Source organism: Lissotriton helveticus, chromosome 5_1 (genome assembly GCF_964261635.1).
Source record: "Lissotriton helveticus chromosome 5_1, aLisHel1.1, whole genome shotgun sequence".
Taxonomy (NCBI): domain Eukaryota; kingdom Metazoa; phylum Chordata; class Amphibia; order Caudata; family Salamandridae; genus Lissotriton; species Lissotriton helveticus.
The window spans coordinates 64108090-64252268 of record NC_136065.1 but is presented as its reverse complement, the minus strand read 5'-3'; the positions used below and the strand labels follow the sequence as shown (position 1 = coordinate 64252268).

General features: G+C 51.5%; 1 protein-coding gene across 1 annotated transcript; it reads left to right on the top strand.

Moving 5' to 3' along the window:
• The first annotated feature begins 33570 nt into the window (after positions 1-33570).
• Positions 33571-130865, top strand: PPP1R18 (protein phosphatase 1 regulatory subunit 18). Its single transcript, XM_078641710.1, has 3 exons — positions 33571-39682; positions 116073-116286; positions 126719-130865. The coding sequence occupies exons 1-3, from the start codon at positions 37133-37135 to the stop codon at positions 126736-126738; spliced, it is 2784 nt and encodes a 927-aa protein (XP_078497836.1). The 5' UTR covers positions 33571-37132; the 3' UTR covers positions 126739-130865.
• Positions 130866-144179: the final 13314 nt, after the last annotated feature.

Here is a 144179-nt window from a genome sequence, read left to right as displayed (position 1 = left end):
CGCCTGACGAGGACCCTTGCACTTATGAGTTTTTTTTTCCGCTGGGAAACAAAAGAATAAAAGAATGCTAGAGAAATATAGAGGGTAGATCCAGTGAGTTAAATACAAATAAGGGAGAAAGAGCAGGAGGGAGAGAGCTGGGAGGGAAAGGGAGGGAGGGACAAGTACTTGAGGAAAGTGAAAGTAAGAAGTTCAAAGGGTAACTGAGAGAAGAGCGCTCTGGAGAGACGGGGGAGCAGGGAACTTTGAGGGACAGGCTACAGAGACAGGAGGGAGATAAGTTTCAAGAGGCATGCAAAGCATTTCACATACTCCCAGTGTAACCGGCCCAGCCTGCTCTTCAATGTACATTTTCAGATTCCTTTAAAACACGTTCTCTAAAAAGGATCTTAAATGAATCTCGAGAGCGCTGTTTGAGGAGCTCAATCCTCAGACTTTGCCAGGGCTCGGGGTCGCATATGTTGGGCCTGAGCTTGTAAATGACAGGTCTCATTAAACCGACGCCATTCTCCCGTGAAAGGCGCAACTCTCTGCCTGGGACTGTGGCCCTCACCCCAGGCCTCAGAGGGGGCTTCAGTCTGAAGTTCCTGCTCTTGATGTGAAGGGGCAGCTGTCTTGTGTCAGCAAGCCTCATCCCTGACCCTAGTATTGTCAGCCAGGACCGCCAGGCCAGAAGATACCGCAGGCGGAAGTGCTTCATGGGGTGGGCGTGGCCGGAGGGCTGGGGCGTGGCAGAAACCACCACTCTAGTCAGGGTAAGCGAGTTGCACACCCAAGATAACCCCTGCTCACCCCCTTGTTAGCTCGGGACGAGCAGTCAGGCTTATCTCAGAGGCAATGTGCCAAGCTTTGCACATAACACACAGTAATACAGAGTAAGCACTAGAAAAGGACACCACACCAGTTTCAGAAAATGTTCAAGTTATCTGCGTAAAACAAGACCAAAACGATACAGATCCAATATACAGTAATGCAAAGTACCAATAAAGCAAAAATAGACTTTCAAAACAGTTCCTTGAAGTCAATACCTCAATCCAGGGCTATCCAGAGTCATGAGCAAATAAATCCAACAGTTCTGGGTGACCGCGGCATCGCAGGCCAGCTACGGTGTTGGGAAGACCCATAAGACAGTACCTTTGCAGATGCAGGCCGTCGGACCTTGTGGTGAGCTCCGGAGGAGCAGCGTCAGCAGGCGTTGGTTCCAGGAGCTGGTGCAGGAGTCATCGGGCTCCTGACGTTGAACTCCTTGAGTTTGAAGTCAGGAGCGATGGCGTAGGCAGGCTTCGGACTGTGGTATGAAGCACAGAAGTGAAATGTGCGGTGCCCTTAGTTCAAAGTACAAGCAGCGGCTCTGTGAGGGTCGTCTATGGGCATCAGTGAGACCAGGCTGCGGTGCGAATGAGGCAGTGCTTGTTGCGGTGCTGACAGGTCACGGTGCAGGCAGCGGCATTGTCGTTGCTGAAGCGCTATCATCGGTAGACCCAAGACTGCGTGTGAGAGGGGGCAATGTGGTGTGCAAGGCCCACAGGTCATGGTGCAGGCATCAGAGTAGGTTGACGAACTTGAGTCGATGGCGCTGGTGTTGGTGGGCTAGGGCTTTGGTGTGGGATGGGGTGATGCTTTATTTAACTTACGAGTGGTGCCCCTAAACCACGGTGCAGGCAGCAGCATCAATGTCAGCTTGGAGCAGCGGCATTGTGATACCAGGGTTGCGGTGTGAAGTGGGACGGTGCTCCTTGTTCTCCAGGAGCACTGTCCACAGGCCACGGTGCAGGCAGTGGTGTCGCTGCGGCATCGGGGATACCAGTGCGGTGGTGTGAAGTGAGGCAGTGTGCAGTGCAGTGCCCGCAGGTCACAGTGCAAGCACCGGCTCGGTGGCAGCTTCAGGCTTCGTCTGTGAAACCAGGGTTGCAATGTGGAGTGTGGGGGTGCCCTCTGTGGTGCCTTAAGGGCACTGAGCCGGCATCGTTGACAGCGCCAGGTTACCTTTTCTCCTCTGTGGCAGCTGAAACATTCAGTTCGAGAAGCTGGTACCCGGAAAATGTTGACGTTTTTGGTTTCCATGAGACTTTCAACAGGAGACAAGCTCTACATCAAGCCCTTGGAGATACTTAGAATGCAGAAAGAGCAGTCCGGTACTTTCCCTGCCCAAGACAAAAGCAGCAATTGCACGCCAACCCAGAAAAGCACACAGCAAAGTGGTAGTCTGTCCTCACAGCTCTTCCAGCTATTCTTCCTGGCAGGTTCCTTTGTCCAGCAGTAATCTAAAGTTCTGGGGTCAGAGCCCCTATTATTTATACCACATTTTCCTTTGAAGTTGGTACAAACAAAGGTCCTCTGGTGCCCATAAACCAGTTCAACCTGGCTGAGGCCAAGTTCACCACAGATGGTGGAGACAGATTTATGAGAGGCAGCCACAGCCCATTAGGTGCAAGCAGCAACTCCTCTCACTACTCTAAATGTAGCCAGGTCTATTCAGCCTGGCTCGGAGTCACCCAGGAAAGGTAGGACACCCCTTGTGTCTGTCTAGTGTGAATGCACATGCTCTCCCCCTGTCACTCTAAACCCAGATTGGGAATACACAAAAGGCAGAGGCACACAGGATGGCTAAGCAAGAAAATGCCGACTTTCTAAAAGTAGTCAATTGTCGGGGGATGATTCAATGAGGTAACAGGAGGCTGGAATCAGTGATACTCAACAAGGAACAGGTGCCTCCTGTGCCATAAATTCTACCAACTATTTTCCAACTGCAGAGTACTTTCTTTGTCTGCAGTAAAGAATTTTTCTTTTATTTCATTTTTAAACAGTTAAATTGACAGTACCACTATTTTGAGCCCAGCTTTCTGTAAACACCAAAACTCACAGTGCACATTTTGACAGTGACATTGATTTACTTATCATTTTTTCTTAATATCAGAATTGACACTGGGACTCTCATGTGGGAAGGTAAAGGTAAAGTGCCTAGACCAAGGACAGCCCAGGGATCACGCCGCTGCATGCCAGAATGAAACAATCAGTGTCACTGGGAACCCGCAGGCAACACAGACCCATGGGAGAGTAACAACCTAAAATCATGCTAATTTCACAGATACCGACGGTATCTGTAACAAGCCATTGAATTACTTTTCTGCATGCATTAAAGCTCACTGTTTAGAAAGCATGCTGCCACAACTATGCCAACTCCTCAAACCAGGCCAGTCATTACAATCAATGCTCGCCACCACCAAGCACGCACTCCTGTCTCTACTAAACAATTGCTTGTATTTCTAACCTTCATGCTGAATTGATAGCCCCTGTGCACCTTCAGCAACCATGAAACAAAGACTTTAATAAGACCAAGCACATCTTAAGACCTGATGAACCCTCTCTATCCTCCTCTCACCCCAACCTTCAGGAAACTCTAAACTAAGAAAAAGAAGAGCAGCCCACTGCTGCTCCGAGACGTTCCACCCGTCCAGGACCAGGGACCATGTCGGAGCTATATTGATGACATACTTCATGTATGGGTAACCCCATTAATTTTCTCACCCAGCAACATGTGACTCTTTGATGTCATTTTTGATGTTCACCTTTGCCACCACACTAAATCCCTGTTTCTCTCCTTGTTGACTTTCTAAAAGGGACATTTTCAAACATATAATATAAAAATCATCTTCACTAAAAGACGAATCTTTAAATTCAGAGTTCAGGAAGTCTAAACTCCATTTTTCAATCTTATCCTAATGGAAATATATGCATGTAAGATGTTACAAAGCAACTCCCATGTTAGCCTATGGGACAAATAGCCTTGCAATAGTGAAAAATGAAATGCACAGTATTTCACTATCAGGACATGTAATAAACACCTGTACATGTCCTACCTTTCTTCCACACTGCACTCTGCCCACAGGGGTACTTTGGGACTACTTGAATGGTGACTTAAATGTAAGAAAGGGAAAGGTTTAGGACTGGCAAGTGGGTGCTCTTGCCAGTTCGACATGGCAGTAAAAACTTGCCGCAGATACTGCAGTGGCTGGCCTGAGACACCTTTGAAAGTCTACTTGTGTGGGTAGCACAACCAATGCTGCAAGCCGCCTAGTAGCATTTGATTTACGAGCCCTGGCACTCACAGTGCACTTTACTAGGGACTTAGTTGTAAATCAAATAAGCCAGTCATGGAAACACCAATCCATACACACTTTACATGGAGAGCATACCCACGTTAGCACTGAATAGCAGAGGTAAATTGCCCAGAGTCCTAAAACCAACAAAAACAAGGTTAAAACAAGCATTTACAATGCAATAGGTCTCGCACTGACATTGTTTTGAGCTATTGACATTGTAAATGACATAGTTTTTTTGTAAAACATACATAAATGCATTGTAATTTAAAATGCTATTAGCTAAAAGTTTTGTAAATTCAAAATGTATTGCATCGCATTTACACGAGTGTGAGCTATTGTCATTGTAAATGGAAATTACTTTTATTCATGTTTTTTTTTTAACATAAATATTATGATATCGCTATGGGGACTGTGTATGCCGAGGGGAAAGTGTATCGTAATACGGGCTGTGGATGTAAGCCCTTCTCCCAGGGACACTGCAGAGCAAGGCCCCTATGATGACATATGAAGGGGGATTCGCACTCCACCATAGTGTCAGTGTGTAGGACCTTCTCCTAGGGACAGTGCCCAGCACTGCCCGCCCGGATGACGCGGGAGGGGGGAGTTGCACTGGGGGCGCTGTGGTCTGCAGAGGGTTTTAAGGCTGGCGTACATGCTAGTACGTCGTCCATGCGGAAAGTCCCGGTCTTTGTAAAGCGATAACTGATCACCCATACAGGTGTCACGGCGCCGGGGGCAGCCCTCCTCCCATCAGCTGCTATGGCTCACCCGCAGGTTCTGCTGGTGCCGCCACTGCTGGGCGGAATCATGGCAACAGGATAAAATTGCAGGCTGGGGATCGATCAGGCACCCTGGAGGGGTTACAGGCAGGTCCTGTGCACTGAGCTAACTGTGAGGTAACCCCCTTCCTGCACGCGGGAGAAGAGCTGGCGCAGGGCCCAAGTCCGTTGCAGAGTCATATGTGCCATGGAGGCTTTTTGGGGCTCAGTGCCACCGGGCTGGAAGAGTGATCCCGGGCCTTGTCAAAGCAGGTGAGGACGGGGCAGTTCTGGCTAAGGGGGCGGGTGAATCAGACCACTTACGCTGTGCCGATCCTGCCAGTGAGGAGCCTGCGCCCCCAAGGGCTTGCGGGTCCTATTAAGGCCTGCGAGGGACCTGACCACCTCACTAGCTCCTGCAGCTTGCGCAGTCCCACCCCTTGCCCCCCGCCAGCTGGGGCGAGGCGGCCTCTCTTTCCGTGGGTTTATCTCTGCCTGCACCGCCGCTGTCCTCTCCCCAACCAGGGCCGGACTGGGAACGAAAACCTGCCCCGGCAAAGTGCTCATCTGCCAACCCCCTCCTCCCCCCCCTGGTGGGGGGCATTGGGGGTGTGACCGTGCTCTTTGCCGGGGCCGTTTTTCAGGCGATTTTGTTACGTGGCCGATTTTGCAGCCATGCTGCAAAAACGGTCCTGTAACAAAAACGGCCCCCAGAGGCCCAAAACCGTCCCCACCCTTGCGGCGCACCGGGGGATTGCCCAGTCCCCACAACGGCCAGTCCGGGCCTGTCCCCAACCCAAAGTGCCTCAGGGCAGCCGGCGGGATGGGGAGGCTGCTGCTGGACATAAATGTTCCAGACACGCCTCGATTGCCCGACGCCATCTCCGATCTCAGCAGCTTTCTGGTGCATGTTATCACCGAAACCCGCTCCGTGAGCTGTTCCCTAACCCCCTCCTGCGGCAGACCAAGCATGGGCCATGGTCGATACCTGCCGCATAAACTAGTAAGGGGAGGAGGGTAGAGATGGGGATACACTCACCGGGGAGTCGGATTGGGCGCGGGGGAGGGGGGCTGAATGGTACTGGTTAAAGCTACACTGTAGTCCTGGGGGCAGGAAGCGCGATGAGTCACCCGCTACCATTTTGTACCTCACAGACACTCCATGTGATCTTGGGAAAGACATTTTAATCCCACCGACTCTGCCTGGAAGCTCAGGCAACATTGATCTGCTTCAGTTCGCATTGTGCATTCACTCCCTGTGTAATGCTTGGAGCAATGGAAGGAATATGAGGGGGCTGCAGACATGGAGCTGTAATATGCCTCGAGGCAGCAGACACAAGCGCTCGCCATTGCCTTGTCCTCCCCTTGACCCTGTGCGCCTCTGAGCTCCGTGCCTGATTCACGGCTGTCGTGAAGACTTTTCTTATCTGCTTGTTATATAAACAAGCAGATAAGAAAAGTCTTCACGGCAGCCGTGAATCAGGCTAGGCAGTCCACCAAAAAGCCAAAGGGAGGCAACGAAAAACCCTCCTTTCCAATAGGAAGCTAGTGTTTACCATAAACGCTGATGCTACCCAATGGATTTGAAGGGCGGGGCTTGAGTCCCCTTCTTAAAAGTAACGTGTTTACTATAGCTCTCGCAGGCGAGGAGCGCATGCGTGCTCTAACGCCAGGTGAGACCTAAACAGGAGGGCAAAAAGTCTGGGTATAAACCCACTGAAACAGACAAGTCTAACGCACGTATTCAGTGTGGAAGAGGGAATGTGTAGATACCAGGAGGATATTCAGTGTGGGACAGGAAATGATGTAGAATGTGTTCTGTGTGATAAAGGTGAATGCTTAGATATAAAACATGTGTTAGATATCAGGCAAGTGTTTAATATTTGAGAGGGAAGGGGCCAATATCAGACATGTGTTACATATGAGAGGGAAGAAGCAGATATAATGCTGGTGGTCAGAGTGGGGAGGGAAGGGGTAGATATCAGTGTGGGGGAGGCAAGGAGCAGATACCAGGCTGTCAGTTCCATCTCTCTGCCTTTGTGTGTCTCTTGTCTGGTCTGTGTCCCTCCATCTGTATACTTCTGTCTCTATCTTTGAGGGTGTTTCTCTCTTTCCTCTGTCACCATCTTTCTAGGTGTGTTTCTTTTTACTATGTCACTACCCCTCCAGGTGTGTGTCTCTTTCCTCAGTAACTATCTCTCCGGGTGTCTCTCTTTTCTTCTTTCTTTGTGTCCCTATTTTCTGCACCCCCCACCCCTCCATGCATGTCTCAGTCTCTCTCTCCTCTTCTCTGGTTGTTTCCCTTCGGTCTCTGTCTCCCTCCTCCTTTCTCTGGCGGACTCTTTCTCCCTCTTCACTCCTTTAGGTGTCTCTCCCCTCTTTGTCGTTGTTTCTCCTCTCTCCGCCCTCCCTGGGAGCCCGTCTCTTTCTCTGGTTCTTTCTCACTCATAGCAACATCTGTGAGCTGCCAGGGTCACTTATAGCAACATCTGTGTGCTGCCATGGTCACTTATAGCAACATCTGTGAGCTGCCGGGGGTCACTCATAGCAACATCTGTGAGCTGCCAGGGTCACTCATAGCAACATCTGTGAGCTGCCAGGGTCACTTATAGCAACATCTGTGTGCTGCCATGGTCACTTATAGCAACATCTGTGAGCTGCCGGGGGTCACTCATAGCAACATCTGTGAGCTGCCAGGGTCACTCATAGCAACATCTGTGAGCTGCCGGGGGTCACTCATAGCAACATCTGTGAGCTGCTGGGGTCACTCATAGCAACATCTGTGAGCTGCCAGGGTCACTTATAGCAACATCTGTGTGCTGCCATGGTCACTTATAGCAACATCTGTGAGCTGCCGGGGGTCACTCATAGCAACATCTGTGAGCTGCCAGGGTCACTCATAGCAACATCTGTGAGCTGCCAGGGTCACTTATAGCAACATCTGTGTGCTGCCATGGTCACTTATAGCAACATCTGTGAGCTGCCGGGGGTCACTCATAGCAACATCTGTGAGCTGCCAGGGTCACTCATAGCAACATCTGTGAGCTGCCGGGGGTCACTCATAGCAACATCTGTGAGCTGCTGGGGTCACTCATAGCAACATCTGTGAGCTGCCAGGGTCACTTATAGCAACATCTGTGTGCTGCCATGGTCACTTATAGCAACATCTGTGAGCTGCCGGGGGTCACTCATAGCAACATCTGTGAGCTGCCAGGGTCACTCATAGCAACATCTGTGAGCTGCCGGGGGTCACTCATAGCAACATCTGTGAGCTGCTGGGGTCACTCATAGCAACATCTGTGAGCTGCCAGGGTCACTTATAGCAACATCTGTGTGCTGCCATGGTCACTTATAGCAACATCTGTGAGCTGCCGGGGGTCACTCATAGCAACATCTGTGAGCTGCCAGGGTCACTCATAGCAACATCTGTGAGCTGCCGGGGGTCACTCATAGCAACATCTGTGAGCTGCTGGGGTCACTCATAGCAACATCTGTGAGCTGCCAGGGTCACTCATAGCAACATCTGTGAGCTGCCGGGGGGCACTCATAGCAACATCTGTGAGCTGCCAGGGTCACTCATAGCAACATCTGTGAGCTGCTGGGGTCACTCATACCAACATCTGTGAGCTGCAGAGAGCTCACTCATAGCAACATCTGTGAGTCGCAGGGAGCTCACTCAAACATCTGTGAGCTGCAGGGAGCTCACTCAAACATCTGTGAGCTGCAGGGAGCTCACTCAAACATCTGTGAGCTGCAGCGAGCTCACTCAAACATCTGTGAGCTGCAGAGAGCTCACTCATAGGAGCATCTGTGAGCTGCAGAGAGCTCGCTCATAGCAATATCTGTGAGCTGCAGAGAGCTCACTTATAGAAACATCTGTGAGCTGCAGAGAGCTCACTCATAGCAACATCTGTGAGCTGCAGCAGGGAGCTCACTCAAACATCTGTGAGCTGTAGGGAGCTCACTCAAACATCTGTGAGCTGCAGAGAGCTCACTCATAGCAACATCTGTGAGCTGCAGAAAGCTCACTCATAGCAACATCTGTGAGCTGCAGAGAGCTCACTCATAGCAACATCTGTGAGCTGCAGAGAGCTCACTCATAGCAACATCTATGAGCTGCAGAGAGCTCACTCATAGCAACATCTGTGAGCTGCAGGGAGTTCACTTAAACATCTATGAGCTGCAGCAGGGAGCTCACTCAAACATCTGTGAGCTGCAGGGAGCACGCTCAAACATCTGTGAGCTGCAGGGAGCTCACTCAAACATCTGTGAGGTGCAGAGAGCTCGCTCATAGAAACATCTGTGAGCTGCAGGGAGTTCACTCAAACATCTGTGAGCTGCTGGGAGTTCACTCAAACATCTGTGAGCTGCAGGGAGTACACTCAAACATCTGTGAGCTGCTGGGAGTTCACTCAAACATCTGTGAGCTGCAGGGAGCTCACTCATACATCTGTGGGCTGCAGGAAGCTCACTCAAACATCTGTGGGCTGCAGGAAGCTCACTCAAACATCTGTGGGCTGCAGGAAGCTCACTCAAACATCTGTGAGCTGCAGGGAGCTCACTCAAACATCTGTGTGCTGCAGGGAGCTCACTCAAACATCTGTGAGCTGCAGGAGCTCACTCACACATCTGTGGGCTGCAGGAAGCTCACTCAAACATCTGTGAGCTGCAGAGAGCTCACTCAAACATCTGTGAGCTGGGGGGAGCTTGCTTAAAGCAACGTCCGGGCGGTGCAGCTCGTGAAACCGCAGCTGGCGCTGACTTTGGGGGTGGATCGAGGGAGGGGGGGTGAGGGGGCTGTGTTTAAAAATAACTTATGGTTTTAAAGCAAGTGAACTTCCTTGAGAGTTTTCAGGCAACAATAGAAATGTCAAGATAGCTCTGATGATTAATGCTCCTGCGGTGGGGGTGGAATGTTGCCCAGTGGCAGTGTTGACTCATCATGGAGCAGCACAGGGGGTCCGTGTGCCTGCTGCAACCAAGGTGTATCGCAGAACTGAGGGTGAGAGACCCCTGAACAGCTCTATATAATGAAATGTATGTCAGAGGGGGCTGTGGGTGGATGCTGGCACTGCTGGAGGGTGGTTGTGGAGAAGGTGGTCATGGGGGGGCAAAAAAGACTGTCGCCCAGGGCGCCACCAACACTAAAGCCTGCCCTGGTAAGGTCTGTGAGCTGAAGAGAGCTCACTCATAGCAACATCTGTGAGCTACAGAGAGCTCGCTCATAGCAACATCTGTGAGCTACAGAGAGCTCGCTCATATTAACATCTGTGAACTGCAGGCCCGGCTAGAGGACCTCAGACCGCTGCAGGGAGCTCGGATAGGGGACCTCAGACTGCTGCAGGGAGCTCGGATAGGAGACCTCAGACCGCTGCAGGGAGCTCGGCTAGGGGACCTCAGACCGCTGCAGGGAGCTCGGCTAGGGGACCTCAGACCGCTGCAGGGAGCTCGGCTAGGGGACCTCAGACTGCTGCAGGGAGCTCGGCTAGGGACCTCAGACCGCTGCAGGCCCCGGCTAGGGGACCTCAGACCGCTGCAGGGAGCTCAGCTAGGGGACCTCAGACCGCTGCAGGGAGCTCAGCTAGGGGCCCTCAGACCGCCGCAGGGAGCTCGGATAGGAGACCTCAGACCGCTGCAGGGAGCTCGGCTAGGGGACCTCAGACCGCTGCAGGGAGCTCGGATAGGGGACCTCAGACCGCCGCAGGGAGCTCGGATAGGAGACCTCAGACCGCTGCAGGGAGCTCGGCTAGGGGACCTCAGACCGCTGCAGGGAGCTCGGCTAGGGGACCTCAGACCGCTGCAGGGAGCTCGGATAGGGGACCTCAGACTGCTGCAGGGAGCTCGGCTAGGGACCTCAGACCGCTGCAGGCCCCGGCTAGGGGACCTCAGACCGCTGCAGGGAGCTCGGCTAGGGGACCTCAGACCGCTGCAGGGAGCTCGGATAGGGGACCTCAGACCGCCGCAGGGAGCTCGGATAGGAGACCTCAGACCGCTGCAGGGAGCTCGGCTAGGGGATCTCAGACCGCTGCAGGGAGCTCGGCTAGGGGACCTCAGACTGCTGCAGGGAGCTCGGCTAGGGACCTCAGACCGCTGCAGGGAGCTCGGCTAAGGGAGCTCAGACCGCTGCAGGGAGCTCGGATAGGGGACCTCAGACCGCTGCAGGGAGCTCGGATAGGAGACCTCAGACCGCTGCAGGGAGCTCGGATAGGAGACCTCAGACCGCTGCAGGGAGCCCGGCTAAGGGACCTCAGACCGCTGCAGGGAGCCCGGCTAAGGGACCTCAGACCGCTGCAGGGAGCCCGGCTAAGGGACCTCAGACCGCTGCAGGGAGCTCGGATAGGGGACCTCAGACCGCTGCAGGGAGCCCGGCTAAGGGACCTCAGACCGCTGCAGGGAGCTCGGCTAGGGGACCTCAGACCGCTGCAGGGAGCTCGGCTAGGGGACCTCAGACCGCTGCAGGGAGCTCGGATAGGGGACCTCAGACTGCTGCAGGGAGCTCGGCTAGGGACCTCAGACCGCTGCAGGCCCCGGCTAGGGGACCTCAGACCGCTGCAGGGAGCTCAGCTAGGGGACCTCAGACCGCTGCAGGGAGCTCGGATAGGGGACCTCAGACCGCCGCAGGGAGCTCGGATAGGAGACCTCAGACCGCTGCAGGGAGCTCGGCTAGGGGACCTCAGACCGCTGCAGGGAGCTCGGCTAGGGGACCTCAGACTGCTGCAGGGAGCTCGGCTAGGGACCTCAGACCGCTGCAGGCCCCGGCTAGGGGACCTCAGACCGCTGCAGGGAACTCGGCTAAGGGACCTCAGACCGCTGCAGGGAGCTCGGATAGGGGACCTCAGACCGCTGCAGGGAGCTTGGATAGGGGACCTCAGACCGCTGCAGGGAGCTCGGATAGGGGACCTCAGACCGCTGTGGGGAGCTCGACTAGGGGACCTCAGACCGCTGTGGGGAGCTCGACTAGGGGACCTCAGACCGCTGTGGGGAGCTCGGCTAGGGGACCTCAGACGGCTGCAGGGAGCTCGGCTAGGGGACCTCAGACCGCTGTGGGGAGCTCAGCTAGGGGACCTCAGACCGCTGTGGGGAGCTCGGCTAAGGGACCTCAGACCGCTGCAGGGAGCTCGGATAGGGGACCTCAGACCGCTGTGGGGAGCTCAGCTAGGGGACCTCAGACCGCTGTGGGGAGCTCGGCTAAGGGACCTCAGACCGCTGCAGGGAGCTCGGATAGGGGACCTCAGACCGCTGTGGGGAGCTCGGCTAAGGGACCTCAGACCGCTGCAGGGAGCTCGGATAGGGGACCTCAGACCGCTGTGGGGAGCTCGGCTAGGGGACCTCAGACGGCTGCAGGGAGCTCGGCTAGGGGACCTCAGACCGCTGTGGGGAGCTCAGCTAGGGGACCTCAGACCGCTGTGGGGAGCTCGGCTAAGGGACCTCAGACCGCTGCAGGGAGCTCGGATAGGGGACCTCAGACCGCTGTGGGGAGCTCGGCTAGGGGACCTCAGACCGCTGCAGGGAGCTCGACTAGGGGACCTCAGACCGCTGGGATGCCTTGAAAGCCACAATTAGAGGGGTGATTATTAGCTTGAGAGCTAGAACAAATAAAAATCTGAAGGAAGAGCTAGTTAGGCTAGAAAAAGATATCAAATCCTTAGAAACCACCCACTCAACTGACCCAGACAACAGACTTATCCTCGAGCAACTTGTCAAAAAGAAATACGAATATAATACTATTGCGAGCAGACGCGCTGGAGTCTGGATTAATACATTTGAACCCATGAAACTATGCGAGGGAAATAAAGCCAGAGAGCTCCTTGCGTCCTACGTCAAACACAGACAAAAGTTGCTCTCCATCTCATCGATTAAGGACTCCGCCAATAACACACATACCAAACAAGAGAAAATTATAGCCACCTTTAAAAGCTTCTATGAAGACCTCTACAAAATATTTATGTCATTCAACCCAACTGCCTGCACTAATTATCTTGATAGTCTGAACCTTCCCAAACTCACTGCTGAAGACAGTTCCACATTAGGGTCCCCCATCAAAGACACGGAAATACTTACTTCTATTAAATCACTCAAAAGCAACAAAGATCCTGGCCGGATGGATTCTCGGCGAGCTTCTACGAGGCCTTTGATAAACCCCTCAATCCCATGCTCTTAAAACTCTTTAATTTGGTTGCCTCCTCAGGCAGTGTCTCGAAATCAATGGGCGAAGCCACTATAATTGTAATTCCAAAGGAAGGAAAGGACCCCCTCCTAACTAAAAATGATCGCCCCATCTCGCTTATAAATTTGGACTGCAAAAATTCTGGCCAGTAGAATCAATGCCATTCTCCCTAAATTAATTAGCAACTCCCAGGTGGGGTTTTTTAAAAATCGGCTGTCCATCGACAATACGAGAATATTATGCCACATCCTTGAGAAAGCCAAAATTACACCCTCCCCAACGGTGGCCATAACACTTGACGCTGAAAAAGCGTTTGATAGAGTTTCTTGGGCCTTTCTACAACATTGCATGAAAGCCTTCAATCCGGGGAACTCGTACTTTAATATGATGATGGCCCTGTACTCTTCACCGACCGCTAGAATCGCCATTAACGGCAGACTATCGGACTCATTTCAACTACAACAAGGCACCAGGCAAGGCTGCCCTCTCTCGCCAGCCCTTTTTAGGTCTCGCTGAACCAACGCGCATGCGTTGTTCTGCCTGAGTATTGTGGGCAAAACAAACTCCTGAAACCAGCGAGGATTGTCCCCAATGCATGTGAGGTATTCAAGCGCGACGCTTCCCCAGCACGTGCTTGGTCTCACTTCTCAATTCTCAATCACACCCCATATAGTGTTCCCTCCCACTCGCTCGCAAATCAAAGGCTGCTGCTCCCCCGCCGATGCGCTCCCACCCCGCCCCCCCCCCCCAGCAATGCCAAGAGCTTTTTTTTTATTGCCGCGCGGCGTCACTTTTACAGCCCCGCGGCACCAATGCTTGTTTCTTTTCGCTTCTTTGCAGCGCGCGCTCACTGAAACACCTTTATAGTACCGCACAGAAATATACATTTCTGATAAACCAGTTAACTGACGTTTTTTTCTAACATCATAGAACTTCATCAATGTTCGTCGGGATGGGAGGGGGCAATTCTGTGAGCATGGGAAGAGCACATTATCCCCTGCTAACTCATTCAATAATGAATAACACTTCGGCATATAACACCGTCCTAACTACGTGTCATGTCCATCCAACTGAATTTCTTATATTGTTGTTCTTTTGTCCGAGCCGACTCGCCATACTTTTCCGAGAACTGTGTCTTGTGGATGGGATGGTGCTCCATACTAAGAGTGTTCTCTGAAAAGGCCTTCGCTCCTTGCTGGACCTAGCACCACGTTATAACCAATATAAAAACAAATAACGTGAGACAAAAGTGCCTGCACGTAAGATTACAATCGTTCTTGCAAGCTGCCAGGCCGTCTTTCTCCAAAGAGATGGTCATCCGTTAAACTGCATCCGCCCTCATGACGCAGCAAAGCACGAAGGCTTGAGTAATTAAACATGTAATTGTGAGGCAGTAAAGTTTTACTGTATTTAATGTTACACTTTCTTCAAAGTAGAGACTGGTGCTCAGTAAAGTGCTTTGAACGGAATAGATGGTGCTTTTTTTTACGCGTCTCTTACGCAATAGGACGCGCTCATATTTTCCTGTCTTCTTTGGGAACATTTTCTTGCTCAAAATAACGGAGTAGCAACCAACGACGAGAATGCTAGCCGGAATAAGTTATCACGGGCACATGACTCAGTGTGCAAAAGATTGTCCCTTCATAAACAGTGGAGTACAGTAACGCAGCAAGCGAGCTACCAAAGAGAAAAGCCCTGTTAGACGGGGACCCTGAGGGTCGGCCGGATACCGAGGGAGAGATCCCCGAGGGGGACCGTCTCCGGCGATCGTACAGACAAGTACCCTCCCTCCCCACAAACAGGCACCACACCAAGTCGAGTTCAAGGCTTTATATAAGGTTCTTAAGGCAAGGATATCAGCGATACAGGATAACTTGGACCCGGGGGTCCTCTCACTTCTAGTCTCTGTAGGGAAAGGGGGTAGCGGGACAGTCTTGGTACCGGATCGGTACAGGTTGTGGTAAAAGGCGAGCTCACAATCCTCGAGCTGGAGGGTCTGTGGATCGGGCCGCGGCAGCGCCAGCAGGCCAAGGTGATAGTCTCATAAAGCAGAGGGCCGCGGCAGCGCCAGCAGGCCAAGACGATGGTTTCACGAGGCAGAGGGCCGCGGCAGCGCCAGCAGGCCAAGACGATGGTTTCACGAGGCAGAGGGCCGCGGCAGCGCCAGCAGGCCAAGACGATGGTTTCACGAGGCAGAGGGCCGCGGCAGCGCCAGCAGGCCAAGACGATGGTTTCACGAGGCAGAGGGCCGCGGCAGCGCCAGCAGGCCAAGTCACGGATGAGTTCTTCTCGGGTCTCTCGACTCCAGGATACAACTGCCGTCCTGGTCTGGCCCTGCCCCAGTTATAGGTCTGGTCCCCTTTGATGTCCGGACCCTCGCGCCTGGGGGCCGGGAGGTCCGGGATGAGGGAGTCCAGACACCCAGCAGGGGGGTGGAGCCAGCGCCCAGGGCGGCCTGGGGTGATCGACACCTGGCGGAGGAGAGCCGTTGACGATTCCTTCTCCCATTGACTCGCCAAGTGGTCACTCTGCCTCCTGGGAGGAGGTTGGGGCCTCGATGTCGGGGCCGGCCGGGCCCGGGGTTAGGGTCGAGTTGAGGCCACGCGGCCTCGTGCTGCAGTGCCCCAAGATGGCGGCCGGGTCGATGTCGTGGTGTGGATGGTGGCCCGGGCCAGCTGGGTCCGGCGCTGGTGTCTTGTAGTGGAGGGATTGCAGGGTACTTCGGGTGGTCGTTTGGGGACTCTGGCTGGGGATGCAGAGAGAGCCAGGGTCCCGGTCCCATTGCGGGGAGGGGGGACAGCCCGACCATGCGGCCTGTCCAACATGCGTCCCCCCCAGCTGAAGGCGGGGAGAGTCAGCCATCTTCCTGGGGACTCTCCTCGCTGAGGCGGAAAAAGCGTGACAGGCCGTCGGCGTTGGCGTGGTCCTGGCCTGGACGATGTTCCACCGTGAAGTCCATCCCCTGCAGGGAGATGGACCAGCGCAACAGCTTCGGGTTCTCCCCCCGCATTTGCATCAGCCATTGCAGGGGTCGGTGGTCTGTTTGCACCCGGAAGTGGGTGCCGAAGAGGTATGGCCGGAGCTTCTTGAGGGCCCAGACGACGGCGAAGGCCTCCCTCTCAATGGTGCTCCAGCGCTGTTCTCGGGGCAAGAGGCGTCTACTGATGAAGACCACCGGATGGTCGACACCCTCGGCGTTGAGTTGGGAGAGGACGGCCCCCACACCATGATCGGAGGCGTCCGTCTGTACAATGAATTCCCGGCTGTAGTCGGGAGCCTGGAGCACGGGGGCCGTGCACATGGCGGTCTTTAGCTTCTCGAAGGCTGATTGGCAGCCCGGGGTCCAGTTGACAGTTTTGGGGCTCTTTTTGGAGGTGAGCTCTGTGAGGGGCCCCACGATGCTGCCATAGTCCTTCACGAACCGCCGGTAGTATCCGGTGAGCCCCAGGAAGGCCCGGACCTCCGTTTGGCTCGTAGGGGGTCGCCAGGCCTGGATGGCAGCAATCTTGAGTTGGAGAGGGGCCACCAGCCCGCTTCCCACTTGGTGTCCTAGGTAGGTCACGGACCCTTGGCCAACCTGGCACTTGCTGGCCTTGATGGTGAGCCCGGCTTGCTGGAGGGCGTGTAGGACCTCCCGCAGGTGGCGGAGGTGGTCGGTCCACTGGTGGCTGTACACAGCGATGTCGTCCAGGTAGGCGGCGCTGAAGTCTTCCAGGCCCGCCAGTACCTAGTTTACCAGCCGTTGGAACGTTGCCGGGGCGTTTTTCATGACTTTAAAGTGGTAGTGCCCGTCTGGGGTAGAGAAGGCGGATCGTTCTTGGGCCCTAGGGGTGAGGCCGTTCTGCCAGTAGCCCGCTGTTAGGTCGAAGATGCTCAGGTAGCGGGCGGCCCCCATCCGGTCAATTAGCTCGTCTGGCCGGGGGATAGGGTGAGCGTCGGTCCGGGTAACTGCATTCAGTCCTCGATAGTCCACGCAGAACCGGAGCTCAGGGGCAACGCCCGGGGCAGCTGCCTTGGGAACCAGGACGACTGGGCTCGCCCAGGGACTGTCTGAGGGTTCGATCACGCCTAGGGTCAGCATCTTGGACACCTCGGTCTGGATGCAGGTTCGTACCCGGTCTGGTACGCGGTATGCTCGGTGTCGAATAGGAGGGCTGTCCCCGGTGTCCACATCGTGAAGGCACCAGGGGGTGACTCCGGGCGTGAGGGAGAATAGGGAGGCGAACTGCCTCAGGAGCCTTTGGCAGTCTTGGCGTTGCTCCGGGGACAGGGCCTCGGAGAGCTGGACCCCTTCCACTGAGCCATCCTGCTCGAGGGCCCCCAATAAGTCCGGAAGGGGTTCGGAGTCTTCTTCTGTCCCAGTATCGGTAGCCATCAGGAGGCTGAGTTCGGATCGCACAAAATGGGGTTTGAGCCTGTTGGCATGGAGGACCCGTAGGGGGTTCCGGGCAGTCTCCATGTCGATTAAATAGGTGACGGGCCCCTTGCGTTCGATTACCTTGAAGGGCCCGGACCATCTGTCTTGGAGGGCACAGGGCTCAACCGGGGACATCACCCAGACCTGTTGTCCAGGTTCGAACTCAATGGAGGACGTGTGCTGATCGTACCACCTCTTCATGTCCTCCTGACTGGCCTCGAGGTTGGCTTTGGCGGTGTCTCGGAACCGCCGGGTCTGGTTGCGGAGAGCTAGGAGATACCGGTAGATGTCCGGGGGAGTTTTCTGGGGAGGCTGCTCCCAACCTTCCTTGACTAGGCTGAGGGGGCCCCGGACGGGGTGCCCGTACAGGAGTTCAAAGGGGCTGAAGCCGAGGGACTTCTGCGGGACCTCCCGATAGGCAAACAGGAGGCAGGGAAGTAGCACGTCCCACTGGCGTCGAAGGGGTTCTTCTAGACCCATAATCATCCCCTTGAGGGTGCGGTTGAATCTCTCGACCAGTCCGTTTCCTTGCGGGTGATAGGGGGTCGTGAATTTGTAGGTGACCCCGCATTGCTGCCAGAGGGACTTCATATATCTGGAGATAAAGTTCGTGCCCCTGTCACTGACGACCTCCCGGGGGAACCCCACCCGGGAGAAGATCCCCATCAGGGCCCGGCCCACCACGGGGGCCGTCACAGTCCGAAGAGGGATGGCCTCGGGATAGCGGGTGGCGTGGTCTACCAGGACCAGGATGAACCGGTGTCCTTGGGCTGTTCGAGGGTCGAGGGGCCCCACAATGTCTATTCCCACCCGTTCAAACGGGGTGGTGACGACAGGAAAGGGTTGTAACGGTGCTTTGATTTTTCGGCCACTTTTTCCGCTGGCCTGGCAGGTGGGGCAGGCCTTGCAGTGGTTGGTGACATCCTTCCGCATGTGGGGCCAGAAAAAATGGGTCACCAGGCGGTCGTAGGTTTTATCCTGCCCCAGGTGTCCGGCAAGGGGGACATCGTGGGCTAAGTTCAGGAGGAAGTCTCGGAAGCGAAGGGGCACCACCAGCACCCGACTGGCCCCTAGTTCTGCAATTTTCTGCTCGCTGTAGAGCAGGTCTTGGTCCCAGTAGATCCAGTGGGCCCCCGAGGTATCCCCGGTGCTCTGGGCCAGGGCTTGCTGCCGGAGTCCTTCGAGAGAGGGACAGGTTTTTTGTTCGGCCCGGAATTGTTCCTGCGTGGGGCCTCCCTCCTGCCGCCCTTGTGCCAGGTCAGGGACGTCCCGAAGCTGGTCGGGTCCTTCTTCGGTTTGGGTCAATGGAATGGCTTCTGGGGCGGCCTCCTCTGGGATGAGCGCGGGAGGAGGTTCTGGCCACTCGGGCTCTTCTGGGCTGGGGACCGCGCGGGCGGTCATGGACCGCGTCGTGACGCAGACCCATTCGGGGAGGCCAAGCATCCCCAGGTGCTCCCTCCGTTCGACAGCGGCCCAGGGCGAGCTTTCAAGGTCGTTTCCTAGGAGGCAGTCCACGGGGGCATCATCGCGGACAGTTACTTTTAACATCCCTGTTACTCCTCCCCACTCGAAGGGGACGCAGGCCATGTGGCATAGGCTTTCAGAGTTGTCGGCTGATCGAACAGGGCAAAGAATGTTCGGCAAGATTTGGTCTGGAGTGACGAGGTGGCGTCGGACCGCCGTTACACTGGCCCCGGTGTCGCGGAGGGCTTCCGCCCGGCGGCCATTAATGTTGACCCATTGACCGTACTTCTGTGTGTTGGCGGGAAGGGGGGCCCGCGGAATCATGTCTCTCTCCCCTAAGCAGACCAGTGCCATGGCGGCGGGTGCCCATTCAGAGGGGTCGGTCTCGTACTCTTCTTGGTCTTCCGGGATTATTTCTTCCCCTAGGGCCGCCGCTGCAACCTGGCGGGGAGTAGTGTTCGGATTCTTTGGGCAGTTGGGATCACTGGCGTAGTGGCCGGGTCGCTGGCACCGGTGGCACGTAATGTTGGCCCGGAAACCGGCCCGGACGGCAGGGCTTCCTCGGCCAACCGGGGTCGAGGGGTTTCTGGGGGGTGACGAGGGGCCGGGGTCTCTCCCCCGACCTTGACTTCCTCCTCCCCCTCGGGGGCGATACGATCTGGATACTTCGCTGGGTGCGCTCCGGCTAACTCGGGTGCTTTCCCACCGGTCGGCTTCGGCGGCGAGTTGTCGAGGGTCGGTTAGCTTACTGTCCAGGAGGTGTTGCCGGAGCTCCACGAAGCAGTTGTTCGACAGGTGTTCCCATACGATAAGGTCAAAGAGTTGTTCGTAGGTGGTGACTTTGTTGCCCTTGATCCACCCCTCGAAGGCTCGGCTAAAAAAGTTCACGTACTCCACCCAAGTTGTACCCGGAATCCGTTTGCAGTCGCGGAACCGTTGGCGGTACATCTCAGGTGTGAGCCCGTATCGAGTGAGGAGGGCGGCCTTCATGTGGTCGTAGGAGGTCATCAGCTGGTCCGGGAGTTGCAGCAGGGCGTCCCGCCCTTCGTTGACAAACCTCCCCCATAATCCGGCTCCCCAATCGCTTCGGGGAATCCGGTGGGAGGTCATTGCCACCTCATAGGCTTTAAACCACTGCTGTATATCATCGTTCTTGTGGTATTCCCGGATGACATCTTTGGGGATGTGGACCTTGGGTTCGGTCGAGGCAGGCGGGGTCGGTTGTTCGGGGAGCCCGAGGTCTTTATTCTGTTTCTGGATCTCCAGTGCTTTGAGATTGCGCTCATGTTCGTACTCCAGTCTCTTTTCCTCTAGCTCTCTCTGTCTTTGCTTGTCTTCTCGCTCTTCCTTGAGCCGCAAGTGTTCCAGCGTTATTTTTTGTTCTGCCAGCTTGAGTTCTCCATCCAAGCGAAGTCGGGCTAGTTCCAATTCGTGGAGTCTGGTTTTTTCTCTTTCTCGGATCTCTTCCAGGGAGAGACCCGCTCTTTCGTTAGTTGGTGCGGGGCTCGTTTCGGATGTTTGTGTTCGGGGTACGGCCGTACCCGTTTCTGCCCAAGCTTCTAGGGCTCGTTTGAAGTCTTCCTTTGTGCTAAGACCTGTGGTTGGAAGTCCAAGTTCTATGCAATATTGCTTCAGTTCCCGGTGGTTGTAGTCTTCCAATTTTTCCATCTGAAATTTTTCCGTTGTTCCGCTCTCTATTGACATGGTTGTTGTGTGTGGTGGGGCGAGTGACTTTCTGTACGATTATGCGTAGGTTCGGATCCCGTCGCTGGCCACCAATGTTAGACGGGGACCCTGAGGGTCGGCCGGATACCGAGGGAGAGATCCCCGAGGGGGACCGTCTCCGGCGATCGTACAGACAAGTACCCTCCCTCCCCACAAACAGGCACCACACCAAGTCGAGTTCAAGGCTTTATATAAGGTTCTTAAGGCAAGGATATCAGCGATACAGGATAACTTGGACCCGGGGGTCCTCTCACTTCTAGTCTCTGTAGGGAAAGGGGGTAGCGGGACAGTCTTGGTACCGGATCGGTACAGGTTGTGGTAAAAGGCGAGCTCACAATCCTCGAGCTGGAGGGTCTGTGGATCGGGCCGCGGCAGCGCCAGCAGGCCAAGGTGATAGTCTCATAAAGCAGAGGGCCGCGGCAGCGCCAGCAGGCCAAGACGATGGTTTCACGAGGCAGAGGGCCGCGGCAGCGCCAGCAGGCCAAGACGATGGTTTCACGAGGCAGAGGGCCGCGGCAGCGCCAGCAGGCCAAGACGATGGTTTCACGAGGCAGAGGGCCGCGGCAGCGCCAGCAGGCCAAGACGATGGTTTCACGAGGCAGAGGGCCGCGGCAGCGCCAGCAGGCCAAGTCACGGATGAGTTCTTCTCGGGTCTCTCGACTCCAGGATACAACTGCCGTCCTGGTCTGGCCCTGCCCCAGTTATAGGTCTGGTCCCCTTTGATGTCCGGACCCTCGCGCCTGGGGGCCGGGAGGTCCGGGATGAGAGAGTCCAGACACCCAGCAGGGGGGTGGAGCCAGCGCCCAGGGCGGCCTGGGGTGATCGACACCTGGCGGAGGAGAGCCGTTGACGATTCCTTCTCCCATTGACTCGCCAAGTGGTCACTCTGCCTCCTGGGAGGAGGTTGGGGCCTCGATGTCGGGGCCGGCCGGGCCCGGGGTTAGGGTCGAGTTGAGGCCACGCGGCCTCGTGCTGCAGTGCCCCAAGATGGCGGCCGGGTCGATGTCGTGGTGTGGATGGTGGCCCGGGCCAGCTGGGTCCGGCGCTGGTGTCTTGTAGTGGAGGGATTGCAGGGTACTTCGGGTGGTCGTTTGGGGACTCTGGCTGGGGATGCAGAGAGAGCCAGGGTCCCGGTCCCATTGCGGGGAGGGGGGACAGCCCGACCATGCGGCCTGTCCAACAAGCCCCAGCTCGATAAAGTAATTATTCGAGCATTTTTTCTTATAAGCCCCACAGGGCCACAACTGTCTTATCTTCTGTGCCTGCACGGCTTTGCAACTAGCGACTGAAAATATCACCTTTAACTTTTGTGTAACTATAGTCAGCCGGGCCACTGCGGACTGTGAAAGTGGTACACCTCTCTGTCAGTGAGTCGGAGACTAGTGGAGCAGATGAGGACACTGCAAGGAATTGGACAACGTTGAGTTACTTCAAAGGAGCACTGCAAACCACTGAAAGGGCGATAGGCATGTGTCGAAGACGACTGCAACAAGCCACTTGTTTTTCAATGCTTCTCTCAGCCCCGGGACCTTTCCGTTCTCATCTTAATTCCTTCACTTGCATGGTAACCCCTTACGGGCAGCTTAAAGTGTCCATTCAACGAGTTTATTTTACTTATATTAGCGCATAATCCGAACTTTATTGCTTTTAGGCGCTAAGGAATCAAGAAGTGACATGTTCATATGGATATTTATGAAGCTAGACATTTTCACCTTCTCAAAACTACTTTTTAAATTTTTTTTACAATACTTTCAATAATGTGTCTTCCGAAACCACAGCTAGCAGCGCCAAGAGGCATTTCGTATTGTATAGTGCACACTGTATGCTGCGCTCTCTAACTTCCGAATGTGAATCCAGCAGTGTAGCGGCCAGTGTGCAGCTGGTGCAGTGACACCGAGGCGAAGGGGTTTGAAAGGCCCTATAGTGCATTGCATCTGCTGCAGTTAAAAACACGCATTTGTAATGCAATAGGTTCTCGCATTTAGACACGTTTAAGCTTTTGGCATTGCAAATGAAAATACCTTTCATTTATGTTTTAAAAACCAAAACATAAATAAAAGGCATTGTCATTTACAATAGCAATAGCTCAAACTCTTGTAAATGCGAGACATATTGCATTGCAAATGCTTGTTCTCTTGGCCCTTGAACCGCTTCTTTCAGATATAAAACAAAATAAAGAGATAGCGGGGGTGAAATTCGGGGACACGCAAGTGAAACTATCTGCATACACGGATGACATCCTAGTGGCTATGGAGAACCCGGAGACTTCAATTGAAGCTCTCATGACCACCATTGAGAGATACTCACTACACTCCTGTTATAAAGTGAACCGCGTCTAATCGGAGGTGAAGCCCCTAAACGTGCATGGTACCAGGGATATGCTGGGTTCCTCAGGGCTCACATGGCAAACTGGCTTTATTAAATACTTGGGAATTGAATTCGGCAGCTCCCTCATCGAAACCCTCCACCACAATGAATCTATCACATTAGCCAAAATTAAATCTCAACTGGATGGCTAGTCCCCCCGCTTTATAACTTGGTGGGGAAGGATCGAAACCATTGAAAGGATGATCTCCCCCTTAGTCAATTATCTCATCACTATGCTTCCTCTCACCCTGTCCCGAGACTTCCACCACAAATTAGATACTACGCTGTCTAAATTTCTATGGAAAGGGAAAAAGGCTAGAATTAGCTTTAAAAAGTTACGCCTTGACAAATCTCTTGGGGGGGCAATCTAGCAGATTTTAAATTATATCAGACTGCCTTCCTTGCCAAACAAGGCTCTCACTCGCTGTCGCCATCTGCTGGCTACTCACCTGTGTGGCTTGACGTTGAGAAAGCTCTCCTCAAAAATCTTGCTCCAGCAACCATCCTCACTGCTAAAATGAATACGGCCAGCTGCTCGAAATCCATTTTTAAAAACACAAGACTTGCCCTGTTGAAAATTGACAAACTTTTGGCAAACCATGTAAGACACTCTGAATGGGAGTCGATATGGTGCAATAAATCGATAATTTATAAAGGTAAACCACTACACAACCAGCTCTGGATTAATAAAGGTATATTCTTTCCACACCAACTGTTTAATGAGTCTTACCCCCTCTCATTTAAAGAGCTCCAAACTAAATATGATCTAGGAGCGATGGAGTTTTATAATTTTTTTATATTAAAACAGCAATTACCAAAGCAAAACTATCGAAAAAACCGCCCTGCCTACGAAGCTATCTAGCCACCCTTAATATACTGGGACTTCAGGTCTCCAGACTTTACAAAATCCTAAGACCACAGCATCCAATCTTAATAAGGATCTTTGCCAGTTCTGGGAATCTCACTCAACGCTACCGATTTCAGACACGGATTGGTCCAAAACCTGGGAATCTACCATGCGACACAAAATAAGCCCTACTCTTTCACAGACGAAGTTTTGGCTTCTCCACAAAGCTTTCTGGACACCGGCGCGTCTCTTTCAACACAACATCAGAGACAACGCCACATTCTGGAATTGTAACGAGGTTGTTGGAGACCTAGAACACCTCCTATTACGCTGTGTCTGTGTTACATCCTTCTAGGACAAGGTTCTTGCATTTCTTACGAAGGCATTCTCCTTCTCCCCCACTAGAGAGTTGTCCACTTTAGTTCTTGGCTTCATTAGAGCCGACTCGCTCCCGGATAACGACAGGGCCTTAGTTGACCTTCTGCTCACCGCCGCTGTGAAGATAATCCTGAACAATTGATAAGGCTTCCTTTAAATGTTGGCTAAACTGGATCACCTCTCTGAGAGGTGCTGATAATATATCACTCCTAAATACCCCATGGCGCCCCCCCTCACAGACAAATGTGGAATTCCCTTGACATTTACTTCAGCGTACATAAACCTCCATGATCTTTTTGCTCAATCCCGTCCTTCAAACCTGCATGTCCAATATACTTACCACTGAGCCTAACCTGTTGTTTACCTTGCTATGAGTACACTACCCAGGATTGCTAGAGGACTGTATTACCTGGTTCACCATCTTGTGTAGGTACTGCCTATGATGTGTATGACTATTATTATGTTGTTATCTATTTTCTTTTGCTTTTGCCCTATGTTTCTCTTAGTTGTTCATCTTTTGGGTTACTCTGATTCTTGTGCTTGCCACTACCATGCAGTTTTTCTTCCCACTCATTGGTTTACTGTCAAGTCAAGTCAAGTCAAATAATTTATATAGGGCACTACATACCCAGAGGGTCTCAAGGCGCTTGAAGAAGGGTGGGGAATTACTTGTCGAATATCCAGGTTTTAAGTTGCTTTCTGAATGCTAGGTGGTTTTGAGTGAGGCGAAGGTGAATAGGGAGTGAGTTCCAGGTTTTAGCTGCCAGGTAGGAGAAGGATCTTCCTCCCATGGTAGTTTTGTTTATGCGAGGAACAGCAGCAAAGGCTTGGTTGGAAGAGCGTAGCTGGCGGGGGGGGTGTAGAAGGAGAGTCGCGCGTTGAGGCATTCGGGTCCAAGTTCGTAAAGTGCTTTGTGTGCGTGGGTGAGGAGGCGGAATGTTATCCTCTTATTGACGGGGAGCCAGTGGAGGTTTTTCAGGTGACCAGAAATGTGGTCTTTACGCGGGATGTCTAGTATGAGTCTGGCAGATGCGTTCTGGATGCGTTGTAGTTTTTTCTGAAGTTTTGCGGTAGTGCCGGCGTATAGTGTGTTTCCGTAGTCCAGGCGGCTTGTAACCAGTGCGTGGGTGACCGTTTTTCTGGTTTCGGTGGGGATCCAGCGAAATTTTTTTTGAGCATGCGAAGAATGTTGAAGCAAGATGATGAGACGGCGTTGACTTGTCTGATCATCGAGAGTGAGGAGTCCAGGATGACGCCCAGGTTCCGTGCGTGGTCCGTTGGGGTGGGTGCTTTTCCAAGGGCCGCTGGCCACCAAGAGTCGTCCCAGGCGGAGGGGGAGGTACCTAAGATAAGGACTTCTGTTTTGTCTGAATTCAGTTTTAGACGGCTGTGCTTCATCCACTCTGCTACTTCTTTCATTCCTTCATGTAGGTTGTTTTTGGCGGTGTTAGGGTCTTTGGTGAGTGAGAGGATCAGTTGAGTGTCATCAGCGTAGGAGATGATATTGAGGTTGTGTTGGCGTGCGATGGTCGCGAGGGGGGCTCATATATACGTTGAAGAGGGTGGGGCTGAGTGAAGATCCTTGAGGCACGCCGCAAATGACTTCAGTGGCCTCTGACTTGAATGGTGGGAGGCGGACTCTCTGAGTTCTTCCGGCCAGGAACGAGGAGATCCATTCTAGTGTTTTTCCTTGGATTCCGATGTTTCTGAGGCGTTGTAACAGGGTGCTATGACAGACTGTGTCGAAGGCTGCAGAGAGGTCGAGGAGGATGAGGGCGACTGTGTCTCCATTGTCCAGTAGAGTTCGAATGTCGTCTGTTGCTGCGATGAGTGCGGTCTCAGTGCTGTGTTTGGCTCGGACTGTGAGGAGTCGAGGGATTTGTTGGTTTCGAGGAAGGCGGCGAGCTGGTTGTTGACTGCTTTCTCGATGACTTTAGCCGGGAATGGAAGGAGCGAGATGGGGCGGTAGTTTTTGAGTTCGGTGGGGTCAGCTGTGGGTTTTTTCAGAAGGGCGCTGAGTTCGGCGTGTTTCCAGCTTTCCGGGAAGGTGGCGGTGTTTAGGGAGCAGTTGATGACGTCTCGGAGGTGTGGTGCTATGATGGAGTCTGCTTTGTTGAAGATGTGGTGAGGGCATGGGTCAGTGGGGGATCCTGAGTGGATGGAGTTCATCAGGCGGATGGTGTCCTCCGTGGAAATTGGGTTCCAGTCATTAAGGATGTTCAAGGGGGGTGAAGGTTCGGCATACGGTTGGGAGGGTTGGTCTCCGGTTTGGTTGTCGAAGCTGTTGTGGATGTCTGCGATTTTGTCGTGAAAGAACGAAGCTAAGGAGTCGCAAAGGGTTTGAGAGGGAGTGATGTCGTTGGAGTTGGCAGTGGGGTTGGTAAATTCTTTGACGATGTTGAATAATTCCTTGCTGTTGTGGGCGTTGTTGTCAAGTCTGTCTTTGAATGCGGCTTTCTTGGCTGTCCGGATTAGTTGATGGTGTAAACGGGTGGCGTTTTTGAAGGCGTCCCTGGTGCTGTTGTTTGGGTCTTTTTTCCAAGCCTTCTCAAGGGAGCGACAGAGTTTCTTGGATTTCTTAAGATCATCGTTGAACCAGGGGGTGTTTTTGCTGCCTAGTTTGATTTGACGTTTTTTCAAAGGTGCTAGGTTGTCGGCGCTGATGGTTAGCCATTGAGTGAGGTTAATGGCTGCTTGGTTGGGGTTCGATGAGTGGGCAGGGGGGTTTTGAAGAAGCGATGAGGAGATCTGGTCGATGGTGATTTTGTTCCAGTTTCTTCGCAGAGTAGGTTGAGGATGGTTGTGGGTTGTGTTTTTTTTGTAGACAAAGTGAACGCAGCTGTGGTCCGTCCAGTGGAGAGTTGTGGTGTGACTGAAGGAGATATGTTTGCTGGAGGTGAAGATAGGGTCGAGTGTGTGTCCTGCATAGTGGGTGGGGGTGTTAACTAGTTGTTTAAGTCCGAGGTTGGCAAGATTGTCCAGAAGAGTGGTAGTGTCGTTGTTGTTGTTCTTTTCCAGATGATAGTTGAGGTCTCCTAGTAGAATGTAATCCTCGGAGGGGAGGGCGTGAGGGGTGATGAAGTCAGTGATGTCTTCACTGAATTGTGATCGGGGTCCTGGCGGCCTGTAGATGAGGGTGCCTCTGAGTGTGGTCTTGGGGTCGGTGTGGATCTGGAAGTGGAGGTGTTCTGCGCTAGCGAGGTTGACGTCTGAGCTGGTTGAAATGCGGATGGAATTCTTATGGACGATGGCGATGCCTCCTCCTGTTTGGTTGGTGCGGTCTTTTCGGATAATCTTGTAGCCTTCCGGGATGGCTGTGGTGATGTCTGGAGCTGATGAGGCATTCATCCAGGTTTCTGTTAGGAAGGCGACGTCTGGAGAGATGGTGTCTAGTAGATTCCAAAGGTCGATGGCATGTCTATGGACCGAGCGGGTGTTAAGCAGGATGCATTTAAGGTGGTTGGTGTCGGATCTCTGTATGGTGTTTGTGGATGTGGAGTTGGTCTTGGCGCCGTCAAACTTGCAAGAGTTGCATGTGAAGGGTCCATGGGTATGTCCAGGTGCGGCTTGGGCGCAATTGGGGAGACGGCCGGGGTTTAGTGCTAAGAGGGTGGAGGCGTCGTATGTAATGCGAGTCGGCTGGGCATTGCGGGGACCAGGGGGTATGGTGCTATGCGCGGTCCAGGCGCGGACGGGCGTAGACGGGCTTACCTTTGGTGCACCTTCGGCACGGCCGCAGCGCGTGGACGCTGCGCGTAGGGCCATCTGTCCTAAATGGAGAGTGGAGGGGGGCGGAGCGTGGGAGGGGCAGCTGGGAGGCGGGAGCGGGGCGGGGAGGAAGGGCTCTGGGGCACAACAAACAAACAAAATGGAGGCGGTGTAAAGCCGAGTGAGGCTGGGGACACCGAAAGTATACTCCGAGCGCTTTTACACAAGCGGCGCTAGTGGGCAGAAATAGAGCGCAGTGCCGTCTTCGTCACACAGTTTAAATGGCACAAACAATGCAAATTCTCAATTCACCAGAAGCGCTATGAGCGCAGTGACGTCTTTGAAGCACACAGTTTTAAAGGCACAGACAGTCAAAGTGAGTAACGATACCACCAGGAGCCAGGGAGCGTGGGAGCGACCGCGTCTGACGAAGTAACCTCCACCTCGCCATTCGTATCCTTCAATTATTCTTATGTTTTTCTTATGTATGTCTTTATTTCTGGAAACTGCCAATTTTCAAATTTGAGAACCTAAAAAAAACTCTTGCATCGATAATCTCAGGAGGCAACATTACTTACTCACAAGCGAATAACCACACGGTGATTCGCACACCTCTAATTCTGCAATGGTGATTCGCACCCCCAGACTTTTCTTTTCTGCATGTTTACTACATTACTTTATTTTCACTTGGATATTCTCTCACACTATGTTATCCATTTGCCAAATAACTTTTATTCATACAATCTGCTCAAGTATATCTCAATTAAGAATAATCTCTCATTTTATGTAATAATCACATTTTAGGTAATTGTTCCTCTTGTCCTCTGTGTTGCATATACCGTTATTTTTTTTATTCTCTATTTGCTTTACGTATTTAGTTTTCATCTCGTTTGTATTTTAAGCATGCAATCTGTTACTCCTCCCCCCTCCTTTTTGGAAGCTCCAGGAGAACCTCCTGTTCGATGGGAGGTTTGGTTTGACGCTTTCCATACGTACTTGGGAGCTATAGGTGCATCAAGATATAGCAGCGAACGCAAGAAATGTCTTCTGCTTCATTCCCTTGGTTTTGAAGGCTGTTCTATCTTCAAACACCTTCCTGAAATTGTTCATCCACCAGAGGATGATGCAGATGTTTATCAAGACACTGTCTCTAAACTTAAACTAAGATTCGACAAGCAACCTAGTCTTTTGGTTCTCTGTCACAAATGTTTTAAAAGACAATAGTGTGAAACCGAAGAGTTAGACTCCTGCATTTCTACATTACGTAGACTTGCTGTTGTTTGTCAATTTGACATCTTCACAGAGCAATTGATCCGGGATCCATTTGTGTGCCATTGTCGAGATAAACAGATTCGCCAGAAGCTTCTCTCTCTCGCAAATCACTCACTTGATGAAACTGAGAAGATAGCCAAAAGTATTGAAACTTCACAAGTATCTTTAAAAGAATTAGAAGATAAATCTACAGATACTGTGAACGTTGTTTCTACCAATACCAAGGGAAAAGGAAATGACTGTAAATTCTTTGCTACTTCGTCTTTCAAAGGCAACACTCTCAAAAACCTTAACTCTGGTAGCGGTGTGTCAGATCAACATGTCAAGCAGATGTGTTACCGCTGTGGGAACCCTCCCCACATTAAAGGAGCAAGACGTCCAGGAGCTAATGTGACTTGTAACTACTGTAAAAAACTGGACATTTTGCAAAGGTGTGCATGAAACGAAAAAATTCAAGGAGGTCTGTTGCTTGTGTTTTAGACTCAGATCAAGAATCTGATTCAGAAGTAGTGTCTGTTGTGTCTCTCTCACATGAACAAGTATCCAGTATAGATAAATCGTGTGAATGTGTGGTTCCTATTGTTGTAATGATAGTTGGTGGAAAGCCACTCAATCTTCTGGTCGACTCAGGCACCTGGATTACAATGGTGACTCAGGAGTTGTTTTTAAAAACATGGGGAGAAAGACCTCTTCAACCTCCTGACTGATCTCAAGTCTCGTACGAGGGACAGAAGATTGATCTTCTTGGGTATTTTGAAAACACTCTTACTTTTAACAATAGACAAATAAACAGGAAAGTGTATGTTGCGGTAAAAGGTCTGAACATACTGGGATGGTATCATCAGGGTTTGTTCAAGATGGTTCATAGACCTGGAAATTCTGAGCAAGTTCCGGTTATATCTGATGATCAACATTTGTCCCAGTGGAGTGAACGCTTTCCATCTGTTTTTGGAGGAGGGTTAGGAACCAAAAAGGGATTGAAACACAAAACTATTGTCAAAGAAGGGGCTCTTCCGATCAAACATAAGTTGAGAGGTGTACCTTTCATTGTTAGAAACGACCTTGAAAGAGAGCTCAAGTCCCTGTGCGACCAAGGGATTATCAAACCCACTGAGTCATCACTGTGGCTTTCACCCTTGGTCGTCGCACGTAAGAAATGTCACAAACTGCGTGTCTGTGTGGATTTGAAGTCCCTCAATAAAGGAATCTGGGTTGACTCTCACCCACTACCAAAAATATGTGATTTGTTTGCAAGTGTTAGAGGGTCCTGATTTTTTTCTAAGCTGGACCTCGCCTGCGCATATCATCAGATTGAACTGGAACCTGAATCACGCCCTCTCACAGCCTTTGTTTCACCTTTAGGCACTTTTCAATATAGACGCATGCCCTTCGGGCTTGCCTCTGCCGCCTCTGTTTTTCAAAGGGTCATGCAGAGTATGTTAGGTGGAATCAGTGGTGTACTTGTCTTCCAAGACGATGTACTGATTCATTCAAAAGACGTCTCCACACATAACTCTTTACTTGAAAAAGTTCTGGAAGTTTTAAAGGATCATGGGGTGGTAGTTAAACCAGAAAAGTGCATGTTTCTCATTAAAGAAATTGAGTATCTAGGTCACTTAATCTCTGGTGATGGAATAAAACCCAGGCAAGGGCTCCTAGATACTATCACCCAAGCTCCATCTCCATCTGATAAGAGTGGGGTCAAGTCTTTACCAGGCCTTTTGGAGTTTTATTTGAAGTTTTTCCCAAATTACGCCACTATCGTACAGCCCATTAGTTCTCTACTTTGCAAAGGGTTGCTTTTCAAATGGTCTGATGAATGTGAGTCTGAATTACAGTGTGTTAAGAATTATCTCTCCAACAGTAGTGTACTTAAGCCATTCGACCCAGAACTATCTTCCTGTATAACTGTGGATGCGAGTCAAGTAGGGTTGGAGGCTGTTCTAACCCAATACCTCAAGAGGAGAGAACACAGTCGCTTTTGCTTCCAGGGTTTTGAGGAATGGGGAACTTCAGTATTCTGTAATCGAAAAGGAGCTGTTGTCTTGCTGGTGGACCATCGAAAAATGTCGACCCAACGGTTGGGGTAGACGGTTCTTATTGAGAACCGATCATAAACCTCTCACCTCTATTTTCGGGTCTGGGACCAGCAAATGCTGCTCACCCAGGATCCTTCGTATGGTATCTCGCCTCATGCACTATCAGTTTGATGTTGTTCACATATCTGGAGGCAGGAATCTCAGAGCAGACTATCTTTCACATTTTCCAAATGACAACAACAAGGAAGCAACATCTTCTTCTGGCGCTGGGGAGGAAGATTCAGATGATTGCCTGGTAGCATCACTCGATTCACCAGAATATGGGCTTGTTAAGACAGGTTGGCCCAGAGAGCGTGCTCTTCCCTAGTGCACACAGCCTTTCTGGAAAGTGGAATCTGATATTTCATTGGAAGACAGTGATTTAGTACGTGGAGATAAACGTATTGCTCCTCTGAGTCTCAGGAAGGACATTAGTATCAAGGCTCACAAGGGACACTTAGGATCCATACTCACCAAGCGACGGGTCCGCAAATTCTTTTGGTGGCCCTCGATGGACAGTGATATTAGTGCTCTTGTTGATTCAAGTCCCATCAGCAGTTCTGCAGATAAAAGTTTAAAAGTTTCTTGTCCACCTCTCCTTCCCATTGAATGTCCTACCGGACCTTGGTCCAAAGTTGGTGTAGACGTCATGGGACCTTTGGATATTTTACCAGGTGGATGTTGTTTTGTTCTTGGGTTAATTGATTATGTCTCAAAATGGCCTGAAGTGAAACTGGTCAAAGAGGCTTCTACCAGCAACATCATTCTCTTTCTTAAAGATGTTTTTCTAAGGGAGGGGTTTCCTGACACCATGGTGACTGATAATGGGACCCAATTCACGAGTTCAGAATTTGAATCCTTTTTGAAATCATGTAACCTTCAACAGGTTAAAAACGTCCTTTATCACCCTCAATCCAATGGGCTTGTTGAGCGAATGAATATGGTTGTGGGAGATTGTATTAAGTTGGCTAAGTCTTCCAACTGCGATATTGTCAACTCTCTCAACAGCATATTGTGGTTCTACAGAACGACCACTCACTCTACAACTAAAGTTTCCCCCCTTGATTTTTTGAGAAGAAGAAAGCTCAATACCAGACTGCTTCAGGGAGCCCGGCTACAGGACCTCAGACCGCTGCAGGGAGCTCAGCTAGGGGACCTCAGACCGCTGCAGAAAGCTCGGCTACTGGATCCTCAGACCGCTGCAGGGAACCCGGCTAGGGGCCCTCTGACCGCTGCAGGGAGCCCAGCAAGGGGACCTCAGACCGCTATGGGGAGCTTGGATAGGGACCTCAGACTGCTGCAGGGAGCTCGACTAGGGACCTCAGACTGCTGCAGGGAGCCCAGCTAGGGGCCCTCAGACTGCTGCAGGGAGCTCGGCTAGGAGACCTCAGACCGCTGCAGGGAGCTCGGGTAAGGGACCTCAGACCGCTGCAGGGAGCTCGACTAGGTGACCTCAGACCGCTGCAGGGAGCTCGGCTAGGGGACCTCAGACCGCTGCAGGGAGCTCGGCTAGGGGACCTCAGACCGCTGCAGGGAGCTCGACTAGGGGACCTCAGACTGCCGCAGGGAGCTCGGCTAGGAGACCTGAGACAGCTGCAGGGAGCTCGACTAGGGGACCTCTGACCGCTGCAGGGAGCTCGACTAGGGGACCTCAGACCGCTGCAGGGAGCTCGGATAGGGGACCTCAGACCGCTGCAGGGAGCTCGACTAGGGGACCTCAGACCGCTGCAGGGAGCTCGACTAGGGGACCTCAGACCGCTGCAGGGAGCTCGACTTGGGGAACTCAGACCGCTGCAGGGAGCTCGACTAGGGGACCTCAGACCGCTGCAGGGAGCTCGACTTGGGGACCTCAGACCGCTGCAGGGAGCTCGACTTGGGGAACTCAGACCGCTGCAGGGAGCTCGACTTGGGGACCTCAGACCGCTGCAGGGAGCTCGACTAGGGGACCTCAGACCGCTGCAGGGAGCTCTGATCTGACAGCTCGCAGGAACTCTCATGGACTTTCACCCTTCTCAGCATGCAGCCTCACCCCTCTGTCCCTCTGTGCCCCTCTGTGCCCTCCTGCGCCCCCCGTGCGGAGTTCCCAGGGCGCACCCCCTGTGTGGCTGGCCGGAGTGCCCCCCCCCCCACCCCCCCCCCGGCAGGGATCCCCCCGCCCCCGGCTCTTGAAGAGGAAGCGGCTGCTCATTGTCTGTGCCCAGCTGTGTCCTTGGACTGCTGCCTCCTCCACCCCCCCTCCTCCCCCCCTCCGCCCCGCCCTCCCCGTGATGCGCACGGATTGAAGGATTGTGCGGATTAACCACAGCCTGAGCGCTCGGGAAGGTCTCCGGAGCCAGGACCCGAGACAGCCCGGGAGCAGCACCCGAGACAGCCTCGGCCCTGCGCGTCCACCGGAGACCGAGAGCCACCCGGGCCGTCCACCCGCCTGGGACCCCGAGCCACCCACCCCGCCGGGACTACCACCCCAGACATCCTCCGAGACAGACATCCAGCCTGCCCGGGCTGCCACCCCCGAGAGGACCCCTTGGACCCAAGACTTCCACCGGAGACCGAGAGCCACCCGGGCCGTCCACCCACCCGGGACTGCCAGCCACCCCACTCCACCTGCCGCAGGACGACCACCCGAGACATCCTCCGAGGCTGCCACCCCCCGGAGGACCGACAGCCACCCTCTGGGCGCCGTCTCCAGGCTCCATCCCTGGGGCGGCCAGTCCACCCTCTGCTGCCACCCACAGTGCCCGGACCCCATCTGTAGCCGGACTCCCCCCATCCTCTGGGGTCTTTTCTTCTGCCTCCTGGGGGGCAGTGGGCGGAGCCTGAGACCCCCGCCTGCTCCTTGTCCCCCTCATTGTTCCAGGTGTCTTCCCCTCCTCGTCGCCACCTTTTGTTCCATTTGTCTGGCATTGTTGAACCCCTCGCCGTCGTTTCTGCCCCCCCCCCCCCCCCCCTGGTGTTGTGGGTCTCGAGCATCTGTCCTGTCGCCTCGTTTCACCCCTGGCACCCCTTGTAGGCAGCACTTGCTGCTTGCCATCGGTGGCCTGTGATTGTTTCCGCTAGCCTCTCCTTGGCTCAGTCGCCGCAGATCGCCTTCAGTCGCCCCCCCCCTGTGCTTCTCGCCTCCGCCTGGATGCGGTCGCCCTTCTGATCGCCTTTGTGGCTTCTCTTTGTTTCAGTCCTTTGTATCGGGGGCTTCTCTCGCTTGTGTTGCCTATTGTCGCCCTTCCCCTCTTGTCCTCTTCTATCGCCACATCACACTGTCAGACACATCACACGGACAGACGCATCACACTGTCAGACACATCACACTGTCAGACACATCACACTGTGAGACACATCACACGGTCAGACACGTCACACTGTCAGACACATCACACGGTCAGACGCATCACACTGTCAGACACATCACACTGTCAGACACATCACACTGTCAAACACATCACACTGTCAGACGTCTTGCTTCCCGCCCCCTCTTATTGTTGATGGTCACCTGAGAATCCTGCCAGCTTCTGACCACCTCTGATCATTCTCGCTCATGCTGCCTGTCAACCCTTACTGTTATTCTCGTTCTTTGTTGCCCCTTTTAGCTTTCAGTCGTCTCATTGTTGTTGATTGTCTCATAGTTCTTGAGTTCTTCTTATTGCTTTCAGTCGTCTCATCGTTCTTGGTTGCCCCTCATAGCTTCTGATCGTCTCATCTTTCTTAATTGTCTTATAGCTTTCAATCGTCTCATCATTCTTGGTTGCCCCTCATAGCTTCTGATCGTCTCATCTTTCTTGGTTGCCTATAACAGCTTTCGATCTTCTCTTCGTTCTTGGTTGCCTCTTATAGCTTTCAATCGTCTCATCGTTCTTGGTTGCCCCTCATAGCTTCTGATCGTCTCATCTTTCTTGGTTGCCTATAACAGCTTTCGATCTTCTCTTCGTTCTTGGTTGCCTCTTATAGCTTTCAATCGTCTCATCGTTCTTGGTTGCCCCTCATAGCTTCTGATCGTCTCATCTTTCTTAGTTGTCTTTTAGCTTTCAATCGTCTCATCTTTCTTGGTTGCCTATAACAGCTTTTGATCTTCTCTTCGTTATTGGTTGCCCCTCATAGCTTTCACTTGTCTCATAGTTCTTGGTTGTGTCTTATAGATTTTGATCGTCTCATCTTTCTTAGTTGTCTCTTATAGCTTCTGATCGTCTCATCTTTCTTAGTTGTCTCATATAGCTTTCGATCTTCTCTTCGTTCTTGGTTGCCCCATATATCTTTCAATCGTCTCATCGTTCTTGATTGCCACTTATAGCTTTCAATCGTCTCATCGTTCTTGGTTGCCCCTTATAGCTTCTAATCGTCTCATCTTTCTTAGATGTCTCTTATTGCTTTCAGTCGTCTCACCATTCTTGGTTGCCTATTATAGCTTTCGATCTTCTCTTCGTTCTTGGTTGCCCCTCATAGCTTTCACTTGTCTCATAGTTCTTGGTTGTGTCTTATAGATTTTGATCGTCGCATCTTTCTTAGTTGTCTCTTTTGATTTTCAATCATCTCATCGTTCTTGGTTGCCCCTCATAACTTACAATCATCTCATCATTCTGGGATTCCTCCTCATAGATTTCGATTGTGTCTTGTCGTTCTTGGTCACCTGCTAATACTCTTCATTGCCCCTTGTCGCTCTCGTTCATCTCATCGTTCCTTACCGCCTCTAATCCTCTTTGTTGTCCCTCTTGATTTCGATTACCTGTTATCCTTGATCCCTGTCTTACAGTCTTTGTTGCCCCCTCTTGCCTCATCATTTTAGGCCTGCTTCTGCTACTCTTTCTTGCGTCTTCCTGCTTTGGAGCATTTCTTATTGTCCATGGTCGTCTACTAGACTTGTTGCCCTTTGTTTTCCTCAATCTATCCCTTTTGCAACGGATCGCCTGTTGTCGTGGTCCTTGGGTACCGTGTTCCGTTGCTTTGTCGCTAGGTTGAAGCTATGTAAGTCACATGCACGCTGTTTACACTCCTTATGTCAGTTGCACAGGGTTGCCCCTGATTGTTTTTCAGTTGCCCGCTGTGCTTTGTGATTGACAATCCAACTCCTCTTGATCGACGCTTGTTGTTTGCAATCGTCGCCTATGGTCCTACCTAAGGGTGTCTTACAATTCTTGATCGTCCCTTATTTTGATCTGTCGACACATTGTTTCCAAAAGCCTCTTCTCGTCCTCTCTCAGTCGCCTTTCATTGACCCCAGTCGCCCCTCAGTCTGGGTCCTGTAGCAGTTTTTGTTCACTTTGTTAACAATGTTTCATTGTCCCTTCACGCCCCCGGTCCCGGATTCCCAAGGCGTTCTGGCACGTGGTTAAATGGCGGGCTCTTCAGGGAGCAAGCGGGGAGGGGGCACCAGGGGAGGGGGGCACCACGGGAGGACTGGCAGATATCCCAAGATGGCCTCCGTCACAGAAGCACCAGGAGGCAGTGCCAGCGGCCATGGACTAGCAACTCTGGGGAATGGCAAGTGGCCAGCCTTATCCTCGGCCTTTTGAAGTAATTGTGTTGCTTTTTTATTTATTTTTGGGGCTCTTTTTTCTCCTTTAAAGACTGTACCCCAGTTTCATGGGGTGGAGAGGACAGGACTGGAGTGGCAGCGGACTGACTTCTTGTATGGATTGGTAGCGTGACGTCGTCGCCAATACTCTTGGCTTCCAAGACTGAGGTGGATTTGCCAACAAAATTGAAGGCAGTATTTTTTGCAAAGTTTCAGTATTTGCGTACCCCAAAACCTGGATTGCTTTTGAGGGGTGTTTTTGGTGCTTTGGATGCCTCTGTTGTAGGAGGACAGACTTTAAAAGTAAAATACTGCCCCATCCTAAAGTAAATTTCACCCTTTAAAATGGCGGCCCTGCCCGAATGGAAGCTGCAGCTCCTGGAGAGGAAGAGGAAGGAAGAGGAGGAAGGCCGGAAGCGCGAGGTGGAGCTCCAGGAGAGGTTGTCCAAGATGCCCACCTGGAAGCGGGAAATCATCGAGAGGCGGCGGGCCAAGCTGGGCTCAGGGGCCTCCTTCTCGGAAGTGGGTGAGGGCGGTGGGGTCTCGCCACAGCATGGTGGGCCAGGCCCCGTCTGCAGTGGGGATGGTGGCCCAGAGGAGGACGAGAGGACCGTCCTGCAGGAGAAGATTGGGCCAGTGCACCAGAACCCGTTCATCAAGCTGGAGAAGCAGCGGAAAGAGAGCACGGAGAGCGACTCTGGCACCAAGGCGCGGAACATGTCGGACATCTACAGCCAGATGCCGGGCGTACGGACCATCCGGGCAGAAAACATCATCATCATTGAGTCGGATCCCAGCTTCTTCCAGCTTGACGACCATCGGGAGGAGAACAAGTCGAAGAGTGTGGAGGCCCTCAACAGCATGATGGCCGCAGGCAGCCCCCGGGAGATCCACGCCAACGAGGTGCTGATCATCAAGTCGTCCATGAGCCGAAGCGTGGAAGACCTCAACACCATCAACCGTGGCCAGGAGGACAACACTCCCGGGCGGCCACGCAAGGGCCAAGTGAGTCAACTGCTGAGCAAGTTTGGGCAGGAGAAGAGCGGCTGGTCCAGGACAGCCCGGTCCCTGAGTACGGAGAACCTAGGCGACAAGGACCACAAGGAAAGCTGTAACGACGACACACCATCCCCGGAGCCCGAGATGGCACGTGGCCGTCCACTCACCATCCCGCGGTGGGAAACCAATGGACAGCTCAAGGCTAGCGTCAAGGAGAGGACCTCACCAGTGTCCCCCACTTCTCCCAGTACCCCCAGGACTCGCTCAGCGAACGACTCCAGGCGAAGCCCGCTGCCCACCGGTGCTGAGGAGCAGAGGGCCAGGGACCACTCGCTCAGTCCAAGCCGGTCGCTGCCCCCCCAGCACAAGGTGACCCCCTTCCAGAGCCAGCTGAAGTCCAAGTCCCTGGAGGTGAACTCGCCCACGTCACCCTGCAGGTCGCCGGGCTCGCTGAGTCCTCTCGTGCCCAAGCCCTGGCAGAGGGACCTGCTGAGGCATGTGGAGGTGGCACAAGAGCCCCGGGCCAGCATGGCATCAACACCCAAGGACGTGGCCATGCCAGCGGGTGAGCGGTCACCTCTGGAGGGACCGACCAGCCTCGGAGGTCCCACGCATGGGGGGCTGGGCGAGGACCACCTCCTTAATGGCACCCAAGGGGAGGGCGGCGACCAAGGTGGCACCAAACCAGAGCCATCCTGGCGAAGCCATCTGGTTGACCCTGAAAATCAACGCAAGGGGGGCGAAGCAGCGAGCCCCCCAAAAAGGACGTATGAAAGAGAAAGCAGCTGGGAGAAGGAGTCCACCCTGGGCCAAGGGTCAGCCATGTGTCTGGAGTCACAGGGGGTCGCCTACCTGGAGTCAGGGGCAGAGGCGCGCCCGGGGTCCCCGGGGCCCCCAGGACCAGAGACACCGGTGCCCACAGGAGCAGAGACACCGGTACCCACAGGAGCAGGGACACCGGTGCCCACAGGAGCAGGGACTCCTCTGTCTGTGGGGCCAGGACCACCGGAGTCACCAGGATCAGCCGCACCAGAGCCCCCCAGCTCCCTGCCTGTGGCCCCCACCCCCTCGCGCGCCGTGGGGGCCTCGGACCCGAGCCCGCTGGCCGAGGGCGACCCTCAGGGGCCAGCACTGGCCCAGCCGTGGCCTCACTCCCGGAACTCGCCTGTGACGGAGCCCCGGCTGTGGGCCAGCCCTCCCCCGGCCCACAGGCCCTGCCCCAGCCCCGCCGTGCCACAGGAAGCCAGCAGCAGCAGCACCCCGCCTCCCGCTCCCCCCCAGCCCCGGGCGCAGAGCCCGGCGCCCCCCAGCGAGCCCCAGCCCGAGCCCCCCAGCATGAGCCGCCTCTACAACCTCCGCGCCCCCAGCCCGGGGCCGCCGCCCAGGGCGCGCCCCGACGAGGGGCGGCCGCCGCCCTTCAGCCTGCGCCAGCCGGGGGCCTGCTTCTACCAGCCGGAGCGGGCGGGGGCCCGGCCCGGGGGCCCGGAGCAGGGGCCCCAGAGGGCGGAGGAGAGCCCGGGCAGAGGAGGGCCCCCCCAGGGGCCCCAGAGGGCGGAGGAGAGCCCGGGCAGAGGAGGGCCCCTTCAAGGGGGCCAGGAGGAGGGGGCCCCGGCCAGGCGAGGGGGGCCCCTCCCGGGTGCCGCACACCCCTCCATGCAGCGCAAGAGCGGAAACACCATCACCATTAACCCCCGGAAGGCCCCCCCGGGGGCCCCCATCCTGGAGAACGGGGGGCCGGCCGTCCCCGTGGAGGCGGATGCTGCCAGCAGGACTGAGGGGGGGCGCCCCCACCCCCTGAAGAAGAGATACCCCACGGCCGAGGAGATCAAGGTGATCGGGGGCTACCAGGCCCCGGGGCGGTCCTGCCTGTCCAAGAGCGCCCCCCAGCGGAGGAAGGTAGGAAGCGGGGCTCCGGGGGGCGTGGGGGCACGTGGGGTGTGTGTGGGGGGGAAGAGGCTGGGGTGGGGGGTCAGTGGAGGAGATGAGGGGCTGCAGTCTGATACACTATCACTGGGGGGCAGTAGTTCAATCTCCAATGACATTAACACAGCACAAGAAGACAAGCTTCACTCACCTGGCATATCACGGAACATATCAAGTGAACGATGTAAGGAGACACACAGCACTGAATTTAGTTCTAAAGGTAAATCTTTAGTGTAAACCTTTTCTGAATCAATCAAAAAATATATGCAGCTGTCCGTAACAAAGAAACACGTAGACTGTGAAAACACTTAGAGATTGGTCGTGATTGGTGACATGGTGCTGTACAAAGATAAAACAAATGACATATATTCATACATGTAGACAAAACATTTGGTCATGGGTGTCCACTTTAGAGAACACTCGTCACAACAGCATGAAGTATTTCCTTATTTGTGTTGAGACTTGGCGTGGACGGATAGACATAAACAACAACGACGTTTCGACCCTATATATTAGTGCAGACTCATATGCATCTGTGTTGGGTCTTCATCAGGACTCAAGATGGGGGTTTGGACAGCCTGAAAGCACGAAGGAAGCGTGTTTAATGACTTCGTGGGTCCTTTTATCAGAGGATGTCAGCCGACAACCTCGTAAAGCAATCTTGAAGTGGTCAATTCTTTTCGGATTTAATTAGCGATCTTCACTGGCCGGTGGAGAGATATGAGTGGGTGCCGCCGTAGCGATCACTTGAAAGGAGAGAGCAGAGACGTCCGTCCGCAAGCTGCACTAACATGGAGTAGATGTAGTTGAGGGCGGCAAGCATCTCTCAAACAGAGCAAGAACAGGCCGGAGAGGGTTAGTGTCTGCAGACGTCCGTCCCTGCTCTCTCCTTTCAAGTGATCGCTACGGCACCCACTCACATCTTTCCACCGGCTGATGAAGAAGATCGCTAATTAAATCAGAAAAGAATTGACCACTTCAAGATTGCTTTACGAGGTTGTCGGCTGACATCCTCTGATAAAAGGACCCACGAAGTCATTAAACACGCTTCCTTCGTGCTTTCAGGCTGTCCAAACCCCCATCTTGAGTCCTGATGAAGACCCGACACAGATGCATATGAGTCTGCACTAATATATAGGGTCGAAACGTCAACGTTGTTTGTGTCTATCCGTCCACGCAAAGTCTCAACACAAATAAGGAAATACTTCATGCTGTTGTCACGAGTGTTCTCTAAAGTGGACACCCATGACCAAATGTTTTGTCTACATGTATGAATATATGTCATTTGTTTTATCTTTGTACAGCACCATGTCACCAATCACGACCAATCACTAAGTGTTTTCACAGTCTATGTGTTTCTTTGTTACGGACAGCTGCATATATTTTTTGATTGATTCAGAAAAGGTTTACACTAAAGATTTACCTTTAGAACAAAATTCAGTGCTGTGTGTCTCCTTATATCCTTCACTTGATATGTTCCATGATATGTATTAAGTACAGTTTAACAAAGTAATTGTGATTCCCGACAGACCCACTGTTTTAGTTTAGCTTCAATACTCAGGTTCTGTGGGTTACTGGGTTACGCCATTATAACTAATCACTTACCTAGCAGGCATCACTGGCCAATGCAAGCTCCTTTCCTCCAATACCCATACTGGACAGATACTGCAAGCTTCATTCACATAGACACAGCACAAGAAGGCAAGCTTCTCTCACATTGACGAGCGGGCCGGTTACAGCATAGGCTGAGCACGCTTCTCTCACATTGATGAACTGGCCGGTTACAGCATAGGCTGAGCACGCTTCTCTCACATTGTCTGCTGGCCGGTTACATCATAGACTGAGCACGCTTCTCTCACATTGAGGAGCTGGCCGGTTACAGCATAGGCTGAGCACGCTTCTCTCACATTGACTAGCGGGCCGGTTACAGCATAGGCTGAGCACGCTTCTCTCACATTGACGAGCTGGCCGGTTACAGCATAGGCTGAGCACGCTTCTCTCACATTGACGAGCTGGCCGGTTACAGCATAGACTGAGCACGCTTGTCTCACATTGACGAGCGGGCCGGTTACAGCATCGACTGAGCACGCTTCTCTCACATTGACAAGCTGGCCGGTTACAGCATAGACTAAGCACGCTTCTCTCACATTGATGAACTGGCCGGTTACAGCATAGGCTGAGCACGCTTTTCTCACATTGTCTGCTGGCCGGTTACATCATAGACTGAGCACGCTTCTCTCACATTGAGGAGCTGGCCGGTTACAGCATAGGCTGAGCACGCTTCTCTCACATTGACTAGCGGGCCGGTTACAGCATAGGCTGAGCACGCTTCTCTCACATTGACGAGCTGGCCGGTTACAGCATAGGCTGAGCACGCTTCTCTCACATTGACGAGCTGGCCGGTTACAGCATAGGCTGAGCAAGCTTCTCTCACATTGACGAGCTGGCCGGTTACAGCATAGGCTGAGCACGCTTCTCTCTCTTCTGACGAGCTGGCCGGTTACAGAATAGGCTGAGCACGCTTCTCTCACATGGACGAGCTGGCCGGTTACAGCATAGGCTGAGCACGCTTCTCTCACATTGACTTGCTGGCCGGTTACAGCATAGGTTGAGCAAGCTTCTCTCACATGGACGAGCTGGCCGGTTACAGCATAGGCTAAGCACGCTTCTCTCACATTGACGAGCTGGCCGGTTACAGCATAGGCTGAGCAAGCTTCTCTCACATTGACGAGCTGGCCGGTTACAGCATAGGCTGAGCACGCTTCTCTCTCTTCTGACGAGCTGGCCGGTTACAGAATAGGCTGAGCACGCTTCTCTCACATGGACGAGCTGGCCGGTTACAGCATAGGCTGAGCACGCTTCTCTCACATTGACTTGCTGGCCGGTTACAGCATAGGCTGAGCAAGCTTCTCTCACATGGACGAGCTGGCCGGTTACAGCATAGGCTGAGCACGCTTCTCTCACATTGACGAGCTGGCCGGTTACAGCATAGGCTGAGCAAGCTTCTCTCACATTGACGAGCTGGCCGGTTACAGCATAGGCTGAGCACGCTTCTCTCTCTTCTGACGAGCTGGCCGGTTACAGAATAGGCTGAGCACGCTTCTCTCACATGGACGAGCTGGCCGGTTACAGCATAGGCTGAGCACGCTTCTCTCACATTGACTTGCTGGCCGGTTACAGCATAGGCTGAGCAAGCTTCTCTCACATGGACGAGCTGGCCGGTTACAGCATAGGCTGAGCACGCTTCTCTCACATGGACGAGCTGGCCGGTTACAGCATAGGCTGAGCACGCTTCTCTCACACTGACGAGCTGGCCGGTTACAGCATAGGCTGAGCACGCTTCTCTCACATCGACGAGCTGGCCAGTTACAGCATAGACTGAGCACGCTTCTCTCACATTGACGAGCGGGCCGGTTACAGCATAGGCTGAGCAAGCTTCTCTCACACTGACTAGCTGGCCGGTTACAGCATAGACTGAGCACGCTTCTCTCACATTGACTGGCGGGCCGGTTACAGCATAGACTGAGCACGCTTCTCTCACACTGACGAGCTGACCGGTTACAGCATAGACTGAGCACGCTTCTCTCACACTGACGAGCTGACCGGTTACAGCATAGACTGAGCACGCTTCTCTTCAATTGATGAGCTGGCCAGTTACAGCATAGGCTGAGCACGCTTCTCTCACATTGACGAGCTGGCCGGTTACAGCATAGGCTGAGCACGCTTCTCTCTCTTCTGACGAGCTGGCCGGTTACAGAATAGGCTGAGCACGCTTCTCTCACATGGACGAGCTGGCCGGTTACAGCATAGGCTGAGCACGCTTCTCTCACATTGACTTGCTGGCCGGTTACAGCATAGGCTGAGCAAGCTTCTCTCACATGGACGAGCTGGCCGGTTACAGCATAGGCTGAGCACGCTTCTCTCACATTGACGAGCTGGCCGGTTACAGCATAGGCTGAGCAAGCTTCTCTCACATTGACGAGCTGGCCGGTTACAGCATAGGCTGAGCACGCTTCTCTCTCTTCTGACGAGCTGGCCGGTTACAGAATAGGCTGAGCACGCTTCTCTCACATGGACGAGCTGGCCGGTTACAGCTAGGCTGAGCACGCTTCTCTCACATTGACTTGCTGGCCGGTTACAGCATAGGCTGAGCAAGCTTCTCTCACATGGACGAGCTGGCCGGTTACAGCATAGGCTGAGCACGCTTCTCTCACATGGACGAGCTGGCCGGTTACAGCATAGGCTGAGCACGCTTCTCTCACACTGACGAGCTGGCCGGTTACAGCATAGGCTGAGCACGCTTCTCTCACATCGACGAGCTGGCCAGTTACAGCATAGACTGAGCACGCTTCTCTCACATTGACGAGCGGGCCGGTTACAGCATAGGCTGAGCAAGCTTCTCTCACACTGACTAGCTGGCCGGTTACAGCATAGACTGAGCACGCTTCTCTCACATTGACTGGCGGGCCGGTTACAGCATAGACTGAGCACGCTTCTCTCACACTGACGAGCTGACCGGTTACAGCATAGACTGAGCACGCTTCTCTCACACTGACGAGCTGACCGGTTACAGCATAGACTGAGCACGCTTCTCTTCAATTGATGAGCTGGCCAGTTACAGCATAGGCTGAGCACGCTTCTCTCACATTGACGAGCTGGCCGGTTACAGCATAGGCTGAGCACGCTTCTCTTACATTGACGAGCGGGTCGGTTACATCATAGACTGAGCACGCTTCTCTCACATTGACGAGCCGGCCGGTTACAGCATAGGCTGAGCACGCTTCTCTCACATTGACGATCTGGCCGGTAACATCATAGACTGAGCACGCTTCTCTCACATTGACAAGCTGGCCGGTTACAGCATAGGCTGAGCACGCTTCTCTCACATTGACTAGCGGGCCGGTTACAGCATAGGCTGAGCACGCTTCTCTTACATTGACGAGCAGGCCGGTTACAGCATAGGCTGAGCACGCTTCTCTCACATTGACGAGCGGGCCGGTTACAGCATAGGCTGAGCACGCTTCTCTCACATTGACGAGCTGGCCGGTTACAGCATAGGCTGAGCACGCTTCTCTCACATTGACGAGCTGGCCGGTTACAGCATAGGCTGAGCACGCTTCTCTCACATTGACGAGCGGGCCGGTTACATCATAGACTGAGCACGCTTCTCTCACATTGACGAGCTGGCCGGTTACAGCATAGGCTGAGCACGCTTCTCTCACATTGACGAGCTGGCCGGTTTCAGCATAGGCTTAGCACTCTTCTCTCACATTGACGAGCGGGCCGGTTACATCATAGACTGAGCACGCTTCTCTCACATTGACGAGCGGGCCGGTTACAGCATAGGCTGAGCACGCTTCTCTCACATTGATGAGCGAGCCGGTTACAGCATAGACTGAGCACGCTTCTCTCACATTGACGAGCTGGCCGGTTACAGCATAGGCTGAGCACACTTCTCTCACATTGACTAGCGGGCCAGTTACAGCATAGGCTGAGCAAGCTTCTCTCACATTGACGAGCGGGCCGGTTACAGCATAGGCTGAGCAAGCTTCTCTCACATTGACGAGCTGACCTGTTACAGCATAGGCTGAGCACGCTTCTCTCACATTGACGAGCGGGCCGGTTACAGCATAGACTGAGCACGCTTCTCTCACATTGACGAGCTGACCGGCTACAGCATAGGCTGAGCAAGCTTCTCGCACATTGACGAGCTGGCCGGTTACAGCATAGGCTGAGCACGCTTCTCTCACATTGACGAGCTGGCCAGTTACAGCATAGACTGAGCACGCTTCTCTCACATTGATGAGCTGGCCGGTTACAGCATAGGCTGAGCAAGCTTCTCTCACACTGACTAGCTGGCCGGTTACAGCATAGACTGAGCACGCTTCTCTCACATTGACGAGCTGGCCGGTTACAGCATAGGCTGAGCACGCTTCTCTCTCATCGACGAGCTGGCCGGTTACAGCATAGACTGAGCACGCTTCTCTCACATTGACGAGCTGGCCGGTTACAGCATAGGCTGAGCACGCTTCTCTCACATTGACGAGCTGGCCGGTTACAGCATAGGCTTAGCACGCTTCTCTCACATTGACGAGCGGGCCGGTTACATCATAGACTGAGCACGCTTCTCTCACATTGACGAGCGAGCCGGTTACAGCATAGACTGAGCACGCTTCTCTCACATTGACGAGCTGGCCGGTTACAGCATAGGCTGAGCACACTTCTCTCACATTGACTAGCGGGCCGGTTACAGCATAGGCTGAGCAAGCTTCTCTCACCATGACGAGCGGGCCGGTTACAGCATAGGCTGAGCAAGCTTCTCTCACATTGACGAGCTGGCCGGTTACAGCATAGGCTGAGCACGCTTCTCTCTCTTCTGACGAGCTGGCCGGTTACAGAATAGGCTGAGCACGCTTCTCTCACATGGACGAGCTGGCCGGTTACAGCATAGGCTGAGCACGCTTCTCTCACATTGACTTGCTGGCCGGTTTCAGCATAGGCTGAGCAAGCTTCTCTCACATGGACGAGCTGGCCGGTTACAGCATAGGCTGAGCACGCTTCTCTCACATTGACGAGCTGGCCGGTTACAGCATAGGCTGAGCAAGCTTCTCTCACATTGACGAGCTGGCCGGTTACAGCATAGGCTGAGCACGCTTCTCTCTCTTCTGACGAGCTGGCCGGTTACAGAATAGGCTGAGCACGCTTCTCTCACATGGACGAGCTGGCCGGTTACAGCATAGGCTGAGCACGCTTCTCTCACATTGACTTGCTGGCCGGTTACAGCATAGGCTGAGCAAGCTTCTCTCACATGGACGAGCTGGCCGGTTACAGCATAGGCTGAGCACGCTTCTCTCACATGGACGAGCTGGCCGGTTACAGCATAGGCTGAGCACGCTTCTCTCACACTGACGAGCTGGCCGGTTACAGCATAGGCTGAGCACGCTTCTCTCACATCGACGAGCTGGCCAGTTACAGCATAGACTGAGCACGCTTCTCTCACATTGACTGGCGGGCCGGTTACAGCATAGACTGAGCACGCTTCTCTCACACTGACGAGCTGACCGGTTACAGCATAGACTGAGCACGCTTCTGTCACACTGACGAGCTGACCGGTTACAGCATAGACTGAGCACGCTTCTCTTCAATTGACGAGCTGGCCAGTTACAGCATAGGCTGAGCACCCTTCTCTCACATTGACGAGCTGGCCGGTTACAGCATAGGCTGAGCACGCTTCTCTCACATTGACGAGCGGGTCGGTTACATCATAGACTGAGCACGCTTCTCTCACATTGACGAGCCGGCCGGTTACAGCATAGGCTGAGCACGCTTCTCTCACATTGACGATCTGGCCGGTAACATCATAGACTGAGCACGCTTCTCTCACATTGACGAGCTGGCCGGTTACAGCATAGGCTGAGCACGCTTCTCTCACATTGACTAGCGGGCCAGTTACAGCATAGGCTGAGCACGCTTCTCTTACATTGACGAGCAGGCCGGTTACAGCATAGGCTGAGCACGCTTCTCTCACATTGACGAGCTGGCCGGTTACAGCATAGGCTGAGCACGCTTCTCTCACATTGACGAGCTGGCCGGTTACAGCATAGGCTGAGCACGCTTCTCTCACATTGACGAGCTGGCCGGTTACAGCATAGGCTGAGCACGCTTCTCTCACATTGACGAGCTGGCCGGTTACAGCATAGGCTGAGCACGCTTCTCTCACATTGACGAGCGGGCCGGTTACATCATAGACTGAGCACGCTTCTCTCACATTGACGAGCTGGCCGGTTGCAGCATAGGCTGAGCACGCTTCTCTCACATTGACGAGCTGGCCGGTTTCAGCATAGGCTTAGCACTCTTCTCTCACATTGACGAGCGGGCCGGTTACATCATAGACTGAGCACGCTTCTCTCACATTGACGAGCGGGCCGGTTACAGCATAGGCTGAGCACGCTTCTCTCACATTGACGAGCGAGCCGGTTACAGCATAGACTGAGCACGCTTCTCTCACATTGACGAGCTGGCCGGTTACAGCATAGGCTGAGCACACTTCTCTCACATTGACTAGCGGGCCAGTTACAGCATAGGCTGAGCAAGCTTCTCTCACATTGACGAGCGGGCCGGTTACAGCATAGGCTGAGCAAGCTTCTCTCACATTGACGAGCTGGCCGGTTACAGCATAGGCTGAGCACGCTTCTCTCACATTGACGAGCGGGCCGGTTACAGCATAGACTGAGCACGCTTCTCTCACATTGACAAGCTGACCGGCTACAGCATAGGCTGAGCAAGCTTCTCACTCATTGACGAGCTGGCCGGTTACAGCATAGGCTGAGCACGCTTCTCTCACATTGACGAGCTGGCCAGTTACAGCATAGACTGAGCACGCTTCTCTCACATTGACGAGCTGGCCGGTTACAGCATAGGCTGAGCAAGCTTCTCTCACACTGACTAGCTGGCCGGTTACAGCATAGACTGAGCACGCTTCTCCCACATTGACGAGCTGGCCGGTTACAGCATAGGCTGAGCACGCTTCTCTCTCATCGACGAGCTGGCCGGTTACAGCATAGACTGAGCACGCTTCTCTCACATTGACGAGCTGGCCGGTTACAGCATAGGCTGAGCACGCTTCTCTCACATTGACGAGCTGGCCGGTTACAGCATAGGCTTAGCACGCTTCTCTCACATTGACGAGCGGGCCGGTTACATCATAGGCTGAGCAAGCTTCTCTCACATTGACGAGCTGGCCGGTTACAGCATAGGCTGAGCACACTTCTCTCACATTGACTAGCGGGCCGGTTACAGCATAGGCTGAGCAAGCTTCTCTCACATTGACGAGCGGGCCGGTTACAGCATAGGCTGAGCAAGCTTCTCTCACATTGACGAGCTGGCCGGTTACAGCATAGGCTGAGCACGCTTCTCTCACATTGACGAGCTGGCCGGTTACAGCATAGGCTGAGCACACTTCTCTCACATTGACTAGCGGGCCGGTTACAGCATAGGCTGAGCAAGCTTCTCTCACATTGACGAGCGGGCCGGTTACAGCATAGGCTGAGCAAGCTTCTCTCACATTGACGAGCGGGCCGGTTACAGCATAGACTGAGCACGCTTCTCTCACATTGACGAGCTGACCGGCTACAGCATTGGCTGAGCAAGCTTCTCACACATTGACGAGCTGGCCGGTTACAGCATAGGCTGAGCACGCTTCTCTCACATTGACGAGCTGGCCAGTTACAGCATAGACTGAGCACGCTTCTCTCACATTGACGAGCTGGCCAGTTACAGCATAGACTGAGCACGCTTCTCTCACATTGACGAGCTGGCCGGTTACAGCATAGGCTGAGCACGCTTCTCTCACATTGATGAACTGGCCGGTTACAGCATAGGCTGAGCACGCTTCTCTCACATTGTCTGCTGGCCGGTTACAGAATAGACTGAGCACGCTTCTCTCAGATGGACGAGCTGGCCGGTTACAGCATAGACTGAGCACGCTTCTCTCACATTGATGAACTGGCCGGTTACAGCATAGGATGAGCACGCTTCTCTAACATTGTCTGCTGGCCGGTTACAGAATAGACTGAGCACGCTTCTCTCACATTGACGAGCTGGCCGGTTACATCATAGACTGAGCACGCTTCTCTCACATTGACGAGCTGGCCGGTTACAGCATAGGCTGAGCACGCTTCTCTCACATTGACTAGCGGGCCGGTTACAGCATAGGCTGAGCACGCTTCTCTCACATTGACGAGCTGGCCGGTTACAGCATAGGCTGAGCACGCTTCTCTCACATTGACGAGCTGGCCGGTTACAGCATAGGCTGAGCAAGCTTCTCTCACATTGACGAGCTGGCCGGTTACAGCATAGGCTGAGCACGCTTCTCTCTCTTCTGATGAGCTGGCCGGTTACAGAATAGGCTGAGCACGCTTCTCTCACATGGACGAGCTGGCCGGTTACAGCATAGGCTGAGCACGCTTCTCTCACATTGACTTGCTGGCCGGTTACAGCATAGGCTGAGCAAGCTTCTCTCACATGGATGAGCTGGCCGGTTACAGCATAGGCTGAGCACGCTTCTCTCACATGGACGAGCTGGCCGGTTACAGCATAGGCTGAGCACGCTTCTCTCACACTGACGAGCTGGCCGGTTACAGCATAGGCTGAGCACGCTTCTCTCACATCGACGAGCTGGCCAGTTACAGCATAGACTGAGCACGCTTCTCTCACATTGACGAGCGGGCCGGTTACAGCATAGGCTGAGCAAGCTTCTCTCACACTGACTAGCTGGCCGGTTACAGCATAGACTGAGCACGCTTCTCTCACATTGACTAGCGGGCCGGGTACAGCATAGACTGAGCACGCTTCTCTCACACTGACGAGCTGACCGGTTACAGCATAGACTGAGCACGCTTCTCTCACACTGACGAGCTGACCGGTTACAGCATAGACTGAGCACGCTTCTCTTCAATTGACGAGCTGGCCTGTTACAGCATAGGCTGAGCACGCTTCTCTCACATTGACGAGCTGGCCGGTTACAGCATAGGCTGAGCACGCTTCTCTCACATTGACGAGCGGGTCGGTTACATCATAGACTGAGCACGCTTCTCTCACATTGACGAGCCGGCCGGTTACAGCATAGGCTGAGCACGCTTCTCTCACATTGACGAGCTGGCCGGTTACAGCATAGGCTGAGCACACTTCTCTCACATTGACTAGCGGGCCGGTTACAGCATAGACTGAGCACGCTTCTCTCACATTGACGAGCCGGTCGGTTACAGCATAGGCTGAGCAAGCTTCTCTCACATTGACGAGCGGGCGGGTTACAGCATAGGCTGAGCAAGCGTCTCTCACATTGACGAGCTGGCCGGTTACATCATAGGCTGAGCACGCTTCTCTCACATTGACGAGCGGGCCGGTTACAGCATAGACTGAGCACGCTTCTCTCACATTGACGAGCGGGCCGGTTACAGCATAGGCTGAGCACGCTTCTCTCACATTGACGAGCTGGCCGGTTACATCATAGACTGAGCACGCTTCTCTCACATTGACGAGCTGGCCGGTTACAGCATAGGCTGAGTACGCTTCTCTCACATTGACTAGCGGGCCGGTTACAGCATAGGCTGATCACGCTTCTCTTACATTGACGAGCAGGCCGGTTACAGCATAGGCTGAGCACGCTTCTCTCACATTGACGAGCGGCCGGTTACAGCATAGGCTGAGCACGCTTCTCTCACATTGACGAGCTGGCCGGTTACAGCATAGGCTGAGCACGCTTCTCTCACATTGACGAGCTGGCCGGTTACAGCATAGGCTGAGCACGCTTCTCTCTCTTCTGACGAGCTGGCCGGTTACAGCATAGGCTGAGCACGCGTCTCTCACACTGACGGGCTGGTCGGTTACAGCATAGGCTGAGCACGCTTCTCTTACATTGACGAGCGGGCCGGTTACAGCATAGGCTGAGCACGCTTCTCTCACATTGACGAGCGGGCCGGTTACATCATAGACAGAGCACGCTTCTCTCACATTGACGAGCCGGTCGGTTACAGCATAGGCTGAGCACGCTTCTCTCACATTGACGAGCTGGCCGGTTACAGCACAGAATGACCAAGCTTCTCTCACATTGACGAGCTGGTCGGTTACAGCATAGGCTGAGCACGCTTCTCTTACATTGACGAGCGGGCCGGTTACAGCATAGGCTGAGCACGCTTCTCTCACATTGACGAGCGGGCCGGTTACAGCATAGACTGAGCACGCTTCTCTCACATTGATGAGCTGGCCGGTTACAGCATAGGCTGAGCACGCTTCTCTCACATTGACGAGCGGGCCGGTTACATCATAGACTGAGCACGCTTCTCTCACATTGACGAGCTGGCCGGTTACAGCACAGAATGACCAAGCTTCTCTCACATTGACGAGCTGGTCGGTTACAGCATAGGCTGAGCACGCTTCTCTTACATTGACGAGCGGGCCGGTTACAGCATAGGCTGAGCACGCTTCTCTCACATTGACGAGCGGGCCGGTTACAGCATAGACTGAGCACGCTTCTCTCACATTGATGAGCTGGCCGGTTACAGCATAGGCTGAGCACGCTTCTCTCACATTGACGAGCGGGCCGGTTACATCATAGACTGAGCACGCTTCTCTCACATTGACGAGCTGGCCAGTTACAGCATAGACTGAGCAAGCTTCTCTCACATTGACTAGCTGGCCGGTTACAGCATAGGCTGAGCAAGCTTCTCTCACATTGACGAGCTGGCCGGTTACAGCATAGGCTGAGCACGCTTCTCTCTCATCGACGAGCTGGCCGGTTACAGCATAGGCTGAGCACGCTTCTCTCACATTGACGAGCGGGCCGGTTACATCATAGACTGAGCACGCTTCTCTCACATTGACGAGCCGGTCGGTTATAGCATAGGCTGAGCACACTTCTCTCACATTGACTAGCTGGCCGGTTACAGCACAGAATGAGCAAGCTTCTCTCACATTGACGAGCTGGTCGGTTACAGCATAGGCTGAGCACGCTTCTCTTACATTGACGAGCGGGCCGGTTACAGCATAGGCTGAGCACGCTTCTCTCACATTGACGAGCGGGCCGGTTACAGCATAGACTGAGCACGCTTCTCTCACATTGATGAGCTGGCCGGTTACAGCATAGGCTGAGCACGCTTCTCTCACATTGACGAGCGGGACGGTTACATCATAGACTGAGCACGCTTCTCTCACATTGACGAGCTGGCCAGTTACAGCATAGACTGAGCAAGCTTCTCTCACATTGACTAGCTGGCCGGTTACAGCATAGGCTGAGCAAGCTTCTCTCACATTGACGAGCTGGCCGGTTACAGCATAGGCTGAGCACGCTTCTCTCTCATCGACGAGCTGGCCGGTTACAGCATAGACTGAGCACGCTTCTCTCACATTGACGAGCTGGCCGGTTACAGCATAGACTGAGCAAGCTTCTCTCACATTGACGAGCTTACCGGCTACAGCATAGGCTGAGCAAGCTTCTCTCACATTGACGAGCTTGCCGGTTACAGCATAGACTGAGCAAGCTTCTCTCACATTGACGAGCTGGCCGGTTACAGCATAGGCTGAGCACGCTTCTCTCACATTGACGAGCTGGCCGGTTACAGCATAGGCTGAGCACGCTTCTCTCTCTTCTGACGAGCTGTCCGGTTACAGCATAGGCTGAGCACGCTTCTCTCACACTGACGGGCTGGTCGGTTACAGCATAGGCTGAGCACGCTTCTCTTACATTGACGAGCGGGCCGGTTACAGCATAGGCTGAGCACGCTTCTCTCACATTGACGAGCGGGCCGGTTACATCATAGACTGAGCACGCTTCTCTCACATTGACGAGCCGGTCGGTTACAGCATAGGCTGAGCACACTTCTCTCACATTGACGAGCTGGCCGGTTACAGCACAGAATGAGCAAGCTTCTCTCACATTGACGAGCTGGTCGGTTACAGCATAGGCTGAGCACGCTTCTCTTAAATTGACGAGCGGGCCGGTTACAGCATAGGCTGAGCACGCTTCTCTCACATTGACGAGCGGGCCGGTTACAGCATAGACTGAGCACGCTTCTCTCACATTGATGAGCTGGCCGGTTACAGCATAGGCTGAGCACGCTTCTCTCACATTGACGAGCGGGCCGGTTACATCATAGACTGAGCACGCTTCTCTCACATTGACGAGCTGGCCAGTTACAGCATAGACTGAGCAAGCTTCTCTCACATTGACTAGCTGGCCGGTTACAGCATAGGCTGAGCAAGCTTCTCTCACATTGACGAGCTGGCCGGTTACAGCATAGGCTGAGCACGCTTCTCTCTCATCGACGAGCTGGCCGGTTACAGCATAGACTGAGCACGCTTCTCTCACATTGACGAGCTGGCCGGTTACAGCATAGACTGAGCAAGCTTCTCTCACATTGACGAGCTGACCGGCTACAGCATAGGCTGAGCAAGCTTCTCTCACATTGACGAGCTTGCCGGTTACAGAATAGGCTGAGCACGCTTCTCTCACATGGACGAGCTGGCCGGTTACAGCATAGGCTGAGCACGCTTCTCTCACATTGACTTGCTGGCCGGTTACAGCATAGGCTGAGCAAGCTTCTCTCACATGGATGAGCTGGCCGGTTACAGCATAGGCTGAGCACGCTTCTCTCACATGGACGAGCTGGCCGGTTACAGCATAGGCTGAGCACGCTTCTCTCACACTGACGAGCTGGCCGGTTACAGCATAGGCTGAGCACGCTTCTCTCACATCGACGAGCTGGCCAGTTACAGCATAGACTGAGCACGCTTCTCTCACATTGACGAGCGGGCCGGTTACAGCATAGGCTGAGCAAGCTTCTCTCACACTGACTAGCTGGCCGGTTACAGCATAGACTGAGCACGCTTCTCTCACATTGACTAGCGGGCCGGTTACAGCATAGACTGAGCACGCTTCTCTCACACTGACGAGCTGACCGGTTACAGCATAGACTGAGCACGCTTCTCTCACACTGACGAGCTGACCGGTTACAGCATAGACTGAGCACGCTTCTCTTCAATTGACGAGCTGGCCTGTTACAGCATAGGCTGAGCACGCTTCTCTCACATTGACGAGCTGGCCGGTTACAGCATAGGCTGAGCACGCTTCTCTCACATTGACGAGCGGGTCGGTTACATCATAGACTGAGCACGCTTCTCTCACATTGACGAGCCGGCCGGTTACAGCATAGGCTGAGCACGCTTCTCTCACATTGACGAGCTGGCCGGTTACAGCATAGGCTGAGCACACTTCTCTCACATTGACTAGCGGGCCGGTTACAGCATAGACTGAGCACGCTTCTCTCACATTGACGAGCCGGTCGGTTACAGCATAGGCTGAGCAAGCTTCTCTCACATTGACGAGCGGGCGGGTTACAGCATAGGCTGAGCAAGCGTCTCTCACATTGACGAGCTGGCCGGTTACATCATAGGCTGACCACGCTTCTCTCACATTGACGAGCGGGCCGGTTACAGCATAGACTGAGCACGCTTCTCTCACATTGACGAGCGGGCCGGTTACAGCATAGGCTGAGCACGCTTCTCTCACATTGACGAGCTGGCCGGTTACATCATAGACTGAGCACGCTTCTCTCACATTGACGAGCTGGCCGGTTACAGCATAGGCTGAGTACGCTTCTCTCACATTGACTAGCGGGCCGGTTACAGCATAGGCTGATCACGCTTCTCTTACATTGACGAGCAGGCCGGTTACAGCATAGGCTGAGCACGCTTCTCTCACATTGACGAGCGGCCGGTTACAGCATAGGCTGAGCACGCTTCTCTCACATTGACGAGCTGGCCGGTTACAGCATAGGCTGAGCACGCTTCTCTCACATTGACGAGCTGGCCGGTTACAGCATAGGCTGAGCACGCTTCTCTCTCTTCTGACGAGCTGGCCGGTTACAGCATAGGCTGAGCACGCGTCTCTCACACTGACGGGCTGGTCGGTTACAGCATAGGCTGAGCACGCTTCTCTTACATTGACGAGCGGGCCGGTTACAGCATAGGCTGAGCACGCTTCTCTCACATTGACGAGCGGGCCGGTTACATCATAGACAGAGCACGCTTCTCTCACATTGACGAGCCGGTCGGTTACAGCATAGGCTGAGCACGCTTCTCTCACATTGACGAGCTGGCCGGTTACAGCACAGAATGACCAAGCTTCTCTCACATTGACGAGCTGGTCGGTTACAGCATAGGCTGAGCACGCTTCTCTTACATTGACGAGCGGGCCGGTTACAGCATAGGCTGAGCACGCTTCTCTCACATTGACGAGCGGGACGGTTACAGCATAGACTGAGCACGCTTCTCTCACATTGATGAGCTGGCCGGTTACAGCATAGGCTGAGCACGCTTCTCTCACATTGACGAGCGGGCCGGTTACATCATAGACTGAGCACGCTTCTCTCACATTGACGAGCTGGCCGGTTACAGCACAGAATGACCAAGCTTCTCTCACATTGACGAGCTGGTCGGTTACAGCATAGGCTGAGCACGCTTCTCTTACATTGACGAGCGGGCCGGTTACAGCATAGGCTGAGCACGCTTCTCTCACATTGACGAGCGGGCCGGTTACAGCATAGACTGAGCACGCTTCTCTCACATTGATGAGCTGGCCGGTTACAGCATAGGCTGAGCACGCTTCTCTCACATTGACGAGCGGGCCGGTTACATCATAGACTGAGCACGCTTCTCTCACATTGACGAGCTGGCCAGTTACAGCATAGACTGAGCAAGCTTCTCTCACATTGACTAGCTGGCCGGTTACAGCATAGGCTGAGCAAGCTTCTCTCACATTGACGAGCTGGCCGGTTACAGCATAGGCTGAGCACGCTTCTCTCTCATCGACGAGCTGGCCGGTTACAGCATAGACTGAGCACGCTTCTCTCACATTGACGAGCTGGCCGGTTACAGCATAGACTGAGCAAGCTTCTCTCACATTGACGAGCTGACCGGCTACAGCATAGGCTGAGCAAGCTTCTCTCACATTGACGAGCTTGCCGGTTACAGCATAGACTGAGCAAGCTTCTCTCACATTGACGAGCTGGCCGGTTACAGCATAGGCTGAGCACGCTTCTCTCACATTGACGAGCTGGCCGGTTACAGCATAGACTGAGCAAGCTTCTCTCACATTGATGAGCGGGCCGGTTACAGCATAGACTGAGCAAGCTTCTCTCACATTGACAAGCTGGACGGTTACAGCATAGACTGAGCAAGCTTCTCTCACATTGACGAGCTGGCCAGTTACAGCATAGACTGAGCAAGCTTCTCTCACATTGACGAGCTGGCCAGTTGCAGCATAGTCTGAGCAAGCTTCTCTCACATTGACGAGCTGGCCGGTTACAGCATAGGCTGAGCACGCTTCTCTCACATTGACGAGCTGGCCGGTTACAGCATAGGCTGAGCACGCTTCTCTCTCTTCTGACGAGCTGGCCGGTTACAGCATAGGCTGAGCACGCTTCTCTCACACTGACGGGCTGGTCGGTTACAGCATAGGCTGAGCACGCTTCTCTTACATTGACGAGCGGGCCGGTTACAGCATAGGCTGAGCACGCTTCTCTCACATTGACGAGCGGGCCGGTTACATCATAGACTGAGCACGCTTCTCTCACATTGACGAGCCGGTCGGTTATAGCATAGGCTGAGCACACTTCTCTCACATTGACTAGCTGGCCGGTTACAGCACAGAATGAGCAAGCTTCTCTCACATTGACGAGCTGGTCGGTTACAGCATAGGCTGAGCACGCTTCTCTTACATTGACGAGCGGGCCGGTTACAGCATAGGCTGAGCACGCTTCTCTCACATTGACGAGCGGGCCGGTTACAGCATAGACTGAGCACGCTTCTCTCACATTGATGAGCTGGCCGGTTACAGCATAGGCTGAGCACGCTTCTCTCACATTGACGAGCGGGACGGTTACATCATAGACTGAGCACGCTTCTCTCACATTGACGAGCTGGCCAGTTACAGCATAGACTGAGCAAGCTTCTCTCACATTGACTAGCTGGCCGGTTACAGCATAGGCTGAGCAAGCTTCTCTCACATTGACGAGCTGGCCGGTTACAGCATAGGCTGAGCACGCTTCTCTCTCATCGACGAGCTGGCCGGTTACAGCATAGACTGAGCACGCTTCTCTCACATTGACGAGCTGGCCGGTTACAGCATAGACTGAGCAAGCTTCTCTCACATTGACGAGCTTACCGGCTACAGCATAGGCTGAGCAAGCTTCTCTCACATTGACGAGCTTGCCGGTTACAGCATAGACTGAGCAAGCTTCTCTCACATTGACGAGCTGGCCGGTTACAGCATAGGCTGAGCACGCTTCTCTCACATTGACGAGCTGGCCGGTTACAGCATAGGCTGAGCACGCTTCTCTCTCTTCTGACGAGCTGGCCGGTTACAGCATAGGCTGAGCACGCTTCTCTCACACTGACGGGCTGGTCGGTTACAGCATAGGCTGAGCACGCTTCTCTTACATTGACGAGCGGGCCGGTTACAGCATAGGCTGAGCACGCTTCTCTCACATTGACGAGCGGGCCGGTTACATCATAGACTGAGCACGCTTCTCTCACATTGACGAGCCGGTCGGTTACAGCATAGGCTGAGCACACTTCTCTCACATTGACGAGCTGGCCGGTTACAGCACAGAATGAGCAAGCTTCTCTCACATTGACGAGCTGGTCGGTTACAGCATAGGCTGAGCACGCTTCTCTTAAATTGACGAGCGGGCCGGTTACAGCATAGGCTGAGCACGCTTCTCTCACATTGACGAGCGGGCCGGTTACAGCATAGACTGAGCACGCTTCTCTCACATTGATGAGCTGGCCGGTTACAGCATAGGCTGAGCACGCTTCTCTCACATTGACGAGCGGGCCGGTTACATCATAGACTGAGCACGCTTCTCTCACATTGACGAGCTGGCCAGTTACAGCATAGACTGAGCAAGCTTCTCTCACATTGACTAGCTGGCCGGTTACAGCATAGGCTGAGCAAGCTTCTCTCACATTGACGAGCTGGCCGGTTACAGCATAGGCTGAGCACGCTTCTCTCTCATCGACGAGCTGGCCGGTTACAGCATAGACTGAGCACGCTTCTCTCACATTGACGAGCTGGCCGGTTACAGCATAGACTGAGCAAGCTTCTCTCACATTGACGAGCTGACCGGCTACAGCATAGGCTGAGCAAGCTTCTCTCACATTGACGAGCTTGCCGGTTACAGCATAGGCTGAGCACGCTTCTCTCACATTGACGAGCTGGCCGGTTACAGCATAGACTGAGCAAGCTTCTCTCACATTGATGAGCGGGCCGGTTACAGCATAGACTGAGCAAGCTTCTCTCACATTGACAAGCTGGACGGTTACAGCATAGACTGAGCAAGCTTCTCTCACATTGACGAGCTGGCCAGTTACAGCATAGACTGAGCAAGCTTCTCTCACATTGACGAGCTGGCCAGTTGCAGCATAGGCTGAGCAAGCTTCTCTCACATTGACGAGCTGGCCGGTTACAGCATAGACTGAGCACGCTTCTCTCACATTGACGAGCTGGCCGGTTACAGCATACGCTGAGCAAGCTTCTTTCACATTGACGAGCGGGCCGGTTACAGAATAGGCTTAGCACGCTTCTCTCACATTGACTAGCTAGCCGGTTACAGCATACGCTGAGCAAGCTTCTCTCACATTGACGAGCGGGCCGGTTACAGAATAGGCTTAGCACGCTTTTCTCACATTGACGAGCTGGCCTGTTACAGCATAGAATGAGCACGCTTCTCTCACATTGACGAGCTGGCTGGTTACAGCATAGGCTGAGCACCCTTCTCTCCCATTGACTAGCTGGCCGGTTACAGCATAGACTGAGCACGCTTCTCTCATATTGACGAGCTGGCCGGTTACAGCATACGCTGAGCAAGCTTCTCTCACATTGACGAGCTGGCCGGTTACAGCATAGAATGAGCACTCTTCTCTCACATTGACGAGCTGGCCGGTAACAGCATAGGCTGAGCACGCTTCTCTCACATTGTTTAGCTGGCCGGCAACAGCATAGGCTGAGCACGCTTCTCTCACATTGACGAGCTGGCCGGTTACAGCATAGGCTGAGCACGCTTCTCTCACATTGACGAGCTGGCCGGTTACAGCATAGAATGAGCACGCTTCTCTCACATTGACGAGCTGGCCGGTTACAGCATAGGCTGAGCACGCTTCTCTCCGATTGACGAGCTGGCCGGGGACAGCATAGGCTGAGCAAGCTTCTCTCACATTGACGAGCTGGCCTGTTACAGCATAGGCTGAGCACGCTTCTCTCTCATCAACGAGCTGGCCGGTTACAGCATAGACTGAGCACGCTTCTCTCACATTGACGAGCTGGCCGGTTACAGCATAGGCTGAGCACGCTTCTCTCACATGGACGAGCTGGCCGGTTACAGCATAGGCTGAGCACGCTTCTCTCACACTGACGAGCTGGCCGGTTACAGCATAGGCTGAGCACGCTTCTCTCACATCGACGAGCTGGCCAGTTACAGCATAGACTGAGCACGCTTCTCTCACATTGACGAGCTGGCCGGTTACAGCATAGGCTGAGCACGCTTCTCTCACACTGACGAGCTGGCCGGTTACAGCATAGGCTGAGCACGCTTCTCTCACATCGACGAGCTGGCCAGTTACAGCATAGACTGAGCACGCTTCTCTCACATTGACGAGCGGGCCGGTTACAGCATAGGCTGAGCACGCTTCTCTCACACTGACGAGCTGACCGGTTACAGCATAGACTGAGCACGCTTCTCTCACACTGACGAGCTGACCGGTTACAGCATAGACTGAGCACGCTTCTCTTCAATTGACGAGCTGGCCTGTTACAGCATAGGCTGAGCACGCTTCTCTCACATTGACGAGCTGGCCGGTTACAGCATAGGCTGAGCACGCTTCTCTCACATTGACGAGCGGGTCGGTTACATCATAGACTGAGCACGCTTCTCTCACATTGACGAGCCGGCCGGTTACAGCATAGGCTGAGCACGCTTCTCTCACATTGACGAGCTGGCCGGTTACAGCATAGGCTGAGCACACTTCTCTCACATTGACTAGCGGGCCGGTTACAGCATAGACTGAGCACGCTTCTCTCACATTGACGAGCCGGTCGGTTACAGCATAGGCTGAGCAAGCTTCTCTCACATTGACGAGCGGGCCGGTTACAGCATAGGCTGAGCAAGCGTCTCTCACATTGACGAGCTGGCCGGTTACATCATAGGCTGAGCACGCTTCTCTCACATTGACGAGCGGGCCGGTTACAGCATAGACTGAGCACGCTTCTCTCACATTGACGAGCGGGCCGGTTACAGCATAGGCTGAGCACGCTTCTCTCACATTGACGAGCTGGCCGGTTACATCATAGACTGAGCACGCTTCTCTCACATTGACGAGCTGGCCGGTTACAGCATAGGCTGAGTACGCTTCTCTCACATTGACTAGCGGGCCGGTTACAGCATAGGCTGAGCACGCTTCTCTTACATTGACGAGCAGGCCGGTTACAGCATAGGCTGAGCACGCTTCTCTCACATTGACGAGCGGCCGGTTACAGCATAGGCTGAGCACGCTTCTCTCACATTGACGAGCTGGCCGGTTACAGCATAGGCTGAGCACGCGTCTCTCACACTGACGGGCTGGTCGGTTACAGCATAGGCTGAGCACGCTTCTCTTACATTGACGAGCGGGCCGGTTACAGCATAGGCTGAGCACGCTTCTCTCACATTGACGAGCGGGCCGGTTACATCATAGACAGAGCACGCTTCTCTCACATTGACGAGCCGGTCGGTTACAGCATAGGCTGAGCACACTTCTCTCACATTGACGAGCTGGCCGGTTACAGCACAGAATGACCAAGCTTCTCTCACATTGACGAGCTGGTCGGTTACAGCATAGGCTGAGCACGCTTCTCTTACATTGACGAGCGGGCCGGTTACAGCATAGGCTGAGCACGCTTCTCTCACATTGACGAGCGGGCCGGTTACAGCATAGACTGAGCACGCTTCTCTCACATTGATGAGCTGGCCGGTTACAGCATAGGCTGAGCACGCTTCTCTCACATTGACGAGCGGGCCGGTTACATCATAGACTGAGCACGCTTCTCTCACATTGACGAGCTGGCCAGTTACAGCATAGACTGAGCAAGCTTCTCTCACATTGACTAGCTGGCCGGTTACAGCATAGGCTGAGCAAGCTTCTCTCACATTGACGAGCTGGCCGGTTACAGCATAGGCTGAGCACGCTTCTCTCTCATCGACGAGCTGGCCGGTTACAGCATAGACTGAGCACGCTTCTCTCACATTGACGAGCTGGCCGGTTACAGCATAGACTGAGCAAGCTTCTCTCACATTGACGAGCTGACCGGCTACAGCATAGGCTGAGCAAGCTTCTCTCACATTGACGAGCTTGCCGGTTACAGCATAGACTGAGCAAGCTTCTCTCACATTGACGAGCTGGCCGGTTACAGCATAGGCTGAGCACGCTTCTCTCACATTGACGAGCTGGCCGGTTACAGCATAGACTGAGCAAGCTTCTCTCACATTGATGAGCGGGCCGGTTACAGCATAGACTGAGCAAGCTTCTCTCACATTGACAAGCTGGACGGTTACAGCATAGACTGAGCAAGCTTCTCTCACATTGACGAGCTGGCCAGTTACAGCATAGACTGAGCAAGCTTCTCTCACATTGACGAGCTGGCCAGTTGCAGCATAGTCTGAGCAAGCTTCTCTCACATTGACGAGCTGGCCGGTTACAGCATAGGCTGAGCACGCTTCTCTCACATTGACGAGCTGGCCGGTTACAGCATAGGCTGAGCACGCTTCTCTCTCTTCTGACGAGCTGGCCGGTTACAGCATAGGCTGAGCACGCTTCTCTCACACTGACGGGCTGGTCGGTTACAGCATAGGCTGAGCACGCTTCTCTTACATTGACGAGCGGGCCGGTTACAGCATAGACTGAGCACGCTTCTCTCACATTGATGAGCTGGCCGGTTACAGCATAGGCTGAGCACGCTTCTCTCACATTGACGAGCCGGTCGGTTATAGCATAGGCTGAGCACACTTCTCTCACATTGACTAGCTGGCCGGTTACAGCACAGAATGAGCAAGCTTCTCTCACATTGACGAGCTGGTCGGTTACAGCATAGGCTGAGCACGCTTCTCTTACATTGACGAGCGGGCCGGTTACAGCATAGGCTGAGCACGCTTCTCTCACATTGACGAGCGGGCCGGTTACAGCATAGACTGAGCACGCTTCTCTCACATTGATGAGCTGGCCGGTTACAGCATAGGCTGAGCACGCTTCTCTCACATTGACGAGCGGGACGGTTACATCATAGACTGAGCACGCTTCTCTCACATTGACGAGCTGGCCAGTTACAGCATAGACTGAGCAAGCTTCTCTCACATTGACTAGCTGGCCGGTTACAGCATAGGCTGAGCAAGCTTCTCTCACATTGACGAGCTGGCCGGTTACAGCATAGGCTGAGCACGCTTCTCTCTCATCGACGAGCTGGCCGGTTACAGCATAGACTGAGCACGCTTCTCTCACATTGACGAGCTGGCCGGTTACAGCATAGACTGAGCAAGCTTCTCTCACATTGACGAGCTTACCGGCTACAGCATAGGCTGAGCAATTTTCTCTCACATTGACGAGCTTGCCGGTTACAGCATAGACTGAGCAAGCTTCTCTCACATTGACGAGCTGGCCGGTTACAGCATAGGCTGAGCACGCTTCTCTCACATTGACGAGCTGGCCGGTTACAGCATAGGCTGAGCACGCTTCTCTCTCTTCTGACGAGCTGGCCGGTTACAGCATAGGCTGAGCACGCTTCTCTCACACTGACGGGCTGGTCGGTTACAGCATAGGCTGAGCACGCTTCTCTTACATTGACGAGCGGGCCGGTTACAGCATAGGCTGAGCACGCTTCTCTCACATTGACGAGCGGGCCGGTTACATCATAGACTGAGCACGCTTCTCTCACATTGACGAGCCGGTCGGTTACAGCATAGGCTGAGCACACTTCTCTCACATTGACGAGCTGGCCGGTTACAGCACAGAATGAGCAAGCTTCTCTCACATTGACGAGCTGGTCGGTTACAGCATAGGCTGAACACGCTTCTCTTAAATTGACGAGCGGGCCGGTTACAGCATAGGCTGAGCACGCTTCTCTCACATTGACGAGCGGGCCGGTTACAGCATAGACTGAGCACGCTTCTCTCACATTGATGAGCTGGCCGGTTACAGCATAGGCTGAGCACGCTTCTCTCACATTGACGAGCGGGCCGGTTACATCATAGACTGAGCACGCTTCTCTCACATTGACGAGCTGGCCAGTTACAGCATAGACTGAGCAAGCTTCTCTCACATTGACTAGCTGGCCGGTTACAGCATAGGCTGAGCAAGCTTCTCTCACATTGACGAGCTGGCCGGTTACAGCATAGGCTGAGCACGCTTCTCTCTCATCGACGAGCTGGCCGGTTACAGCATAGACTGAGCACGCTTCTCTCACATTGACGAGCTGGCCGGTTACAGCATAGACTGAGCAAGCTTCTCTCACATTGACGAGCTGACCGGCTACAGCATAGGCTGAGCAAGCTTCTCTCACATTGACGAGCTTGCCGGTTACAGCATAGACTGAGCAAGCTTCTCTCACATTGACGAGCTGGCCGGTTACAGCATAGGCTGAGCACGCTTCTCTCACATTGACGAGCTGGCCGGTTACAGCATAGACTGAGCAAGCTTCTCTCACATTGATGAGCGGGCCGGTTACAGCATAGACTGAGCAAGCTTCTCTCACATTGACAAGCTGGACGGTTACAGCATAGACTGAGCAAGCTTCTCTCACATTGACGAGCTGGCCAGTTACAGCATAGACTGAGCAAGCTTCTCTCACATTGACGAGCTGGCCAGTTGCAGCATAGGCTGAGCAAGCTTCTCTCACATTGACGAGCTGGCCGGTTACAGCATAGACTGAGCACGCTTCTCTCACATTGACGAGCTGGCCGGTTACAGCATACGCTGAGCAAGCTTCTTTCACATTGACGAGCGGGCCGGTTACAGAATAGGCTTAGCACGCTTCTCTCACATTGACTAGCTAGCCGGTTACAGCATACGCTGAGCAAGCTTCTCTCACATTGACGAGCGGGCCGGTTACAGAATAGGCTTAGCACGCTTTTCTCACATTGACGAGCTGGCCTGTTACAGCATAGAATGAGCACGCTTCTCTCACATTGACGAGCTGGCTGGTTACAGCATAGGCTGAGCACCCTTCTCTCCCATTGACTAGCTGGCCGGTTACAGCATAGACTGAGCACGCTTCTCTCATATTGACGAGCTGGCCGGTTACAGCATACGCTGAGCAAGCTTCTCTCACATTGACGAGCTGGCCGGTTACAGCATAGAATGAGCACGCTTCTCTCACATTGACGAGCTGGCCGGTAACAGCATAGGCTGAGCACGCTTCTCTCACATTGTTTAGCTGGCCGGCAACAGCATAGGCTGAGCACGCTTCTCTCACATTGACGAGCTGGCCGGTTACAGCATAGGCTGAGCACGCTTCTCTCACATTGACGAGCTGGCCGGTTACAGCATAGAATGAGCACGCTTCTCTCACATTGACGAGCTGGCCGGTTACAGCATAGGCTGAGCACGCTTCTCTCCGATTGACGAGCTGGCCGGGGACAGCATAGGCTGAGCAAGCTTCTCTCACATTGACGAGCTGGCCTGTTACAGCATAGGCTGAGCATGCTTCTCTCTCATCAACGAGCTGGCCGGTTACAGCATAGACTGAGCACGCTTCTCTCACATTGACGAGCTGGCCGGTTACAGCATAGGCTGAGCACGCTTCTCTCACATTGACGAGCTGGCCGGTTACAGCATAGGCTGAGCACGCTTCTCTCTCTTCTGACGAGCTGGCCGGTTACAGCATAGGCTGAGCACACTTCTCTCACACTGACGGGCTGGTCGGTTACAGCATAGGCTGAGCACGCTTCTCTTACATTGACGAGCGGGCCGGTTACAGAATAGGCTGAGCACGCTTCTCTCACATTGACGAGCGGGCCGGTTACATCAAAGACTGAGCACGCTTCTCTCACATTGGCGCGCTGGCCAGTTACTGCATAGACTGAGAACGCTTCTCTCACATTGACTAGCGGGCCGGTTACAGCATAGGCTGAGCACTCTTCTCTCTCATCGACAAGCTGGCCGGTTACAACATAGACTGAGCACGCTTCTCTCACATTGACGAGCTGGCCGGTTACAGCATAGGCTGAGCACGCTTCTCTCACATTGACGAGCGGGCCGGTTACTTCATAGGCTGAGCACGCTTCTCTCACATTGACGAGCCGGTCGGTTACAGCATAGGCTGAGCACGGTTCTCTCACACTGACGAGCTGACCGGTTACAGCATAGACTGAGCACGCTTCTCTCACATCGACGAGCTGGCCGGTTACAGCATAGGCTGAGCACGCTTCTCTCACATTGACGAGCGGGCCGGTTACATCATAGGCTGAGCACGCTTCTCTCACATTGACGAGCTGGCCGGTTACAGCATAGGCTGAGCACGCTTCTCTCACATTGACGAGCTGGCCGGTTACAGCATAGGCTGAGCACGCTTCTCTCACATTGACTAGCGGGCCGGTTACAGCATAGGCTGAGCACGCTTCTCTCTCATCGACGAGCTGGCCGGTTACAGCATAGACTGAGCACGCTTCTCTCACATTGACGAGCTGGCCAGTTACAGCATAGGCTGAGCACGCTTCTCTCACATTGACGAGCGGGCCGGTTACATCATAGGCTGAGCACGCTTTTCTCACATTGACGAACGGGCCGGTTACATCATAGACTGAGCACGCTTCTCTCACATTGACGAGCTGGCCAGTTACAGCATAGGCTGAGCACGCTTCTCTCACATTGACGAGCTGGTCAGTTACAGCATAGTCTGAGCACGCTTCTCTCACATTGACTAGCGGGCCGGTTACAGCATAGGCTGAGCACGCTTCTCTCTCATCGACGAGCTGGCCGGTTACAGCATAGACTGAGCACGCTTCTCTCACATGTACTAGCGGGCCGGTTACAGCATAGGCTGAGCACGCTTCTCTCACATTGACGAGCTGGCCAGTTACAGCATAGACTGAGCACGCTTCTCTCACATTGACTAGCGGGCCGGTTACAGCATAGGCTGAGCACGCTTCTCTCTCATCGACGAGCTGGCCGGTTACAGCATAGACTGAGCACGCTTCTCTCACATTGACTAGCGGGCCGGTTACAGCATAGGCTGAGCACGCTTCTCTCACATTGACGAGCTGGCCAGTTACAGCATAGACTGAGCACGCTTCTCTCACATTGACGAGCGGGCTGGTTACAGCATAGAATGAGCAAGCTTCTCTAACATTGACGAGCCGGTCGGTTACAGCATAGGCTGAGCACGCTTCTCTCGCATTGACGAGCGGGCCGGTTACATCATAGACTGAGCACGCTTCTCTCACATTGACTAGCGGGCCGGTTACAGCATAGACTGAGCACGCTTCTCTCACATTGACGAGCCGGTCGGTTACAGCATAGACTGAGCACGCTTCTCTCACATTGACGAGCCGGTCGGTTACAGCATAGGCTGAGCACGTTTCTCTCTCTTCTGACGAGCTGGCCGGTTACAGTATAGGCTGAACAAGCTTCTCTCACATGGACGAGCTGGCCGGTTACAGAATAGGCTGAGCAAGCTTCTTTCACATTGACGAGCTGGCCGGTTACAGTATAGGAGACAGCTATGAGGGTTATTTAAGTGCAGATGGAAGGCGCTCTGCCTATAGTAAACGTTATAGTGTAGTGAGAGAATAGTATTTGTGGCGTGGTGCGTGAAGAGCGAACGGGATAACCCTAACCGTTCAAATGAACTCAAAGAGTTTCAATAATGAGAAAAAAAGCAAAGCTCTCGCAACCACAAAGCAGTAAAATGACATATAAAACAGTAATGACAATAAAGTTGAGAACAACAGCAGATCTTGTATTTTCAAATTCCCAAACGTTTATTTGGATCCACATTCAGCCGACACGTGTTTCGTCGTGTTCAAAAGTAGAGTCAACACGACTCTTCAGGGCTGGTAAAGACCCAGGCAGCTAATGGTTAAAGCAAAAACCGTTGAAGTTGTGTGGCGCTGAATCCTGTATAAGATCTAAACGAAGATCACTGTGTAAGTAATCAAGAGAAAATCAGTTCCGGGTTTGGAATGCGACTAGATTCTCAAAGTTCGCGCTCACTGAGGCGCAGAGGTGGATGAGTAAAGAGACTGTACACGTGTACGTGTCAGATTGTACCGGGAGGGGTTCCAATACTAAGGGCTGGAGTAGTTAGCTCGGTTGCTGTAGCACAAGCGGTGCGCTGTGATTTGGAATCCCTCCTCTGTGTATTCCCGGTCGCCGTGTTCCATGGACGGACCATGGATCCCCTCCCGGTACAATCTGACACGTACACGTGTACAGTCTCTTTACTCATCCACCTCTGCGCCTCAGTGAGCGCGAACTTTGAGAATCTAGTCGCATTCCAAACCCGGAACTGATTTTCTCTTGATTACTTACACAGTGATCTTCGTTTAGATCTTATACAGGATTCAGCGCCACACAACTTCAACGGTTTTTGCTTTAACCATTAGCTGCCTGGGTCTTTACCAGCCCTGAAGAGTCGTGTTGACTCTACTTTTGAACACGACGAAACACGTGTCGGCTGAATGTGGATCCAAATAAACGTTTGGGAATTTGAAAATACAAGATCTGCTGTTGTTCTCAACTTTATTGTCATTACTGTTTTATATGTCATTTTACTGCTTTGTGGTTGCGAGAGCTTTGCTTTTTTTCCGGTTACAGTATAGGCTGAGCAAGCTTCTCTCGCACAGACAGGTACAGTTTAAGCCGCTAGGATTTAACCACACCCAGCAGATGGACCCGGTGCCCACGCTTCATTCCTCAAAGAACATACGAGGCAAGTGAGGGCGCTCTATCCCGCTTATCTCTCACCTCTACTGCTCTCTCGGTTCCCCCATCTCGTTGGACCTGGCATGGACAGGATGCTTGTCACTCACAGAGCACAGGCACTTCCTGGGCATGGCAAACACTATCAAAGCAGGTACAGCATGGGCAGAGCAAGCTTCGCTCACACAGAGCAGGCACAGCCATTCATGGACCGATGGGACTCGTGTGGGGCAGCTATAACATGGGCAATGCAAGCTTCACTAACACGGAGTAGATGTAGTCGAGGCAGGCAAGCATCTCTCAAACCGAGCAAGTACAGGCCAGAGAGGGACAGTGTCTGCAGGCAGGACAAGCTTCATTCAACCCGGGGATGCAGGCAGGGCAAGCTTCTTTCAACCCGGGGATGCAGGCAGGGCAAGCTTCTTTCAACCCAGGGAGGCAGGCAGGGCAAGCTTCTTTCAACCCAGGGAGGCAGGCAGGGCAAGCTTCAGTCACACAGTGTCTGCAGGCAGGGCAAGCTTCATTCACACAGTGGGTAAAGGCAGGGCAAGCTTCTTTCAACCCAGGGAGGCAGGCAGGGCAAGCTTCTTTCAACCCGGGGAGGCAGGCAGGGCAAGCTTCTTTCAACCCGGGGATGCAGGCAGGGCAAGCTTCTTTCAACCCGGGGATGCAGGCAGGGCAAGCTTCTTTCAACCCGGGGAGGCAGGCAGGGCAAGCTTCTTTCAACCCAGGGATGCAGGCAGGGCAAGCTTCTTTCAACCCGGGGAGGCAGGCAGGGCAAGCTTCTTTCAACCCGGGGAGGCAGGCAGGGCAAGCTTCTTTCAACCCAGGGATGCAGGCAGGGCAAGCTTCTTTCAACCCAGGGAGGCAGGCAGGGCAAGCTTCTTTCAACCCAGGGAGGCAGGCAGGGCAAGCTTCTTTCAACCCAGGGAGGCAGGCAGGGCAAGCTTCTGTCACACAGTGGGTGCAGGCAGGGCAAGCTTCTTTCAAGCCAGGGAGGCAGGCAGGGCAAGCTTCTGTCACACAGTGGGTGCAGGCAGGGCAAGCTTCTTTCAAGCGAGGCAGGCAGGGCAAGCTTCTGTCACACAGTGGGTGCAGGCAGGGCAAGCTTCTTTCAAGCCAGGGAGGCAGGCAGGGCAAGCTTCTGTCACACAGTGGGTGCAGGCAGGGCAAGCTTCTTTCAACCCAGGGAGGCAGGCAGGGCAAGCTTCTTTCAACCCGGGGAGGCACGCAGGGCAAGCTTCTTTCAACCCGGGGATGCAGGCAGGGCAAGCTTCATTCAACCCAGGGATGCAGGCAGTGCAAGCTTCTTTCAACCCAGGGAGGCAGGCAGGGCAAGCTTCTTTCAACCCGGGGAGGCAGGCAGGGCAAGCTTCTTTCAACCCAGGGATGCAGGCAGGGCAAGCTTCTTTCAACCCGGGGATGCAGGCAGGGCAAGCTTCTTTCAACCCGGGGAGGCAGGCAGGGCAAGCTTCTTTCAACCCAGAGAGGCAGGCAGGGCAAGCTTCTTTCAACCCGGGGATGCAGGCAGGGCAAGCTTCTGTCACACAGTGGGTGCAGGCAGGGCAAGCTTCTTTCAAGCCAGGGAGGCAGGCAGGGCAAGCTTCTTTCAACCCGGGGATGCAGGCAGGGCAAGCTTCTGTCACACAGTGGGTGCAGGCAGGGCAAGCTTCTTTCAAGCCAGGGAGGCAGGCAGGGCAAGCTTCTTTCAACCCAGGGATGCAGGCAGGGCAAGCTTCTTTCAACCCAGGGATGCAGGCAGGGCAAGCTTCATTCAACCCAGGGATGCAGGCAGGGCAAGCTTCTTTCAACCCAGGGATGCAGGCAGGGCAAGCTTCATTCAACCCAGGGAGGCAGGCATGGCAAGCTTCTTTCAACCCAGGGATGCAGGCAGGGCAAGCTTCTTTCAACCCAGGGATGCAGGCAGGGCAAGCTTCTTTCAACCCAGGGATGCAGGCAGGGCAAGCTTCTTTCAACCCAGGGATGCAGGCAGGGCAAGCTTCTTTCAACCCAGGGAGGAAGGCAGGGCAAGCTTCTTTCAACCCAGGGAGGCAGGCAGGGCAAGCTTCTTTCAACCCAGGGAGGCAGGCAGGGTAAGCTTCATTCAACCCAGGGATGCAGGCAGGGCAAGCTTCTTTCAACCCGGGGATGCAGGCAGGGCAAGCTTCTGTCACACAGTGGGTGCAGGCAGTGCAAGCTTCTTTCAACCCAGGGAGGCAGGCAGGGCAAGCTTCTTTCAACCCGGGGAGGCAGGCAGGGCAAGCTTCTTTCAACCCGGGGATGCAGGCAGGGCAAGCTTCATTCAACCCGGGGAGGCAGGCAGGGCAAGCTTCTTTCAACCCGGGGATGCAGGCAGGGCAAGCTTCTTTCAACCCGGGGAGGCAGGCAGGGCAAGCTTCTTTCAACCCAGGGAGGCAGGCAGGGCAAGCTTCTTTCAACCCGGGGATGCAGGCAGGGCAAGCTTCTGTCACACAGTGGGTGCAGGCAGGGCAAGCTTCTTTCAAGCCAGGGAGGCAGGCAGGGCAAGCTTCTTTCAACCCAGGGATGCAGGCAGGGCAAGCTTCTTTCAACCCAGGGATGCAGGCAGGGCAAGCTTCATTCAACCCAGGGATGCAGGCAGGGCAAGCTTCTTTCAACCCAGGGATGCAGGCAGGGCAAGCTTCATTCAACCCAGGGAGGCAGGCATGGCAAGCTTCTTTCAACCCAGGGATGCAGGCAGGGCAAGCTTCTTTCAACCCAGGGATGCAGGCAGGGCAAGCTTCTTTCAACCCAGGGAGGAAGGCAGGGCAAGCTTCTTTCAACCCAGGGAGGCAGGCAGGGCAAGCTTCTTTCAACCCGGGGATGCAGGCAGGGCAAGCTTCTGTCACACAGTGGGTGCAGGCAGGGCAAGCTTCTTTCAAGCCAGGGAGGCAGGCAGGGCAAGCTTCTTTCAACCCAGGGAGGCAGGCAGGGTAAGCTTCATTCAACCCAGGGATGCAGGCAGGGCAAGCTTCTTTCAACCCGGGGATGCAGGCAGGGCAAGCTTCTGTCACACAGTGGGTGCAGGCAGGGCAAGCTTCTTTCAAGCCAGGGATGCAGGCAGGGCAAGCTTCTGTCACACAGTGGGTGCAGGCAGGGCAAGCTTCTTTCAACCCAGGGAGGCAGGCAGGGCAAGCTTCTTTCAACCCAGGGAGGCAGGCAGGGCAAGCTTCTTTCAACCCAGGGAGGCAGGCAGGGTAAGCTTCATTCAACCCAGGGATGCAGGCAGGGCAAGCTTCTTTCAACCCGGGGATGCAGGCAGGGCAAGCTTCAGTCACACAGTGGGTGCAGGCAGGGCAAGCTTCAGTCACACAGTGGGTGCAGGCAGGGCAAGCTTCTTTCAAGCCAGGGAGAGAGGCAGGGCAAGCTTCTTTCAACCCAGGGAGGCAGGCAGGGCAAGCTTCTTTCAACCCAGGGAGGCAGGCAGGGCAAGCTTCTGTCACACAGTGGGTGCAGGCAGGGCAAGCTTCTTTCAAGCCAGGGAGAGAGGCAGGGCAAGCTTCTTTCAACCCAGGGATGCAGGCAGGGCAAGCTTCTTTCAAGCCAGGGAGGCAGGCAGGGCAAGCTTCTGTCACACAGTGGGTGCAGGCAGGGCAAGCTTCTTTCAAGCCAGGGAGGCAGGCAGGGCAAGCTTCTGTCACACAGTGGGTGCAGGCAGGGCAAGCTTCTTTCAAGCCAGGGAGGCAGGCAGGGCAAGCTTCTGTCACACAGTGGGTGCAGGCAGGGCAAGCTTCTTTCAACCCGGGGATGCAGGCAGGGCAAGCTTTATTCAACTAGTGAGTGCAGGGAGCCTGTCTCTGAGGGAGTCAGTCCCTGAGGGAGCCCTGGCCGGGGGTGCTCCAGAGCTTGTTTTCCTCCTCTGCCCAGTGCCCGCTGCTGCCTCGGCTGGAATGTGAAGCACGTGAGCCTCGCCCCCCCCCCCCCCCCGGGCTCTGAGGCCTTTTAACAGCTGGCACTGGTGGGGGGTGGGGGGGTGCATGAGGGGGGTAGCAGCCTTTCTCGTCTCCACAGTGATGCCCGGAGCCTGGGTCCTATCACCGCCCCCTCCCATCCCCTTCACCCTTCTAGCTCCGCCCCTCGCCCTTCTAGCCCCGCCCCTCGCCCTTCTGGCTCCACCCCTCACCCTTTTAGCTCGCCATCTCATCCTAGCCCCGGCCCTCGCCCGTCTAGCTCCGCCCCTCTGCCTCCTAGCTCCCACTCTCCTCCTAGAGTTGTCTAGTGCTGTATTATGACCGCAACTGTCTTTAGTCACAGGGCGCTCTGTAGCTCGAACTAGACTTCATGTGCCTCGAAGCGCTATAGAGAGTTTGTCAACTCTAAAATCGAAGCATATGTCCCCAACAGAGATCTGCGTTCCTCCTCTCAACTCTTACTAAGTGTCCCCCGCTTTAGGAAGAAGAAATCTGGGGGCTTGAGATTTTCCACCTTGGCCCCACCCTTCTGGAAGGCCCTCCCACTCACTATCAGGTCCATTCCAATCTACCGCGACTTTCGTAAAGCCCGCAAGACTTTCCTCCTTTCACGTGCCTTTTCTTTTCGCCCTAGGCGGCCTCTTCTGTTCCATCTGGGCCCTTCCGTCCTTAGCGCCAAGAAACCGCACAGTGATCGAGCGCTTTACAAAACTCTTAACTTCAACTTCTATATTTCAGAGCGGCCTCCATTGGTTTTCACAAACATCCTTCGCGGTGTCAGCGCTAGGCCTGGGCATGAAATGCCGCTCCGCTCGCGGAGTTTTTACCACTCTGCGCACCGCAAAGTGCGCGGAGTTCCGAAATACTCAGCCGAGCAAAGTTTTTTCCTCAATCGCCAATGTTAAGTTAGTGAGCCCCAGAGAGGAAATCTTACTCAGGCCACCTCCCGGCGAGATTTCTCAACGCAGGCGGTCACGGACGGTCGCTACCTCTCGCATCGAGGAAGCTGCCGCTCTAGTAGAACATCTGCTCGAGCGGCAGAGAGAAGCAGCGCCCTCTTGCTCCGCGCGTGGTGCCGTTCGCATCGATGTTCCAGCGCGGGACAAACACCAGACACTAAAAGTCTGCGTGATATAACACGCTCCGCCGCTTAGAAAACTCCGCATGGCACGGCAGAGCTTTTTGGTCACTTCGCGGAGTTCCGCCCTGGCCTAGTCAGAACCGGTGCAGACTGGTTGCCGCTCAGCGCATGAGACATTGCAAGCACCGTGCAATAGCAACAAGCGTGGACCTGAGATTTATAACCCAGAGCCGGAGCGCAGGCCTGGAGTGAAGCAGGACAGGGGGCAGTTCCTGGGGGTGCGCTAGTCCGTAGGTACTCCTTCATGGGGGGGCTCTCTCCGAGTGTTCTTACCTTTAATGGATATGACGTGCAGCGCATCGAGAGGTATTGCGCTGTTGTTTACAGACGGTATAGACAATGATATCCCAACTGGTATTATTCAAAGACAATTAGAGATGATGTGTTTACAACATTATCAGAAGGAAACGAGGAGACTCTTTCTGTGGTTCTTACATGTGCTCAAAGCATCATTTTATAGGAATATACCGAAAGGGGAAGAAAACAAAGTAATTGGCAGTTGTGTCAGCACTGCACTTTAAGCAATTAAAACAATGGATGACAACCCAAATTGTACTTGGTGCTAGGTGTACGTGAGTGAGAAATACAGTAGCGACGCAAGTGACAATGTGAACAGCGAGGACGGCGCAATGTGACTGGTGTAGAAATATATACAGTGATTAAACGACAAAGAATGATTCCAGGTGACTTGGCGAGTACATTTCTATTTGAATGTTCGTGAATCACTCGTAATGAAGCGCCTATGATTGTGCTGAACGGTCGACGGCGTTTCGATCCTCTTGAATCGGGATCTTCTTCAGGACTGGGTTGGATGGCAGTGTGAAGGGTGCCCCTAGAGTGGCGAAGTCAAGCAAGGATGGTTACGTCAGGCGAGTAGGTGTTGGCTCCACTGAACCAGAGTATAAGGAGTAAAAGGGGCTGAACCGGCACAAGTCCGGGGGAACGAATGAATCCGCTGCTAGGTCCGTAGTGTTGAGCCGGGCATGATCGGACAGAAGGAATGAATCTCAATGAAGACGAGCAGCGCAGCGATCAGATCGTTGTGGAGTTGCCTCATCCAACACAGTCCTGAAGAAGATCCCGAGATGTACTCGCTAAGTCACCTGGAATCATTCTTTGTCGTTTAATCACTGTATATATTTCTACACCAGTCACCTTGCGCCGTCCTCGCTGTTCACATTGTCACTTGCGTCGCTACTGTATTTCTCACTCACGTACACCTAGCACCAAGTACAATTTGGGTTGTCATCCATTGTTTTAATTGCTTAACCCCTTGCATGCGTCGGATGGCCGGCGGCCTTCCGACGTCATGGTGGGCGTGTGCGGAGGACGGCCGGGGGCCGTCCGAACCACGCCCACATAATAAATCACCCTCAACCGCGGCAAAATCTTCGCCGCGGTCAAGGGGTTAAAGTGCAGTGCTGACACAACTGCCAATTACTTTGTTTTCTTTCCCTTTCGGTATATTCCTATAAAATGATGCCTTGAACACATGTAAGAACCACAGAAAGAGTCTCCTCGTTTCCTTCTGATAATGTTGTAAACATATCATCTCTAATTGTCTTTGAATAATACCAGTTGGGATATCATTGTCTATACCATATTATCTATCCCAATCCCAACAAGGTTGACGGGTATATGCTCCTGTTGTACATACAAGGTTGTTTACAGACAGCATATTTTCCATTCAATTTGCCACTACATTGGCACAGGCGCACAGTTTTATTGATAAATCTATATAGTTCACAAATGGTAATATGTGTGAATCGGGTTTCTGTGAGTTTTATTCATTTGTGCATCACCAAGTAAAGTGTCTTGATTTCTTCTTATCCTGTTAAACTCTTTGTTTCTTGCTCACTTCAGAACTACAAAAAAGTGCTCCTTTCATGCTCACCTCACTGCTGGATGCGTACATTGTATACACAGGTGTTTGCATTTTGTTGTGTGTTGCAAAAACAACATCCTACATTGTCACATAATGTACTTTAGAAACGCCTCTCACTTTGCAGAGAAAGAAAAGTAAACACCAATCCCTATGTTAAAGGAATAAAGCAGCCTGACCTTTGACCCGTGTCTTTGAATCACCAAGCCTGACTAGTTAAAGAGAGAATTCAAATGCATCTGAATTTATTGCTCCGACTCTCATGGTCCCACAGTTGGCAAAATACTGCTTTAGGCAGTTCTTGAAAACAGTGTTTCAAAATGTGCTGTGCTTGGGCATGAAGAGGTTAACGTTTAGAGGTATGTGGGTGGTTAATGAGTGGATATCCACTGATCCCTGCCAATCCAAGTAAAAAAATCCTTGGATCGGGTTGGCTGAGAATGTTTTCTCTTGTTGGCTATTTCAGGTTTCTGGTTTCTGGATCTTATGAGTCATATCCGCAAAACTGAAATAATCTCGGTGGCTGGCGGGAACATCAGGACAAGCATTTAGGAGAGTTTGAGCTATTGGCATTGTAAATGACAATGCCTTTTATTTATGTTTTGATTTTAGAAACATAAATAAAAGGCATTTCCATTTACAATGCTAATAGCTTAAACTCTTGCAAATGCATGACCTATTGCCTTGCAAATGTTATGTTATGTTAATGAAATTTGTAGAACGCACGAATACCCTTGGTATGTTTTTAACTATGTTATCGTGGCTTGTGGTGTTTCATGCATGTAGGCGGAGGATTATGTTGCAGGGACCTGAGTGAGCCACGGCTCGATAGTGTTGTGCAGGATGTCAATTACTGGTGTGCTTTTGCAGCGCACTGTGCCTGGACTGGTGGCTGATCGGTGTTGCGGGGTACCTTGTTATTTGGTGTTTACTTGCAGAGCGTTATGTGAAGCTCTCTGCATACCTCCGACCCCTTTGGCACCAGACTTCTTTAAAATGGCAGCATGGCTCTGTTTGGCGGCTGAAGAGTTGGACACATGCCGCAGGAGAATGACCCCCTCATCAGGCTTTGGGGGGGGGTGGAGAGCGAGTGTAAGACCCAGAAAGTAGTCCGAGCTGCGAGGGGAGGAGTAAGGAGTTGCAGTCTGTAAAAATTGTAAATTGATACTTGTATAGCGCACTACTCACCCGCAAGGGTCCCTGTAAGGGGCTGGGAAGCAGCCGCCGCAGTTGATTTCAATCAAAAGGCAGTCAACCTACTCCCACCCGGCCACGATTTAACAGCGCTGTTTACAGGGGAAGGAACCAGGCGTCAGTCCCAGGCGGAGAACGGCTGATAAATAAAACAAGATCTATGTGTCTATTATATGCTATTAGTAACCAGCTCGGCACAGGCAGCATGCTGCGCTGATTATTGAAAGCATATAATATTGAATAAATAGAGTTTATCAAGCCGCTCCAGAGGAAAGAGAAGTGCGTCTCGCTAAAGTCTATGCTTTCAATATTGTATGTTTTTCGTAAGCAGCGCAGCACACCGCCCGTGCCGTGCTGCTTACTAAAAGCACATAATATTGAAAAAATAGAGTTTGGCAAGCCGCGCCAGAGAAATGAAAGTCGCAGTAGCCATTCTTGAAGATAAACGTGCTAATACAAGAAAAAAGTGCTTAGCGGCTATTTAAGAGACACTGAGTAACGCCGTGTATAAAAGATCCAGTCCGGGTGGGCGGGGCCAAAAGGAGACAGAGCGGTAACAAGGAGGGACTAAAAAGCCTCCTTTACAATAGAAAGACAGCGTTTAGCATGCACAAAGACACAAACCAATTAAAAGAAGGGGCGGGGCTTAATCACCACTTCTGAAATCTTCTCGATTACAGGGAGTCTCGCAGAGCGTGCAGCGCATGCTCGCTGCAACGCTAGGTGAGACCTAAAAAACTGTGGCTGCCATTACAGGGAGCGGGGTCTTGGTCATCCTCCTGAGAACAGTTTGAAAGGACACATAAGGGGCAGGTCCAGCGCTCTCCAATGACGGGATCCGGTATTCCGGATGTGTGCACGTCAGATCCGGACGAGTGAAGGTGTCAGGAAGGTTTGTATCGGCACTTGTGATTGCTCAGGTGTACTGGGCGAGTGGTACGTAGTGCCTTGAGAGTTTGGGTGAGGAGTCTGACTTGTGCTCATTTGTGAATGGGGGGCCAGTGAGGGCTCCTTCGGGTGTGATGTGAGTGCGGCGTGGGAGGGTGGGAGTGATTCTAGTCGCTGAGTTCTGAATGGTCCGCAGCCTTCTGTTGATTCCGGCATTAGGGTGTTTCCATAGTCCAGCTTGCTTGTGACCAGAGCATGTGTGACTGTTTTCTGGGTGCTGATTGGGAGCCATTTGAAAATCACTCCTGGACCCCCCCTCGCCTCCCCCAACCTTCAATCAGAAGCTTTGCACAATCCAATCTTGCTCTGGAAGCACCACAAGCATTTTTGCACACCTCCCTCCGAGCATCGGCCTGAAAACGTCATAACGTCTTCAAAAAAGCCACACTAAACGTGAGAGTTGTACATGAGAAAATACATAAAAAAATAAAATAGACAGTAAAAACCTACTCCTGTTATTTGGGGTCTTGTGAACCGTCACACTCCTGGGACCCAATGCAACTACACCTGCTGCACTAATGATAGCTGCGCCCCTGGGTAGCAGGGTACCCCCTCTGCCTCTCCACCCCTTCGCCACCGAGCTTGGCCATCACTCTGATCTTGAAACATACTGTCCTTTTTAAAAAAAATAGCCCTCACGTGTTGCCGCCTCCTGGCAGAAAGGGTGCTCTCAGCCCTAATGCTGCCCACCATACCTCCATGCCTCGAGTATTAAGTAATCACAGAACAATAACTCGGTCTCGGTTTTGTTTGAGCTGCTCTTTATTTTAAGCAGACTATGGGGTAGATGTATCAAGAATGCCATTTGCGATGTCTAAATAGCGATTTTTAAGGAATCGCTATTTAGAAATCGCAAAATGGCATGTATAAAAAAAATTGCTATTTTTTAGCAAATTCTTAATCTTCCTTATTTGCGAATTCGCAATTTGCAAATTCGCAATTAAGGAATAATTTCCCATTCATTCCTATGGGCCAGGAGGCCCATATGAATAATTGTGAAGTAATTCTCAAATTGCGAATTCGCAACTTGCTAATCGCAATTTGAGAATTATTTCAAGGGTGCAGGGGTGTCTCAAAGACACCCTGCTGCACCCCTGAAATGTACATGTGTGTGTACATATGGCGCACATACATGCCCTATGGGCATGTGTGTGCGTCACATGCCACCTTAAAAAATGACAAATTGTGCTTTTTAAAAAGAAATCGCAAATTACCATCAACAACAAGTTGGTGGTAATTTGCGATTTCTTAAACAAAATTCGCAATTTGAAATTGCTACATACATAGCATTTAAGGAATCGCAAAAATTGCGATTCCTTAAATGCTATGGCAAAATAAGGAATCGCAATTTTTGGCGATTCCTTAAATTGCGATTTTTTGATACATGTTAAAACATGCAAAAAGGCCGTTTACGATTCGCAAAACCGAAATTCTGTGAATTTCGGCCTTTGCGAGTCGCAAAAGGCTTGATACATCTTCCCCCCAAAGTGCCTTGATAAGTTTATTCGTAGGCACTGACGTATTTATCATCAAAAAATGTTTGTCATATCACTTAGAACAATTGTGGCTTTCAAAATGTCCAAGTTTGACACACTACAAAACATTTATAAGTCATAGACAATTTTTCACAAATAATATATACACCAAACATATATAACAAGTTAATCACGCACAATTGAATACAATTAAAATATACATTGCGATCGTACACCAGTACTTTTTATCCAAACAGTCCTATCTCATATACTCAATGTGTTTTGGGACTGTTCTCACAAGGGACAATTTTTTAAGGAATATAATTTTATTGTACGTGTCCACCACTTTGATGCACACTCTTGATCTAATGGCCCTTTGTGGATAATATGAGAATCTATGAAACAGCCGACACGTTTCCAACCCCGTTATTAATTTCTAGGGTTTTTCATCAGGGCTGGACTGGGTACGTGTTAAAGAATAAAGAAGGAACAATTGAGTATGTGGATGTATGACGTTACAACGCATACTTTTACATCGCGTGCCTTTACAACCCGGTATTTACAACGCATACCATTGCAACGCATACTGCTTTTAGGCGCTGGATAGTGAATTGTTTAATTTACTATTCCAACTCCAGTCCCCGTGGATAGTAGGGAAGGTGTTGGATAGTACATTAAACCCATTCCCTATCCTAGAGCGCCCCTCAGCGCAGTGCGTTGTAATGGTTTGCGTTGTAAAAGTTGCGTTGTAAAGGCACTGCGTGGTAAAAGTTGCGTTGTAAAGGTTATTTACCGAGTATGTTTGCCTTCTCCTTCGTTCTGCCTAACTCTATCTATATGGGTTCAATAGTTACCTCTATCCTTCAGGGACACTTTGTTTCTTATGTCAGTACTCTTGCCGTTTTTCTGAAACACCTTCAAGTCCTAAATGGAGAAAGTGACAAACCGATGGTTTCAGGTTACATAATATAACACATTTGTTGTGATTCGCTGTGATACTGTTTTGATTGTACGGCAAAGAGACTTACTGCTGCTGCGGTTGTGGATTTCATGGATCTTATTGTATATCTGGTTGCTGTCGGTTCAAAACTTACTTGTAAGTAAGTTTTGAACCGACAGCAACCAGATATACAATAAGATCCATAAAATCCAAATAGCTAAAACTTTTTTATAATTTACAATAGATAACGCCACCGCTGCTCAAACAATGATTTAGAGACTCGCGACACGAACACTATCTAAAAGAAACGGGACCCGTTAGCGCGCTCCCGATCACAACCGCATCAGCAGTAAGTCTCTTTGCCGTACAATCAAAACAGTATCAAGACTTGTAAGAGATATTGTATCCAACGGGCTTGCAGCCCGCCCATTGCTTAACATTCGTTTGCTTCATTGTCACTTTTATTTCCTGCCTTCTAATTGGCCACTTTCTCTTCTTTCGGCTGAAGCATGGACCAAGTACTGATCGCTTCAGCTTAATTGCTTTCCTTTTGCAAACCGTGCTGTGATTGAGGAAGTACTTTTATTTTTTCTTCTGTTTCCCTGTCGTCCTGGTTGAACCTCTTGCCATTTGTAGCTGTGTTTTACTAGGCCACACACACTTCAAAGAAGCCCTTTGTATTGGATGTTTATTGTGACAACAGGTGTTATCTGCTTTTATTGTGGCAACAGATGTTTTCAGTTTCCAATTGTATTTTCACTAAAACTTGGACACAACACAATTGCTTACTTTACGTGATAGGATTTTTGCCAAATGCCACTTATTAAAAACTTTTTCACACATGGGGAGATTAACTGCTCAGAATCACAGGGGTGTTGTGCAGAGTCCTAACAAGCATTGACAAACCCAATGGGTCCCACCTTGGTGACTCCTGGCTCTGCCGATACTTGTGTTCGTTCTGTACAGCGCGGGCATCGCTGACTTTGGCAATGATTTGTGGCTGTGCAGTGTGGCAGCGTGGCTGTTGTACAACGTGGCTACAAATTTTTTTTTAAAAGGACTATGATGCATTCAGCAGTAATGCACTTTGAAAGAAAACGTATTAGCCCTGGCTGCGTTATAGCGCTTTTGAAAATTAGCTTTAGCCACATTGCGAAGCCTCAGTGCTGCAGCACAGCATGGAGACACAACATTACCAAAGCCAGTCGCTCCAATAGGCGACACCTATTGGCTTTGCCAAAGCTTGTTCTTTTTTAAACTTCCTAGTCTGCAGTCTGGCGGTGTCTGGACGGCAGGTGTGTCACAACGCACCAGAGCCAGTGAGTTTGCCTGAAAGATGAGCGGGTGCTGGTCCTGAAGGCTGTGTTGGTGAAGCACCTGGTTTGAAGACGGCCCTGGCCGGCAAGGTGAGTCCACAAAGTCCCATCAGGGTGGGAGACACGGGAGGATATTTCTTCAGGCCCGGGATGGATGGGCTGCAGTATCTAGGATGCCCCTAGGGGGTGCCAGTGTGGAGTCGGGAGGCCCTGGATTGGGGCATTACAACCATTCAGGTGAGAGAGTAGAAGGGCGTCAACAACAGTTCTGAAGTTGCTTTCTGGAGGAAATGGTTTGATCTTCTTCAGATGAAACAGCTGGTTCCTGGCCGTCTTTGTTTCTGGGCCGTGTGTTCCTCGAGGGGAAGCTTCTTGTCCAGGTGAATCCAAAGGACTTGGCATTCAGTGAAAGTTGGGGCTCGAGGCCTGCCAGGTTCAATCATTGAGCCAGGTTTTTACTGTATCTTGTTTATTGTTCTTGGCAAATAGCAGAGATTTGTGCTTCAAATCCTATCCTAACATTGTGCTTGAACAGATAACTTAGATGAGGACTTTGTTATACCCTACAATGTTCCGAAGCAGAACTCTGCGCTGTAGCATTCTTCGTACATTGTTCGGCTCAAGATTTAAAGTCGCATAGCTCCCTGGTGCAGTATATGTATGCCGTGCTGCGTAGTGTGGGCACTGGCACTTATGGGGTTTCTTACCTGGCTGGTAAAGGGCGCTATACTTACATGTTCTTCAGTCCTGATGAAGACCAGGTTTAACTTGTTCCCTGGGGTCGAAACATTGACTTTCTTCTAGCTTTGGTCTGCATCTTGTGAGTGCAATTATTATAGTTGATAACACTCCTTTGCAAAATTTGTGTAACAACCAAGACCTGCATTTTCTTGTTTGTTTTTATGTTCATGTTAACAAACCATGACCACCGCACCGTCGTTTATTTTTATTCTTGTGCAGCATTAACTACGTCCATTTGATATAAGTATTTCTAAATAAGTGTCTTTTAGCGTAAGTAACTTTTGTCATTTATTACTCCGGTTTTGTATTTTTGTGATGTCTTTATTTCTCCTCTCTCATATTTGTGTTTGCCGGCATTGCTCCTCTGTTGTAGTTCTCATGGCCATTATTTCTTACGTTTCCTATTTTTGATGCAAGTTATTTCTCCGGTGTCTAATTCGCTTTTGTTCTTGTTGCTATTCCTTGTGGTGTGCAGTATTTGAGCTGTGGCTGAGTGTGTCAGTGGACAACCTTAAGCTGTATAAACTTTTTGTGTGTTCAGTTTTCGGATGGGTATAAAGTGCATTTGATGGACAAACGCACTTTGCCGCACAGAAGGCTGCCAGGGTCGAACTGGCATAGAGGGCAATCAGGCAGGGCCTGGTGGGCTGGTAAGACAATTCAGCTTGAGGGACTCTGGTTTGGCTGTTCGTGGCCCGTGTTATGGCCTGCTGCGTCGGTTTTTATGTTGAATCTGCACAGCGCCAGCGCTGCTCTGTGAGTCGTGCTGTATTGAGGTAGGGACTTGAAGCTCCGCCTATGTCCCGCCCCTCTTTTCAATTGGTACAAAAGGGGTGGTGATGGACGGAGCATCTGAATCAATCAAACACTCACACCCAGTCAAAAGATCTGGGTTTAATCCATCACCGATCTTTAGCCCACTCTGCCACCCCAGTTCAGACATGGCCATATGCAAATCAGTCTGACCCTGTGCCTCATGGGAACAGTCGAGCCCGAACTGCCAAGCCATGCCTTCCCTGGACCGGACACAAGCTTCCGAGGACCGGTTTCTGGCATTCCAGCCGTCTTCAGCCTTCAGTCTTGCTTGAATCCAGTGGCAAAGTGAGCAAGGGACTCACGTCTGAGCATACCCTGCCACACTTGTGGCGGCCAAAAGCGGTACAAAAGGGGGTGGTGATGGACGGAGCGTCTGAACCAATCAAACACTCACACCCAGTCAACAGATCTGGGTTTAATCCATCACCGTTCTTTAACCCACTCTGCCACCACTTTTGTTTCGCTTTGTTCGCTCTAAAGTGTGGCAGGGTATGCTCAGACGTGAGTCCCTTGCTCACTTGGCCACTGGATTCAAGACAGCCGGGCTGATGAGGATTATGAATCCGAAACTGGTCCCAGGATGCTTGTTTCCGGTCCAGGGAAGACATGGCTTGGCAGTTCGGGCTGGACTGTTCCCATAAGGCACAGGGTCAGACTGATTTGCATATGGCCATGTCTGAACTGGGGTGGCAGAGTGGGCTAAAGAACGGTGATGGATTAAACCCAGATCAGTTGACTGGGGGTGAGTGTTTGATTTGCTCAAACGCTCCGTCCATCATTCCCTTTTGTTTCGCTTTGTTCCTCCTCCTTTTCTCTGCTCCTCCTCAAACAAACCTTGGCACACCTCGCCATGATGTGCTGAAGGCGCGCGCTCAGGTGGGATTGGACAGCAGGCGCCATGTTTTCTCCTCTGTAAGTGCTTCAAGGGCTATTATTGAGTTTTGTTCCTGGCTCAGCCTCGCTGCTGACACAGGAAGGAAGAGGCGTGATGTGTGCCTCAAAACAGGAAGCGAGGGGTGTGGGGCAGGGAGGCTCAGTTCAGGCCTTCACCTCCATGTGTGAAACAGGAAGTCAGCATGACACACAGGAAGTGTCGTCACAGAGCGCGCCTGGCCCTGTGGTTCCAAGTGTGAGGAAAGGATGTGCCTCAGAGGCCTTCCCTCACACTGAGGGATTGGTAACTCGATGCACGACACAGGAAGTCAGCCAGACACACAGGAAGTGACATCCTCAGCCCTCTCTGCTCTGACCTGTATTTATCTCTCAGACCTGCTTCCTGCCCCCCTCCCCCCCCCCTGCCCCTGAGAGGACTCACGAGGCCTCTGCTGAGGGTGCAGTCACTCCCTCAGTCCCTCAGTGAAGACTGACGTCTGTCTGTCCATCCCCTCATGTGCACTTTATAATGATATCTGCACCGACAGCGCAGTCGTAAAGCGCTTTGACGTCCATTCAGGCTATGGTCGTGCAGTTGTAAACATCGAATAAATACACCCCCCCTGCCCCAGCCCCCCCTTTGCTCAGCAAAGGCTCTATTATAGGTGAGTAAATAACTGCCCATGGTGACCCCTGAACCACCCCTGCCTCCCCCCTCCCAGAGGGTGGGCCGGGCCCTTGTTATAGCGGGGGGCCTCTAGGCCCACATGCTGTGGAAGGGGACATGAACCGACACCGGAGACATAGTTGCTGGTAATGGCCGCGGGTACGCGCCCGTGGGCGCCTTTTTCAGCAGGGCACCTGATTGGTAGCTCCTGCTTTGGATGGGTGTAGGTGAGTGTGTGGCCAGCCCTCGAGGGAGTGACTAGCAAAGCATTCAACTCTGTCCAACAGGACACAACAGCCCTGACCCCTGCTGACCTCTGCAGTGCATCGGATGTTCCCATGTTTGGGGGCAGGCGGAGCAGTGCTTCATTTGAGCTGGGGTTTGCCGGTGCTTGGCACCTGCACTTTATTCTCAACAACGGCACTTACAACAGTCCCCCCTTGGTGGCGCTGTTTGTCTAATTCTGAGGTGAGCAGAACTCAGGGGTGTTTAATCATTTGATATAAATTAAACATTAGCAGCGCTCGTCCGCCCAGGCCGTGCAGCCCCTTGTTAACGAACCCAGCAGGCCTCGGCAGCGCCTTGAAGCTGGGTAAGCCTCCTGCACGGCGCTGCACACTCCCAGGCCTCAGCAGCGCCTTGAAGCTGGGTAAGCCTCCTGCAGGGCGCTGCAAACTCCCTGGTCGTGCAGCCCGTTGTTCTCTAACCCAGCAGGTCTCAGCAGCGCCTTGAAGCTGGGGTAAGCCTCCTCCTGCACGGCGCGGCACACTCCCAGGCCTCAGCAGCGCCTTGAAGCTGGGTAAGCCTCCTGCAGGGCGCTGAAACTCCCTGGTCGTGCAACCTGTTGTTTTCTAACCCAGCAGGCCTCAGCAGCGCCTTGAAGCTGGGGTAAGTCTCCTCCTGCACGGCGCGGCACACTCCCAGGCCGTGCAGCCTGTTGTTCTCTAACCCGGCAGGTCTCAGCAGCGCCTTGAAGCTGGGGTAAGTCTCCTCCTGCATGGCGCACTCCCAGGCCGTGCAGCCTGCTCAGGTCTGTGGTGAAACAGTTTCACTCTCTCTTTCATGCACACCCCCGCCCTCAGGCACGCGCCCTGCTCAGAGCTGCTCAACATGTTTCGACAACTTGTTTTCCATCGCTTTGGGGCCTTCAGAAGCGCTTCCGTGAGCGGCGCGGGACGGGCCCAGTCCGCCCCATGGGGCATCGGCAGGAGCTGGCAGGGAGAGGTGAGGGGCCACACCCCGGCGGGTGGCAGGCGGTGAGCCTCGTGCAGTGGTGCGGAGCTGGCATGAGGTACCCTAAACTTATGACTGATCGACAGCGTAAAATCAATAACTATCTCTGAACAGAGGCCTGCAGCACGTGTTGGTTGAATCCATACAGGTGCATGCCTTTTATTGGCAGGACAGCTGGTGGTAAAGTCACCTTTGTGCCCTATGACCCACAGTGCTCCATGATTGGTGGAGGGGGCATCAGTGGAAGGTCTGAGGGGCACCATGTGTCCACACTTCTTTATTTAAAGAGAAACAGTTCCCCTGCTTTTTAGGTCACGCCTAGGCAACGCGCCTGCGCTGCCCTAGGAGAGGGCCTTTAGCGATCGGTCTTGACTTTTGAAGCACTCGCACTTGTGCTTGTAACCACCTTGCGGTAGCGAGCAGTGGCATGCGTGCTAATTGGAAACAGATGGCCAGGGCGCCGCTGCTCGCTATCGTGGATACAAGCACAAGCACGAGTGCTCGCCCTGACTCCTCGCAGTATAGCGCTCTCATCTATCACCTCCTGGTAAAGACTTAGGGATATCACCTAGAGTCTACAACATGCTGTTTCTGCTACACCTGCTCTTTATAACAACAGATGCCTCCATATTATAGTAATTGTACACAAGGCAGCAGACCTCTCTGCACAGACACCCTGAGCGAACGCCATTTCCTTGTCCTATGTTTGTGCCACACAGACACCCATTTTGAGGTAGCCCTATGAATATGTGATAGTATCAACCGTAATGTTGTCTTCCGTAGTCCCAACAGTATCTTCCTCAATGGAGTCACTGATTTAATTAATACATTTCAAAGCACTGCCCTTTCCAGCTCCCCTACCGCATAGTAGGCGCAGGCCTGCTCGAGCTGGCTCACAGGCCAACAGATTCCTCAATAGCCAAGTCCGCAGCCTCCTCACGCGGGCACAGCTGTAGAAACTCGTCACCGATCGTACAGATCGTTCAGAATGCGGCGGCTAGATTGATTTGCAACACCCTCTTTCGCCACTCTATCTCGCCGCACTTGCACTGGCTCCCGATAGTCTACCGCACTCAGTTCAAAGCCCTGGTCTTGACCTTCAGGGCCCTGAATGGGAAGGGACCTGGCTATCTTAGACACAGGCTCAAGCTAGTCCACTCATCACACGAGCCCTCAGATCCAACCACCTCCACCTACTGCTCCCTCCCCGCTTCCATCCTTCTAGAAAAGGTGGCAGAGCTTTTGCGGTGGTCACTGCCAAGCTATGGAATGCCCTTCCATTAACCTCTTGGATGCTCGGCATATTTCCCTGCTGTGCTGAGAAATCGGAAATCCCACACATCATGACGAGCTGGGCTCGTCATGAGCGTGGAAGGGGTTAAATCTCAGACTGATCGAATCAGAATCTCAATTCAGGGGAAAATTGAAGACATGGCTGTTCTCCAGCTATTAGCACCCATGATCACTACCGCTGCTGTCCTCAGTGCCGGGACACCTCCGTTGGGGGTAGCCGTGCGCTCTACAAAACTCATAAATAAATAAATAAATTACTTTGAGCATTCTGATGCCTCCTGGGCTCTGCGCGCCCCACTCGAGGAGAGGAAGATCATGGTGCTTGATCTAATTGTAAAATTGCTCCTGGCGCGCGTCATTATTGCCGCCTCACGCAGTCTCTCACTGGCCGCCCGTTCGCACTCTCTTTTTCCGTCGGTGTTCTTGATGACAATATTTAGAGCATTTCACGTCCGGCTCGTGTTAATGAGCGTTAATTGGGAACGCTGCCTGTAAGCTGCCAGGAGCCCAGTCACAGCGCGCGCTTTGTCTTCTGCCGATGCGCCACTCTCCTCATTGTTCGTTCACTGGAAAACCACACGTGCGCTGGGGAGCAGTTCGATGGTGGGTATTGTTTTGCACATTTTTAAAGATATAATGTAGAACTTCTCTCGTTGGTGACTTAACAAACCTCATACTACTGCATTATGGGAAAATAGGGAAACCTTGAGAAGACATGGCGTGGTGTGCTTGCTGTGCACCCACTTTCCTGTCTTTAACAACATCCTATCACAAACTGTTGTTTAGCATTTTTAGGTCTCGCCTAGGCAGTGCGCATGGGCCTTGTTAAAGGTGCTACTGGCCTTTCCTGCCAATTGCTACTGTTAGGGCTTGAATGCCTGATCATTGGAGACCCAGGCTGGTTCTCACTTCTTTTCATGTCCCTAATTATCCAATTTCCGGTTGCTCTAAGGTGCCTTGCCTTTTGGTGTTAAAGCTTGTATGTTAAATAATTACACTTTTTCGTTAAATAGCACAGAAGGAAGCCCGTCCTTGGGTGTGTGTGATTGTTCATCAGTGGCACGTGAAGTAACAGTAGGTGTTGCAGCACCCAGGCTCCTGTGCTGCGTGGCTAAATACTTACAAGGTCCCAAAGGCGAGAACTATTGGCGATGCCAATGCTTGTTGTAAAAAGATAACCGTCTCTGCAGTTAATTCCCAGTGTTGAAATGCAGTGGCGGCTGGCACAGATATGGAGTGACAGGGTGGTGGGGGGGGCAGAGGGAGTAAAGATAAAAAAATGTACCTCCTTGTCGCGAGTCGCCACCGTCATCTCTCCCGGCACAGGAACTTAGCACCCAGGAAGCACTCCGGCTCCCCTGAGTCAATCAAAAGGCAGCGTTGTGATTGGTCCGTGTGTCGTGGTTCGGCGCTCAGACGGGTACTGGTGGCCTGGGCATGTTCTCTACCCAGGCTGCAATGCTGCGTTGCGATAGGTCTGCGTGTTGTGGTTCAGCGCTCAGACGGGCACTGGGGCCTGGGCATGTTCTCTACCCAGGCTGCAATGCTGCGTTGTGATTGGTCTGCGTGTTGTGGTTCAGCGCTCAGACGGGCACTGGGGGTTTGGGCATGTTCTCTACCCAGGCTGCAATGCAGCGTTGTGATTGGTCTGTATGTCGTGGTTTGGCGCTCGGACGGGCACTGGGGGTTTGGGCATGGTCTCTACCCAGGCTGTAATGCAGCGTTGTGATTGGTCTGAGTGTCGTGGTTCGGCGCTCGGACGGGCACTGGGGGTTTGGGCATGGGCTCTACCCAGGCTGTACTGCAGCGTTGTGATTGGTCTGAGTGTCGTGGTTCGGCGCTCGGACGGGCACTGAGGCCTGGGCATGTTCTCCACCCAGGCTGCAATGCAGCGTTGTGATTGGTCTGAGCATCGTGGATCGGCGCTCGGATGGGCACTGGGGGCCTGGGCATGTTCTCCACCCAGGCTGCAACGCAGCGTTGTGATTGGTCTGAGCATCGTGGATCGGCGCTCGGACGGGCACTGGGGGCCTGGGCATGTTCTCTACCCAGGCTGCAATGCAGCGTTGTGATTGGTCTGAGTGTCGTGGTTCGGCGCTCGGACGGGCACTGAGGCCTGGGCATGTTCTCCACCCAGGCTGCAATGCAGCGTTGTGATTGGTCTGAGTGTCGTGGTTCGGCGCTCGGACGGGCACTGGGGGTTTGGGCATGGTCTCTACCCAGCTGCAATGGAGTGTTGTGATTGGTCTGCGTGTTATGGTTCGGCACTCGGACGGGCACTGGTGGCCTGGGCATGTTCTCCACCCAGGCTGCAACGCAGCGTTGTGATTGGTCTGAGCATCGTGGATCGGCGCTCAGACGGGCACTGGGGGTTTGGGCATGTTCTCTACCCAGGCTGCAACACAGCGTTGTGATTGGTCTGTATGTCGTGGTTCGGCGCTCGGACGGGCACTGGGGGTTTGGGCATGGTCTCTACCCAGGCTGTAATGCAGCGTTGTGATTGGTCTGAGCATCGTGGATCGGCGCTCGGATGGGCACTGGGGGCCTGGGCATGTTCTCCACCAAGGCTGCAACGCAGCGTTGTGATTGGTCTGAGCATCGTGGATCGGCGCTCGGACGGGCACTGGGGGCCTGGGCATGTTCTCTACCCAGGCTGCAATGCAGCGTTGTGATTGGTCTGAGTGTCGTGGTTCGGCGCTCGGACGGGCACTGGGGGCCTGGGCATGTTCTCCACCAGGCTGCAATGGAGCCGGGGTGGAGAACCTGCAAAGTGCGCATTGCGCCTTGACTGGCCCGCGACGGGCGGTCAAGCACTTATGCGCACTTACAAAGTGCGCACCACTCCTCTCCAAGCTCTGAGAGCAGCCCCGCCCCACCCACAAAGCGGCCGCAGAAGGAGCAAATAAAATGATAACGAGCTACTCTCATTTTATTGTTCCTTTCTTTCACTGCGGAAAAGCAGTGGGGCGACGCTCCTCCGCCTTAGTTTAGGAGCCGCCACTGCTGAAACGTTTCAGCTGGAGTGTGAGGCAGGGAGTCTCCTGTGCTGTGAAACAGAGAGACGGGCAGGCAGCTAAACCAGCCTTCATGCCAGGGTGCTGCTGCCTGAAAGGAATGGTAAATGTGCCCAACGGGTCCATCTGCTCAAGTGTTTGTTTAATCTGCAGATGTCGAGGGCGCCTTGAGGCCGGTGTTGCCTTTAATGAACAGAATCACTTGACATTCCTGAGGACCAGCGGCGGTGCGTCCATTGGGGCGTTCGGGCGTTGCCCTCCCAATGCGCACTGCCGCCATCCGGGACCGCTAGTGTGCCTAAAATAAAACATTATTAAGACATTATTCAGACTAGTTTCTGGCCGGCCGGTCACCGGGCCGGACCAGAAACCATCAGGTAAAGGGGGGGGGGGGGCTGTGCAGACGCGCTAGTGCGCGTGTCCGCTTCGGACAGGTCATTTTTCTGCCCGGCGGGAACATGCGCACTAGCCCCCCCCCCCTTTGGAAACCGGGGGTTGCCTCATGCCACAGCCCCCAGCCTCCTAATGGGGCGGGGAGTTTGGCTGCTCTCTAACCAATCCTGACCTGCTTGATGACGTCTGGTCACTCTCACCCCGCACCCACTTCCACACACTGTGCTGCCCGCTTCAGTTGATTCATCCTTGCTGCCTAGGGGCCCCCAAAAGATTTAATCCGAATGCGCCAGGTGGCATCGCTCTGTGCGCTAAGGCCGAGGGGGAGCCATTTGAATGACAGGCTGAGGAGAGATAAGAACAGCCTGCGAATATGTTTTTATTTACTGCTTTTTTCAGGGAATAATAACAGCACACGTACTCTGGTGATTGATGCACTTTAATGGAGAGAGCTGTGATCAGTCTAGTGATAATTTTGACTCCTGCTAAAGCAGCTTAGAGTGTTAATGTTCCTGATGCGAAGCACAAAGTGTAGCATGCCTATCACAGATTTTTTTTGTAGATAGCTCAGTGGGTTGCTGCTTTTGCCACAGAGATCATTCTGTTTCTTGAACTTCATAGGTTACCATCCTTCGAACATAGCTCAGTGAATCATGACTGGCATCAAAGTGCTGCATGTAAACTGAAAGGCATTGTTTCAGAACATCTTTGGGGTTTTTTCTCGATCTTTCGTTATTCTATGTTTGCAAAAAATGATTCCTTTGGGTTGTAATACATTTTTATTTAAATAGACAATCCCAAACACTAATGTTTGATGTCTTGAGTTTGTGGATAAGCTTCCTGGACAGGCCAGTGGGCATTTTGTTGTATTAATAATGTGGCCACGGCAGGGAGGGAGGGGGGCGCGCGCGTTGGGGTTAAATGATTATGCTCCAGTTCCTAGGGATGCCCCGCCTGCTGTGATCACCATGGCAACAGAGATGAAACACCCTCTTGTTACTGCGAGTAGGACGCGCTTGCGAGCTACAGTGCGGAAATCATTTTCCGCCCCACCAGGTTCAAATGTCACCAGCCACCACTGCTGAGGACACAGATTAATTCTTGTTAGTGGTGTTGGAAAGCAGGCAGCAGCTGAGCTGTGAAGTGTGTGCCTTGAACCTTTGTTTTGAAAGCACTTTTTTATTTTATGTTATTCTTTTTTTAACATTTTGTAGCAGCCTTTCTGATCCTGTGTGTAATGCAGGTTTAAAGTAGTGCAAGTCACTGTCCTCCGCTGCACCGGCCTGGACTCCGGTCTGTGGCTCTGTCACTCACAGACAGACAGACCTCTGGGCGCATTCACTAATCGAGGTTTCATAAGGCGCCTCGGTGCGTTTCCCAGATTACGCTGCCTTGTATTTATTTCGTCATTCACGCTGGGCTTTATGTTTCTTCTACATGTAGTTACCGGAAGGTGGGCGAATTAAAAAAGTTACAAAACATTTTGTTTTCATAGCCACGCCTTTGACTCCGCCCCTATGCCCCCATCTCCACATTGGTGCGCACAGATCACAGTTCCCACACTTTTTGTGTGCACTTCGACCACCGGGGGGGGGGGGTGTATGGGCATGGGTCTTGTGTAGAGTGCAGGAGCTCCTCGGCGCCGTTGTGTGGGGGTGAGAGGGTGAGGGTGGGCTCCGGACCCTCTGCCCCCCTCCCACGCGCTGGCACCCTGGGGATGTCACTTGGTTCCGTCGCCCCTCGTGTGTGCCCGCCTGGGGTCTTGCAGCCCTTGAGCAGTCAGGGCAGGTGGCACCGGCAGGGGGCGCTGCAGACCCGTGCCAGCAGCCCTGAAGACACCCCAAGGCATGTGACCCCAAACACTCCAAGAGCTTTTACTAGCTCCGCCTTTCATCCTATCTAAATCTCTTGTGTGTGCTGAGAATTTCTAGGCGCTTTGTAAAGTGGAGGCGTTCACCCCTCCCTGCTCAGCACAGCGCGCATTATTCATGAACTCATCCACTCCGACCCCTCGCCCCCTGGCAAGAAATGGAAACACTCTGGGGGTAGGACACCCCCACAGCTCTGACGGGCCGCCACCGGAAGTACCGGCCTTCAACAGACAGGCGCCCCCGTATGGGCGTCTGAAGTCTGGAGCTCACTTCCTCCTGCCCTCCTGCCCTCCACACCCCCCCCCCAGCCGCCTTCAAGAAGGAACTAAAACTGCTCCCTCTTCACCCTCCCTTCCTGCTTTGAGTGCTCAGGACTATTCCTGTCCGTGCTGCACATCTCACTGGCCCCTCCTCTTACACCTGATTGGCTGAATACCCACCATCTGCTTCCTGCAAAGTCTGCACAGTGGTGTGATGAAACTTGATGGGGTGCCCCTGCGAGGTACAGAGAAGTCCCCCACCACCAGGGCTCGAGTCGGGGTACCACGCGGGTGGACGGCGTCCCCCCACTTATTTTACCGCAAGCTCGATAACTGGAGCAAATGGAGCCACACATTCACTCTTTGGCCTCTCTTTCGTGACGTCACTTCCTGTTGTGACGTCAGCGTCCCCCCACTTCTTTTTTTAGGACTTGTGCCCTGACCACCACCCTCTGGACTCAGGCAGGATCTCTCAGGCTAGGGTACTATGCTGAGGGGGGCCCGTAGAGATCACCCTCCAATACTGCGGGGGCTGAGGGGACCTATGCTATGCCACTGAGTCTGCACTCCCCTGATATGTGCACCGCTGATCTTTTTTTTAGGTCTCACCTGCTAGGCAGCGTCCCCATCTGTTGTGAGACTATTGTCTGCTTACTGTGAGCTTAGAGCCAAACACAGCACTGAGACCGCACTCATCGCAGCAACAGACGACATTCGAACTCTACTGGACAATGGAGACACAGTCGCCCTCATCCTCCTCGACCTCTCCGCAGCCTTCGACACAGTCTGTCATAGTACCCTGTTACATCGCCTTAGAAACATCGGAATCCAAGGAAAAGCACTGGAATGGATCACATCGTTCCTCACCGGAAGAACCCAGAGAGTCCGCCTTCCACCATTCAAGTCAGAGGCCACTGAAGTCATTTGCGGCGTACCCCAAGGATCCTCACTCAGCCCCACCCTCTTCAACGTATACATGAGCCCCCTCGCGGCCATCGCACGCCAACACAACCTCAACATCATCTCCTACGCTGATGACACTCAACTGATCCTCTCACTCACCAAAGACCCGAACACCGCCAAAACCAACCTACATAAAGGAATGAGAGAAGTAGCCGAGTGGATGAAGCTCAGTCGTCTGAAACTGAACTCCGACAAAACAGAAGTCCTTATCTTAGGTACCTCCCCCTCCGCCTGGGACGATTCGTGGTGGCCAGAGTCCCTTGGAAAAGCACCCATCCCAACAGACCACACACGGAACCTGGGAGTCATTCTGGATTCCTCACTCTCGATGACCAGACAAGTCAACACCGTTTCATCATCTTGCTTCAACATTCTTCGCATGCTCAAAAAAACATTTCGCTGGATCCCCACAGAAACTAGAAAAACGGTCACTCACGCACTGGTTACAAGCCGCCTGGACTACGGAAACACCCTCTACGCAGGTACTATCGCAAAACTTCAGAAAAAACTCCAACGCATCCAGAACGCATCAGCCAGACTCATACTAGACATTCCGCGTAAAGACCACATTTCCGGTCACCTGAAAATCCTCCACTGCCTCCCCGTCAATAAGAGGATAACATTCCGCCTCCTCACCCACGCACACAAAGCACTTTACGAACTTGGACCCGAATGCCTCAACACACGACTTTCCTTCTACACCCCCCCCCGCCAGCTACGCTCCTCCCACCAAGCCCTTGCTGCTATACCTCGAATCAACAAAACCACCATGGGAGGAAGATCCTTCTCCTACCTGGCGGCTAAAACATGGAACTCACTTCCCATTCACCTTCGCCTCACTCAGAACCACCTAGAATTCAGAAAGCAACTTAAACCATGGATATTCGACAAGTAATTCCCCACCCTTCCTCAAGCGCCTTGAGACCCTCTGGGTATGTAGCGCGCTATATAAATCAACTGAATTGAATTGAATTGAGAGCCCGCCCATTAATTATCATTGGTTGGCTGTACAGTCACTCTGATATGCTTGCTTCTTATTTGTTAGCTTGTCTGGGCTTTCCTTCCTTCGCTTCACGTTGCCCCCTTGGTATTTACTTTCCTCCCTGCTCCATGTCGCTCTCTTTGCTTCGCCCCACCCACGAAGGGGTGGTTTTCCCCCACCCCGTCTTCCATGTTGCTTGCCCCCTCCCCGCTCCTGCGTGGCTTCTGCCTGTCGCCATTTTGTTTGTGCCCACTCCCTGGGCTGCTTGCCCCTCCTTTGTGTTGCTTATACCACTTGTTTTTTTTCTTTTTGTATACCAGTCCAACTCGGATCAGTAAACAAAAAGAAAAAACAACTTGCAACATTTTGTAGGCGTGTACTTACAAATGACATGGGTGGCCACGTCATAGGCTTTTTTTCCTTTTTTAGCCAGGCCATACTGTATGTTTGAAACATTGGCATAGCCTATGACTCCCAAGGGCGGGACCGTTTGAATATACCAATGCTTGTTTCTCTTGGGGGCGCTCTTCTCAGCATAGCTGACCAGGGACCACTACTTCACGTGACAGCGGCGCTGTGTGATAGGAGCCAGGGTTCACTGCAGAAGCAGGGCCGGCTCTAGGGCGGTGCGACCGGTGCCACTGCGCCAATGCTGGCGTCTGGGGCGCTGTGTGATAGGTAGCCAGGGTTCACCGCTCAAGAAGGGCCGGTTCTAGGGCGGTGCGTCCGGTGCCACTGCACCGGTGCTGACTTCTGGGGCGCTGTGTGATAGGAGCCAGGGTTCAATACTCAAGCAGGGCCGGCTCTAGGGTGGTGCGACCGGTGCCCCTGCACCAATGCTGGCGTCTGGGGCGCTGTGTGATAGGTAGCCAGGGTTCACCGCTCAAGAAGGGCCGGTTCTAGGGCGGTGCGTCCGGTGCCACTGCACCGGTGCTGACTTCTGGGGCGCTGTGTGATAGGAGCCAGGGTTCAATACTCAAGCAGGGCCGGCTCTAGGGTGGTGCGACCGGTGCCCCTGCACCAATGCTGGCGTCTGGGGCGCTGTGTGATAGGTAGCCAGGGTTCACCGCTCAAGAAGGGCCGGTTCTAGGGCGGTGCGGCACCGGTGCTGACTTCTGGGGCGCTGTGTGATAGGAGCCAGGGTTCACCGCTCAAGCAGGGCCGGCTCTAGGGCGGTGCGTGCGGTGCCACTGCACCTGTGCTGTCTTCTGGGGCGCTGTGTGATAGGAGGCAGGGTTCACCGCACAAGAAGGGCCGGCTCTAGGGCGGTGCGACCGGTGCCACTGCACCAATGCTGACTTCTGGGGCGCTGTGTGATAGGAGCCAGGGTTCACCGCACAAGCAGGGCCGGCTCTAGGGCGGTGCGACCGGTGCCACTGCACCGGTGCTGGCTTCTGGGGCGCTGTATGATAGGAGTCAGGGTTCACCGCACAAGCAGGGCCGGGTCTAGGGCGGTGCGACCGGTGCCACTGCACCGGTGCCACTGCACCGGTGCTGACTTCTGGGGCGCTGTGTGATAGGAGCCAGGCTTCACCGCACCATCAGGGCCGGCTCTAGGGCGGTGTGACCGGTGCCACTGCACCGGTGCTGACGTCTGGGGCGCTGTGTGATAGGAGCCAGGGTTCAATGCTCAAGCAGGGCCGGCTCTAAGGCGGTGCGACCGGTGCCACTGCACCGGTGCTGACGTCTGGGGGCGCTGTATGATAGGAGCCAGGGTTCACTGCACAAGCAGGGCCGGCTCTAGGGCGGTGCGACCGGTGCCACTGCACCGGTGCTGACTTCTGGGGGCGCTGTATGATAGGAGCCAGGCTTCACCGCACAAGCAGGGCCGGCTCTAGGGCGGTACGACCGGTGCCACTGCACCGGTGCTGACTTCTGGGGCGCTGTGTGATAGGAGCCAGGGTTCAATGCTCAAGCAGGGCCGGCTCTAGGGCGGTGCGACCGGTGCCACTGCACCGGTGCTGACTTCTGGGGCGATGTTTGATAGGTAGCCAGGGTTCACTTGCCAAGCAGGGCCGGCTCTAGGGCAGTGCGACCGGTGCCACTGCACCGGTGCTGACTTCTGGGGCGATGTGTGATAGGTAGCCAGGGTTCACTTGCCAAGCAGGGCCGGCTCTAGGGCAGTGCGACCGGTGCCACTGCACAGGTGCTGACGTCTGGGGCGCTGTGTGATAGGAGCCAGGGTTCAATGCTCAAGCAGGGCCGGCTCTAGAGCGGTGCGACCGGTGCCACTGCACCGGTGCTGACTTCTGGGGCGATGTGTGATAGGTAGCCAGGGTTCACTTGCCAAGCAGGGCCGGCTCTAGGGCAGTGCGACCGGTGCCACTGCACTGGTGCTGACGTCTGGGGGCGCTGTATGATAGGAGCCAGGGTTCACTGCACAAGCAGGGCCGGCTCTACGGCGGTGCGACCGGTGCCACTGCACCGGGGCTGACTTCTGGGGGCGCTGTATGATCAGAGCCAGGGTTCACTGCACAAGCAGGGCCGGCTCTAGGGCGGTGCGACCGGTGCCACTGCACCGGTGCTGACTTCTGGGGGCGCTGTATGATAGGAGCCAGGGTTCACCGCACAAGCAGGGCCGGCTCTAGGGCGGTGCGACCGGTGCCACTGTGTTTGCAATTATGTTATAGTTTTAAAAGCACCTGCTGTTGCATTCCCTGCGCCTGGAAATGTTCATACAGTAAAAATGTCCAGTTAACTCCGGTGACTAATCTTCTTCCTGGAGTGAGATGGAGTTTTGTTTAGTGGAAGTTTTGACTCAACCAAAAGTAGCTCAGTGGGTTAATGTGCCTGATGCAGAGTACATTCATGTGCAGATCAGAGAGTGCGTATAAGTTAAAGAGGTCAGTGCTTTTGTCAGAGAGATCCTTTTGTTAAAATCCTAATATAGAACAGGGAGCTATGAACTGTCATCAAAGAGCTGCTGCGAACTGCAAGGTATATATTATTAGAGCGTTATGCTTCCCCCCCAACCTTTCATTATTCTAACTTGCAAAATAGGTTTATTACCGTAAAAAACACAAATATTATTATTAAATGTAACCCCCAACCATGGTGTTAGGTTTTACATTCTGAGTCTGTGCGTCTCCAGACCAAGTGCTCAAACTATACTGGTTACCAGCATGGATGACGTGACTCCTACGCCTTGTAATCCTGTGTTATGTAACATTCCGATACATTGATTTACACACGTGTGATTGATTGTCTCAGTGTAATGTGTGTGTGATTTAAAGTGCTCTGACACCCTGCACTGGGGTGAGCGGCGCTATAAACCGAATTAATTGCATCCCAGCGAGTGAGGGGTTCTTGAGACGCGAGGGGCGCTGGTAAAGGGCGCTGGTGAGGGAGTCCCTGGGGAAGGTGGACGTGTGGGGGGGGGGGGCAACAAACATTGTAGCACAGGGCGTCACAGCGCTACAGCGGGCCCTGAGCACAAGAGGTCGGTGTGTGATCTGGTTATTGCGTTTGGTGTGTGCTGCTGTTACCCCATCCCCTGCCTCGGGCCTCAGGGCGCCCCTTGAACCGCCCTTTGACCCCCCTGTGCTTCTTTCAGACATGGTTGGACTTTAGAGCCCTGATAAGGCCCAGGCGAAGGCGAAACACGTGTCGGCTGCTGTTGTGACAGTGTTAACTTTAGACTGTGTCCTGTTGTTACCTTGGTGTGTGCCTGTTACACGTGGCCTGTCTGTTCGTGAGAGGCCAAGGGACAGGGGTCCGGTCTGATGCGTGAGCAGTGCTCTTGTTATCCAGTGGGGGGTAAACTGGAGCTCACCCTCTCAGCAGAGCAGGGCTCCTAGGAGGGGGGGGTTACCATTGAAAAGCGCCCTGAAGCGGCGCCTGCTGCAGGCCTCCTGCCCGGGGGCTGCTGGGGCCCCCTCCCAAGGCATGCCCACAGTCACACTGTGAACATTGGGGCAGGAGGGCAGCTCGCTCTGGCCACCCCCAGCCCTTCCGGGCACTGCTGAAGGTGTGGCCATGATGACGTGTTTGACCTCTGGCGGCGGCAGGGAGACACGGCCCCCACCAGTGTGAACCCAAACAAAAAGCGCCTTACCAGGGGGCCGGCGCGCTTTCATTGAGCGCCAATAAACTACACATTTTGACCTGGATTTGTGTTTTTAAAATCATAAAACGCCCCCATTGCCTCGGAACAGCCGCTTCTAGGCGCTCAGTGTGTACGCAGTGGCCGCCGGTGCCCCAGTGTGGGCACGTCTCTGCCCTTTCCCCGGCCGGGATCACGTCCCATGTAGCGCCCACCCTGTTGCCAGCCGCTTCCAGGCGCTCTGTGTGTAAGCGGGGGAGCCTGTGCTCTTCCTGAGCCTCAGTGTGGACACGTCTCTGCCCCTCCCCGGCCGGGACCCGCTGGCATGTAGCGCCCACAGCGCCCTCCCCGTTGCCAGGCGCTTCAGAGCCTGACTCACAGGCAGCCGGGGGCAGCGCGGGAGTCAGATGAGTGATGCGGGCCCTGAGGGGCCACGCCCAGGCCGTGACGTCAGGCCCCTGGCGCGCTTCCAGGCGCTAGCTTCCCACGCAGGCCTTCAGCCCAGGAATGTCTCCTCGGGGCGGCTGGCGGCGGAGGGTCGGGTGGGACAGGGAAAGGCGACTCCGGGGATGCGAGGGGGGCAGGGAGACGTCAGGGAGGGAGACAGACGTGTCTGTAATGTAAGAGGCCAGCACCGAGACTGCACTGCAGCGAGAGGCCAACGGAAGGCATGGGCGAGACTTCACTTGAGTGTGTATGGCCAGTGAGAGGCCATGTACCAGACCAGGGCTTTAAGTTAGGCGAAACAACTGGGGAGGGGGGGTCTCTCCAGGGGCGTGGCCAGTGTAACTAAGGGCGTGGCTTAAAAACACATAAGCCAAAAATCTGTGTTTAGCATAGAGTGCCGCCCGACTGGTATTTTGCTCTTTCTGACATTGCATCCAGATATGTGGACAACAAGTAACATCATACCTACAACAAGTCAGGACTATTGGCTTTGTCAATGGTTGTTAGTTGCATGAGATAAATAACAGCAACTATAGCTTGTGTATAATATTCAAAAATCTTCCACTTAAAGCCCCGGTGACACCACAGCAATGTGGCTGCTCCTGAGTTTCAAAAAGAGAACGAAATCTGCACAGCGGCCTTTCCTTAGCCCCGGCCTCACAACAGCCTTCCCATTGGTTCGTCCTCATGAGTTCCACAGCTCTGAGAGCTCTCTGCCGCTCACGTGCCACTCCCACTTCCTGTAAAAGATCAAGATGGAAGTACCGTTTTATGTGGTGATCTGAATTGCAACTTTGAGCCGATTGTGGGGGTGGTTAAGTTGTACGAGGAAGAGGATGTTGCTAATGGGATACCAGTAGTGAATAATGGAACTGTTCCTGGGACCACATTAGCCCTCCAGATCACAAGGCTGCTCACAGGCCATGGCTTAAGGGCTTGCAATGGGCGCATGCCATCAGACTCCCCGAAAGCATTTACCTTTAGTAGGGGGAATTGTAGGAGCAAGATAGATTATGTTTCGATTTCTTTTAATTTGTGGCCATGTACAAATGACTTAAAGGTTAGAGAACGCTTTGAGAGCGATCACTTTCCGTTGGAAATGAGTTTTTTGTCTAGTATGTTGAATGAACATGGTGTTACTGAGGGTATACTTAGCCCAGTAGCCCCGTTAACTTGCGACAATGTCGTATTAAGCAATAATCGAAGGGCCGTCAAATGGGCATACATTCTTGAAAGAGAAGATCTGTTGGCTAACATTTATTCCACATTTGTGAATACATTCGAATCTTATAATGTGGATGAATGTACTCCTGGTGAATTCATTGGACTGCATAATTCCTTTTGTAAAAAATTGTTAGATCTTATCACTAAAAAACCTAAGAAAGGGAGCGGGTTGGTGAATGCAAAACCTGTAGGCAAACCCTGGTTTAACAGGGAATGCCGAGCTGCCAAAACCGACCTGATTAATGCAGTAAAAAGTAAAGGCTCTGTAGAACCTAAAGCAAAAAGGAAAATCTACAATAAGATAATAGCTGCAGCCAAAGCATCCTGGGATGAGGATTTATGGTCCAGTAGGTTATTAGCTGCAAAAACAAAAGATCACAGGCAGTTCTGGGAGTTAGTAGCCAAAGGGAACAAACCAGACAAAGGTTCGAGGGAGGTTTTCTTAAACAAAGTTACATGGGTTGATCACTTTACATCATTATATGCAGCCCAAATTATAGAGGAAAAGCTCCCAGAAAACCCAAATCAAAAACTAACCCAGGTAGAGAACGAGGAATACCCATTGGTAATCTTTGATATACAAGAGACTGAAACAGCAATTGCTTCTGTGAAGCAAGGGGAGGCCCCTGGTCTGGATAAGATCCCTGGTGATCTTTATAAGCATAATACTGAGATCTGGGCACCTTACTTAAATCATTTGTTTAATGTCATCGCAGCTGGTGACCATATCCCTGATACAAGGGACGGGGCAGAAATTATCACTGTTTTTAAAAAGGGGGATAGAGGTGAGCCAGCGAACTATCGCCCCATCAGTATTTTAGATATAACACAGAAAATGTATGCCAGGCACATTCTAAACCGCGTAAATACGTGGCTGGAGGAAAACTCGGTTTTATCTAAGTATCAGGCAGGGTTTAGGGTAAAGACAGGGACCATCGATCAGGTATTAAGGCTATGCTGCCTGTATTGGAAATATGTCATCATCCGCAGAGGTAATTTATATGTTACCTTTATAGATTTACGAGCAGCATTTGACCTTATTCCTCGTGATTTACTGTGGAAATCACTGAAAAAGCAGAGGTTCCCAGGTGACCTATTGAAACTAGTGATTGGATTACACCAGAATAACTATGCTAGGGTAAAATGGGGCCCAAATGGTGAACTCACAGATGCAATCCCTATCAAGAGAGGAGTGCGCCAAGGGTGCGTGCTGGCGCCTACACTCTTCTCCCTTTTTGTCAACGATATTGCAGTTTATATGGAGAATTGTGACAACGACTCACCTCGCCTGGGGGGGGAACGAGTTCCGTCCCTCCTCTTTGCGGATGACACGATTCTCATTTCACAAACCCCACGGGGCCTACAGATCCTACTAGATAGGTTTCAACAGTATTGTATCACAAAAGGGTTAGAAATTAATGTAAAAAAGACTAAATATATGGCTCTTAATCCTCATAAAAGTTTTTAAAAAAACCTAACGCTGAATGGAGAAAAGCTTGATTATGAACAAAGTTTTACTTATTTGGGGGTACTATTAGATTCATCATTAAATTGGAGACCCCAATTAGAAAAATCAAAAATTGTGTTCAAACAAAACTGTCTTCCGATACTGAAAAGACATAATAAATGTGCAAATAAGGCAGTTACCCCAGCATTAGAGCTCTTTAGATGCAAGGTCCAGTCAGCAGTTTTGTACGGGGCAGAACTCTGGGGACCAGTGTGTAGAAAGACCTTTGAAATCTTGGAGAACAAGTTCATAAGGGGATTACTAAAGGTTCCTAATAACACTCCATTACTACCCGTACTCCTCGATATGAACATACGACGCACCGATCTACATGCAATATTAAGACCGCTATTGTTATGGGTCAGGTTGTGGATTACCCCTGAGTTAATTGAATATAAAAATGGACTGGTTGAAGTTTTGAAATTAGATACTGGCAATAAGATTTCTTGGTTTAAACATGTCAAAACATGGTTAACAAAATTGGGTTTATCCCATTTTTGGAGCCAGCCAGAATCTTTGACCGTGTCCTCAAAGAAAATAGTCAAACTTTCTTTTTGGGCCCTTGTGAGCCATGACGCAGTATACGTTGGAGCGCATGGCCCCATAACTGAACAAGCACTGGCGTTGCCAATAGGTCTCGCAGTAGGAAAGTTGTAGCTATTACAATTGCAAATAACAATGCCTTTTATTTTTGTTTTCATTTTAAAAGCATAAAGGGCTTTGTCATTTACAAAACCAATAGCTCCAACTTTCCTACTGCGAGACCTATTTTCAACATTGAATGATCCACCTCCAAGACGGCCTATTAATTAAAACAGGCTGGTAACAGCAAACGTGAAATTGTGAGGCACGTTTAAGAAAAGTACTTATAAACAACCAAATCACGAAAGCACACAAAGGAATAAAGCGTTTATTCCTGCTCTCGCATACCAGTAATTAACATTAAACCGCTTTTAATCCAAATATCGGTAGGAAACCCATTTGAGCTACAAATACTGTAACAAAACACGTTCTGAAAACGGATCCGTTCATCAATAATTCACAAAACGCCCCATGCAGCAATCATACCATGAGCTGAAAAGAAAACATGTACAACCGTGATCATACTGGGGCTAGTTCATCTGCCGTAACGACAATTTACATAACAAAATGTGACGTCAATACATTGCAGAAATAACAGACACCCAAGTAAAAAAAAAAAACAGACCCACCAATCTCATGGTACATACTGTGCACCAAACGGATGTCTACTCATGAAGGAAATGGAACCCAAAATGTACGTTGGCCATCTGCTACACGTCGACTGCTTTAAATAAATATAACTGCGTTTATGCCAGTACTGTTTAATGGTATGCTTACATGTTTAAATTCATGACATCATCTTTGTCAGAATCCAGTATTATCATTCGTTGAGAAGGACATTATTATAGGAACATTTGCGATGCGTGTTTACCACCTTTGTAACGTTGCCTAAATACAATAACAACATCAAGCAAATCTATTATTTAATACACAAGTACGACGCGAGTATACATGACCGAGGAGTTCATTTTGAAAATTTAAAAACGTTAACACTGGAATTCAAAAAGGACCGTATGTGCTCAATATGGGTTCGGTGACTAAACACTGGTATGTAAAAGAAAAAAAAAAAAGAAGCCCTATAATTTATTTAAAAGGTAAAGTACAGAAAGGTTATGCAACAAAACCACGATGGTTAGACATCCTAGGTCCCACAATGTATAGACAACTTTGTATGGGCTTGACTGAGCGCAGACCCACGTAGGCAACCCACTGGGGACCCCCTAGAACCACAGGCAGCGTTAGGCCGCATAAATGCCATGCCATTCAATTTTGAACGGAGTTTATGAAAAGCCTGTGCATAGTGAGATGGTTTTATGTGGAGCTGGATACCACACTAATGCCGTTTCCAATTACACGTGCGTTACTATTATCCAATTTCATAGCACTCAATAACTTACTCTGGAAGTATTGCAAACTAAGCCGACCAAGCTTGGGCCATGAATTGGTGATCAGTGGAAAATAGCCAAGTCAGAAACGAGCATTTAGCGAAATGAAGCCACTTATATCATCCGACAGAGGGGCCAAATTATGTGACACCGCTTACTAAATTATGCACCACGTTTTGTAGAATAGTAAATTAATTAAACTATTAATTTAAAACTTATAATCCGTTTGAGATAAAAACAACGTTTTTTGTTAAAAATCTGCAGGTTATAGGGAAAATGCGACCAATCCATCATTATGTGAACAAGCATTGGCGGTCCCTTTCAAGTGAAAGCGGGATGTAATTAGGGGGGAGGAGAAGTCTGGGCAGGCAGGATGACTCAGGGGAGGGGGCGGAGCGGGGAGAGCGGCATGTGGATTGTACAACAGACGGAGGGCATTGCTGTGGGGAGGGGGTGTAGGAGAAATGCACAAGGCGGGCAGGGGAGGGGGCGGAGCGGGGAGAGCGGCATGTGGGTGTTAAGAAGCCGGGCCTTTGAAGTGAAGCTAAGCTTCACTTCAAAAGGTGTCGGAGGAATGCGGCTGACGGTGATTGCGGCTGTGCACGCGCTTTTAAGCTCAATGCACATGCGCATTGAGCTTAAAAGTCACGGGCACTGCAAGGAATCGCCACGATTCCTTGCTGCTTAGTTAAAAGTTGTTTAAGCCGCAATAGGCTCGCAAGCTCGATGCGCATGCGCATCGACAGGCGAGACCTAAAAATGTTTAATGGTAAAAAATGTGGCCCAGTTTGAAATGTTTCTTGATGAGATTCAGCCACCATTGGCGAAAACCTTGTATCTAAAATATAGGTATGGCATACTAAGAACTCGAGAAACCGAGACAAAATGGGGGAAAATTAGTAACGATAAATGCACTTTATGCACAAATAATGTAAGAGAAGACATTTTTCACATTCTATTTTTTTGTTCAAGTTATGTAGAAACAAGAAGGAAATGGATAGTGCCATTGTGCCGTAATATCAGATCAACTTCGCATAAGGAAGCTGGTAGAATATTGATTACGGACACTAGTCAAGTAATTGTGTTTGGCATTAGTAGATTTCTCTTGGCTGTAAAATTCATTAGACAAAAATTGTCTCTGCCATTTTAAGCGTATTTAGCGAGAATTGTTAACTGGCTGTTATAATTCAATTTAATGCTTTTTTTAACATTGTAAATATTTTAATAATCTTTTTAACTATATTTATTGAAGTGTGTTTCAAGCCCCAACTCACGATTTATCTGTGTAGGGTTACGGTAATTATTTGGTTATGCACCAGCACTTTTCTTGACTGTATCTTTTTTTGTACATCTGTCGATAATAATGTGGTCATGTATATTATGTATTTTGTATATCTTTTATGATGCAACTGCAACGAAATAAAGATTATTGAATTGAATTGTAAATGTGTGCATGCATAGAAAGGAAGCTTGCACTCCTCGCGCCTGTGGTTGACTCATGAGGTCCGTATGTATGAGAGCTCAGTGCTGCTCAAGTACCACTTCCTGTAAAAGTGTGCATGCATGTGAGGGAAGCTTGCACTGTCACAGTCTGTGCTATAGCTTTATGTATGTTTGCATGGGAAGCTTGCACTGCTGTCTGTACTGTAGCTCTAAGGATGTTTGCGTGAGAAGCTTGCTCTGCTGTCTGTACTGTAGCATTAATTATGTTTCTGTGGGAAGCTTGCACTGCTCCTGTTTGTGCTGTAGCATTAAGTGTGTTTCTGTACGAAGCTTGCACTGCCGCTCTAGTGTAGCATTGATATAGTTCTTTATAGCCATATTCAGGCCGCTCTCTGCACTGTGGGGAGCGCCTGCTTGGAAGGATGCTGTCCCTGCTCTGAGCCTATGGGTGCAGCTTCTTTGTGTCACTTGAGTGACCTCTCTCTCACCTTCACCACCTGACAGACACCCACCTACATTAGAATTATGCCTCACATTTTTAGGTCGAGCCTAGAGCAGCACACATGCGCTGCTTGCAAGACTTCTAGTAATGGGCTTCAGAAAGCTCACCACACGCTCGTGCGTGTGCCTTTGTTTTTCTGCCAGGCTATTGGGCTTTGCGTGTGTCTTTCTAAGAAAGAGAGCTCGCAATTGGGCAAAGGCGGGTACATGTCCCACCTGTGCTCCGCCCACGGCCTATTGCTTGCGGTTACCCGCACAGGCCACATCTGTTTTCAATTATCACGCTGTAAAGATTGTCGTGGGGTAGGGGGTGATACGTCGTAGGAGGAATGAGGCAAAGTCAAACCGAATGTACTGTGCGATAGTTGGGGGTTTATTGGTACAGTCTCACAGGGCTGACAATAACCAAAAGTCTCATAGGGCTGACAACAAAAAGAAAGTCTATCTGTGGTTCCTTTCTTCTTCCTTTATCTAACTCCCGGGTTGGGTCCAGCGGAAGGTCTTCTTACTTGCAGAGACGTTTCCCCAAAAACAGAAAGAAAGAAAGAATACGCCGGGTTACTGGCGTGACCGATAACAATCATATGAATGAGGAGGGGGAAAGGACGTGAAGGGGATCACCAGGGACCACCACCGTTCGGTTCTCTTTTCTATCCGTGAAAGTGGTAGCGCTTTCAGAGGCACTCCCGTCCCATGACCACCCAGCCGCCCTCTACTCACTCCCTCCCCGTATGCGTGCCCGTACCTTGCGGAGCCACACTTCTCCTGTTGAAGTGTGGCTGGGCGGAGCGTGGTTCCTTTGGCCTTCTGGCTTGTCCTGCGGCGACCTGCTGGCTGGTCCTACTCCGGTCTGCGAGGACGGCAATCCAGCTCCGGTATCCTCCCGTGCAACGGCGAACTCCTCAGACGCTTCCTCCTCTGTTCCTGCGTTCGCCCTGTTCCGCTCCAGCTCTCGCGTTATCAGCGCCGTCGAGGTCACTGATTGGCTATCCGGGGATGACGTCGTAGACGTTGTTCTCGCTTCCGGGTAAACCCAGGCGGCCGTAGAGGGGGCGTGGTCGTCCTGCACTCGCCGAGGCGGAAAGGAAGAGGGACATTGGTCAGCTTCAGACTCGTGGCAGGTAGGGACCCCCTGACACGCGCCCAGACACGGGCGTAATAATTGAAAACAGATTGCTCGATGTGCCGCGCGGGCCCGCACCACCTGCGTGCTTGTTATAATCATGGCCCGTTAAGACGAGAAACTTGCCTTAGTGTCTGCGTTGTTTGCCCAAGGTTACCTTGTGATTTCCTTTCTTCATGCCTCTAAAACCCCAGGTGAAGTCGCCATGTATCATTCTGAATCATATTGCCATTCACCCGAAGATTATGTGAGTGACAGGGACCCCCTGTTAAATCAAGAATAACAATTCCTAGGAGAGGGTGATCTACAATAAAAAAATAATTCCTAGGCAATAAAATGTAAATGACAATCCTCATTTTAGATATAACAAAATTAAAGACAGTGAAACGACCAAACTCTAAAGATATATAGAAATTTAATAATGAATATTCAAGATTGTAATCAAATCATTACATTAGTAAAATAAAACCACCATTTTTATTAACACAGTCAAAATAAATGTAAACCTATACTTAATATGTAGGCTCACTAGATTAAAAATACAGCGTTAAAATACAACAATGTGGCAGTTGGACAATAAGCCTTCGCGCCTTTCGGCGTAAAACACGCCTTCATCATAAATAGCCACACAAAACCTGAAATTCATAAAAACATTTTTTTACACAATATTTTAATTTAAATAATAATAATTTTGTATTCAGTTGAGACAGCTAAGGTATGTTACACTGTGCACAAACATAATCACATATATGTACTATATGAGACAAAATGCCTTCCTTAACAATCTAAACAAACAAAACAATTCGAGGAACAAAATAATGAATGTTAAATATAGCCAGAAAATAATCAATATTCGATCCAGAGTAGGAGTATTATAATTGCACACAACAGGTCTTGGAGAGTAGGCAGATGAGAGCTGCAGGCACGTGCCCTCTGGAGAGGATCCTTCCTGTCTAACTCATGCTGCATGTCTTTGGCCCTCGCGAAAATGTCACTTTTCATGGGCCAAGAAGCCTCGATAATTAAACAGTTAGAATTGTGCAGGACCCTTTTTAAGCTCCAACATGAAATGGATCTGTTTTGTAGCTTAAAGCTGTTTCAAATTCCATGCGCTGTATTATTTCGCCATCTAGTGGTCAAGTGCGATATCAAGAGAATTGTTGAAATATTTTCTTTCGAACATGGATCCAGGGATTCTTCTGCAGGACACTTGATGACGTCAGTCGGAATCCCACTGAGCTACAATTTGTTGTCATTATTTGAGGATGCAAATACATCTAACGTTCGTAATATTATTCCTGACGTGAAACTCCTACAGAGGTTTCTTTAGGGTGATCAATACTCAGCCGCGGCCGGTAGTAAGAGTACCGGCCGGGCGGTGACGTGGGGAGGGGGAGGGCCAGGGTGGGGGGTAGTAATGTATGGATTACAGAGTTTAACAGTTAAGTAAATATATAAATAAATATAGCGAATTTTGTTGCGTGCACTGCATCACCAAATGCGAAATATAGTGGGACAATGTGATTGATTTGGGGTATTGTATAAATTACTCGTTTGGTTTTAAGAGCTGCAATAAATATATATGTATCTATATATTTCCACCCACGTCAGCACTGATTACTTATATTCACATGTACTTCCCAGTTTGTTGCATTAAGAAAATGAAACTCTATTTTAAAATTTCTATGTGTAAAAGTGTTTTTTGCCAGCTGAGCAGGTTGTTTTTTATGGTGCTTGGGTTTGTCAGTCTAGGGTTGTGTGCCTCGAGTCTAGGGTTGTGTGCCTCGAGTCTAGGGTTGTGTGCCTCGAGTCTAGGGTTGTGTGCCTCGAGTCTAGGGTTGTGTGCCTCGAGTCTAGGGTTGTGTGCCTCGAGTCTAGGGTTGTGTGCTTCGAGTCTAGGGTTGTGTGCTTCGAGTCTAGGGTTGTGTGCCTCGAGTCTAGGGTTTTGTGCCTCGAGTCTAGGGTTGTGTGCCCAGAGAGGGTTCAGGCAGACGGACCTTTCAGCGTGGGTGATGGGCTGGTGGAGGCGAGCATTCTTCTCTTGTAGGGGATATTGGGAGCTTCCTTGAACACTGGTTGCCTCGTGCTGCCTTGAGAGTGTTGAGCTGTAGGAGACACAGCTGGGTGCAGCCCCCCCCATCAGGCTGCGGTGTGACGTCACTGCTCCTGCTGGCAGAGGGCAGGGATGTGTGAGCCTTCTGTGACTAGGCTTCAATAAAGGATGCCCGAGCTTGTAGAGTGGAGGCCCAGGAGCATCCTCCAGGCTCGAGTAGAGTATACAGGGATAGCATTCTTTCATTAGGTTTAGGGCAACAAGCATTGGCACAGCCAATAGGGCGCGCCTTTGGGACCTTGTAAGTGTTTATCCATGCATCAGTTGATGTTCTTTCACCAAAGACAGTGTGCTGCATAATTAAATAGTTATAAGGTCCCAAAGGCGAGACCTATTGGCTATGCCAATGCTTGTTCTATGTTTACAGGTTTTTTTATAGATAAATACAGAACTGCATCTCTACAGAAACACTGAAAATATATCTTCTATTGAATTATTCATTGTGTGCAGCTCTTTAGAGCTGTGAACCCGGCCCGGTCTGGAGTCAATGTACAAGGGGTGTCCCGGGGGTTGTGTCACTCTGAGTTTGGGGGCCTCGGAGGTTGGGGGGCCTCGGAGGTTTGGGGGCCTCGGAGGTTGGGGGGCCTCGGAGGTTGGGGGGCCTCGGAGGTTGGGGGCCTCGGAGGTTGGGGGGCCTCGGAGGTTGGGGTGCTTGGATTAAAAGGGAAATTGATCAGCATCACAGGTGACAAGGGTTCGTGCGAAGATCACACGGTGTGTCCGGCGCTTGGGGCGGGATCCAGCATAATAAGCAGCAGCTTTGCAACTGCATAATGTTTCTATATTCTGTGGCGGGGGCACTTCACCCCCCCCCCACCACCACCACCCACCCGTCCCCCTCTACCCTACCCCCCCCCTCTCCCCCCCCCCTTCCCCCTCCCCACCGTAAATTCACTTTAGGGTTGAGCCGCCGCCGCGAGAGCTCAGCCCGGCTCTAATCCGGTTAAGGCCTCGACGAGCCTGGAGGCGCCATCTGGGGCTTTAGGGCCAAGGGTGGGGGTCACGGGGGGCGGGGGGGGGGGGGGGGGGGGGGCGCTGACCCTTCCCTGCTGCTGCCACCTCCAGGATACCGGGGCACTGGAGTTATGCGGATGGAAAGGGCCACATTATGCAACGCCACGCATCACACTCTTGGTTGTAACACTCCGTTATATCGTCATGGTGACACTTGTCCCCGCTGCCTGGGCATGGGTCACACCACCCTAGTACCAGGTCAAGACCCAAATATAGCAACAGAGAGGTGACCAGTCCAGCCTTGCGAGGCCTCACTCCGCTTCTAGTAACTTTCGAACTGTTTGAGCCAAAAACACATTTTGGGGGGAAAATCTGCAGATTATGCGGCAAATGCAGCGAATCTATAATTATGTGAAAAATGTCGCGGCCACACAATCACATCAATCCAGTGGCCGGGATTATAACCCAGGCACTTTACCACAGCCACCGCACTGGTGCATGCACTGCTCTCCCACAGCCCTTGTAGTTCTCCTGCCCTCTTGACGCTGCCCAGTCCCCCCCCCCCCCCCCCCCGTGCTCACTAATGCTCTTTGCTGGTGGTTAATGGGGGATTATCTGGGACAGGTTGGTGGGGGGAGGGGCGCAAATTGGTGATTGGATGAACAGCGCGGAAACAACAGCTGCTTAACACTGGGACAGGCCCAGGACTGGCCACGGAGGAGGCTGCCTGACCCGTGACCGGCTCTCACCGGCCTGCCCAGACGTGACTGGTGACCTGCCCTCACCAGCCTCACCAGGCCTGACTGGTGACTGGCTCTCACCGGCCTGTCCAGGCCTGACACGTGACCTGCTCTCACACTGACTCTGATTGGTCTGTCCAGACCTGACACGTGACCTGCTCTCACACTGACTCTGATTGGTCTGTCCAGACCAGACACCCGGACTACCTGTTTTTAGGTCGCGCCTGGGCAGCGCGTGCGCTGCTCTGCGAGGCATGCTGTATTATAGTATCCACTTGAAGCTCCGCCCACTCTCCTCCCATTTTTTTTAAAGGCTTTTTAATTGTCTTGGTCCTTTGTAAATGCTGGCATTTGATTTGTAAATAGGCTTGTTAGTCCCTCCTTAGTACCGCCTCGTCTTCATTTGTAACCTTCCATGGCTCCTGGCCCTTTTACCTCTGTTGTTCCACCGACTGTGTTATTTAGTCCGTAAGCACTCGTTCTTTAGTGAGTTTTGTCTTACTGCCGGCACGACGTGCTTTGCAGCAACATTCATTGCGCCATGCGCACTTTCACTTTCCAAGCAGCCGGGTCTCTCATTTAGGAGAGTTTGAGCTATTGGCATTGGAAATGACAACAGCTTAAACCCTGGCAAATGCAACACCGATTGCTTTACAAAGAGTTTTTTTGTGGGTTGTTTCCAAGCACCCCATGCCACACTTGCACTTAATAGAGGCCACGCCCCTTTCTTTAGAAGCAGCTCATCTAAAGAAAGGGGCGAGGCCTCTATGAAGTGCAAGCAGCATGGGGCACTTGGAAACAAACAATATTTGCAAATCATTAGTTCTCACATTTTCGAGAATTTAAGCTATTGACATTTACAGTGCGAGAACTCTTGCATTGCAAATGCTTGTTTTTAAAGGAGTTTCTTATGAGAATCAAAAGGGTCAATTAGGGGGAAGAGAGGAAGGAGTACACCCAGGGGCAAGGAGAGGCCTGCGACAAGGCCTGGAGCAAGACACAAGGGTCCAGGGTACCACCATCACCAACTCTCGGATAAGGAACTCGGTGATTCGGTCACTCCTAAGAAAAGGTACAAGCTTCTGTCCAGGAGAAACTGGTAATAACTTGCCTTTGAAAATAGATTTGTTTACACTTGTTAGTAGATTAAAACTTAAAAAATATTATTGAGATCTTTGTTCTAATGTGAGCATTGACAGTGGGTTAAAACTAAAACCTAGATGGGCGCCACAACTGACCAGCAGTAACCATCTGCAGCTTTTCTATAACGGTTGTTGCTCAAATTTGGATAAATAGATTAGTAAAACAAAAAATCGATAGAGATTGTGTAGAAATGTTTTTACTTTAGGAGAACCAACTGCAGGAAGAAAAAACTTGATGATAAGAGAAGCAGATAAAGGAGGAAACATTGTGGTGATCGAGTTGATTACGATAACGGGCTCTATGGTCAGCCGAGTGCCCCCTTGTGTTATCAGAGATTAAGTGCGAATCCTATTTTCGAATTCACTAAATTAATTCATGGTAATTTGAAAAATTGGCATAATGAAGGATTACGTCATGATGACGAATACCATTATCTAGTTGTCGATCGTCCTCGGTGCCCATATCTTTAAACGCTGCTTTTTCTGCCTGGTAGACCTATCATTTCAGGAAGTGGAGGACCAAGAGAACGCATTTCTGAGTTTCTATATATTATTTTTAGAGGTGGGCACAATTTGCAGAATTTGGCTCAGCGAAGTTCCGCAGAGTTACAAAAATACTCTGCAGGATTCCACAGAGCTCCGCCCATAGGCGGAAATAGACATGTTGCGCTGCTCGTGCTGCCATTTAGGGTCAGGAGTGTGTTCCGCAAAAAAAAATCAGCACAAAAGGCAGCACGGGCATGCCAGCGGGCACAGGTACTCAAGTTGATTTTGCTGCCACCGGAGTAGATATTCGGACTACGGGATGCCCATTCGCTTGCGCTCGCCAACTTACTGTTTTGACGCGCGCATGAGAAAAATTCCACCGCATGACAGTAGGTGGAATCTGGCCGTAACGCTGCATTACAGGAGTAACAGGCAGTCACCAATATTTCGCCAGCGGAACAAAAAATTTCGCCCACCCTCATTTTTATACGACCATATGCGGAGAATTTACCATCTCACATCAGAAATGTAAAACATATTTTGAATTTGCCGAGTGATGTAGTGTGGGAATCGGGTATGATAATGGCTACGCTTGACATTGTGTCAGTAAAACAAACATCACTCATGATGGTATTACGGCATTGAGATATACTTTTTGACACCAGGGGCCTTATTACAGTAAGTGCCCTCGGAGCACAACAGGCGTTTGCGTCTGCTTTGCGTGCCTCCGGGGCACTTTGGTAGTACAGAAGGGGGCGCAGACGCTTATGCTTCAGTAATACCGATAGCCCTGGCTCACTTAAAGTGCCAGCTCTTCCTTCAGGTGGCATTCCCTCGTTTGCATTGGGTCATGCCCTATGCAAATGAGGGAATTCCTTTGCCTCTGCTCCCGCTCCATATTACAGACGTCGGCGCAGAGGCAAAGAAGCTCTCAGGGGGCCACCTTCTAGGTGGGGCACTGTGAGTGCACCCCCTGAGAGAGGCCCTCTGGAGAGTGAAAACGGGGTCCTACAGACCCCCCCAGACATCCCCCTTGCAGACAGGTGAGTCAGTGAATGCACTCTTGACTGCACTCACCTGCAAGGAGAACTCTAATACCCTTCAAAAGTGCTGGCGGGTTGCCGCCTGCCCTGTGAAAACACACAGCGGCTGTAAAGCAGCCACTCCGTATGTCACATAGTTCGCTGCTACCCTGGGGAAGTGCATTCATTATAATAGGGCGCATTTTCATTGTTTGCACACAACGCACTTTTTAAAAGGTGCACCCGGCGCAAATTGAAAATGCGAAAATTTGGCCCATGATCTATAGATCTGTTGGATCATTCATAATGATATGTCAATTTCGGTGGTAACTCTGATGCTCGAGTATAATATCTTCTTGTTCAGTGATGAATGGCTTAGACAATTACAGAGTACCGCAATGGGCTACAGGTTGTCTCCTTCCTATGCCCATTTATTTATGGGTTGGTTTGAGGAAGGGCAAATCTGGGGTCCTCACGGTTTTATGTGGATACATCTTATACACTATTGGAGGAAGTTTATTGATCACTGTTTTATGAATCGGACAGGTGATAAACTTGAACTTGAGTTTTTCTGAATATCTTAATGAGAATTATCTTAATATGTCTCTTACCTATCAATAAATTTATGAGCATATAGTGTTCTTAGAAGTTGTAATATACATTAAAGGCAATAAGATTCATAGTAGGATGTTTCGGAAAACCACCTCTTATAATGGGCTGTTACAAGCCACAAGCCCGCATTCAAAATGTCAAATTAATGTTTTACCTTATGGCAAGATGGTTACAGCAAGGCGCAATTGCAGTGGCGATAGTGAATTTCCAAAAAGCGTATAGGATATGGAACAGAGATTTACAATGAGAGGTTTTGATTTAGATATAATTACTTCAGCAAGGTATCAATTCTTATTGTTAGACAGAAATTCTTCTTTACGTGCCAAAAGTGTTCATAAGAGAAGAAAATATACAAATAAAGTGAGATTGAGCCTCAGACCGTACCAAACACAAACCAAAATGGCGCCCTAGCCGCAAAGAACCAAAGCAAACTCACCTGGTGCTCACAAGCCAAACAAATGTATTCTCCACTGCCGACTGTTCGAGCCAAACGGTCAGATCCAAGGGTTTCGCCATTCAAGACCCCAGCTGGGATGACCACTAGGAGAGGCACCGCCCGGTCGGACAGACGCTGCAGCTGCGAGTATCAGATTCTCTCGTGCCGGGATCTCCGGTCTGCCCGTCCGACCCCAAGTGGCCCGACCTCATCACCCGTCTGTGGGCGAGGTAGGGCCACACCAGATGGGGTCCCTGTTTGGGCACCAACTGAAGAGAGTGATCCGAATCGGGTCACTCGCGACCACCTCTTAGCCTTTCAAACAAATGAAGATGCGGTCAGACAGTAGAGAATACAAACCAAATGTATTTATTTGTCATGCACTCAAGTGTAGTCCTGTCAGACCAGCCTCCTTGGATTGCTGCAGAGGGACTGAATAAAGTTTTCAGTTGTGGAAGAGTAATAACTTGTATTGTAGGAGACAAGTACTTAACGAGCTGTGGGCATAGAGAATAACCCAGCACTGTTCAACAGGGAAATCTTCTTCTGATCTTTTTAGAGGAATGATACTCAATACCTTTCTATCTTCAGGGTAGATGTGTTGGAACAAGGGGAATGTGATCAAAGTCCACAGGGTGAGTGGAGAAAGAAAGAGTTGAAGTGAGAATGAAGCATAGTTTTATAGGAGAAAAACTGTAGGTTAGAATAAGATTAGTGCTAGTGATAAACTTGTGATAAAGGCTCTCTAAGGTGTTTTTTTCCACCCTCAAAATGTGCACATCCAATGAAAGTAGGTGAATCATCGCAGGTCGTTTAAGATCCAGGATGGAAGGCTGTGGGATTTCAGCAGAGTAGGCAAGTGTGGGGAGAGCGCAAGATGGTGTGTGGATGGAAAAAAGACACGTTTCGGAGGATTTGATGGCTGCAGAGTATGCAAAAAAGCTTAATTGGTGATTATCTCTGTAGAAAATAATGAATTGCTTTGTTTTCATCTGATGATCTTTTGATGTAAATACAATTTATGATCTTAGAGGATCCCTATTTTACCAAAGGTGGGAGGTGAGTCAAGATCTTGGAGTGTGGAAGACACTGTCTGGAACTTTCTAGATTGAATCTTCATTGCCTTCAGACCCTTGCAGAGACATCAGTGGGGTACTTCTAGAACCCTTGTACCAGGTGTCTGACTCCACTGTTTGGAGCCATTTACTCTTTCTGTTTTGTTATGTATTCATTTTTATTACGCAAGTAAGTGGTGACAGTAACCGGTTAGTAACTTTACAGTTTGGGACACACATTTATCTTATCATTGCATTCCAAGAAGGTAACCATGATTCGCCTAATACCTAAGGTGATAATAACCACTATTACATTTTTCTTAAAAAAAAGACTACCAGAGAAAATAAAATACAGTATTTATCTAGGTTTTTGTAACATGCTGCAAACCTACATGTGAGAACCTCAGAGCGCTTTTGGCGATGGGAACCCGAAGGCAACAGGGACTTACACTGCCTCAAAGGCGGGTCATATTCCATAATACATCTGTGTAAGATTCAGGCTACCAGACAACACTTTTATATGTTTGTATTTCCCAGAATTAGCTCCAAAAACGAGATCTTTGATGGTAGGCCTTTTCCTAACATGAGGGAAAGCGTTGTAGCTTCAGGCTGGGGTTACATGATAACGTCACAGTATCTTGACTCAGTCCTTCTGTCATCAAGACTGGTTTTGTGTAGTGATGTAACCAGATTAGCGCTGTGGTGTTCTTGACTGATGCTGCTAAGGTTTGCACATGTGAAGCTGTGTTCTGTGCTGCTGTATTCTGGGCTGGGCTGCCATGTTCTGGGCTCAGTTTTAGACTTGGAAAGCTGTGTTCTGGGCTACTGTGTTCTGGACCTGCGCTGCTGTGTTCTAGACTGTCGCTGCTGTGTTCTGGGCTGGTTCTGCTGTTGCTGTGTTATGTGCTGCAGTATTTTAGACTGGTGTTGCTGTGTTCTAGACTGACACTGCTGTGTTCTAGACTGGTGTTTAATGTGTTCTAGACTGGCACTGCTGTGTTCTAGACTGGTGTTGTTGTGTTCTAGCCTGGTGTTGATGTGTTCTAGACTGGCACTGCTGTGTTCTGGAATAGCCCTGGTGTGTTCTAGTTGATCTGACCCTGGCTCGCTTCTTTTCACAGATGGAGCTCTCCTTCAGTGAGAGTGACCTCGAGCGGATCTTCGAATACCCCTCGGAAGAGTCCCTCCTGGAAGAGTTTGGCCCCCCTGAGGAGACTGAGGCCCAGCCCCCCAACACCCAGAACGACGACGAGGAGGAAGAAGAGGTCCCTCAGAACGGCTTGGCCGGGTCGGGCAGCGTGGGGCACATCATGAGGACGAAGCCGCTCATCGTGGGTGAGTGATGGGGGTTGGGAGTCAGGGGTCAACAAAGAGAGGCTAGAACCACCTGAGGGCCTGTGTCCGACATGTGGAGGGAGTCGAGGGGCCCGTGTCCAACAGGTGGAGGGAGCACATGTCTGTAAGGGGTGAGTGGCCCGTGTCCGACAGGTGAAGGGAGCACAGGTCTGTAATGGGGTGAGGAGCCCGTGTCCAGTTTTGTGATATGCTTGACCGCAGAGTTGTATGAGGTCAGATGCTTGCATATAGAATGTTGTGAGGTCATGGAGCGTTATGAGGTCACAGAGAGAATGTAGGACAATCCTTGTTTAGAAGTGCGTTTGCAGGAATAGCCGGTTCCAGCCTTGCCCGTGGCAGGGGAAAAACCCATTTGTGAAATGGTAGCTGGGGGAGTTTGAGTAGCATTGGTGAGTGATTCTGGGGCACCATATACTATAATCAACAAAGATACTTGGACAAGCTTATTTTACAATAAATTAGGTTCTAAATATTCATCCACAGTTTCACTGGGGAACCCATAAATCTCCTGGATTCCTGCACATTGCTGTTCGAGTTCAAAGGTAGAAAGGTGGAATGTAAATTTTATGTGGCAGTATCTGTTCCATGTGTTCTGGGATGGTGGGATCAAGGATATTTGGGCATTTTTCGTGATCCCAACAGGTGAGACCCAGTATTAATTGTAAGTGATGACAAAAGGGAGAGAATTGAGGTAGTTAACACATTTCCCAATATGTTTGCAGGCAAAGTGGGTGAACTTAAGGGATTCAACCTCAAAATTGTTTTAAAAAAAGACGCACATCCATGAATACACAAAGTAAGGAACATTTCTTTGAGTGTGAAAAAGAAAGTGGTTAAAGAGCTGTACAAGTTAGTTGATATTGGGGTGATTCAGCAGGTAGAATCGTCAGATTGAGTAGCTCCCCTGGTTGTGGCAGGGAAAGCTAATGGTCGCATCCGCCTGTGTGTGGATCTGAGAGAGTTAAACAGGAGCATTTTTGTGGATATGTTTCCCTTAGCCCGAATTGATCAACATTTATTATTAATAAAGGGGATGAGGTGGTTCTCCACAATAGACCTCACCTCAGCCTACCACCAAGTGCCACTACACTATAGAAGTAAACATCTCACTGCATTTATTACCCCCATAGAGTGCTTCCAATTCAAAAGCTTACAATTCGGGTGAGCCTCGGCTGCTGCCATTTTCCAACATCTGATGTCTAAGCTGTTCCAGGGCAGGAAAAATTTTATCTTTTTTCAAGATGGCATCTTGATAATGATAAAAGACAAAAGAGAACATGACTTAGAGTTGTGTGAGGTAGTCAAAACTTTGGAACGGTATAGTTTGATGGCAGAGGAAACCAAATACAGGTTTGCTGAAAACACAATAACATATTTGGGACACAAAATTAGTTATCACCCCAAAAAGGGAAATGGTTTATGCTATAAGTAAGGTCCTTTTTAGGATTCACAGAGTTTACTCTGGGAATATGTTTCACATCATACAACTGCTGAAGAAGGGTAGTAAACCGCTCACCCGCCAGTTTGTGGCATGCTTCATCATTGGGCTGTGCTCCTCGTCAGGCGGGCGCTGCAATGGCCGACCAGCCCTGCAAATAGCTTTTGATTACCCAGTGAGTCTAGAACATCAGACTCAAACCCTCAGAGTTTTGTGCGCAGAGGGATCTGTGCAGGTAGATTGGCTGAAAGTGTGAAGAAAGATTTAAATTAGCCAGTGGACCCCAAAGCCTTCATATTAAAGGGGCCTTTGTGAAGAGTCAAAACAGTGAAGTCCCCTCATAAAATAATGTCCCCGGAGGTCACTGGGGGATGGCCGACATGTTTCTTGCCTACTTTTGGCCTGTGCAGGATCAATGGCTCTTCATCAGGACCAGACAAAAATGCCAAATCTACACAAGTGGGGTGCCTAGTAGGAGAATCACCGAAAGCCCCCATCAGTTCACCCAAAACTGGTGTCCCATGTACCAAACCATATCCAGTACTAGCCTCTTGTGCCGACACTGGAAGAACAAGTGTTGCAGTGTACGACCTGAAGTCACAAACAAACAAGACAAGCCACATGAAATCGTAGTGTACCTGCGCAGTAGTAGCTGTGGAGCAGGTCCTTGGTGCAGTAGCACTCAGTCACAAGGGGGGGGGGGCGTTGTGAGTGCAAACTCAGTGACAAGATAAAGCACAGTGAGTGCACACTCAGTGACAAGAGGAAGCACAGTGAGTGCACACTCAGTGACAAGTGGACGTACCATGAGTGCACCCATAGTGACAAGTGGATGTACCATGAGTGAACACTCCATGACAAGAGGGGCTCACTGTGAGTGCACACTCAGTGACCGGGGTGGGGGGGGGGGTACAATGAGAGTACTCTCCTTGAATAGGGGGGACCATGGTGAGTGCACACTCAACGACAAGAGAGCCCAATGAGTGCACACTCAGTGACAAGAGGAAACACTGTGAGTGTACACTCAGTGACAAGGGGGAGCATGGTGAGTGCACAATGTGATGAGGGAGCACCATGGGTGCACATTCTGTGACAAGCGGGTGCACTATGAGGGCACATCTGTTGCACACGGAATAACAGGACTGAGTACTGTGGGAGCGCGCTCAATGACAAGAGAGAGCACTGTGAGTGTACACTCAGTGACAAGAGGCAGCACTGTGAGTGTACACTCAGTGACAAGAGAACGCACTGTGATTGTACACTCAGTGACAAGAGGGAGCACTGTGAGTGTACACTCAGTGAAAGAGGGAGCACTGTGAGTGTACACTCAGTGAAAGAGGGAGCACTGTGAGTGTACACTCAATGACAAGAGGGAGCACTGTGAGTGTACACTCAGTGAAAGAGGGAGCACTGTGAGTGTACACTCAGTGAAAGAGGGAGCACTGTGAGTGTACACTCAGTGAAAGAGGGAGCCCTGTACACTCAATGACAAGAGGGAGCACTGTGAGTGTACACTCAGTGAAAGAGGGAGCACTGTGAGTGTACACTCAATGACAAGAGGGAGCACTGTGAGTGTACACTCAGTGACAAGAGAAAGCACTGTGAGTGTACACTCAGTGACAAGAGGGAGCACTGTGAGTGTACACTCAGTGACAAGAGGGAGCGCTGTGAGTTTACACTCAGTGAAAGAGGGAGCACTGTGAGTGTACACTCAGTGAAAGAGGGAGCACTGTGAGTGTACACTCAGTGAAAGAGGGAGTGCTGTGAGTGTACACTCAATGACAAGAGGGAGCACTGTGAGTGTACACTCAGTGAAAGAGGGAGCACTGTGAGTGTACACTCAGTGAAAGAGGGAGCACTGTGAGTGTACACTCAATGACAAGAGGGAGCACTGTGAGTGTACACTCAGTGAAAGAGGGAGCACTGTGAGTGTACACTCAGTGAAAGAGGGAGCACTGTGAGTGTACACTCAATGACAAGAGGGAGCACTGTGAGTGTACACTCAATGAAAGAGGGAGCACTGTGAGTGTACACTCAATGACAAGAGGGAGCACTGTGAGTGTACACTCAGTGAAAGAGGGAGCACTGTGAGTGTACACTCAGTGAAAGAGGGAGCACTGTGAGTGTACACTCAGTGAAAGAGGGAGCACTGTGAGTGTACACTCAGTGAAAGAGGGAGCACTGTGAGTGTACACTCAATGACAAGAGGGAGCACTGTGAGTGTACACTCAGTGAAAGAGGGAGCACTGTGAGTGTACACTCAGTGAAAGAGGGAGCACTGTGAGTGTACACTCAGTGAAAGAGGGAGCACTGTGAGTGTACACTCAATGACAAGAGGGAGCACTGTGAGTGTACACTCAGTGACAAGAGAGATCACTGGGAGTGTACACTCAATGATAAGAGGGAGCACTGTGAGTGTACACTCAATGACAAGAGGGAGCACTGTGAGTGTACACTCTGTGACAAAAGGGAGCACTGTGAGTGTACACTCCGTGACAAGAGAGATCACTGGGAGTGTACACTCAATGATAAGAGGGAGCACTGTGAGTGTACACTCAATGACAAGAGGGAGCACTGTGAGTGTACACTCTGTGACAAAAGGGAGCACTGTGAGTGTACACTCAGTGACAAGAGAGAGCACTGTGAGTGTACACTCGGTGAAAGAGGGAGCACTGTGAGTGTACACTCAGTGAAAGAGGGAACACTGTGATTGTACACTTAAGCGCTGTGGCTCGGCTCTCAGATGGGAAATGGGAGGCTGGTCATACTCCCCATAAGACTGTGTAATGCAGCTGGTGGGGGACATGCAAAGTGGGCATGAACTGTTTGGCCGGCCTGGAGGGCCGGCTAAGCAGTCGTGCCCACTTTAAAGTGAAGCAAACACTCCTCCTCCTGGACGTCACAGGAGCCCGGCCCAGCCGTACCCTGTCGAACCTGGCTGATACTGAAAATAATAACAGAAATATCTTCCGTTATTATCATTTTATTTTTGCTTTTACACTGCTCAGAGAGCTGTGGGGCGACACTCCTCCGCCCAGCACTGGCTAACTCAACAGGACCACTCAAGTCAACGCGGTCCCCGCCTCGTACTTCAACACCCTGAAGATGCTGAAGAACATTTTCAAATGTCTCCCGATCAACACACGGAAAACCGTCATCCACGCTACGGGAACACCCTGTGTGCCAAGCTCAATAGAAATGCACCCAAAGCCATCCGACCATTCAGAACACGGTGGCTAGAGTCACTCTCAACCTCCTACGCCGTGCTCACCTCACACCACTCCTGAAAGAGCTCCGTTGGCTCCCCATACACAACCGAGCACAATTCAGACTCCTCACCCACACGTTCAAGGCACGACATAACACTGGCCAGCGTACATCAACCATCGCATCTGCTGTCACAAAACTTCAAGACACCTCTGCTCGTCTGGACTCACACTTGTGCGCATCCCACGCATAAGGAAAACCAAGTGCGGTGGCCGATCCTTCTCCTACATCACTCCGAGAGCCTGGAGCGACCCACCACTACATATAAGAGTGTCTTCCTCACTTCTTTTATTCTGCAAAAAGCTGGTGCCCTGTCTTTTTCCAGGAGCCCGCTACACCTTAGGATGGGCTAGAACACACCTGCTCAACACCAGTACACCTTCCCAGGTGATAGTGCGCTCTACAAATCTGCATAACTCAGTGACAAGAGGGAGCACCGTCAGGGCACACTCAGTGACAAGAGGAAACGCTGTAAGGGCACACTCAATAACTAGAGGAAGCACCATGAGGGCAGATTGAGTGGGAATAGGGAGCACCAAGAGTGCACATTCGATGACAAGAGGCAGCAGCAAGAGTGCACATTCTATGATTCGAAAGCACCGAGGGTGCACATTCGATGATGACAGGGAGCAGCAAGAGTGCACATTAGATGATGAGAGGGAGCAGCAAGAGTGCACATTCGATGACAAGAGGGAGCAGCAAGAGTGCACATTCGATGACGAGGGAGCAGCAAGAGTGCACATTCGATGAGTCGAGAGCACCGAGAGTGCACATTCGATGAGTCGAGAGCACCGAGAGTGCACATTCGATGAGTCGAGAGCACCGAGAGTGCACATTCGATGAGTCGAGAGCACCGAGAGTGCACATTCGATGAGTCGAGAGCACCGAGAGTGCACATTCGATGAGTCGAGAGCACCGAGAGTGCACATTCGATGAGTCGAGAGCACCAAGAGTGCACATTCGATGACGAGAGGGAGCACCGATAGTGCACATTCTATGACGAGGGAGCAGCAAGAGTGCACATTCGATGACGAGGGAGCAGCAAGAGTGCACATTCGATGAGTCGAGAGCACCGAGAGTGCACATTCGATGACGAGGGATCACCAAGAGTGCACATTCGATGGCGAAGGAGCACCAAGAGTGCACATTCGATGAGTCGAGAGCACCGAGAGTGCACATTCGATGACGAGGGATCACCAAGAGTGCACATTCGATGGCGAAGGAGCACCAAGAGTGCACATTCGATGAGTCGAGAGCACCAAGAGTGCACATTCGATGACGAGAGGGAGCACCGATAGTGCACATTCGATGACGAGAGGGAGCACCGATAGTGCACATTCGATGACGAGAGAGAGCACCGAGAGTGCACATTCAATGACGAGGGAACAGCAAGAGTGCACATTCGATGAGTCGAGAGCACCGAGAGTGCACATTCGATGACGAGGGATCACCAAGAGTGCACATTCGATGGCGAAGGAGCACCAAGAGTGCACATTAGATGAGTCGAGAGCACCAAGAGTACACATTCGATGGCGAGGGAGCACCAAGAGTGCACATTCGATGAGTCAAGAGCACCAGGAGTGCATATTCGATGACGAGAGGGAGCACTGAGAGTGCACATTCGATGACGAGGGAGCAGCAACAGTGCACATTCGATGAGTCGAGAGCACCGAGAGTGCACATTCGATGAGTTGAGAGCACCAAGAGTGCACATTCGATGGCGAAGGAGCACCGAGAGTGCACATTCGATGACGAGGGATCACCAAGAGTGCACATTCGATGGCGAAGGAGCACCAAGAGTGCACATTCGATGAGTCAAGAGCAACAAGAGTGCACATTCGATGACAAGAGGGATCACCAAGAGTGCACATTCGATGGCGAAGGAGCACCGAGAGTGCACATTCGATGAGTCAAGAGCAACAAGAGTGCACATTCGATGACAAGAGGGAGCACCGAGAGTGCACATTCGATGACGAGGGATCACCAAGAGTGCACATTCGATTATTCAAGAGCACCAAGAGTGCACATTCGATGAGTCGAGAGCACCAAGAGTGCGCATTCGATGAGTCGAGAGCACCAAGAGTGCACATTCGATGAGTCGAGAGCACCAAGAGTGCACATTCGATGAGTCGAGAGCACCAAGAGTGCGCATTCGATGAGTCGAGAGCACCAAGAGTGCGCATTCGATGAGTCGAGAGCACCAAGAGTGCGCATTCGATGAGTCGAGAGCACCGAGAGTGCACATTCGATGAGTTGAGAGCACCAAGAGTGCACATTCGATGACGAGAGGGAGCACCGAGAGTGCACATTCGATGACGAGGGATCACCAAGAGTGCACATTCGATGGCGAAGGAGCACCAAGAGTGCACATTCGATGAGTCAAGAGCAACAAGAGTGCACATTCGATGACGAGGGATCACCGAGAGTGCACATTCGATGAGTCAAGAGCAACAAGAGTGCACATTCGATGACAAGAGGGAGCACCGAGAGTGCACATTCGATGACGAGGGATCACCGAGAGTGCACATTCGATTATTCAAGAGCACCAAGAGTGCACATTCGATGAGTCGAGAGCAACGAGAGTGCACATTCGATGACGAGAGGGAGCACAGAGAGTGCACATTTAATGCCAATGACATAAAGCTTCCATTCGAGTGGGAATAGAACATGTTTGGAGAGACGGGGTGATATCTTGAGCCGGTGTGGTCCACTCCACAGGGGGGCTCTGGCTGTAGCGGGAGCAACGACCCATCCTCCCCCTGCTGTGTCCCACATGGAAGGCGCCCATCCCATCCCAGGCCTGGGTCACTTCTATCCTGCAGAGGGTGAGGGAGGGGGTTACAATGCCATGAAAGGCGCCCATCCCATGCCTGGGTCTGTTCCCTTCTGCAGAGGGTGGGAAGGGGGTTACAATGCCATGGAAGGCCCTTGTCTGTTTCAGTGGAGGACTGGACCTCCTGGGACCCTCCCTGCTCTACTGGGGGCAGCTCCAATGACCCCTTCTTCTCTGTTCCACAGGGGCCAACTGCAGCAGGAGATGACATCACCCTGTGCCTAAGTGTAGAACATGCCTTAGGATTGGGGATGGGGGCTGAGGGGCTGCAGCAGGGACAGGATTAGCCTGACAGGAGCAGGGCCTGTGCTCGGATCCCCGTTCCCGCCAGTCCCTGCTGGAACCGGAAGCAGCTGCCCTGGAGCAGTGACCTGCTCTGAACAGCGCCCCCAGCAGTGATCTGTGGGGCTGCAGCGCCCTCGTGTGGTCACGGAGGAGAATGCAGCGTGCAGCTGTTTCTTCAGGGTCTCATGGGCACAAACAAGGGCCCTCCTCGTCCCACGAGGGCAGGTTACCTTTATTGCTTCAAATTCTGACGATTCTTAAATTCAACATTCAAACGTTTATTTTTAAATCCGGTTCCACATCAATAAATGGCGGAGTGTGATGCGGGAGGAGTACCGCTCAGAGGAGGGGGCAGGGGGTGTTGTAGTGTTGTAACTCCAGACCCACACACGTTACACCAGCGGTGTCCAGCCCTGGGTCACCGAGTTAAGCGCTCGCTGCTGACATTACGCGCTGTGCCATTAATGTCCATATAAAGTCAAGCGCTCTTTTAAAGCGTGTCCTTTACAGCGAAGTTGTGTGGTCCCTTTGTCAGATTTTAGGCAGTGGCGTAACGAAACTTGAGGAGGCCCCCCTGCAAAAAGTACACAGCGGGGCCCCTGGCCCCGAAACCACTCAAGAGCTCTCAGGCCAGGGGCTGCCACCCTTGCACAGTGTCCCTGGAGTTCTAGGCCCCCACACTCTTGGGCTAATTTTAGGACACTTGTATCGCAGAACTGCATTTTATGTAGATAGCTCAGTGGGTTACTGTTTCTGTCACAGAGAACCTTATGTCCTAGAAGTTCATGTTCATGAGTTACAATCCTAATATAGAACAGTGGCTTATGAACTGTCATCAAAGAGCTGCAAGTAAACTGCATGGTATAGGGTAGGATGCTATGTTTTTTTTTTAATCCCCTGCGTTTCCATATCTATTCCTAATGTTGCTAACAAGGGTTCGTTTGGGTGGATATACATTCTTATAACTAAAATCAACCCCTACCAGCACTTTAAAACAAATGAAATGCATGTGGGAGAGGGGTGATGGAGAGATGATGGGCACTGTTGGGGGGGGGGAGTGAGGAATCCAAGGAGAAGGAGGTCATGGGGAAAGGGGGCACCAAAAAAAGATTGGCCCACCCGTTGCCACCAGCGCTAAAGCCGACCCTGGGCATCAGCTTGCGTGAGATCAGGTCCGTGCAGTTATATATGAAGAATATACACATTCAAGTCTGTCAACTTTGAGAGGTGTGAATAAAGCAGCAGGATTAGCAACTGCCAATCAGAAATGCTAAAGCCAAACTAGAGATGTGTAGCTCTGAGTCACGCTAGTCCTGACGCCTGGACTTGGGGGAAGCCGGGGCAGACACGAGAAAGAAATGCAGGAGAAAAAGGGGCTGCAGGGGAGAGAAAGAAAGGGCTGCACGAGTCAGGGAGTAATGTAAAAGATGGGCGAAGACAACAGACTGGAGTCACAGGGATTAGGGGAAAATGCGGGAATTATACAGGAATGTGCGAAGCATGAAGGAATGGAAGAAAGGTTCGGATTGCAGGAGGGGGCATGGAATGGATGAGAGAAAGCCAGATATTGAAGGAAAGCAGAAATACATATTAAAAAAACGTGGGGAATCAGGCAAGAACTGCAGCATAGAGTTGAAAGTTGAAAAGCGATGGAGTTGCTGAAAAGTCGGAGAAAAGCCCGGGAGAAGATATAAAGGAAAGGGGGAAGTAACGCGAAGGAGGGGAGTACATGAGATGAAAAGGTGACAATAGAAAAGAGCACCGAATAGCGAATGGAATGTCAGAGAAGGGGAACGTTTAGTGAGGTAGATTGAATACCGGAGAGTGTGCAAAGTTTATAACACAGTTGAAGAAAAGCCTACCTGAAGAAAAGCTTTTAACTACTTGCCATGGAAACATCAGCACCAATGGCGGCTTCCTGGCTGAAGGTGGGGGTAGGCAAGGCCTGGCCTGCAGCTTCAGTGACAGGCTCGAGTCAGCTGCAGAAGACCGGGCACGCTTAGTCAGGGGCTGGAAATAATTAAAAAGGCCGCACGGTCCCTCTCACCCGCATCACGCGCACTTTCAATTGTGCAAAGTGGTATGCGTATGAGTATGACCAGCTCCACCCTAAGGGTGAAGAGTACGCAAACGCGGCAGTGCATCATTTAATTTATGTTGAGGCCACGTGTGCAACTAAGGCGAGCGTAACGGTAGTTAAGTAACTCACATCCCAGACAGTGTGTGTGATGCTAAGTGGTTGCAGCCTGCGTGGCCGCGGATGAGGCCCCTGGAGCGTGGGGCCCCCCCTGCACCGTGTGGGCTGCGGGGGCCTGTGTTACGCCCCTGGTTTTAGGATAAACACTTGATATAAAGTTACGTATCATTCAGTTATATAGAGGTATCTGTTTTCAAGTGTGTATTTCTTGCGGTGTATAGTGACGGCTCAATCCCTCCGTCACAATTGGAACCCATACTATAGTGACGTCAGGAGGGTGGGGAGTGTGGCACCTTGAGCTGACCTGCATGTACTGTTAAAAAATGTAACTGAGTTCTCAGCAGTAATTCACCCTTTCTGCTCTGACCTTTCTTTTTTTTCACCTTCATAGATGAATCCTGTCGTCGATGATAAGGAGCTTTCACCTTCAGAAACGCCAGCAAAGCCTCACCCATTGCCCGGTCCACCACAGACGACCCTTCCCGCTCACCCACTGTGACTTCCAGGATGTCAAGAACCTTCACCTGTCCAGTGACGGCGCCACACTGATGAGGGGGCGCCGGGGAGCCCTTTGACACTGCCAAAAAGAACAAGCTTCTATCTCAAGCCAGCATCCAAGGAAGTCAACTGACTTCAACCAAAGGTCCAAGACCAAAGCCGGTGCGGACTGGGACCAGTAACGTGAACACGCCTTGGTGTGCGCGCGCTCAACGTGGGATACGACAGTCATCTCGCTTACTGTTTGATGCTGCATGCATCAGCTCACACAGTCTGTTTGCAAGGGTTTCCAATGACGGTGTGAGGCGTACACCGGTCATCGGTGAATGCAAGCCTGCTGATCACTTCCACTGGATCCTGGAGCATGGGGACGCGGACGGGACGTTGAGCAGAGTCAGTGTAATGATTGTCAGACACTTCCTTCCTGCTTCTTCCTCCTTCCCATTCAGTGGATTCTGAAACCCCCTACCACAGAACTTTACCCTCGATGTAAAAGGGGATTCCAGGAACAGCGTCGTCCAGTTGACGGATCTTTCTATACAGCATCAAAGTTGCTCTGTTGAATGTCAGTGTCTTGATACTGTGACAGTTTTAGGAAGTTTACCCAAGCATCTGATGCCAGAAGTTCAATGTTTGGTGATGATGGGTTGGTGTTTTTTATGTTCTTTTATGGTCACCAGCCCTAGTCTGTTTGCCTTCTTTCCGCTGTCTGCTGGACTGGTTTGAAAATATTGTGTCTAGAAGTACTCCGTCATCGTCTGACATCCTTTCGTTGTGTGCTTGTCCGAAGTGTTTGAAGATACTGTGTCGTGATGCTCCTCCACTGTCTGTCTGACAAATGTCTGACATCGTCCATTGTCTGACCTCTGTTTGTCCAACGTCTGACATAATTTCATCGCATGTCTAAAGTGTTTAAAGATGTTTTGCCCATTGTTAGATGTCTGTCTTTCCAACATGTGACTGCATCTATTGTCTGACATCTGTCTGTCCAACGTCTGGCATCCTTTCCTCGCTTATCTGAAGTGTTTGAAGATGTATTACTCCATTCTCTGACGTCTGTCTGTCCAACTTCTGACAATGCCCATTTCTTGATGTCTGTCTGTCCAGCATCTGACATCGGTAATTGTCTGACGTGTGTCTGTCCAGCGTCTGGCAGCATCCATTGAATGATGTGTGTCTGTCCAGCATCTGTCATCCTTTAGACAGACAGACAGTGGAAGGACATTAACATTGAAACAACCGTTCGATACAATGAAATTGGCTCAAAATGTAACAACCTTTACCAGAAATAGTAACATTTTGATCAACAGTGGAATAGCCTCAACTCACAATGGGATTGTATCGAAAGGTTACGCCAGACAATGCATCTACGTCATCGGGCAAGGGAACAAAAGAGTTACGCTGTAAGACAGTAGACTCGATTCAGCGGACTGCTTCACCAACAATCGAGACAATGGATCAACGACAATGAACAATGTAACACAAAGAAACCAAACCTCTCCTCAGACCGTTAAGGATGTACGCGGACAGAGGCCTCTTCTCTCTGGTCCAACCTACTGTTGAAAGATGGTAAAGAGTATCTTTCGGATGGGAGCTTGACACCCAGCAAACAACGGGTTCTGGATCACCCAGGCACTTGACACGTCAGCTGCCCAAGAGAGATCAACTGAGATCAAAATCCACTGGAGCCGCCCCCAGAGGCACTGAGCTGCTGTTTGGAAAGGAGAGCTCTCCGAACCCTCTCTGGACACCTTCTCTCCGGGCCACGTTCTAGGTTCATGGGAGTATCTCAGGACCTTTCCCTCTCTCATATGGACAGCACTCTTAGGACCTTTCCAATCACCATCTTCAGTGTTTAGACTGAGGCGTGTGAATCAATCAGTGTCAGAAGAATTGATGGGCCGCATTGTACAAAAGTTTGGGCCATGCAAGGGGGAAACTTTGTGCTCATGAAGGGAGGATGGCAAGGAGAGAGACATCGATTGAGAGGTCCACATAGCTTGAAATGGGCAGTGCGAGCAGACGGCCAACCTGCCTGCAGGCTTTAGTGTATCGGGGGGCTGTATAGATTGTATGGCTGGTGTCAGTATACGGTGTAAGTGGCTGCCAATGAAGGGTGCAGTTGGGTCTGTCGCCGCCACTGATGGGGAACACTGGTATCCCACTCTGTACCATGGTGATTCACTCTCTCTGGTGTCAAGAAGGGGGTTCTGCACCTCCGCAGTTTCTTTCACTAGCCCTAGGGTGGCAGTAGAACCTTTACAGGCAGGGAAGTGGAGCACGGGTGGGACAAAAGTAATTTCTAACTAGGACATGAGCAGGTGGAGCCCTTAACGCTAGTCACTCCAGCAGCGGGATCTCCAAGCCAGTATAATTTAAGATTTGCCAATCACGACATCCCCACCTCACACTCTTTGGGGCTAGTGAACCCCATAGCTGCACCGCAATATCCTCCCACTCTTCCCCCATGCCTGCATCTCCCCCACACCTCTCTGTAAGTAATGACAGATTCACAGGTGACTGTGAATGTTCAGCATTGGAAGACCCCTCCTCCTAGAGTGAAAGGACCTCAGACCCATTCTCTCGACCCACCACTCAGACCTTATTGCAGGTCACCACAGACCCCTTCCACTCCACCAGTAGTGTCACCTGAGACTCTGCAGCCCTGAAAGACACGACAACTGCGCGTCTACCGCCCGGCCCCAGCCTAATGTATGAAGATAACTAATGCACACCTCCTCCTCCCACCCCCACCCCGTCTATCGTCTGGAGACACCATAGTGCTGATAGACACCACGCATGCACTCCATCCCACCCCCCACCCCAGTCTATCTTCTGGAAAGCATGACTCTTTTAATCGTCTCTTGCCCCTACCCAAACTCTTCATGGTATTGTTGGAAGACAGCAGGTCTTCGCGGCCTCTCGCGCCAGTATCGAGGTGCTCAGGAACAAGCTTTCCCTCCGTACCACTGCCCAGTGTTGAGGGAATCACACACATCCTGCTTCCAGCCAGTGTGTGGAGGCCTCCTGTCTTCCTCTCCTAATGCTGCCTCCACACCCCTCCAGTGGAGGCTTCCACCACAAAGAGGAACAGCACAGAAACAAGAGAGGTAGGGTCTGCCCTCTGCTGCTGGATGTATGTCAGTACAAACCGATCTTTTAGATCGCGGTACATGACAACGCTGCCATTACAACGCAAGTCGTTACAACGACTTGCGTTAGAGGGCGCGGATTGTGGAATATTATAATTTTATATTCCAACACCAGTCCACGTAACAGTAGGGAAGGTGTTGGAATATAAAATTACAATATTCCTTATACAACAGCGCCATCCAGCGCAAGTAGTAGTAACGACTTGCGTTGTAATGGCATTGTTGTAAAGGCAACGCGGTGTAAACACCGTGTTGTAAACGATGTTCCCCTTGCTGCTTCTCAAACTAGCCAGGACCCCAGCTGTGGGAAACCCTGGTGTTTGGGGGTCTATGGTTGCTCCTCCACCCTCAGTCAGGCCTTGAAGGTGTAATTGTCCAGACATGACAGAAGCTGCCAAACCTCAGGCTCTAAATTTCAAAATATAAGCCAAATTCTCTGGATTGTGCTGCATTTTCACTGGATAATCAACAGTCAGTAGCTGACACGTCTAATTCATGAGCAAGGACCAGAGACAACAGGAGGGGTTCGCTGTCGCCCACACAGAGCGGAGAGAAGAAAGCCATTTTTTATTTTATTTTTAACTTTTGGATGCACTGTGTCTGTGGTTGGCTCCGCGTGAGTGTGTGAGCGAAGTCCATGTGAGTGGGAGCCAACAAGCATTGCCACTGAGCCCTGGTCAGTTTTTTATACCCCTTTACCAGGCAGTACTTTCAGGGTCATTGACCCCAGCAGACACTCCTTGGGGATTTTTCATTCTTTTTAAAAAAAAACAAATGTGGATTTTTTGTACATTAAAATGTTTCTTTCTCGCGCATATGATGTTGAGACTGCCACTTAAGCACAGCTTTCTTATTTTTACAATTTAAAATAAAGCCATTTGAACAATCTCATAACAAGTGTTTACTGGCAGTGAGTGAGCACAGCGTGGGCCCCTGGGGGCTCTTTATGTGGCTGTCGAAGGAGGAGAAAATGTCAAAGGAACATCAGAAAAGTGGTGCGGCTCGCTGAGGGCCTTGGATTGTAATTGTACTGTATTTGCATTTATATAGCGCCTACCAGGCACTGAAGCACTTTACGCCAGCATTACACCGGTCAGTGGTTAGGCTGTATTTTTGGCAGGGCCACTGGAATTATGGGGCAGGAGAGGGCCACATTATGCGGCAGGGTTGAGTAAATTATGCAGCAAGAAAAGACAAATTATGCGACCAAATGCAGCACATTTTGACATAGTATTACTTCATTATTTTATCATTTTTAAACTTTTTTTTTTTTTCTTTTTTTTTTAAGCATCTCATTAGTACCAGTTTAGCACCCAAATATAGCAGTAAGCAACAGAAACCTGACCAGTCAAGTTTTGAAAAGGGCCTTCCACCCCGCTGCAACAGGTATCGCTGCATTTAAATATTTTTTGATCCATTTGAGCTAGAAAACGATAAATATTTTTTTTGGGGGGGGGGGTAAAATCTAAAGATTATGCGGCAGACGATGGATTATGTGGCAAAGCCGGCACATGTATAATTATGCAAAAATCACAGCAGCCATAAAATCGCATCATTCGGGTGGCTTAGTTATTGGTTATGGGGATTGGCCTTGTCCGCTCAATCCAACATTCCATGCACTCACTCAGGCTTCTTTGTGGGAGATTAAAGTAAGAGTTTTGTGGGATCGTTAGTGGGAAGACGGGGGATATGCGAGTTCATGCAGATGTTTGCTGGGGCGAAAGATGAGCTGGAGGAGGTTAGATCCTATCGGGTGCAGGGGTATCCTCTTCCAAAAAGGAGGGTTTGTGACCTTTGGTATGAGCTGTGAACAATTTGAAGAAATACATTAGTAGATTAGAGCAAACTTGCATGTGACTTAGAGAAGGTTGTACTCAGAGAGGAGATATGCAGAGGATGGAAAGGAACGAGGGAGACTTTGAGAAGGAAAAAGGAGAGGTGACCTTCAGAAGTTTTGAGTAAACATCAACTGTTCATGTCAGATTTCAGTATTATAGAGGACTTTTTTTTGAGACAGCATGCAATTTAAGAATGGAAGACTGTAGAAAGAAACAAGAATTTTTGCATGCGGATATAGTGCTACATGAGGTACTTTGATAGGCGCTAGAGTACGGCAAACAATCTGTCCACGGCTAGGTCACCACTAGACCACGCGTCAGCAAGGAGAGCTGATCAGCCGAGGGGCTGGAGGTGTAAAGCAATGGTTGGACGCAAACACAGAAAAGAGATTCTGCAAATACTGGAGCAGACGTCTCCGGATGTCCCGCCCCAAGTTTGGCTCCCAGAATTCATTGTAAATCTCAACAGGAGCCTCTTGTTTGACATGACACAAGATAAATGATGGTGAGGACAGGCTCACCAGAGGGTGGAAGTGCACCGCCTGCCCTCCTGTGGATGGAGATGCAAACACTGAGGTGAGGAGGCTCCCTTTAAAGTTCAGTGAAGCCTTTGTTCATCAAGGGGCTTCTGATGAGACTTCCTGAAGCCCCGCTCTCTGGAGTCAAGGTATCCGGGCTGAAGACGGCTGATTAGCCAGAAACCGGTTCTAGGAAGCTTGATTCCGGTCCAGGGAAGGCATGGCTCGGCAGTTCGGGCTGGACTGTTCCCATGAGGCACAGGGTCAGACTGATTTGCATATAGCCATGTCTGAACTGGGGTGGCGGAGTGGGCTAAAGAACGGTGATGGATTAAACCCAGATCTGTGACTGGGGTGAATGTTTTGCCATTGTGCAACATTCCGTCCATCATCTTGTGTGTTTTGCTCTGTGGTAGATGGCAGAGGTGAGGGGCTACTGGTGGTAATAAGAAGACCGTGATGGAGAGACTGACGTAGATGGATAAACAACCATAGGTATAACTACTGTAATATGAGGAACAAAACCCTGTTTTATTATCAATGAATGTTAGAGATAAGAGACTAACTTGTCTCATTCATTATCCGCAGCCGCTAGGGTCTAAAACGTGCTCCAAGTGGACTACAGGAGAATGTATGGAGAGAGAGACAGAGAGAAAGAGATTAGACAGACCAGACAAATGAGATAGATGGACAGACAGATAGATCAGAGAAACAGACAGATCGATTAGAGAGACAGACCGATATTAGATGGACAGACAAAGAGTGTACACCTATAGATCAGGCAGAGAGAGCAGATGGACAGACAGTTCAGAGAGACCGACATAGATTAGTCGGACAGACAAAGAGATTAGACAGATCCGACAGAGAGAAGAGACGGATAGATAGATGGACCGAAAGGTGGAGGGATGCAGGTAGACATTATGGAGAGTGCTGTCTATAATGTACAGAACTGCACCTGTCATTTCTAGGCTGAGGTATGGAGTCAGAGACACAGACAGGCTGGAGTATTCCTCTATCTGCAGTACCAGTTACTGAAGTGCCACGACACGACAGAGGCCCCTTGCTGTGAAGCGGCGGCTCCTGCATCTATTGGTGAACCTGTACTCCTCAGGGAACAGGCTTTCCTGCAAGTTCGTTTCTGAGAGTTAGTCCTCTGGTGGCTGCAGCGCTTTAAATGCTGCTTTAATTTCAGAGTGCGAGTGTCTGCACTTCTGCAGTATATTCAATGGGAGAGCGCCTGCACTTCACGTCACTCCTGCAATGTATTTGATAGGAGAGAACCTGCACGTCTCAGGAGCAAACGTGCCCTCTAAATAGTGAGTCCCTGCACTTCTATATTTCCATTTAAAGCACTGGGTGGGAGAGCACAATCTCCCTGCTTCAGAGAGGGGCTATTAATCAACACCTCACCCCCCCACCCCAAGGGTCTCAAGGAGAACAGGGGATGGGTCCAAAAAAGACCCACAGGATGAGAAACCAGAGAAGAATGGCAGAAAGTCAGGTGGAGCACAGCCATTGAAAACAAATTTGAGAGAAAGGAAAAATTGTAGATGAAGCGCAAAGGAACACCAGGAGGGACCAACCGGAAAACAGAGTCCAATAGAGAAGAGAGGAGACCAGAGATGAGAACAAAAGGAGAAATGGAAAGAGATGAGGCACAACAATAAAGAACATTCATAAACAATATAAGAAAAGATCGTACCCATTCAATCAATCAAACAATCACTGCATTTGTAGAGCGCGCTACTCACCTGTGAGGGTATCAAGGCGCTGAAGGGGGGGTGCAGGGGGGGTGCCGCTACTGCTCGAATAGCCAGGTCTTGAGGTGTCTCCTGAAGGTGAGATGGTCCTAGGTCAGTCGTAGGTGTGTGGGGAGGGATCTTCCTCTGGTGGTGGCTCTGCGAATCCGTGGGACGGTGGTGAGGGCGAGGCTGGTGGAGCGGAGCTGGCAGGTGGGGGTGTGGAATGAGAGGCGGTTGTTGAGGTATTCGGGGCCCATGTTGTGGAGTGCTTTGTGTGCGTGGGTGAGCAGCCTGAACGTGATCCTCTTGCTGACGGCAAGTCAGTGCAGGTTTCTCAGGTGGGCGGATATGTGGCTGTGGCGAGGGATGTCGAGGATGAGTCGTGCAGAGGCGTTCTGTATGCACTAAAGCCGTTTCTGGAGTTTGGCTGTGGTTCCTGCGTAGAGGGCGTTCCCGTAGTCCAGTCGGCTTGTGACGAGGACCTGGGTACCCGTCTTTCTGGTTTCAGTGGGAATCCATCGGAAGATCTTACGGAGCATGCGCAAGGTGTTGAAGCATGAGGACGAGACTTCGTTGACTTGCATGGTCATCGTGAGGGAGGAGGCCAGGATGAATCCCAGGTTGCGAGCATGGTCCGTGGGTGTCGGTGCGGTGCCCGGCGTCGTTGGCCACCATGAGTTGTCCCAGGAGGATGGGGATTGTCCAAGGATGAGGACCTCCGTCTTGTCCGAGTTGAGCTTCAGACGGCTGTGCTTCAACCATTCTGCGACATCTTTCATTCCGTCCTGGAAGTTGGTTTTGGCGGTGGCTGGGTCCTTGGTGAGGGAGAGTATCAGTTGTGTGTCGTCGGCGTAGGAGATGATGTTGATGTTGTGTTTGCGTGCGATGGTGACAAGGGGGCTCATGTAGATATTGAAGAGGGTCGGGCTGAGTGAGAAGCCCTGGGGTACGCCGCAGATGATCTTGGTGGCCTCGGAGCGGAAAGGAGGAAGGCGGACTCTCTGAGTTCTGTCGGAGAGGAACGATGTAATCCAGTCCAGGGCCTTTCCTTGGATCCCGGAGTTGTAGAGGCGGGTTATTAGGGTGGATGAGGGCGGCTGTCTCTCCGTTGTCCATCAAGGTCCTGATGTCATCGGTAGCAGCGATGAGGGTGGTCTCGGTGCTGTGGTTGGCTCGGAATCCGGACTGGGATGGGTTGAGCGAGTTGTTAGCTTCGAGGAATGTGGTCAGCTGTTTATTGACGGTCTTCTCGATGACTTTAGCCGGGAAAGGAAGAAGAGAGATGGGGCAAAAATTCTTGAGGTCTTTGGGGTCCACTGTCGGTTTCTTCAGGAGGGCGTTGATTTTTGCGTGTTTCCAGCTTCCAGGGAAGGTGGCCAACGTGAAGGAGCTGTTAATGATGTTCCGGAGGTGGGGTGCAATGATGGTGTCGGCTTTGTTGAAGATATGATGAGGGTGTGGGTCGGAGGGGGAGCCGGAGAGGATGGTGTTCATAATGCGGGTGGTGTCTTTAGTGTTGATGGGCGTCCATGCGCTGAGGCTGGTGGTGGGGGTCGTTGGTTGGTGGCTGGAGGCGGAGTCTGGGGTCCGAAGCTCTCGTGTATGTCTGCGATCTTGCGGTGGAAGAATGCGGCGAGGGAATCGCAGAGGTCTTGCGAAGGTGTGATGTCGTTGTTGCTGGCGCTGGGGTTGGGGAGCTCTTTGACGATGCTGAAGAGTTCTTTGCTGTTGTGGGAGTTGTTGTCAAGTCGCTCTTTGAACGATGTCCTTTTGGTGGTGCGGATCATCTGGTGGTATTCCCGGGTGGCGCTCTTGACGGCTGTTATGTTTTCTGAAGTCCGTTCGTGGCGCCAAGCTTTTTCGAGGGTTCGGCAAGATTTCTTAGCGATTTTGAGGGCGTCTGTGAACCATGAGGTTTTTCTGTTGCTAGTCTTGCCTGGGGGTTTCTTCAGTGGAGCGAGGTCGTCGGCGCAGTTGGTGATCCACTGTGCGAGATTGTCTGCTGTGTCGTTGGTGTCAGAGGTGTCGGCAGGTGGGTTCTTGCTCAGCGATGTGGTCAGCTGGTCTATGGGGACTTTGCTCCAGCATCTGCGGGGGGTCTGTTGCGTGAGGTGGTGGGATGTGGTCTTCTTGAAGGTGAAATGGATGCAGCTGTGGTTGGTCCAGTGTAGTCCGGTGGAGTGGCTGAAGGCAACGTGGCTGCTGGCAGAGAAGATGGGGTCGAGCGTGTGGCCGGCGAAGTGGGTGGAGGCAGCGGCGGGAAGTGGGGAGCGGGGGTGGGGGGCACAGGGGGCGCAGAACGGGTGGCAAAACAGAGGGCCAACAGTAGAACAAACAACAATCAGCAGTAAAATAAAATAAAATAAAGGAGCAAACAGCAGAGACCGGTACTGGGGCGCACCAGCGGCGAACCCTTGGCAGCAGCAGCAGGGGCAGACATGGCAGTTACAGGCAACCAGGGGGAGCCGTGCGGCGTGGGGAGTGACCAGAGGTCAGGTCACACTCACTGCCGCGCGGCACCCTCCATAAGAGGCCAAGTGGGAGGGAGGAGCAGCTGGGAGGCGGGAGCGGGGTGGCCAATGGGCGATCCGGCGCGGGGCACAGAAGGCAAAGGGGGCGGGGCCGCAGGGGAGCAGCGGCGGGAAGTGGGGAGACCAGAATTGGAGTATAGTTACTATTTATCCCGCAAACTAATTTTTGCGGATGAGGTAATGAATAGTATGTAAACTATACTGATGCATCTAGATTCAACTTTTCTTTGCATCAATTCAATAAGCCACACATATAAACCTGTATGATAAATTCCACTTCATTTATTATAAAACAATTCAATTGTTCATATAATGGTATCAGGTTGCGCTCAAGAGGATAGGCAAAAATTTACAGATTGACATGTAATTTGTTTATGGACAGGTTTTCTGGAAACTGATCTTCATTATCAGTAATTGAAATATTGAACTGTCCTTCTTCAATTCTTGAATCACCTTCTTATTTTCCCACAACACTACTTTATCTTTTTCACCTATCCTCTTGAGCGCAACCTGATGGGCAGCTTTGAAAAAGGAAACGTGTTGCCAAATGAAAATCCAATGACCAGAATAGATCACCTGCTTTCTTCACTTGTAAGTGGTTAAAGCGCTTTGTACAGCTCATAAAACTTTACACGGTAAAGGCCCTTCCATTCTTGCAAATATGGCCCGTCCCTATAAACCCTCTCGTCTGTTGCGCTCTGAGCAAAAACATCTTTTGCAGTCAGCAAGAGTAAGAAGAGCCCGGTCGGGGGGCAGGCGTTTTTCTGTGCAGGTAGCCTCCCTTTGGAATTCTCTGCCCCTTAAGATCCGCTCAGAACCCCAGATCCTATCATTTAGGAAGTTGCTTAAGACTCATCTGTTTCCTCGGTAGTGTTAGCTGAGTCTTCTCCTTTTTTGTGGTCTGTTGCGCCGGGATGCCCCTGGGTAAGCCGAGCGCATTATAAGTTTCATAATAATAATAATAAAACGTGCATTAAATCTGTATATTGAAGGAACAGGATGATATTTCCTCTAGGTTTAGGATTAGAATGAGCACTGGAGGATCGGGACCAAGACGGGCAGCTGTCTGAATGTTGAGAGGGGAACTGCTGATAAGACTCACTCTCTTTGGTAAGTTTGTAGAAAGGTAATCATGTCTCCCTCTTCCACTCCCTCTAGTATGCCTTAAAGACAAAGATTGCTACACCTGTTCCGATTCTCCAAATCTCCTGTTTGTCTTTTGAGTTTAGCTATTTCCTTGACCATTGTATGCACTTGCGAAGTTGCGTCCTGAGACTCTGCAGTGTGGAGTTCAATATCAGGAACCCTATACTCAAGATACCATTATCTTCAAGACGTTGAAAAGCAGTAGTGGTTTCCATCATGAAAGGTTTCAGTATTTTCAATTCGTACATTAATTCCTCCATGGTAATTGGAAGGGGAGATTTCATGGGAGAAGCGGGGTTTTTTAAGCCTTTTCTTGCCACCACCAGGGATCTCCTTACATGAAACAAGGGGTGCACTAGTAAGAAATCTATTCTTGGAAGAAAAATGTCCCCCCTCTACTATTTGGATAATTAGGCATAAGAAAGGAAACTGCGACCAGAACAAGCCAAGAAAAAGAAACAACTGGTAGTGAAAGAGCTGGGCAACCAAAATTCCAAATAACAGTCCAACGACCTGTAGAAAATATCACAAAGCTGAACAATAAATGAAAGCCGCAGCAGAGAAAATATAAACTGAAGAAATACGTGTAAAAATCCTCAGAATGTTAAAATTAATCATGAGGTAGAGAAGTTAGTCATTTTGAGCAGGCAACATCCAGACAACCACATATGGCAGGAGCGCCCGCTCAGAAAACAAGCATGCGCTCCAATTCCAGTCAGCACAGTAAATGGCGGGAATATACCGACAGCAGCCTGCTGCGGGTTAGCGCTTGAAGACAAGCAGCATCACGTTGGTTGCCCATATCAACAAAATAAACTCACCGGTGTGTTCCCCTCTCTTTCAGCCACCCTCCGGCAACCATGGAATGTAGCTAAATGCGTCAACGGTCGGCCAATAGGGAGAAAAATGCAGGCTGGGATGCAGGAGCTCAGTTAGCCGGCAGCCATCTTGAAAGCGCCCTAGCCACATCTCCCATTGTCACATCTTAATTCCCATCTTGGAGGGAGGGAGTCGTGAGGTAGCGGTCCAGTCGGCAGACCCTCCCACCTCCCTACAGTACAAAATGTTGCCTATATCCCGGCCGCGCAGCGGGCGCGCCGGCGGCGCGCCAAAGGCAAGCCCGTCTGCGCCCGTCCGCTACCGGCCGGGACCCAATGAGGTACTGGGTTTTTAAGAACCGGTACAGAACCAGTAACCCAGCGGTGCCAGGGGATCAACACACCAGAGACCTCGGGTTCTCCTGAGTCAGACCCACAGAAACTTCAGAGTCTTCCAGGTGAAGTCAAAGATTCGTTTATTGGCTGCAACCAAGGTGACAGGGTCCTAGAAGTACAATACCAGTATATTCAGGAGACTGCACACTTTCACAAAGTTAGGCTTCTCTTCTTATACACAATTTTCACCCTTTGGCGAAACATTCCTTGGGTGCGTGGTATTTCATTTATGGTTACTGATTACAAAAGGAAAGCAGAGTCATGATGACATGTACATATTTCACGTCGTGCTGCCCATAACAAATCATCCGGCAAGGCCCAACATTTCATCAGATATCGCTGGACCCCTAATAAAAATGGTCACCTCCCCACCATAAAATAAGTGAGGAAAAGGAGTGGAGAAAGATGTGAGCGAGATATGGCAGGTGTGCGTGCTGAAATGGCTTTATGGCCGGTTGGGCCTAGATACTATCTTGCTCGGCCACTGGGAGGGAACTGACCTAACGAGCTCGGCCTGGGGCAATGGTTCTAACTTGTACTGGGGTCAGGAAGAAGTCGATTAAGGAGTACGTGTCCTTGTGGAATCAAATTCGACTGGATTAAGGCCTATGTAGAGGGCAACATGCAACTAAGGGTTCAGAAGGTAAATGACGGTTTCGAGGTGAAATCGTCACTCGAATATGCCGAAAATACATGTACTTGATGTACTCGTCATTATCGGTCTTTTGATACCAAATTCGTCCTGTTTCGACGAAGTTTTTATTCTCGAGTCCGGTACTATTACGGACCCATATTTTTTCAGAACCACAGACCCTCCTTTTGCCCTTACATAGGCAATTAATCTATCCTCATGTTAATCTGAGTCCAGATCTATATTCCTAAAGTCATTGAGATGTTGCTGCAACATCATTCTAGTGCTGAGTTCGTGTCTTGACACAGGCTTCCTTACACATGATGTAGCACAGAGGCCACATATTGCAGGAGCACACTGTATACATAGACAGAACAGGAAAAGAATGGCTAAGACCATCCCAATGACCATCAGAATTTTCCATCCCCAGGCAGATATCAGTCCCCAGAACCATCCCATTAATGACCAATCTCCTTTATCCACATGAATAGATTCGGAAATCTTATGTAGTTTGGAGATGGCCCCGTACACTGTTGGAGCATTATCTGGAATAAAAATGCAACAACTGGACTGGATCAATTTGCATACTCCACCCCGGTCCGCAAGTATTACATCCAAAGCGACCCGGTTCTGAAGGGTCATCAGTCGATCCGACTGGAGCTCAGCAGTCAGGTTACTAAGGGCACCGGCAGTTTCAATCACGGTGGATTCAACTACCCTTGTCAATTGCCTTATGTTTCTGCTGTTAACCATGGCACCCCAGAACGGCAGAATACCCATTGCAAAGTCACCAAATTCTTGACCCGCAGTGTCTTCTTTACTCAAAACACCTCTAACTACCCTTGTCCGATGGTAATCCGCCGCTGCTGTGTAGGTGGGAGGTAACAGGAATGAAACAAAACATGAGCCCGAGAAGTCAGGGGGCAACCATGTATAGGCTCTATCGTGGCAGATGAAATAAGTACCCTTTGCGGCTGAAAAGGCAGGGGAAGTCTGAGATCCAAAAACGTACGTTTCTGTACAGACACTCTTCCCTAGCTGAGCTCTGGGATTCCTACCAATACCTTGCAGACACAGGTGACCTTGATGAGGTACGATCCAGATAGGGGATGATCTCTTGGCTTGCTGTTTCTCACTTAATGTAGTGCCATATCCGGTCACATTCCAACCTACATATGCAAGTATCTCATCATCCGGGGTATCTTCGTAAGAAGTCACTACCTTGATCATGTCAACTATACCCTTCACTAGGGCGCTAGTCTTGAGGTTGTCTTTTACAGAACGTAGGGGTTGGATTTCTCGTGCATATATGAACATTGTCCTGTATGCCCATACTGACCCATTGCGACTAAATGGCAGGACCAAATAGGGGCTACCCCTATCCGTGGTGTGGGGCATGAGACCACACACCCAACAGTTGGTTGTGTTCATTACAAGTTGGTGTTGGTGTAATAGCTGAACGAAGGAGTTATTAATGAACTCTAATCTCCTATTTGATTCGTGGTCAGGCAAAGAGTGGAAAGAATGAGAGGAAACAGTAGGGGGAGGTATGGGCGATGCAGTAGGCGTGAATGTCACACGAAAAGAGAATAAAACATAGCTTATTAAAAACACCATTACGCTGAATAGCATAAAAATACACATTATTATAAAAATTTTCTTTCTCATTGTTTTCAAAAGTCTCTGCTTAAAGTTCATTTGTTTGGTAGTTCTCTCCACATCAGGAAACTCCATCCTCTCTAAGGTGCTGCCCGCGGCGGTAGGTTGTTTCTGCTAAAGGATGCTTCCGTCAGTCTAGGGTGGCTCCCTTCGACCAACTGGAACCAGCAACCTATTGTTGTCAGCTGCACCCAAAAGTCTTTAATCAACCGTGACCCTAGCAGCGGAACCCGGATGGCGGTTCGAAAAAAACAAAAATAAGCAAGTTACCTAGATGGGAGAATCTGCATTTTCAAAAATAGCATTTTGGAAGGAAAAACTTATTTTTTTATTAGTCCACAGGTTTTTCTCTCGGATCATAAAATAAATCACTTTTACTTTAGTCTGTTTTTCTTGGTCGCAAATTATAGCGTCTTTTCCCGGTTATTGTCTGGTCCAGGAATAGTAGTTCAGGTTCCACAGAGTTCAATTGTTCTGATGGCGGCGTAGTTTCTTGAAAAATGTTTCCACTTTCACAATCACGTTTAGCTTCTTTTACACGTTCATCCGTTGTGCGCTTTGAGTCAGTGCCTCCTGTCCGGACCCATTGGTCATGTGGCAGAGGGAAGGGTATTCTCTTACAGTGGATCCCGTGGACCCAATTGGCCTTCCCCTCTACTTTAACGGTCGACCTTGTAGACAGGAGGACGAGGTGTGGTCCGGTCCATCTGGGCTGGTCGTTTCTTGTCCTCTGGAAATTCTTGACCAATACCCAGGAGCCAGGGTCAATGGAGTGACCCGGTGTCTCGGAAACCGGAGGCAAGGTGTTGTGGACCTGTTGATATAAAACACGCAATTTAGCCGTCAATTCATACAGATAGTCGAGAAAAATGGGGTGTTGCAGCTCGCTAAACTTCGTGGGCCTAGGCACTCCCCATATGTTGGCTGGCCGACCAAAGATTATTTCATAGGGGCTGAGTTTCATTCGCGAATGCACAGTCATTCTGGTGGATAGGAGTGCTAAGGGTAGAGCGTCGGGCCATTTAAGACCCGTGCTCGCTTGGATTTTGGCCAATTTAAGTTTAAGCGTGCCATTGTAACATTCCACTAATCCAGCTGATTGGGGGTGATTTGCAGCGTGGAACTTCTGACTAATGCCTAGCCCTTCACACACTCGTTTCATCACACAACCCACAAATTCACTTCCGTTGTCCGACCAGACCATTCTAGGCATTCCGAATCTGGGGAAGAACTCTTTCACAAGGGCTTTCGCTGTGGACAAGGCAGTATTGTCCCTTAGGGGATAGGCTTCTACCCACCTTGAGAAGGCGCAAACAACCACCAGCACATATTTTAAGTTGTTGCACCTCTCCATGTGTATGAAATCTAGCTGCAAAACCTCGAACGGATACGTAGGAGGTGCGAAATGACCAGCTGGAGTTGGAGTTCCCCTACCAGGATTGTGCTTCAGACATACCATGCAATTCTTGACAACATTCTCTGCACACTTGGGAATCCCTGAATTCCTCCACACTGGGGTCAGCAACTCGCAAATCCCTTTCGCGCTGATATGGGCCATCCCATGAGCCATTGTAACCACTGCAGGCACATATGCATTGGGTAACAACCATCTTTGTTGCTCTGTCGATTCAATCCAACAACCATTTGCATCCATTCTCCCTGTACTTTCTCTCCACATGCTTAACTCTTTCTCCGTGGCCTCAGCTTGGATGGACTTCACACTTTCTATCGTGTCTTCACATATTCCAACATCACCAGTCCATCTTTCTGGGCTCGCAACATACATTCGGCTCATCACATTCTTTGCCGTTTCTTTAGCAGTTTCATCAGCAAATGCATTTCCACGACCAACATCATCAATCACTTTCTTGTGTGCACTACATTTCACGACCGCTACTTTCAGGGGCAACGTCAGTGATTCAAGAAGCTCATTCACCAACTGACCATGCTGAATCTTAGCTCCATGCGAAGTCAGGAACCCACGTTCTCTCCACAATCGTCCAAAACTGTGAGCCACTCCAAAAGCATACTGACTGTCGGTATAGACAGTCACTTTCATTCCTTTTGATAACACACATGCTCTCGTTAACGCCACGAGTTCGGCGGCTTGAGCTGAACCATGTGGTATTCGCGCAGTTTCAACGATTGTGTGCAGAGTTGTGACAGCATATGCTGTAGTCACGTTACCATTTGGGAGTTTAAAGCATGAACCATCCACCCATAATGTACCATCACATTCGGCGAGAGGAGTATCGAATAGATCAACTCTCCCTTTTGTCTCCTCCTCCGTTCTGAGGAAACAATCGTGCTGTTCTGAAGCATCCGATTCCTCAGCAATTGGTAACAATGTGGCTATGTTCAGAGTACTGCACCTTTTGATGTGCACATGGCTTGCTAGTAGCGTCAATTCATAACTGGACAGTCGAGCACTAGTTAAGTGCTGTGTCTTGGTCCTATTTAACAATGTGTCTACTGCATGCGGGACCATCACGATTAGTGTATTATCCATTACTAGACCAGCAGACTGTCGAATAGAAACAGCTGCTGCTGCTGTGGCCCTTAGACAACTTGGCAATGCTCGTGCTACCGGATCCAAAGTTGACGAAAAATAGGCGCATGGCCGTTGTCTATCTCCGTATAACTGAGTCAGCACAGACAATGCACAACCCTCCTTCTCGTGGACATATAATGTGAAAGGTTTACTGTAGTTGGGGTTACCTAACACAGGGGCCGAACATAATGCTGTGCGTAATTCGAGAAAACTTTTCTGACACTCATCAGACCAAGGAATGGGATTGGGTGTATTTGTACACGTTAGTGCCAATAAGGGTTTGGCTAATAACGAAAAATTTGGAATCCACTGTCTACAGTACGATGTAATGCCCAAGAAAGCGCGTACTTCTCTCTGCGTTCTTGGCACATT

Coding starts and splice junctions, on each gene's coding strand:
- PPP1R18 (XM_078641710.1), top strand. CDS start 37,133: ATGGCGGCCCTGCCCGAATGGAAGCTGCAGCTCCTGGAGAGGAAGAGG. Junction 39,683..116,072: donor GCGCCCCCCAGCGGAGGAAG/GTAGGAAGCGGG, acceptor TTCTTTTCACAG/ATGGAGCTCTCCTTCAGTGA. Junction 116,287..126,718: donor GACGAAGCCGCTCATCGTGG/GTGAGTGATGGG, acceptor TCACCTTCATAG/ATGAATCCTGTCGTCGATGA.